Source organism: Euleptes europaea, chromosome 17, assembly GCF_029931775.1.
Source record: "Euleptes europaea isolate rEulEur1 chromosome 17, rEulEur1.hap1, whole genome shotgun sequence".
NCBI classification, from domain to species: domain Eukaryota; kingdom Metazoa; phylum Chordata; class Lepidosauria; order Squamata; family Sphaerodactylidae; genus Euleptes; species Euleptes europaea.
Genome location: NC_079328.1, coordinates 18391571 through 18535749, shown reverse-complemented (window position 1 = coordinate 18535749; position 144179 = coordinate 18391571). Strand labels below are relative to the sequence as shown.

Here is a 144179-nt window from a genome sequence, read left to right as displayed (position 1 = left end):
ACTTGTGGTCCCAATGCCAAGAACTACTGCGGGAAGGCTTGGATGCAGTGAAGAAGAAGGAGAAGAGTTACTTTTTATATGCCAACTTTCTCTACCACTTAAGGGAGACTCAAATCGGCTTACAATCACCTTCCCCACCTCACAACAGACGCCCTGTGAGGTAGGTGGGGCTGAGAGAGCTCTAAGAGAGCTGTAACTTGCCCAAGGTCACCCAGCTGGTTTCATGTGAAGGAGTGGGGAATCAAACCCGGTTCTCCAGATCAGAGCCCACCGCTCCAAACCACCGATCTTAACCACTACACCATGCTGGCTCAAGTATTAAGTATTTTGAAGATATAGCACACCTTCTTAAACCTCTGTTCTCCAGTGACAGACCTTTCAAAATTACCACTCACTCTAGTAGAGGGTGGTTTGATCAGGAATGTAGAACCGCCAGGAATGAGTGAATTTATTATACCCAACAGATCTGCCTTCATAAGAAAGGAAAATCTGTAAGCCATCTTGTCTCGCTAAGATCAGCATATAAGAAGCTCCTCAGATAGAAAAAGTCTGACCACACTAAATTACAGTGGCAGGAACTAGGATTGGCAGTACTACTAATATATTTATTTCTGTAGCACCTCAGCTGGTCAGCCAGACTGTCAGTTTTTCACACACCTTTTTGGAAAGGCTAGCAAGGATTCCAGTTGAGCTGTTGCAAAGTTTCCCCCCCAAGTTATAGTAAGATATAAAACGAATAAATAAATGAGTTGGAGCCTAGAGACGGGCTGTTAGGATTGTTTTTAACTTTTTCAATGTGATACTGCTCAAGGCCATTGGGTCGCAGGAGTAGTTAAGAACATAAGAAAGGCCCTGCTGGATCAGACCACGGCCCATCAAGTCCAGCAGTCTGCTCACACAGTGGCCAACCAGGTGCCTCCAAGAAGCTCACAAACAAGACGACTGCAGCAGCACCATCCTGCCCGTGTTCCACCGCACCCAAAATAATAGGCATGCTCCTCTGATACTAGAGAGAATAGGTATGCAGCATGACTAGTATCCATTTTAACTAATAGCCATGAATACCCCTTTCCTCCATGAAAATTTAATAGTTCAATTTAAGTTAATCTAAGATTCCCAGCTGGTCAGGAAAACAGCAGGTTCCTCCCCATAGTTGGGGGGGGGGGAAGCATTATGGCCTGCCAGCATTGTCAAAAGTTAAAGGTGCAGCAGCAACAACTGGTAAAAAGTTGGCAACCCAACCAAGGGTTGCTTCTTATTAAGTAATTTCTGAATTGGGTCTGTATTGGGTGTATTTGTAAATCAGGGAAAGCCTGCTTCTGTTAGAAGAAAATTTTAGAAAACATATGTGCTATTCTGCTAGCAAGGACATTTTTCACAGCTAATTAGGTGATAAATTTAAGATTTTTGTTTGTTTTTTTAAATCTGTTAAAGTAGACAGAAACCAGCCAGAAAGAGTGCAATGCTTTAAGTGAACACAAGAGAGCAGCAGAAGTCTGACTGACGACCACAGATGTTAACTGTTTTAACATGGCAATATTGTGTGGATTTTTTTTTTATCTGCCTTTTAGGGCCATGTCCAGAATTAGATGTATATCATACCCATTATCAAAACACTGTTAAAGAGAAAAAGAAGACGAGTTGGTTTTTATATGCCAACTTTCTCTGCCACTTAAGGGAGTCTCAAACCGGCTCACAATCATCTTCCTTTCCCCTCCCCTCAACAGACAACCTGTGAGGTAGGTGGGGCGGAGAGAGCTCTAACAGAGCTGTAACTTGCCCAAGGCCACCCAGCTGGCTTTGTGCGTCGGAGTGGGGAAACAAATCCGGTTCACCAGATTAGCCTCCGCTGCTCACGAGGAGGAGTGGGGAATCAAACCCAGTTCTCCAGATCAGACTCCACCGCTCCAAACCACCGCTCTTAACCACATCATTGTTTTCAGTTTTCATTTGCTTTCCAAATATGCTGCCGCTATTATACAGCTCCTCTTCAAATACTACTTTCTTTTGTTTACTACAACGTTTTTGTTTTCTGATTTCAACTTCCCCCCCCCCAAGGGGGCAAAAATTAAGATACATGTGCGAAGGTGACATATGGTAGAGCAATTTTCAGTTCATTCTCTCCCTCTCTCTTCTATGTATCAGGTATATTTTATAAATGTCCTCGCTTCCTTTTTGAGGGCTTCTGATTGCCCCAGCCCTAAACTGGGCTCGATACATGTCCCGCTACTCTTATACGCGGATGACACTGTGGTCCTTTCCCCTACGAGTGTGGGCCTGAGACAGTTACTAAGGGGGCAGAACCATGTTCCTCTCCATAGTTTCAACATTTCTGGAAATTATCCATCTCTACCCCTAACTTTTCCACCCTAATGGCGAACTCTAAGCTAACCTGGGACTTACAATGAAAGACTTCGGCCTCTAGCAGGAGCAGTTGCAGAGACAGAATGAAGTCACTTTGCAGATCCAGGAGAGGAAGTTATTGCTGAATAAGCCCTAGCCAAGCATTCCCCCTCCATCAGAGACCAGGAGGAAACTTCTAAGACGAACATAGTCTATACCAGGGCTTCTTAAACTTTTTCCACTCGCAACCCCTTTTTGCCCGAGAATTTTTTACATGAACCCAGGTGTATATAGGTATATCAAACATTTACTGATAATAAATCATAAAGAAATTTATTTTAAAACAATTTTTGGTATACATATAATTTTACCGTTTACGGTTGCCAAATTTTTCACGACCCCCCCATTCAGTTACGTGACCCCATATGGGGTCGTGACCCACAGTTTAAGAAGCTTTGGTCTAGAGGCCGCCACCACCCCCCTTTGTGGAAATGAATTCCATACATTAGTGTCTCTTCTGGTTTGGCCTCCTCTCTCTGACCTTCATGAACTCTAAACCAGATGGCCAGGCACCAGAAAAAATAGATCAGAAGGTTTTTCGATATTATTGACTGTTGCTAATTTTTCAAAATTAACTGATTTTTTTTTCAGTTCAAGCTTTAATTGTGTCAGTATCCAAATGTACGTCCCTATGAAGAGGCTAGCGAGCCAGCGTGGTGTGGTAGTTAAGAGCAGCAGACTCTAATCTAGAGAACTGGGTTCGATTCCCACTCTTCCACATGAAGCCTGCTTGGTGACCTTGGGCCAGTCACAGTTCTCTCAGCCCACACGGAGGCAGGCAATGGCAAACCACCTCTGAATGTCTCTTTCCTAGAAAACCCATAAGTGACTCGACGGCACTTTCTACCACACGAGGAGTCTAAGGATAGGATATAAGTGTTAAGAGAGTTGAAGATCACATTATTTTATCTATTTAGTGTCTTTTTAACCTGCATTTTGCATATGATGGAGACCCAAAGTGGCTTAAAGCACAGTATAACAACAAATGAAAAATGCACAGCGCACCCTGGGCCACCAGGTTAGTCTATTAAGGCTAACAGGCCCAGAGGCCTTGCATAAGGAATTGCTTCCCTTGGCCATGCCCAGCCTTTACATACCTTTATCTTGACTCTGGACTCAGTTCAAGAAATACAGGGTGGAGTAGTGGTTAGAGTGTTGGACTAGGATCTGGGAGACCCAGTTTTGAATCCCAGCTCTGCCATGAAAGCTTGCTGAGTTACCTTTCTCCAGTCGCACACACTCAACCAAACCTACCTGACAGGTTTATTGTAATGAGGATAAAACGGAGGAGGAGAGAATGATACTGTAAGCTCCCCGGGGAGAAAAGTGGGATATAAATATCTAAAATTTAGATGAACAAATAATGATGCGCTACTGTTGAGAGAGTCGAAAATTGGAGTCCACTGCATTCTGTTAGGATTCGCTGTGAAGGACTGGTCCCCTCGCGTAGGAGAGGACTTCACACAGCCAGAATTTCCCAGTGTTGCTCCTGCTCCATCCTAGGAGCATGCTTCTCCGTACGTAAGAAGTCCTGTTGGCTGCAGTGTCTACCCTCAGCCCACTATAATCTTTGGCAATGTTAGGGCAATGTTTCAAAAGCCTGCCGTACCTGTTTGACCACAAGTGACACAAGACAACTGGTATGCCTCTTATCATTCTACTTCATTGAACTATTTGTTATATTGTTAAACATTGTCTTCTGGAATGGTTTGCAGCAGCTGAGGTTTAATGCCCGGGGTTGTTTGCAGGCATTTTACATAGGGTGGCCAGATCCCTCTTTGCCATGGGTGGGAGCTTTTGGGGACGGACCCTGAGAGGGGCGGGGTTTGGGGAGTGGAGGGACTTCAATGCCTTAGAGTCCAATTGCCAAAGCGGCCGTTTTCTCTAGGGGAACTGATCTCTATCGGCTGGAGATCAGTTGTAATAGCAGGAGCTCTCCAGCTATTACCTGGAAGTTGGCAACCCTGATTTTACATAACTGAAAAGAAGCCATGGCCCTGTTCTGTGGCTTCAAACATAAAAGGCAAGGGAAACAGGAGGAGAGGAGGAAAGAGATGGAGCTGGGAGGTCAGTCTGACAATGTCAGGACTGAGGCAAGTTGAGAGGCAGTTATACAGAATTCAGGCTGGGCAGCTCTTCCCTTGCTGATGTTTGCTTATTTATTTATTAGGATTGTTTGACACCCATTCCCGACTTTTGGTCGATCTCAGAGTGGCTCTCATCATATTAAATGCAATTAAAATCCAACAATTTCAATTTAAAACCCTAGAAACGCTTGAAAATTCCCAAGGTGCCCTAATACCATGTCACAGAACCCTGGTGGGGATCTCCACAGAGGGAAGAAAGGAACAAGGAAACAAATACTCTCATTAGATGGGGTGGGCATTACAAAACGAGGATAGATAAGTAAAAAGGACTAGTAAAAAGGACTAGATAAGTAAAAAGAAGTAAAAAGGACTGGCTTCGTGCGTAGGAGCGGGGAAACAAATCCAGTTCACCAGATTAGCCTCCGCCGCTCATGTGGAGGAGTGGGGAATCAAACCCAGTTCTCCAGATCAGAGTCCACTGCTTCAAACCACTACACCACGCTGGCAGGGACAAAGGCAGGATATAACTGAATTAAATAAATGAATGTATTAACAGGGATGACTGTCCCCTGCCCAGCTTTAATTGAAGATTGTCTATCGGCGCAAACGAAGCTGGATTGAAGCGAGTCGGGGCGGATACGTCATTCCAGAACCCCCGGAAAGGAGTAAATTGGAGGAGGCCCTATATTTCACCAGTTCATCCCTAGCCAGTGAAGGTTTTTTAAGCAAAGGTCTCCACACTCTTAAGCCAAAGAGAAAATGCCTCCACTTTAACGCTAGGAAAAAATCCGAGCTCTTGGAAGCTCTCTTCATCTGCATGACTACATGGCCGTGGTGGTGTTTGGTGTTGCCGTGGCCGTGTAATGTTTTAAAGTCACCCAACGTGGTTTCAGTCATCGGGGCGTGCAGTTTTGCTTGATGTCAGTGGGAGGTCCATACACAAGCAATTTATTCCTCCCTTCTGTTCAGCCTGTGTGTTTTAGTACTTCATAGCGTTGGAAAACAATTGTCCAAGGGCGTCGTTCTTTGTACAGCTTCTCACCAGCCCAGAGGAGGCGTTTAAGGAGACTTGAAACTCTTTCAAGCGTTTCCGATTCTCCAGGGGGTCTAGAGGTTGTTTTCTCCCCAGTTGCCTTGGATCCACTCCACTGCAGAGTCAGACCCCGTTTGGCTCTCCCACTGCTGGTATCACCCAGAATGGATACCATCCATAGGCACCAAAAGGCTGTAGGCTGACCTGGAAACTACAGGGCACTTTGAAGGGCCTTGGGGCTAAAGTGGAAGAAGGAGGTGTCAGGAAGGGCCTGGTGGAGGTGAAGAGGGGTAAGAAGAGAGTGGATAGAGGCCTTTTAAGCATAGGTAGTTCGCGTCGCGATCACTGCCGGACTAGTTCGGGGCTTCATTGGAATTACGCATGATTTTTCGGATCTTCAGTAGTCACTTCGCTCTCCCCTCACATTTCCCCTGTGTTTTCAGGATGCAGTTTTGCCACAGATTGAAAATCTGTCTCCATCCCAAACCGAAAGCCAGTTCTGTGCTTAGTTTTGCTTCGGTTTTCTCTCCCCACACCCATTCTCTGATTTCCCGACCTCCCCTCATACGCTGCCTCTAATTAGTTTCACAGCAAGTGTTCTCAGACCTTTGAGATTGAACAGAGCCGGGCTGATTCCCCACCCTGACCCTGGTCCCCTTGATCTGTTTCACAGTGAGTATTCTCAGACCTTGGGGATCAAACAGAACCAGGTTGATTTCCACCCCCCATCTTCTTGGTCAGTTTTACAGCGAGTGTTCTGATTTTTAGGTAGGAAAAATCAAATGCATAAATTAAAGGATGGGGGAGACTTGTCTGAGCAGTAGTGTGTGCGAAAAGGATCTTGGGGTCTTAGTAGACCAAACACTGAACATGAGTCAGCAGTGTGATGCGGTAGCTAAAAAGGCAAATGCGGTCTTGGGCTGCATCAACAGAAGTATAGTGTCCAGCTCACGCAAAGTGATGGTATCGCTGTACTCTGCTCTGGTTAGACCTCACCTAGAATACTGTGTTCAGTTTTGGGCACCACAATTTAAGAAAGATGTAGACAATCTTTCTTCACACAACGCATAGTTAAATTGTGGAACTCTCTGCCCCAGGATGTGATGACGGCTGCCAACTTGGAAGGCTTTAAGAGGACATGTGCATGGAGGAGTGGGCTATTCATGGCTACCAGTAAAAATGGATACTAGTCATGATGCATACCTATTCTCTCCAGGATCAGAGGAGCATGCTTATTATATTAGGTGCTGTGGAACACAGGCAGGATGGTGCTGCTGTAGTCGTCTTGTTAGTGGCTTCCTAGAGGCACCTGGTTGGCCACTGTGTGAACAGATTGCTGGACTTGATGGACCTTGGTCTTATCCAGCAAGGCTTTTCTTATGTTCTTATGACATATAGGCCACGGCCTCTTAGCACTGATGTGGCCTCGTAGCACTGGGTTTCAGAGGTTTACTGCCTCTGAATATGGAAGTTCTCCTTACCAACCCTGGCACAAGTAGCCATTGACAGACCTTTTCTCCATGAATCCGTCTAACCCCCTTTTAAAGCCATCTGCACTCCTGCCCATCACTACCTCCGCTGGCAGTGAATCCCACAATTTAATTACTCATCGAGTAAAGGAGCGTTTCCTTTTGTCCATCCTGAATCTATCGCCCATCAACTTCATTGGCTGCCCCCCGCTCCAATTTCTAGCATTATGGGAGAGGGAAAGTTCAAACAAAATTTGCTGGCATCAAAATATGGGTTTGAAACAAGTGAAGATAGTTGGCGTGCCATGCAGGAGCAGATCCAGATTGTTACATTTATGTTATGTGCAAACCCCTGTGTGCTACTCCCAGTCAATAGAACAGATGTGAATGTAGCTTGTTGGCTGAAAGTAATGGTCAGGTCAAAACATGGATCGTGTTACTGAGAAATTACAGTCTTAGAGACTGGAATCTGTTCATATGTATTCTGCCAAGCAATGGAAGCTATTTTCCTCATGTATTGTCTGCAGGGCAGTTCAGACCGGCTTTATTTATCCACCCCCCATTCTTTGTTTTTTAGTCCAGCCTGTAAAATAGTGTTCTGTCAGGTGATCAATACCAGGGTATAATAGCTCATCAGTTCCAGGTTCTGCCAGATTTCACTCAGAATACACAAGATTTGGCCAGACTTGAGATCAGCTGGATCCTGCCTTATTTTCCTGAATCCGGGCTGATGTTTGAGATTCAGGATTGGCTCGGCCTTGCCCTGCTAGGCTCTGTTCTGGCTCCACCCTGACTTCTTGGGTTCTCTTCAGAATCCATCTGAACACAAGAACACATGAAACTGCCTTATACTGAATCAGACCTTTGGTCCATCAAAGTCAGCATTGTCTACTCAGACTGGCAGTGGCTTTCCAGGGTCTCAGGAAGAGGTCTTTCACATCACCTACTTGCCTAGTCCCTTTAACTGGAGATGCCGGGGATTGAATGTGGGACCTTCTGCATGTTGGGCAGATGCTCTACCACTGAGCCACGGCCCCTCCCTGATCTTACCCATGTTCACCGCCAAGCTGGGATTGTGCTATTTAAATCAATCATAGGCGACCTTAGTGTAAGCTTAGATAAGTGTCCCAGGGGAGGTCAGTAAATAATGTCTGGACACCCCTGAAAAAATACTATTCCTAGTAGATGCTAATCTTGCATCCACAAAGTTTGAGCAAAGGCTGTCAAATGTGAAAGCAGTGAGGGGTGTATGGCCAGAAAAGCATTGGAAATAGGAGTGACTGTCTGGGGTGTTAGATAACCATCTTCAAGTACTTGAAGGGCCGTCATATAGAGGGGGGTGCCGAGTTGTTTTCTGTTGCTCCAGAAGGTCGGACCAGAACCAACGAGCTGAAATGAAATCAAAAGAGTTTCCATCTAGACATTAGGAAGAGTTTTCTAACAGTCAGAGCGGTTCCTCAGTGGAACAGGCTTCCTCGGGAGGTGGTCAGCTCTCCTTCCCTGGAGGTTTTTAAGAAAAGGTTAGATAGTAATCTGTCAGCAATGCTGGTTCTGTGACCTTAAGCAGATGATGAGAGGGAGGGCATCTTCTGGGCATGGAGTAGGGGTCACTGGGGATGCAGGGGGAGGTAGTCGTTAATTTCCTGCATTGTGCAGGGGGGTGGTCTAGATGACCCTGGTGATCCCTTCCAACTCTATGATTCTATGAGTCTATAATTCTGTCTGCTAGTTCCTAATAAGAGATATATTATAGCATTGATACATGAACAGTCTTCAAGGGCAGCCCCACATATAGGAAATTGCAGTAGTCAGCCCAAGAAATCACCAAAGCATACATAGCAGGAGTCAGGTCCCTATTCTACAGGAACAGGCATGGAATGCCATTAATTGTTTGTGCTACAGGCTTTTGATTTCTCACCACAAGGTGTTACAAAGTGATGAGTTCATAATTGCTTACATTCTTGCAAGTGCGTGCAAATCTGTATAAATTTGTTTTGGGGCTTTAAATTGAGAAGGAAAAAATGTTTTGGGAAAAATAGAGTATAAGACATATTGTTCAATGGGAAAATCTGTTAATATGCTGAGATTAAGCAGGGATTTTATTCTACGTAAGCTCCTTTGAGATCATTCTAAAGCTATTAGATTTTTCACAACTATTGTAAAGAGGGGAAGAAAGGAACAAAAATTGTATCAACTCTGTGAAGCTAGGGAATGCTCTGGAAACTGTTTTGCAAGACAAGTCAACTCAGATCTTGTTACTCGCTATCTTGTGAATGGTAAGAAGTGCACAAGTCATAATTCTACACCATCACAGGTACCTTGGTTATGCGCTTTAAGGCCCTGCAATGTGTGGCTTCTATAAAAACTTTCAAAGTGTTTAGAGACCACCACAGGTCTGGGGCATGCTGTTTCGGCTGTTTTGTGGGGCTGCTTATACGGATCATATCATAATTATCCAGTTGCCTTCAGAATCCAGTTCAATGAACCTTTTTGCCTCTGAAGCCCTAGCAAGTTTAGTCTCTATCAAAAGGAACATCTCCTCCTCGTGTCCTCTACACACCTGAGAAGACTGTCCATTTCTGAAGGGTCGGTGCAGTGGGCCCAAGATAGAAGGCCTTCTTAGTGACAGCACCCACCCTAGAGAATGCCCTACTTGGGGAAACTCTTTTCCAGATTTCAGAAGGATGCTTCACATCTACTTATTTTTCTACTTCACTTAAAAAGGTAATCCCCTGTGCAAGCACCGGGTCACTACTGACCCATGGGGCGACGTCACATCCCGATGTTTACTAGGCAGACTGTGTGGTGGTTTGCCAGTGTCTTCCCCAGTTGTCTACATTTGACCCCCAGCAAGCTGGGTCCTCATTTTACCACCTCGGAAAGATGGAAGGTTAAGTCGACCTTGAGCCGGCTACCTGAAACCGACTTCCGTCGGGATCGAACTCAGGTCATGAGCAGAGCTTTTGACTGCAGTACTGCAGCCTTACCACTCTGCGCCACGGGGCTCACTTACTTCATTTAGACCCCTCATTTCTCCCCAATGGGGACCCAAAGCCGCTTATGTCGTTCTTCTCCCTTCCCTTTTTATCTTCACAACAACCCTGTGTGGTAGGTTAGGCTGAGAGTGCGTGACTGCCCCAAGGTCACCCAGCAAGCTTCCATGGCAGGGTGGGGATTTGAACCTGGGTCTCTCGGATCCTAGCCCGACACTCCAACCACTAAACCACGCTGTCTCTTCCTTTACAGAGGGCCGAGCAACATTATAGCCTCGATTGGATCTCCACACAAAGGCAAGAGCAATTGGGGGGGGGGTCAGTTTGATGAGTCAATGCTGGACCAACTGTGTTAAACCCTTCCCCCATCCCATGGGCTTTCCTAATCATCTCTGAAGTTGCTCTTTGGCCTGGTGGGGAGGACATGCCAACGCTAGGTGATGATTGATTTGAGCTTATCATCACCTTATCTATCTGGGCCAAAGGAGAGCATTTGATGGGCTGGGGGAAAGCTTTAGCGGCCTGCTATTTGAATGGGCGGCTCTGTTAGTCAAGCACTGCCAGCATTGTTGCTTCCATGGTTTGGGATCTACTTTATTTAATTGTATTGTGTTGGAATGGGTGTAAGCAGAATCCATTGTCATCAAATATGATAACGGGTTTCAAATGAGGTTGGGCAGATTCATCGCAGATAGGCCTATCAGGAGCCATGACAGCTAAATGTAACCTCCAAATTCAGAGACAGGGTACCTGTGGGGAGGGCAGTTAGCAGAGAAGAGTGACTGCCTGTAGGTTAGAGCAGTAATTCCCAACCTGGGGTATGTGTACCCCCAGGGGTACGAACCAGCACATTTCGGGGTACACACAAAAAAAGAAAGAATGGCGGAAAAATGAATTTGAAATAACAGCAACTGTATTAACTACAAACATTTTGGTAATATGAAGGGTACAATTTATAGAAATGAGCTGCCAAGGGGTAAAAAGGTAAAGGTCCTCTGTGCAAGCACCGGGTCACTCCTGACCCATGGGTGACATCCCATCCTGACGTTTACTAGGCAGACTTTGTTTACGGGGTGGTTTGCCAGTGCCTTCCCCAGTCATCTTCCTTTTACCCCCAGCAAACTGGGTACTCATTTTACTGACCTCGGAAGGATGGAAGGCTGAGTCAACCTTGAGCCGGCTACCTGAAACCAACTTCCGTTGGGATCGAACTCAGGTCGTGAGCAGAGCTTGGACTGCAGAACTGCAGCTTACCACTCTGCACCAAGGGGTACGCAAGTGAAAAAAAAGTTGGGAAGCACTGAGTTAGAGAGCCAGCATGCTGAAATGGGTAGAGTGTCACACTAGGATGTGAGAGGCACAGGTTCAAATCCCCACTCTGCCATGGAAGCTGGCTGGGTGAATTTGAGATAATCACTCTTTTTTTAGCCTAACCTACCTCACAGGGTGGGTGTTGTGAGGATAAAAGGTACAAGGAGAGGATAGTGTTGTAATCTGTTTTTGAGTCCCCAATGGGAGAGACAAGTGGGCTATTAATTTCTGAATAATTGATTTAAAAGACCTTGCTTGGGGCTTTCTAGGACCACCTGCTTGGCCACTGTTAGACACAGGATGGTGGGCCAGTTGTAGAAGCGTGGTGAGCCAGTGTGGCGTAGTGGTTAAGGGTGGTGGTTTGGAGTGGTGGACTCTGATCTGGAGAACTGGGTTCGATTCCCCACTCCTCCACATGAGCGTCAGAGGCTAATCTGGTGAACTGGGTTGGTTTCCCCACTCTAACACATGAAGCCAGCTGAGTGACCTTGGGCTAGTCACAGCTCTCTCAGCCCTACCTTCCTCACAGGGTGCCTGTTGTGAGGAGGGGAAGGGAAGGTGATTGTAAGTCGGTTTGATTCTTCCTTAAGTGGTAGAGAAAGTCGGCATAGAGAAAGTCGGCATATAAAAACCAACTCTTCTAGTTTATGATAGTTAAGATCAGACCAATTACGATGGGATGAATACTTTATTAAGAGGCGGACAGAGGTGATGGGGAAGTCATAAATTTTCCTTTAATAGTTTTTTTTGTTATGAATTTAAGAAACTATAACAACATTGAGTTAGAATTTTGAATTCCATATTACCTTTATTGTTGTTTATTATCATGGAAAATTTGTATTATAAAACCCAATAAAATTGTTATAAAAAAAATAAAAATAAAAACCAACTCTTCTTCTTCTAGAAGAAAAAGAGTTGGTTTTTATATGCCGACTTTCTCTACCTTTTAAGGAGAATCAAACCGGCTTACAATCTCCTTCCTCTCCCCACAACAGACACCTTGTGAGGTAGGTGGGACTGAGAGAGTTCTGAGAGAAATGTGACTAGCCCAAGGTCACCAGCAGGCTTCATGTGGAGGAGTGGGGAATCAAACCCGGTTAACCAGTGTAGAGTCCACTGCTCCTAAACACTACACCACGCTGGCTCTGTACTCTGGTTGATCTGATCCAACAGAGCTGTTCCGATGGAAGCTGGCTTTAAAATGTGGCAAACGACTGAAACCCCAAAAATATTAAAATCCCCGCAATCAAGTATGATTCACTGGGTGTATATGTACAGGGGCAATCCCATTCATGAGTGGGTGAATGGGAAGAGAATTGATGTCTTGTAATACTCTCCCCCCCCCACACACACACATATGTAAAACATAATTAATTCTATCCCTAAAGAAATTGTCCTTTAGAACAATTGGGTGGGTATAATTATTGCCTGTGTATGTGAGTTGCCTTTGTGTTGTGAACAGCTGTTCTTTTGCAGTCTTTCTACAAAAATTATGCATGGACACTGGAAGAGACGAGGAAATAACATGTGGGTTTTAACCCAGGAATTAGGACTTCACCCCACACACTGAAGTTGCATTGCAGGCAACACTGGGAAAAGCATTAGCCCTGCCCGTGCCCATGTAAGAGCATAAATCCATCCCTGGCGTAAACAGCTACGTTCAGTGGATGCTTATGCAAAAGATAGGGGAAGCTGGAGTTAGAGGTTATTGGCAGACACGGCCTTTCCTTCCGCACCAAAAAGCAGGCCCTCATCCACTCATCCTCCTCCTCTCCAGGGAAGGACGGGCCCTTTCACTTACTGGGAAGGCTCCAACTGGATGCCAGGCAGTCGGGACAAAGCCGAGCCCCTGTGAGACGGATCCACAGCTTTTATAGAATTTCATTTAACAGATGCACGGCTCAAGGAAATGGGGATACAATTAGTAATTCGTTTCCACTGGCCTGGCATCCTTTGCTGTTTGCTTTTATTTTGGTTTTAAAAATTGTTCTTTTCCTATTCTTTTTACATCAGAATTGAGATAGGCCTCTCAGTCTTCTGCTGGTTGACAGAATTTGCTCCAAGATAATATCTGTCAGTCACCGTAAGTTATTCCTTCTTCGTTTATTCCCGCACAAAGCATCCAGTTTGTAAGTGCTAAAAAGATTGTTTTTCTGTTCATTGCAGGAACCATTTAATTAAACAGATCTGTCAATTGCAGATACTGTTTCTATACATGGAAAGATATTTCCCTGCTAATTAAAATTTCCAAGCACCTTGATGGGCAACAACTGTTTTTTAGTTCAGTACCAAGGAAGTCAAGGATATAGGAGGATAAACAGTTTTGTATTAAACACAGTTTTTCAACATGAAGAGTATAAAGAAGTATTGTTTGAAAGATTACGCTATTTTATTTTTTTATTTACATTAAAAAGGTAACGGTAAAGGTCCCCTGTGCAAGCACTGGGTCATTCCTGACCCATTGGGTGACGTCACATTCCGACGTTTTCTAGGCAGACTTTGTTTGCTGGGTGGTTTGCCAGTGCCTTCCCCAGTTATCTTCCCTTTACCCCCAGCAAGCTGGGTACTCATTTGACCGACCTCAGAAGGATGGATGGCTGAGTCAACCTTGAGCTGGCTACCTGAAATCGACTTCCGTTGGGATCGAACTCAGGTCGTGAGCACAGCTTGGACTGCAGTACTGAAGCTTACCACTATGAGCCACGGGGCTCCTATTTATTTATTTATTTACATTACATTTACATTATTTGTAGTCTGCCTTTCTCACTTGGAGTCAAGGCAGATTACACAGAGGGACTCAATACAATTGATGGATGGGACATTCAGTAAACAATGCAATAGGGTTAGGGTTGAAGAACTAACCAGAAGTCTAAAAACAGAAAAGTGAAGCATATGCCTTAACACGACACATTAAATGATGCAAGATTCCATTGTAGGATCCTAGTTTCAGCAAGCTGTACACAGTAGTATAGACCAGTGGTTCAACTTCTCAACCTTTTTCTGACTGTGGCCCCCTTCTGACCTTGCTTTCTTCCTGTGCCCCCCTCCTTCCTGTAGAAAGGTAGCTATTTAAATGTTTTGTTTGTAAATAGCCAAGGAACACAAACAGCCACACAAAATACACACATGCAGTTCTTATTGGGAAACTGAAATTTACAACAACAACAAAAGCCCCACAAAAAGGGAATACAACACACTAATAAACAACAACATTCACATACAAGGAAGAACAAAGCCTCTACCAGTTGCACAAGATTACAGCGATACAAAAATCCACAGTTGCAAACGATGCACAGAAGTGCAATGAAGAAAGTCGTGTGTTAGGTTTTCAGTCCACACACTGACACTGCTGCAGCCACGCACCTTGCCCGTGACAAACGAGATGCGGACAGCTTGGTGCATGCCGCAGTGGAGTGCGGAAGTGGGAGGCAGAAAGAAGCGGAAGCGATGTCGCTGCAGAGTGCGCATGGCGATCTATCCACTGGGAAGCACGGTCACTTCTCTGTTCACTCTACTTCTCTGTTTTCTGTTTTCTTTACTTCTTTGTTTTCTGTTTTCTTTTCTTGGTCACTTCTCTGTTTTCCTCACTTCTGACTTCCCTCTGAGGCCCCCTAGTCTTGTGCCATGGCCCCCCATTTATGCAATTTTCACCTGTGGCCCCCTTGAAATATCCTGCCCCCCCCCGGGGGAGGCATATGGCCCCAGGTTGAGAACCACTGGTATAGACCACAGTCCCTAATAATTTTTCCAAATAACTTTGTGACTCATTTAGTTCAGTGCAACACTATTGCCTGCGTGGAGAAGCTCTGTAGAAAGTAAGGGGGTTTCCACATGGAGAGTTTGCTCGGGTTTGACACTGGGCGAAAACGCATGGTCGTTTTAGCCTCCTTTATTCCCTGTTTCAGCCAGGATTCAGCCAGGATCGAACGCATGCGTTTTAGCCGAACGTGCATTCGATTCTGGATGAATCCTGGCTGAAACAGGGAATAAAGGAGGCTAAAGCAACCATGCGTTTTCACCCATTCAAACCAGAGCAGGGGTCTTTGAAGCATCCAGAGTGCCATCCCTTAATTGTCCTCTTTCCATGTTTTCCCCTGCTTTGCTGTGATCTTTCCCAAACTTGGTTTGCAGTCAAAGCAGAGTTACCAGCCTCCAGGTAGGGCCTGGAGATCTCCTGGAATTACAGATCTCCAGATGATCTTTGATGAAGGTGGAGTGAAAATTGGAGGGAGGAACATTAACAATTTGAGATATGCCGATGATACTACATTACTGGCAGAAAACAGTGAAGACTTGAAACAACTACTGCTGAAAGTTAAAGGAGAAAGTGCCAAAGCAGGACTACAGCTGAACATAAAGAAGACAAAAGTAATGACTACAGGAGAATTACACAACTTTAAGGTTGACAATGAGGAAAATGAAATTGTTCAAGACTTTCTATTCCTTGGCTCCATCATCAACCAAAAGGGAGACTGCAGCCAAGAAATCAGGAGATTGAGACTGGGAAGGGCAGCCATGAAGGAGCTAGAAAAGATTCTGAAGTGTAAGGATGTGTCACTGGCCACCAAGATCAGGTTAATTCATGCCATCGTATTCCCTAGGCCTATGTATGGGTGTGAGAGCTGGACAATGAAGAAAGCCGATAGGAAGAAAGTAAATTCCTTTGAAATGTGGTGTTGGAGGAGAGTGTTACGGATACCGTGGACTGCCCAAAAAAAATAAAAAATCAGTGGGTTATAGATCAAGCCTGAACTGACCCTAGAAGTTAAAATGACTAAACTGAGGCTATAGTCTTTTGGTCACATCATGAGACAACAAGAGTCACTGGAAAAGACAATCATGCTAGGAAAAGTTGAGGGCAGCAGGAAAAGAGGAAGACCCAACAAAAGATGGATTGACTCAATAAAGGAAGCCACACCTCTCAATTTGCAAGATCTGAGCAAGGCTGTCAAAAATGGGACATTTTGGAGGACTTTCATTCATAGGGTCGCCATGAGTCGGAAGCGACTTGACGGCACTTAACACAGAGATGACAGACACCAGTTCCCCTGAAGAAAAAAAGTGGGATCTAAACAAAGAGTGGGATCTAAACAAAAGTATTTAACTAAACAGAAATATGTAAAATGGGGAAAATGCCTCCATAGAAAACTACGAGGCTGCACCACCAAAAAAAAGTTAGTGCAGCCACGCTGCAGCTCAAGGGACCATTCCCAGGGTGAAAGGGGTTTGGAAGCTGACTAATGTCAGCTCTGCCCCCAGGAATGCCACCCCCCCCTGCCAGCACGGGCTTCCACTTCCAGGAGCCCTGTGCAGTGGTGTGGCTTACCTGCGTTGGTGTGAATGCCCCCTGTGCCAGTGTAAGTGCCCCTTATCCTGGGATAAATGGGCACTTACATCGGCACTGGGGTCACGCCAGCTCCTAAACCGATTTGCCCCCCCCCCTTCAGGATTGCACTCAAAGACCTTTATAGTAAAGGTAAAGGTAGTCCCCTGTGCGAGCACTGGGTCATTACTGACCCATGGGGTGACATCACATCCCGACATTTACAAGGTAGACTATGTTTACGGGGTGGTTTGCCATTGCCTTCCCCAGTCGTCTACGCTTTTCCCCCAGCAAGCTGGGTACTCATTTTACCGATCTGGGCAGGATGGAAGGCTGAGTCGACCTTGAGCTGGCTACCTGAAATCAACTTCCGTGGGGATCAAACTCAGGTTGTGAGCAGAGCTTTTGACTGCAGTACTGCAGCTTACCACTCTGCGCCACGGAGCTGTTCTCATGGTAAAGACAGACCTAATATTCTCAACAGCAATCAGAGCAGGTTCTTCACTTTATAGTACAAATCTGCTTTTATAACTTGCCTTGTCTTCCAAGTGCTGAACCAGCTCTCTGCTTTGCCCTTCCATTCAGGATATGAACACATGAACACATGAAGCTGCCTTATACTGAATCAGACCCTTGGTCCATCAAAGTCAGTATTGTCTACTCAGACCAGCAGCGGTTCTCCAGGGTCTCAGGCAGAGGTCTTTCACAGCACCTACTTGCCTTGTCCTTTAACTGGGGGTTGGACCTGGGACCCTCCCCATGCCAAGCAGATGCTCTACCACTGCGCCACAGCCCCTCCCCCCTTCAGGCTCCTCTCCCAGGCCCTGGAGTTCCAACTGAGGGGAGAAGATAATTTGTCTTGGTGCTAGAGCAAGCGTCAGTGTTCATGCATGCATGCATGTGGGAGACCAACATGAGCTTAAGCAGATGATGAGAGGGATATGCCTTGTTTTGGTTTTTTAAAATTGGCACATATACTATTAATTTTTACATCCATAGTTTACCTTACATAAATATTTGTAAGCAACTTAAAAATGGTTGTAAAACCTGTTCAGGGGCCTGTGGGGGAGAGTATATGTTGATAACATGAAGGGGATTAGCCAACAAACAGTCAGCTTTTCCTCTAACATACTGGACATTTGCATAAATGGTATTTTTCAGAGCTTGCTCCAAGACAGAAATATGCAGGAATGATTTCAGGGCAGCAATGGTATGCTCAAACAACTTCCGCCACATATAAAATGTTGCGTGTCTTTACCCTACATGGGCCTTACTTTTGAATAAACGTGCTTAGAACTGCACTCCAAAAATGGGAGGAATAGATTTTCACCATAGTTTCTGAGCAATACTGGAAAGAAATTGCAGTCTACAACCTCAGATCCTTTCTAAGCAGTTCTTCGCTTTTTAAAAGGTACGATGCAAACCATAATCTGTCATCTTTGGAGATGTGCATAGCAAAATGTTGGAACTCCTTGAGAGAGTTCTGAGAAGATAGCTGTTTACAATCCCTGTTGCTCAAAGGAGGATTCGCATTGTGGTTAATGGAGTCCATGTGCTGAAAGTTCTTGAATGTTTTGTAAAGACAAACAAAACAATATTTTAGGGTTTGGCAGTTAAAATGGGATCTGCCAAATAAAAAATTATGTCCGTCAACCAAGCCTAAAGAACGTCCAATATGGGGGTGGGAGGGAAATAAGTTTATCCAGATGATGTTTTGATAATCTAACTGCTATTGGAAAGTAGTGCTGACCCTACACATAAATCAGCATACATTTCCAATCAGAATTTGTATCTCTCCAAAGTCTAACCTGCCTCTCCCCTTTAGCTAAGAGAGAGTGTGTGTCTGTGTGTGGGGGGAATATCCTTCCCAATCTTGATGGATACTGTGTCAGAGGGGAAACCAAAGGGGTTGAGCTAAATACTATCTAATGTAACAACAAATAAATACTATCTAATGTAACAACAAATAAAATATACTTTTATTGTATAGTGTGCACAATTATATTTAAAAACACAGGGCCTAAAATGCAGGATTCCTAAAAAGCACAAAAAATAAATGGTTACAAATATTACAAACACATACACAGTTGATGCTAATACATATAATGGCCAAAATCTGACTGGATGCGTTTTGGCCTTTTAGAGGCCTTCCTCAGTGGTCATACATACAGAATTTCACAATACACGTCCTAGCATACACACAAACATTGTTCAAGATAAGGAAAAATAAAAGCCCTTTATTCTGTGTGGCTTTGTGTAAAATAGAGTTAGTCCATGTGTCCTATAACATGGCTTTCAGCTCACACCTTGTATATAATGTCCAGAGTATCAGGATGTATATTACATCAACTAACATGAAGATAAGAATGATACTGTCTGAGTAATGCTGGCATGGAGAGACCAACATGGGCCTACCTTGCCAGGTTATTGTGAGGCATACTGAAATGGAATGTATGGAGCACTTTGAACACTTATGGTTAGATTTTCAAGATTTTTAGAGAGTAGATTTTCATGAAACTATTGAACATCAGGCATCTCATGGGAAAGAGTGTCCTAATGAATTTTTTTTTCTGGAGGGTTGGAAATATGTTCCAGGAAAACCCTGTGCCCAGCCTGTTTTCTATGACATGTCAGGAATTACGAAGAAATCTTCAGCACTGAATAACTGTTGGTAACTGGGGACTGCAACTGGGATAAGTCTGAACTTTATTGTGATGTTCATCTGTTGCTGTACAACAGCAGTAAAGCGACCGTGAAGTCCCTGGTTCAAACCTTACATCTGCCATGAGCTTGCAAGATAGTCCTCAGAAAGAACTGTTCCTCAACCCCCATCCACAATATGGGCATAACATTACTGTCCATACAAAACTGTTCCAAAGACTACTGGGATCATGGAAGTGAAATGCACAGAGTACCCTGAAGCACTATGTGCAGGCTATGTGTTATTACCTAGTTTTTACATGTGCACATATAAAAACATTTGCACATATATACACAAACATATAGGTTGAGCAGGTAGGGAACAACCAAGGCAGATCCCAAAGCTACATCAGATGTAAACAGCCACAACTGGACCTTAGAGGATTGCTTAGAAACCTGTAAAATGGTTTTCTTTGGAACTCGACACACCAAATAACATGGAGTGGAGTTGCTGGCGAAAAGCGCAAACCTGTGTTGAGTTCCCTGTTTGTGCTGCCACAGCTGGTAGTAATAAAAACACATGTCATACTGGGATATTGTGCATTTCCCCACCTTGCTCCATATCATTAGGTATGTCACACCATTATGTTCCAATGACTACATTACCCTGGGCTGTCTACATTACCCTAGGCCTTCTGCGTTCCTCCAAGTGCTTTGCCAATATCTTTTAATCACAGCTCTTTCTACTATGCCCCTATTTGCTTTCCAAGAGCCCCCCCCCCCAAACTGAGAGTGGCGTGACAGGCAATGTGGTCGTGGTAGAGATGTTATAGATGGGTCTCTTTAATTGCTGCATGCCAGAGAAGTTCACTACAGCTTCTGCTGGATTTCCCCCTCCGTGATCAGGTTAATGCAGGAGTCCTAAGCTTCCTCATGCCGAGAAGCTTGATGAAGATGTCAACCCAGTGTGTGGCTGCTGTGAAAAAGGCAAATTCCATGCTGTCCATAATTAGACGAGGAATAGACTGCAGGACTTGATGGGCCTTGGTCTGATCCTGCATGACTTTTCTTATGTTCTTATGTAAGTAAGGATAACAAAAAGCCACAGAGTTTGCAATTCATTTATTTCTATAGTTCTTTTCCACCTTATCCTCTTGGACTCAAGGTGGAATGCAACGTGGCAACCCAACTGCAAAGGCGTAAATCACTGGTTCCCATAGTGGGCAGTACCAACCCCTGGAGGGTGGTGGGATTATCTAGGGGGGCACTTAGAAGCAAGAGGGCAGCAGGGGGGCGCTAGAGGTGGGCCCCTTCAATTGTGTTATTCACTAATTTACAATAGATCAAGCTATGGCACCATGCTGGCAAATTTGGTGGAAACTATCAGAATTTTTTTCCAGACTTTGAAGTACTGGTACCACTGGATCAAGTCCATCAGTTTGGTTGAATAAATTTCAGCTAAAAAGTTTTTATTTGATTTTGAACAGATGTGCAATTAATTGTTACTGTTTTGAAATTTTATTGTTATTATCTTCTTCAGTGAGTCATGCAAACCCTATTTTGAATAATGCTTTTTATAGGGTGAGGGGCGCTGGGGTTGAGTTTGTGGAACCAGGAGGACGGTGGCCCGAAAAGTTTGGGAACCACTGGCGAAAATTAACAAAATTAAAACAAATTGTGGGAAGCACAATGGGCCCCCCCTGATGTGCCGGGCTCCTACACACGAAATGTCTTCATTCTTCTTTCCTGTGCCCTAACCAGTCCCTATCAGCTGCCAGGGTTTATTTGAGATAGGACTCAGTATGAACCTTTGGACAGAGTCCGGCCCTTTTGTCTCCTCTCATTAAACAACACCCCCACTTGTGTGATGTGATGCAGCTTTAAGCCCTAGTACTGCCTAGGTTGGGGCTGTCAAACATAACGCCCTAGGGCCACATCCAGCCCCTTGACAACTCTAATCCAGCCCGCGAGCCAGCCCACCTCCCACTTTTGATCCGGGCTGGTGAGCCATGGCCTGGCCAGACCAAGTGACATTTATCCAGCCCTCATAACAATTGAGTTCGACACCCCTGGCCTAGATATGAGGTGAACCTCCAAGGTGAAAAGGAAAGTACCAGACTGTATTCTTAAGCACACTTCCTTGCGAGTTGGTCCCACTGGATTCCATAACCAGCCAGTCAGACTACTTTGAAAGCTAGATGAGGCATTGAATCACCACCACTCATGGGGGAGTTTAACTATTTATTAGTATGCATTGATATAGTGCTGCTTGAGTGTCCAAAGAGTCATTATACAGGATCCAATTGTAATCCCTGCATCAGCGACCCTGCACTGTAGGCCCATATTGTGGATTGAGGGGGAGAGGCTGAAGGGACAGTGGCTCCTCTCAGATCACACGGCCAACTTGTGGCTGAGGCCAGACTTGAGACATCCCAACAAACCACTTCCCGGTCCTGGAGGGGGGGGCAAGCCCAACTTTGGTGCTGCGTAATTTGCAAATTACACCCAGGCTTGCCGCCTCTCACCCGGGGAGCCACGGCGGGTCTCCAACAGCGGTCAACAGTTCCAAGACATGAGTCAAACTCGCTAGCAGATGTGTGAACCGGCCCTCACGATCACCGGCCACGACCCTGCAGCGGGTAGGTACCAAGCCTGGGGAAGGAAGGCTGGGCTGTGGCTCAGTGGAAAAGCCTCTGCTTGGCATGCAGAAGGTCCCAGGTTCAATCCCCGGCATCTCCAGTTAAAGGGACTAGGCAAGTACATACATATACATATAACCTTTATCGGCATAAATAGTTATGGGACTAGGCTAGTAGGTGATATGAACGCCCCTGCCTGAGACCCTGGAGAGCCGCTGCCGATCTAAGTAGACAATACTGACTCTGATGGACCAAGGGTCTGAATCAGTAGAAGGCAGCTTCTTGTGTTCATTTTGGGGGAGGGGCTGCGGCTCAGTGGTAGAGCATCTATTTGATATGGAGATAGTCCCAGGTTCAATCCCTGGCATCTCCAGTTAAAAGAACTAGGCATATAGGCGAAGTGAAAGACCTCTGCCTGAAACCCTGGAGAGCCGCTGCCAGTCTGAGTAGACAATACTGACTGGGATGGACCAAGGTTTGATTCAGTATAAGGCAGCTTCATGTGTTCTCGAGCTCATTTTTGGGAAGGGGCTGTGGCTCAGTGGTAGAGCATCTGCTTGGCATGCAGTAGCAGAAAAGGGCAAGCGTCCAGTAGCACCTTAAAGACGAACAAAAATATTTTCTAGTAGGGTATGAGCTTTCGTGAGCCACAGCTCACTTCTTCAGTATCTGAAGAAGTGAGCTGTGGCTCACGAAAGCTCATCCCCGACCAGAAAATATTTTTGTTCGTCTTTTAAGGTGCTACTGGACGCTTGCCCTTTTCCACTACTGCAGACAGACTAACGCGGCGACCCGCTGCGAATTATGCTTGGCCTGCAGAAGGTCCCAAGTTCCATCCCCGGCATCTCCAGTCACAGGGCCCAGGCAAGTAGGTGATGTGAAAGACCTCTAGGGGAGACCCTGGAGAGCCGCTGCCTGTTTTGAGTAGACAATACCGACTTTGGTTCTTGTAGGTGATCCAGGCAGTGTGACCGCGGTCTTGGAATTTTCTTTCCTGACGTTTCGCCAGCAGCCGTGGCCGGCATCTTCAGAGGAGTCACGCTGAAGGACAGGGTCTCTCAGTGTCAAGGGTGTAGGAAGAGCAATATATAGTCAGAAAGGGGTTGGGTTTGAGCTGAGTCATTGTCCTGCGAAAGTCATGTGCTAATCATTGCCCTGTAAGTATCAAGATGATGTGCTAATACCGACTTTGATGGACCGACGGTGTGATTTCAGTGGAAGGCAGCTTCCTGCGTCCAGGGGCTTCTGCAGAGGGGCTGGTCCCCTGCGCTCCGGCCAGCTGGGCCGCCTCCTGCGGCGAAGAGCCCCCCCGCAGCCGCGGCGAAAGGCTCCCTCGGCGGTGGCTTCCCCCCTCCCCGCCCTCCCCCTGCCCGGATCCCAGGCCGCGCTCACCTGGAGGCCGCCGCCGCCTCCTTTGTGCGGCGCGCGTCCCCGAAAGTAGTTCCGACACTCCCAGGTCCGGCGCGCGCCGCAGCCGAGGACCTCACCGCTTTGCCCCCCCTCCCCAAAAAAAAGGGAGCGAGGCAAAGGAGTCCCTGTGGAATGCGGCCGGGTCGCCCCTTCCCCAGGGCGGAGGGGCGCGCGCGTCAAGGGCAGCCGCGCGCCGGCCCTTCCCGGAGGGGCCCCGGCGGGCTGGAAGCCCCGGCGTGGCCGGGCGGAGCCCTTCCCCTGGGCGGAGGGAGCCCCCGTGCAATCAGAGGCAGAGCCAGAGAGACTCCCCCCCTCCCCATCCTCCTCCTCCTCCTCCATCCTCCTCCCCATCCCCATCCCCGCCGCCCCTTGATTGCATTGGGGGATCCTGCCGGAGAGGCGAAGCAGCTGCGAAGGAGGGAGGCGATGCGCAGCGGCGGCTGCTGTTGCTGCGCCTCTGCTCTGGCTCAGCCGTCCAAAGCGGAGGAGGAGGAGGAGGAGGAGGAGGAAGGGCTTGGAGAGGAGGCTCGCCTCGCCTCGCCAGCGGCCGCCTTTTGCACTGAGGCGGCGGCCATGGAGCAGCGCGCTCGCCCGCCTCGCGCGCCCTGCCCGCGCCAGGAGCCGCCGGCCGCCCGGGCGCCCTGAAGGAGCCGAGGGGGGGGGCGCCCCCCTCTCGCCGCCGGGGGGCTTGTCGGGCTGCCCTCCCTCCCCCAGACCCCCCGAAAGGATGAGAGGGCGTCCCAGGCGCTGCCGCCCCTGCCCCGCGCGCCCCTGAGGCGAGCGCGCCGGGAGGGAAGATGGGCGCCGTCCTCAGGAGCCTCCTGGTCTGCGGGTTGTGCGCCCTGGCGAGAGGTGAGGCCCGGGGGGGGGGCGGAGGGGGCCGCGGCGAGGGGGCCGAGCCCCTGCCTGCCTGCCTGCTCGCCGGAAGAGCTGCCCACTCCCCGAGGTCGTCCGGCCGCCAGGGTTTTGGCACAGCCGGCCAGCCGGGGCCCGGCGCGGCTGGGGAGGGGGCTTTCCGGCGCCGCGGCTTGCAGCGGGGAAGGGGCCTGCGTGCATTGGGGGGGGGCGTTTTTTCTTGGGGAGGGGGGCTCGAACCCCGTTTGGGGGGATTTGGCCCCGGGGGGTGGACACGCCAGGAATGTTTCTCGGCGCTCGCCGGAGCGCAGCCCCTTTCCTCGGAGTGAGCCCGCTTGGGGTCGCCGGGACTGGCTTCCCCGGGAGCTCCCTTGGGATCCCGGCTGGAAACCCCCTCCCCGCGTTTCCTCGCGGTTCCGACCCCGTTGGAACCGGTGGGGGTTGCTTGAGTCAACGCGGTTGAGCGGAAAGGGCTCGGCTTGAGCTGGAGATCTGTGCGTGTTTGTGTGTGTGTGTGTGAAGGGCCGTCAAGTCGCAGCCGACTTATGGCGACCCCTTTTTGGGGTTTTCATGGCAAGAGACTAACAGAGGTGATTTGCCAGTGCCTTCCTCTGCACAGCAACCCTGCTCTTCCTTGGTGGTCTCCCATCCAAATACTAACCAGGGCTGACCCTGCTTAGCTTCTGAGATCGGACCAGATCAGGCTAGCCTGGGCCATCCAGGTCAGGACAGGCGTGTTTACTCGGGGGCAAGTCCCACTGAGCCCAGTTTAGTTTATTCCCTGGGAAGACCGGGGAGGGGGAGGGAAGGAATGTCACAGGCTGCATTCGCTTTAGAAATGGGGCCTAAACAAGGTGAGACTCCTGAGCCTTTTTACCTGCAAGTAAGTTTGATCGGGCCCTGACCTGGATGGCCCAGGCTAGCCGGATCTCGGCAGATCTCAGAAGCTAAGCAGGGTCGGCCCTGGTTAGTATTTGGATGGGAGGCCACCAAGGAACAGCAGGGTTGCTGTGCAGAGGAAGGCACTGGCAAACCACCTCTGTTAGTCTCTTGCCTTGAAAACCCGCAAAAAGGGGTCGCCATAAGTCGGCTGCCCTGACCTGGATGGCCCAGGCTAGCCTGATCTCGGCAGATCTCAAGCTAAGCAGGGTCAGCCCTAGTTAGTATTTGGATGGGACACCCCCAAGGAACACCAGGGTTGCTGTGCGGAGGAAGGCACTGGCAAACCACCTCTCTTAGTCTCTTGCCGTGAAAACCCCCCAAAGGGGTCGCCGTGTGCATCCTGATAGTAGCCAGAAGTAAATTCGCATTTTCTCTTCTTGGGTGGAAACGCATATTGCTGTGGGCTGAGCACAGCAGGCAGGCAATATTTTTTCTGTGCACTTGGGGAGAAAGGGGCGATATTGGACTTACTGTGTCCGCACGCGCGCAAGCCGAAGTCTGTACAGTTTATGAAATGTTAACGTCTTATGCACCGTGTGAGCTCAGTTTGGAGAAGAAAAGGCTGCAAGGGGATTCCAGGACCTCCAAGAAAAGTTTATGTTCAGTTCTAGAGTCCTGGTTGGCATAGGTGGTTATTTATTTGCACCGTGGGGGCGGGGAGAGCAGGAATATAATGGTCTGTTTATTCAAGGTTTGATTTCTTCCTTGTCCCTCCCCCTCCCTTCACTTCCTGTATCTGTGGTGAGCGGAGAGGGCTTGGCTTCAGATACTGGCTTTCTGTGGCTGTTCCAAATGCTGTTTGGGAGAAATCTTTGTTCGCATCAATCTCGCAGCTATCCTCTTTCACTGCCGAGGAAGGAGAAGAATGTTGCTTGTATTTGCGTGAGAAGGAATCCTGCCTAACTTTCCCCCCCTTCTTCTTCAGGTTTTTCTGCCAATATTAGCTTGTTTTGATGGAAGCTTAGGAAAATTGAACTGGTTGAGAGGAAACTTTGGAAAGGAAGTTTATCGGTCCTGTAGGGAGGGAAAAATTGTTCTCCCATCCCAAGTTTAGGCATCTGTTTGCCATATTGCATCATCTTGGAAATAGTATACATGTTTTAAATATGTGATGTAACTCTAAATGCTTCACTTGTGAAAGGAAGGCTGAATTAACTGGATCTCTGGCGTTCAATATGAAAAGTAATCCTTGGGGTAATTTTTTCCCCTTACATAAAATCTAACAGAGCTCTGTTGCATCGCCCATAACCAAAAAACCTGATTTAAGTCACAGGTCTAGCAAGAGTATAAAAATCAGTAGGCACAAATTCTCTTCTTCTTAATTTAAATTTCATGCTGCACTTCCATATTTCTGTGAATTTTCACTGAGCTTCTACCACCTTTGTAGGGAAAAAGTTTCTAAAGATGGTTGGATTATCAGTAGTCTTCAATTTTTATTTCTCCTTCCATCTTAGTGCCATTCTGCATAAAAAGAAAAACAGAAAAATTGGAAATAATCCACTGGGAAGTTTTACTGTGCAACTCTCGCTAGAATTAAGGGCAGCTGCTAGGGTTGCCAACCTCCATGTAGTGGCTGGAGATCTCTTGCTCTTGCAACTGATCTCCAGGCGACAGATCAGTTCCCCTGGAGAAAATGGCCGCTTTGGCAATTGGACTCTATGGCATTGAAGTCCCTCCCCTCCCCAAACCCCACCCTCCTCAGCCTCCAACCCCCCCCCCCATCTCCAGGTATTTCCCAACCCGGAGCTGGCAACCCTAGCAACTGCACCAGAAAACAACTGTTCTCTCTTGCTGGCCCTTTTGAAATGGGTGGAAATTATGTACAAGCCTGCAAGTTGTTGCCCTGCACATCCCATCGAAGTGAATGGGAACTGTGCAGGAAAACACTGTGCTCTTGTGTGCCACCCCTTGATTTCAGTGGAGCTAGCACAACAGAACTCATTGGAGACCCTCATCACCTCCGGGTTCGCTTTCTTTTCCCTGTTCGGCAATGCGCTTTCCAGAACTGTACACAATTTTCATTTCATCTCTGTGTGTGTTCAGGTAGGGATAAGAAATCGGAGCAGTTTAACTCTGAAACAAGCATGATAGTTCATTCTTTTGTAGTAAGCAGCACACATGTGCTTGGCATCTAAACAGCATATTACAGCGAGTCTGGCTTTGTAGTGAGGGCAAGAGAGCTCTACATCACTGTTAAAACCACTGGCAAAATGGTTGGGACTGGCGTGAATGTGGTCGCTGTGCTTCGGAGTGGTGTGGCGCAGTGCTGGGGTGGAATGGACTTCAGACTGCATGTGAGATTACATTTTTCAGAGTTCTGGGTTAGTCATTCTCTCACGCAAGCCTCACCTAGTCACCTAGTGTCTTCTACCTTACCAACCAACAGCCCAATCCTATGTGTGTTTACTTGGACACAAGCGCCACTACGTTTATCCTTGGGACCCCAGCCATTGTATAAGTTCCATGGGGAAAGTCACATTAGTTTATTTCAGCAAAAGGAAAGAAGAATTTTGTGACATTTAAAAGAGTTATTGTGGCATCATCCACGGTCAGCAGCCTGTTGGATGAAGTGAGTTGAAAGTTTGTGCCACACTCCGTCTCTTAGGGTGCTTTCACACATCCTGAATAATCCACTTTCAATGCACTTTAACGATCGTTTGTAAGTGGATCTTGCCATTTCACACAGTAAAATCCATCTGCAAAGTGCATTGAAAGTGGATTGAAAGTGCATTCTGCATGTGTGAAAGCACCCTTTAATGTCCAGGGTGCCACAAGATTCTTTGTCTTCCTTTGCACAGTTTCTTGGAAGCAAGTTCTATTAGGCAGCGAGGGAATAGCGTTCAGGTAAATGTACCTAGACACAAGATCAAGCTGTAAATCAGCTAGGTAGTTTGTAAACAGAAGAGGAAGTCCAAGGGTACAACGAGTCCATTGGCTGGCAGTTGGCAGAATTTACTGCACTTTCTTAAGAAGCAGTGGACTCAGGCTTGACTGAGACATGTTTCACATCGCCTAGAAACAAATCTGTGGTTGCCCTGAGAGCCATAGCCAATGCCAGTGCTCTGATGTGTGATAATACAACATGTTTTCCAATCCCTGCTTGCTGCATGCTTTATAATTCCAGGAGTACACTTAAGGCTTTGTGTGTAAAAAGATGTGCAGTTCAAAAAAAAATCTTAGCTGTCCTATCACAGTCTTAATAGAATGGGGCTAAAGAAAAGGGAATTCCATTATTCCCTTCTCCCTCACCCCCCGAAGCCCCACAGCAATTAATATAAGGCAATCCTTCTTCAACAACTTCTGCAATATCCTTTAGGGAGTTTCCTCATTATGAGGAGTTTCAATAGGCAAGGGTGGGGTGGAGGATGAAATTTGCCCAAACATTGTAATTTTCACAGCTGGAAATCATGACCAGACACTGGAGAGTTGGTAGTCTTCACCTTTTCTCCCCTTTAAATATGTTGCTCACGCAAAGCCGGCATCAAGGGACTATAAAATATTTATGGAACATCCCAGTGTGGCATTATTGCTATGAGCTGTGCAGCTGTGATTGCAGAGTCAGGTTGGGAAGAAACTGAAAATGCAGTCTGTATAAACGACTCTCAGATGTAAATACTTTATGGGGGGAGCATATAGCTGCGTTGAAAAATAATTAGGCAATAGTCCTAGGCCTAAAATGTCTTAAAAGCCAGCATGGTGTAGTGGTTTGGAATGGTTGACTCTAATCTGGAGAACCGAATTTGATTCCCCACTCCTCCACATGAATGGCAGACGCTAAACTGGTGAACTAGGTTGGTTTCCCCACTCCTACACATGAAGCCAGCTGAGTGACCTTGGGCTAGTCACAGCTCTCTTGGAGCTCTCTCAGTCTCACCTTCCTCACAAGGTGTCTGTTGTGGGGAAGGGAAGGTGATTGTAAGCCGCTTTGATTCTTCCTTAAGTGGGAGAGAAAGTTGGCATGTAAAAACCAACTCTTCTAAAAATAGTAGCCTACAATTTCTGTGTTTGAGCCCCTGTTGGATGACCAGTGGAAGAGGAAAAAGGCAGGAAGCAGGTATTAGCATAGTTTTTTATTTTGAACATAAGAAAGGCCCTTCTGGATCAGACCAAGGTCCATCAAGTCCAGCAGTCTGTTCACACAGTGGCCAACCAGGTGCCTCTAGGAAGCCCACAAACAAGACGACTACAGCAGCACCATCCTGCCTGTGTTCCACCGCACCCAAAATAATAGGCATGCTCCTCTGATACTAGAGAGAATAGGTATGCAGCATGACTAGTATCCATTCTAACTAACAGCCATGAATACCCCTCTCCTCCATGAATGTGTCCACTCCCCTCTTAAAGCCCTCCAAGCTGGCAGCCATCACCACATCCTGGGGCAGGGAGTTCCACAATTTAATTTTGCGTTGTGTGAAAAAATACTTCCTTGTATCTGTTTTGAATTTCTCACCCTCCGGCTTTAGCAGATGACCCCGTGTTCTAGTATTATGGGAGAGGGAGAAAAACATCTCCCTGTCCACTCTCTCCAAACCATGCATAATTTTATAGACCTCTATCATGTCTGCCCTAGCCGCCTTCTTTCCAAGCTAAACAGCCCTAAGCGTCTTAACCGCTCCCCGTAGGACAGTTGCACTAGTCCCCTAATCATTTTGGTCAAAACAAGACCAAGGAACCCTGAAGGCTATAGCAGCAAAATGGTTAAACATGAGTTATTATAATATGTTGAAACAAATATAATAATATATCAGATATCGCATTTTCAAATAGAGGAAACTGTTTCTATTTCTTCTGAAATTAACAGTGGTAGCCTGCTCAAGGTTGACTCGGCCTTCCATCCTTCCGAGGTCGGTAAAATGAGTACCCGGCTTGCTGGGGGTAAAGGGAAGATGACTAGGGAAGGCAATGGCAAACCACCCCGTAAACATAGTCTGCCTAGTAAACCTCAGGATGTGACTTCACCCCATCTGTCAGTAATGACCCGGTACTTGCACAGGGGACTACCTTTACCTTTTTAAAATGGGTTTTAGTGAAGAACTTAGAAAAAAGCTGTATTGCTTCACTTTAGGCCTCTACTGGTGTTGGCTGTCTTGTAAATGGAGCTTTACAGTGTCATCCAGAGCATAGTAACACCTTTCTAAGTATCAAAGTCAGTAGCCTGAGCAGGGTGTAACTCTGCTTCGAATGGCATTGTTTATCCTGGCAAGCCCTTGTAGACCTGTTGTCAAGATTTTAATTTTTTCATAATAGAGGCTTTGTGTATGGTTTTGGGTTCTGTTGATCAGAAATAAAGCTTAACATGACTTCTTGCTGATCATTTTGTGCTTTCAGGATCAGGGCTCTGGTTTCCGTCCTGAAATTCCTCATTCCCTGCTCTCTGCCCAACACAACACCTTCCTGCTATTCTTTGTGTTTGCCACCGAGAGCATAAATAAGTTTTCCCGCAAGATCAGCCATTTCCTTCTGTACACTTAGCACAACCGTATGAGCAGGTTTGCTCTAAAAAAAGCAAGCTACACCTTGAAAAGGGTTAGTGCTATGTGAGTGCACTTGATATGTGTGAATCCCTCTGCTTTACAGATCAGTTTTTTTAGCTTGGCATCAAAAGCTAGCAGGATACAGGGCCACATTTGAGAAAAGGACATTTATAGTTTTTTGGCTCATCTCCAGAGTTCTGCACTCGGCAAATCCTTGATTCAGTCCAAGTTTCCCAAACTTCTGATAGTTGATACACTTTTTTCTGAATTAAAATTAGAGGCGTATGTTTTGTATGCCAAATAGTTCTCTCTTTTTTCCTCATTAGCGCATTATGCATAAAAATTGCTGCTGTTTGAAAGGCCATCTCCTATTTTTTTGTGTTTCATTGTTTTTACACCACCTGAACATGTGAAGCTGCCTTATACTGAATCAGACCTTCGGTCCTTCAAAGCCAGTATTGTCTATTCAGACTGGCAGCGGCTCTCCAGGGTCTCAGGTAGAGGTCTTTTACATCACTTTCTTGCCTAGTCCCTTTAACTGGAGATGCCAGGAATTGAACCTGGGACCTTCTGCACCCCAAGCAGATGCTCTACCACTGAGCCATGGCCCCCCTGATTGAATTAAGTAAGCTCAGTGCGCAATTGGGCTTTGACCTCTGAAGCATTTCTGCTTTGGTAGTGATCGGTCTGAGGATACCCAGTGCAGGTAGATGGCAGAATTGTCTACCTCCAGTGGACTGGAAAGAAGAGCATCCAGAACAGTTGGTGGGTGCTTCTGTTGACTGGTGCTGGAGTTGTGGAAATGTTTGTGAGAACCTCAGTGGGAACAAAATATTATGGGATACAACCAAATTGGTATCTGTTTATGCCACGTTTCCCTTTCATTCTTCAGTTGTAACCTTTTTTTTTTTCATTTCAGATTTGGTGTGTACTCTTAATACCATAGTATTTATCCTGTTCTCCTTTCAGCATGTTGAACAATCAGTCTTTTGCTGAAACAATTTTAGTAAAGCCTTAAGAAAGGATTATAGCATTTGTGGCAGAGCTTAATGTGGCGGGGAGCTGATAAAGTGGCATTACTGCGAACTCAATTTAAAACTAAGTGGAATATGCTGCCATTTCTGTTTCGGCTAAAGTTGCAATTCAAAAGAAGTCGTGTTTGCCATTATTAGAAAAGAAACTTTCATTCAGAATTCCATGCTGCATAATCACAGCTGGTGGAACTGACCCTCTCCCTCGTGCTGCCAACTTGAAGCTGGAAATTTGCATTGTGTTGAAAAAATTTTCCCACCACTGTGTACAGTGAATCTTTCAGCATGCCCTCGAAATTTTTGCTGTTTGAAAGATGGCCAACTTAATCTGGTGCTGTTGACTGTTTTTGAATGAGGGGGACATGCCAGGCCAGAATACAGAAAGGGTTTCTGTGTTACAGTAAGGCTATTCTTAATCCAGGAGCCCCGTGGCGCAGAGTGGTAAGCTGCAGTACTGCAGTCCAAGCTCTACTCACTACCTGAGTTCGATCTCAACGGAAGTTGGTTTCAGGTAGCCGGTTCAAGGTTGACTCAGCCTTCCATCGTTCCGAGGTCAATGAAATGAATACCCAGCTTGCTGGGGGTAAAGGGAAGACGACTGGGGAAGGTACTGGCAAACCACCCCATAAACAAAAGTCTGCCTAGTAAATGTTGGGATGTGACGTCACCCCACGGGTCAGTAATGACCTGGTGCTTGCACAGGGGACCTTTACCTTTATTCTTAATCTGTTCATCCGTATGGCTTGCTGGTGAAAACTGTTTCAAGCTTGCTTAGTGGCTGTGTCTAGAATCTAGACTAGACTCTAGATCAGTTGTTCCCAAAGTGGGCAGTACCACCCCCTGGGGAGCGGCGGGATTACCTAGGGGGGCACTAAGAGGCAAGGGGGCAGCGGGGTGTGTGCTAGAGGTGGACCCCTACAATTGTGTTTTGGATAGGGTAGGGGGCGCTGGGGTTGAGTTTGTGGAACCAAGGGGGCGGTGGCCCGAAACGTTTGGGAACCACTGCTCTAGATCTTGACTCTGTATGCATCCCAGTACAGAGTCACTGGAAAAGACAGTCATGCTAGGAAAGGTTGAGGGCAGTAGGAAAAGAGGACGACCCAACAAGAGATGGATGGACTCAATAAAGGAAGTCACAGCCCTCAATTTGCAAGATCTGAGCAAGGCTGTCAAAGATAGGACATTTTGGAGGACTTTGATTCATAGGGTCGCCAATGAGTCGGAAGCGACTTGACGGCACTTAACACACACACACAGAGAGAGAGACCTTTAAAACTCTCAACGGCTGTAGAGCATCATATCTTTTTGCCCTTATTTCCCATTTTATCTTTGTCTGTGACCTTCGTTCCCTGAGTACTGGTTCTCCTAGCCATCCAAAAGATCCCTGTTTGGACTGACCCTTTGCTGGCCTTTTGGCTTGGAACTCTCTCCTGCTGTGCCTCTTTCTTCCTACCATTCCTCCCTTTGCCTTATGCCCTCAGGCGCCATTCCTAATCAAAACAAAGCCCAGGCAGGTATGAACTGCATTTCCTCACCTTTGTCCCTTAACTTTTTTTTCCTTCTGGCATTGTTGAAGACTTGAGCTTAAGCTCCTTGGGGCAAGGTGTTGCCTGGGTGAAACTCCATTACCAAGGATTGCAGTCTCGATATATATAATCACTTATGCAAAATCGAAATGCAATGTATTTCAGATAAAATAGCTGGGGATGTTGTTGTTGCTGTCGTCACAGCCAACTTAGGACGACCCTGTAGCGTTTTCAAGGCAAGAGATATTCAGGGGTTGTTTACCATCACCTGGTTCTGTGTAGCAACTCCAGTACTCCTTGGTGGTCCCCTATCCAAGCATTAACCAGGGCCGACCCAACTTAATTTCCGAGATTTGATGAGGGCTAGCCTGGGCTATCCAAGTCAGGTTGCTGGGGAAGTTATTTCCCTCTTATTATTTCAGTAATGTCTACTTTGGCACCTAGAAGCTTCGAGTGGCTGAACGATGAGGAATCATCCGAGTGGTTCTCCCCTCTCCCCATTTCTCTGTGCAGCTGAAGATCTCATGCCTAGGAGGAAATCCCCTTGAACGAATTGGTACTTGCTTCTGAGTAAACACACAAGCTCGAGTTTTGGTGCTGTTTTGCAGCTTGTTTGGTCTGCAGTGTAGAGTTGGGGAGCCAGCGTGGTGTGGTGGTTAAGAGCGGTGGTTTGGAGTGGTGGACTCTGATCTGGAGAAATGGGTTTGATTCCCCTCTCCTCCACATGAGTGGCGGACGCTAATCTGGTGAACTGGATTTTGTTTCCCCACTCCTACACATGAAGCCAGCTGGTTGACCATGGGCTAGTCACAGTTCTCTTAGAGATCTCTCAGCCCCACCTACCTCACAGGGTGTCGGTTGTGGGGAGGGGAAGGTGATTGTAAGCCGGTTTGATTTTTCCTTAAGTGGTAGAGAAAGTCGGCATGTAAAAACCAACTCTTCTTCTTGAAGGGCAGAGGTGAGTGGAAAGAGGAAATTTCCAATCCTACACTGTTGAGAACAATGGTCCTGTTTTGGGTTGTAGGCAGTGGTGGGTACTCTTTATCCCGGGTTCAAGATTTCCTTCTACTGCCCCTGAAATCAATGAAGCCATTAGTAGTCATGCCATCTGCCTGTCTGTCTGTCATCTTCCCCTTTCCCATATAAAAAGTCAGAGTAAAGAGCACTGAAAAATATTTCCCTACCTAGCTACGTTTCTCTCACCACAGAGCTATATACTCCCAGAGCTAGTATATAGAACATAGTACAAGCATACCCCGGAGATATTGCAGGTTCGGTTCCGGACCACCACAATAAAGCAAAGAAGCAAGTCACATGGATTTTTTGGTTTCCCGGTGCATAAAAAAGTTATGGTTACACTATCCTGTAGTCGATTAAATGTGCAATAGCATTGTGTCTAAAAAATATGCTGTAATAATAATGAAAAAGTTTGAAATATTGCAAGATTTACCGAAATGTGACACAGAGACACATGCCTGTTGGAAAAATTGCCCCATGGACTTGCTTGAAAACGCAATATCTGCAAAGCGCAATAAAGAGAAGCACAATAAAATGAGGTAGGCCTGTATATTGGCAACAACTGGCGAGAGCAGCAGGGGTTAGTACCATCCTGCTGTGGCTGCCCTTAGCCCATTGACTTTGGTCCGCTTAGAAGAGCATGGCTCTGCTTAGGACTCTGCTTAGTCTCATTTTGAGGCCCCACATAGGAGCCGTGACAACTAGTTGTGTGAATTGGTTCTCATAGGTTTCCAGTTGACAGTGGATCCAGCTCACAGTTTTGTTTGTACTTCCACTGTCCTGCCAGCATTTCATGGCAGTATATTGTAGCGTATGTGTGTAACATTTTTTTTAAAAAATTGAAGGATTTTTTCTAAAATGTTTTCTGGAGGTATGCAGAAACCTCTCCTTTGTGCCTGACTCAGTACAGGTACTTTCATTATCCTCATGGGCATTGGTGAGTGTACATGAGAGGAAGTTGGGGCAGGAGGAGCGAGTGTGTAGAAATCACATTTCCCTCATACAAAATCTCTCCCGTCTAAGGTTTCAGAAACTTGAGCCATCCAGTTTTCTCCCTTTCTCTCCCTTTTCCTTTCAGTTAGCATTGAGGTGCTCTCAACATTGTGCCTTCTAAAACATTCTGATCTCCAGCTCCCCCCTCTTGCTGTTCCTGGCAGTAATCTCCCAGGAATAGCATTTGGGGGGGGGGGGCATTTTGGGAGGCCTTGGGAGGGGAGAGATGAGAAGGTTGTGCTCTGCTGATGAAAATCCCTTTTGTCAGTAAAAACGTCTGGTGTATTCAAGCCCATATTGATGATTATGCAGTTATATACTGTATTTATGCAAAAGGAAGATGACTTTGAAGGTAAGATGACACCCCCAAAAAGGTTATACATAAAAGCAAATGACACTAAATTTCCAACTAGCCATCCTAAGAAAGATAGCAGTATATATGAACTTGTATATTGATTACTATTCAATTGACAATAAATAATATAGACTAAAGAAAATAATTACTTTCACTTTTTACACCTCTTGGCATTATATCTCTTCACATGTAGTACTGGATCACTGGTCATTTATGCATGGGTACTTTAACGCACGTTTACCCTCGGTCTGTCTCAGTTGTTCCTTGGAGTTATGCATGAGTTTTCCGTCCATTAGAGATGACCCAGTCCGCACAAATCCCAGGACTTCCCATTCCTCTGTTAACCCGATTCTTCCCTCTCCTCTTAGCTCAGCCTGGGTGAAATCCCCTTGTGTAAGGCAAAGCGTGGGACATGCAAGTTTGGTTTCTCTCACAGCCAATTACAAAGCAGCGTGTAAAGAGGCGGGGATTCAAATGCTTCCCGTTTCCTCAGAGCTCTTTTCTGAGCAGAAGAAAGGCTTTTTAAAACCAAGACTTGGACCCCCCCTTTCAGATTGCTCCGTTTTTTGTTTTGAAAATCCTTTTTTATGCAGCAATTGAGGGGGATATTTTTGGGGGTTCTGTCACAGTAAGCTTTACAAAGTAAGGCAATTACAAAGCAGCATTTAAAGGGGTGTGGACTTGGTTTGAGCTTGGAGACTGCTGGTGCATAGATTCCCACCAAGAAAGTGTGGGTCCAACGAGCAAAAAACCTCAGGAAAAACTCCCATGTATATACACCCACTGTTTCAAACTTTAAAAGGCAAGAGGCTGGCTTTTCACCCCCACCCCAAGCTAAACCACTAGGCAAAGTCTGAGATCACAACTGACCAGTTGGCAATGCAATACTGAACAGAATTACACGTGACTTGACAGAGGGGAAAAACGTCCTTTGAAATCAGTGGGCTTAGAAGGGTGTAACTCTCCTTGGCAGAGACACTGTTAAGCAGCCTTCCCACCCACCCCGGTTGCAGTGCATTCTGTATGATAGGAAGTCACACTTTTCCAAGAGACTGTGTAGTATCACCAATCCAGTATGTTTCCCAGTCTAAACTATCCACAAAATCTAAAATGCCCACTAACAGTTATGTGTGTGTTAAGTGCCGTCAAGTCGCTTCAAATGCATGACAACCTTATGAATCAATGTCCTCCAAAACGTCCTATCTTTAATAGCCTTGCTCAGGTCTTGCAAATTGAGGTCTTGCCATGGCTTCCTTTATAATGGGGGTTACCGCATTATATTTTCCCAACGATGTATTAAGAGTTTGAAAATGTTATAAAAAATACTGTTCGCACTTTCTATGTATTCCCACCGATGTTTTAAAAGTTTGAAACTGTTATAAAAAATACTGTTCGCACTTTGTTTGGCCCCTTTAGCTGTGAAGACGTCTTCCAACCATTTTTTAGCTGTGGCATCCAAAAACCCTTTTGAAGCGATGTTTTTTATATCATTTTCAAACTCTTAATGCATCGCTGGGAATACATAATGCGGTAACCCCCATAGAGTCAATCCATCTTATTGGGTCTTCCTCTTTTCCTGCCGCCTTCAACTTTTCCTAGCATAATTGTCTTTTCCAGTGACTCTTGTCTTCTCATAATGTGTCCAAAGTACGACAGCCTCAGTTTAGTCATTTTAGCTTCTAGGGTCAGTTCAGGCTTGATTTGATCTATAACCCACTGATTTGGTTTTTTGGCAGTCCATGGTGTCTGTAACACTTTCCTCCAACACCACATTTCAAAGGAGTCTACTTTCTTCCTGTCAGCTTTCTTCATTGTCCAGCTTTCACACCCATACATAGTAATAGGGAGTACGATGGCGTGAATTAACTTCATCTTGGTGGCCAGTGACACATCCTAATGTGATAAATTGCAATATGCAATATGGCTAATGTGATAAATTGCAAAAATACTTGCAGGCTTTGGAGTTTCTCTCTCCTGGGGAAAAAGAGCCCAACTACTAGACAACTCCTGCCTGAAGCACAAGAGAAGAAGTAAAAGCCTTTGTGGAGTAAAATTCAGAGCCAAAAACACGGGTCAGTATTAGTAGATGAGCAAATCCACCCCCTACTGTTCTTACTACTTTTTACCATTTGCTAGGCAGGGAACTGCAGTTTCCAGAGTCAGCAAGTCCGCCAGACTCCTCCTCTCTCCCCCGGAAACTCAAAGCAGCAACCTGAGACGTCAGGCCTCTTTCAGTGCCACTCATCTCTGCTAGTGAATGAGTTCCTACGCTTTCTCCATCCTTGTCCGTGTGCGCAGCAAATCACCTTTCGCATCAAACCCTCCCTCCCTCCTCCCCGCCTAGCACCAATCAGCAGACCTGTGTGCCCAAGTGGAAGACGACACCTCCCCTTTTAAAGAAAGCCAAAAAAGGCTTTAAAAAAATGTTGTCTTCCTTCTGAGTTAATACGGTATGTTGAGATTTAATCATGATATCATCGCCATAATAGAACATATTTCACGCGTCTTTAGAGCAGATTGTAAACAATGGGTGTGTGTAGCTTAAAAAAGGCTTGCAGGGTAGCCGCTGTTCTTTAATGACTGAGAATTGTCTCCCGGCAAGCAGTGCAGAGAAGATGTTGGAAGGAGGATGAGAATGGATTGTTTTTCTTTCAGGCAACTGCTGTGCCCCAGATGACTCATGTTAGTGTAAAATGACAGGTGAGCTAGTAACACCCATGGATTTATTTACAAGGCAAGCTTAAAGAAACCGTATATGAACAGTTTGTATGCTGAGAGGTCCAGAAATGTGTGCACCTCTTGGAGCTTGGCGATAGTTGTGGTTGCAGAGGAGCCTGGGCTTGGCTGCCGCAGCTGGGCACTACAAGGACCCACAGCAGAGCCAGGGAGCTTCTGGTGGGCCCCCCCCCCCATCGCTGTAAGATAAGCGTTGGTAAGAGAACAGGGCTGAGGGGGAGGATGCCTGGAGCTGTGCTGGGGGGGGGGGGAGATGAGACTCTCCCCCACAAGTGTTGTGGGCCCCCACTTGTTTCCTCTATTGTTTCCAGTACTCGCATTTTTATAAAAGCATCTGCCTTCACAATGCCCCTCATTGCTTTTTTTTAATAATACAAGAAGCATAGTTGGTTTTTATATGCCGACTTTCTCTACCACTTAAGGAAGACTCAAACCAGCTTACAATCGCCTTCCCTTCCCACGACAGACACCGTGTGATGTAGGTGGGGCTGAGAGAGTGTGACTAGCCCAAGGTCACCCAGCTGGCTTCGTGTGTAGGAGTGGGGAAACAAATCCAGTTCACTAGATAAGCATCTATGAGCCCTGTGGCGCAGAGTGATAAGCTGCAGTACTGCAGTCCAAGCTCTGCTCACCACCTGAGTTCGATCCCGACGGAAGTCGCTTTCAGGTAGCCAGCTCAAGGTTGACTCAGCCTTCCATCCTTCCGAGGTTGGTCAAATGAGTACCCAGCTTGCTGGGGGTAAAGGGAAGATGACTGAGGAAGGCACTGGCAAACCACCCCGTAAACAAAGTCTGCCTAGTAAACGTCGAGATGTGATGTCACCCCATGGGTCAGGAATGACCTGGTGTTTGCACAGGGGACCTTTACCTTTTACCTTAGATTTGCATCTGCCGCTCATGTGGAGGAGTGAAGAATCAAACCCGGTTCTCCAGATCAGAGTCTTTTAATTAATTATTATTATTTATTATTAATAATAATTGAGACAAAAGATACAAAAAAAGCACAAAAAGGCACAAAAAAGACATATACAAAAAGAATATAGAATACAAAAAAATCAGATAAAATAACTATCACTGAGATTACTATCCATAGAGTTGATCTCAAATGCTTAAACTAAGATATTTGACAATTACCATCTCTAGCATCATTAATCCATGCCCCTAATTTCTTGTCATTCCCCGCCTCCCCAGTTTGAATGTACAAGTAGTATTTCATTCCAGTTTATGATTACAGAAGACGCTGATTGCAGAAAGAGAGCTGCTTCCCATTGCAAATCATGAAGTGTCCATACCTGCTGCTATTGCTTGGGTTCAGCATTCAGCTTGCTCTAATTGGTTGTTGTGTAGTGTACTGTAAGCTGTGCTTTGCATCTATTTATTTGTTTAACTTATTTATAGCCCACCTTTTCTCCCTTTGTTTCCATCCCTGCAATAAGGCCCACAACCCAGAGAGGTTCACGGCTTACCTGCCTCTGGTAATGGCTGTTCTAAGATGGGAACCACTTGTTAACCACAAGCCCCACTGGGCAATGACTTTACTCCAGTGTGGAAGGGCACTGCACTGGAGAAGAGCCACAGGTGGCTCTTGAGCCACTGAGTATCACTGGTTTATGGATTCCTGTAAGCGGAGAGAGTCCTTAAGATATGGGGGGCTCAGGTCATGTAAGCAAACGACCAACATCTTATAAAGAGCATGGTGTAGTGATTTAAAGTGGTGCTTTGGAGCAGTGGGCTTTGATCTGGAGAACCTGGTTTGATTCCCCACTCTTCCACATGAGTGGCGGAGGCTAATCTGGTGAACTGGATTTCCTCCTCCACATGAAGCCTGCTGGGTGATCTTAGGCTAGTCACACTCTCTAAGCCCCACCTACCTCACAAGGTGTCTGTTGTGGGGAAAGGAAGGGAAGGTGATTGTCAGCCGGTTTGATTCTTAAGTGGTAGAGAAAGTCGGCATATAAAAACCAACTCTTCTACTGAGCCTGGATATAAGTGTGCAACCCTTTAAAGTTGTTTATTTGTTTATATCTGCCCACCACACTTAACAGATAGCCAAATTTTGCACTAACTGAAGTTTTCGATTGTCGTTTAAGGTCAGGCCCACATACGGCATGTAACCTCAGTGTTACAGCAGTATGGATCGGCGTGGGTTGATCAGCTCATTCCAGAAGGGAAGGCAATTGATAAGCAAGATGTACTTAATAGAAGGCATGTTTAGCATCGGCAACACTCTCTTCCTCAAATAATAAGGCTGGGCCCAAGAGTGGCTCCAAGCTCTTTATACAGAGTGCCAAAGACAGCCATACCTTGCTTAAATCAGACCGCCTGCTGCTCAGAAATCAGCTGCACCCCAACCAGCATCATCTCTGTCGTGTCTCTTACCTTGTTCTGTCATAGCTCACCTGACCATCCAGGTACCAGTTTGTGATGAACATCAAAAAACAAATATGACAGTCCGGTTTCCTCGGTATGTCCTTTACATGGTTTGTGAATTCAAGCTGTTTAGAGCCTAGCAGCCCAGTACCAAGTCTTTACCACAAAGAAAATAAAAGTGCCAGCTTAGTTGCAGTTAATCTGTGCATGGCTTCTGAATGGGATGTGTGTCTGGCAAGTTCCTTATCTGGAAGGAATTGCTCCTTGCCCTTTTCAGATGGCTAGAATAAAGTTAGGAGTGGTGGGAAGGGAGGAACGTTGTGGGATGCTGTACTGACAGTTTGGGAGTTCCTTTTGGCACTTCACCCGTGCTGCCTACATGTCTGGAGACAGGAGCACAGAAAAGCCAAGGTATTTGCTGGAGCTTGCTGAGGCTTCAGTTCTCTTCTTTAAAAAAAATGCTGCTAGTTTTGATTTAAAGAAAATAAGAGTAGAGACTTGTGTTTTGCTTCTTGTGTGATTGGCATGAGCCATTCATTTATAGCAGGGGTCCTCAACTTCTTTGAACCTGCGGGCGCCTTTGAAGTTCTGACATTACGTGACGGGCGCAGCCACGAAACGGCTGCTGCAAAATGGCGGAGGCGGCCATAAAACGGCTGCTGCAGCTTACCTTCAGTCACACAGCAAAGATACTTGTGCTGTGGTGGCAGCTGCTGCCAAAACAACATTTTAAATAGTCTGCACAGCGAATCAGTTCTCTAATGCTCACTCAGAAGCCTTGCTGGGCGGAAGCCCCACCTGGCTCCACCCACATCCAATCAAACCTTTATTGGCATAGATCTTTTAAATACTATATTCATTGATTAAAATACAATGTTTGAACATTAAGATATCAGTAACCTAGCGGAAACACTTGGGCACCAAGAAAGGCGTCGTTGTAGTGACAAGCTCAGTGCCCACAAGGCATCGTGTGGGAAGAACAATGTGAAAATCCTCTCCAACCTATCTCTTTCTCCAGGGTTCTGGGAGCTCTTCGGCAGGCTAATTCCCTCTTCAATTTTTTCCCTTTCAGCTGACACTCTACTGTTTACAACAGGCTGTTCCTCCTACAGGAGCATGCTCAGTCCTTAGCAGGTCATTTTGTTTCCTTTCGTTTCCTTAATTTACAAAATCTTTTCCCCCCCTAAATACTTGGAGAGTCTCCTGGGTACATCAAGAACCCTGGCTTGTCTGTAGAGAACTCTGTTTTGCTGCTTTGATTATCATAATCGATTAATTATCACACTTCTGTTTTTTTGTTTTCTGTTCCATCTCATCGATTCTTTGGTGGAGTCGTGACTCCCCCTGACTCACTGTGGCTCCAGTGTGCTACTAATGCGCGCCAACTGGTTTTAATGGCTCTTATTGGTTTTATTGTCAAAATGTATTGATTTTAACTGTATTGCATTGAATTTTACATTATGATGCTGGATGTTTTCCAATGACTCTTAGTCATCCTGAGCCCGGCCTTGGCCGGCAAAGAGAACAGGGTAAAAATCTAATAAAATAAATAAATATTGGGGGTGGGGCAGCCACTTTACTGTTACAAGGATGGAATGATGGTGATTATCTGACTTCAGATCCCCACCGATTTCTTCGGGAAGATGATGTCTGTAGGCACTCTTCGTTATCCACAGACTATTCACTTGTTGGTAACTTCATATAATTGACTGCATTGTGTGTGTTGAATCCTTAGCTGGTTCATAGCCTGACTTAATGCCTTCTTTTTTCAAAGCTTCTCCGCTGTTGCTGTATGCAAATCGGCGTGATCTGCGATTAGTGGATGCCACACAGGGGAATGAGAATGCCACAGTTGTGGTGGGTGGCTTGGAAGATGCAGCCGCCGTGGACTTCGTCTTCGCCCGTAGCTTGATATACTGGAGCGATGTAAGTGAAGAAGCCATTAAACGGACAGAATTCAACAAAACCGGGAGTGTGCAAAACGTGGTTGTTTCTGGGCTTTTGTCGCCTGATGGTCTGGCTTGTGATTGGCTGGGTGAGAAACTGTACTGGACCGATTCTGAAACAAACCGGATAGAAGTTTCCAATTTAGATGGATCTTTACGGAAAGTTTTGTTTTGGCAAGAGTTGGATCAGCCCAGAGCAATCGCCTTAGATCCTGTAAGAGGGTAAGTCTGTCTTCTCTTAAAACTATTATTATTATTATTATTATTATTATTATTATTATTATTATTATTATTATCTTTTGCCAGTTGCATAGATATTCCTAGGCAAAGAGTACAAATCCAAACTGATTTCAGTCTCTGTTTTACTGCAATCATGTTTACAAAGCCCGCTTCTGGTAACGTTTTCTGTGTTGCATTCTAGAAAGCCAATCGGTTTTGAGTGGGGCACATATTAAAAATGGTTCAAGACAAATATTAGCATTCTCAAAGATAATACTTTTATTGCAAGCATTCCCTATCCTGCCAACCCCATATAGTTAAATGAATCTGATGGAAAGTTGTTGTTGCTGTTGACATCATCAGTATACTTGTACTTTGTAAAATAAGCAAAACAGCGGCTCTCCCCCAAGGAGCTTATGCTCTGGATTTTAGTAGTAGTGGAGAACCAGGGATGAATGCAAGCATATCTGTTTACATGCTTGCACAAGTGCAAGCCCTGAATATCAGATTTTCTGAACTGGGACCCACTTCTAAACTTGCTGTAGTTTTTAGGACCACCATGCAGAGGAACTCCTTGCTACTTTCTCCCCTTCCCAAAATCAAACACAAGTATCTCATATCCATTAACACTTAACAAGTTTATATTTTATTTCTCCTGTTGAGTATTCATAAATATTCAATAGGAAAAATAAAATAGAAACTTGTTAAGTGTTAACAGATATGAAATACTTGCATATGATTTTGGGAGGGGGAGAAAGCATTCATAAATATATCCCTGACCTGGATGGCCTAGGTTAGCCTGATCTCATCAGATCTCAGAAACTAAGCAGGGTTGGACCTAGTTAGCATTTGGATGGGAGACCACCAAGGGTTGCTACACACAGGAAGGCAATGGCAAACCACCTCTGTTAGTCTCTTGCCTTGAAAGCCTTGAAAACGCCAGTGTCTCTGTCATTGTACACACACACATTCATAAATATATAGCACTGTTGAACAACAAGCTGTATTACATGGCCATTTAGCATATTATGCAGAGGCAAACCCAAATCTGCCATCGAGCTTCCCAGCACTTTCTCCTTCAGTCATCCTGTTCACCTTCTTCCCTTCTGGCCTTGCAAGCCACTTGTGTGTAATGTTGTCAACAAGCCTGGAGAAAAATTCGGTGACCTTTTCATAGAGGCTTAGGGCAATTCTATGGAGATAAGTAACATCACCTGTTGTGTGACATGAAAGTTTCACTTGCCCATTTACCCACATACAGCTTCTATTAAAGGGACAGGACACTTTTCTCCAAGCCTCTTACCAGACTCACTTTGGGGTCCTGATCCATAGTTTGAGCTCCAGTGCCCTAGAACCCTGGTTTTTCAAACTATGTTCCAAACAGCCATGAGGCTACTCAGAGGATATATAAGCTCTTGTCCCCAGATCCTCTGCAACGTTATCGTTTTTCTGTAGGTGGTTGAAAAGGTTCCCTTTAGGTAAAAAGTTGCACATTTCTACCCTCATTGGAAGTCAGTGTTTCTCTGTTTATGACACATGTTCATTTAAGAAACATCTTCCTTCTGGAAGAGAAAACTAATGTACCTTTCTGTTTCAGTGGTAGAAATGGTCATGTGACTATAGGACTTGCTGTTCTCCATGTGGTATTAATCTCATGTCCTAAAAAAGCTAGTGTGGGCTACATGATTTACTAGCTTCCTCGAAATTGTCATTTTAAGTGTTGCCAACAGCTCATTAGTACCATATCCTGGGCTTCCCACACTCACACAATTGTAGCTTCACCTTGTTGGGAGTTTGAGATTGAAGAGGTTTTGACTGCTAAAATACCAAACCAGTTAAATCCCCAAAAGAACTGTTGCTATTGGTAATTTTCTGGTTCAGATTTTCAGAAGGGGATAAATACCAGTATTTTGGGTTATTTGGGTCCCCCGATATGATTTTGCTATTTAGATTCAGGTGTTTTTAATACCAAAATTTTTCAGATCCATTATTCCCTGTGGTTAATATTTCCAGGGGGCTGGAGGAGTTGTTGTTGTTGTTTTCAAGCAACCAACACCTAAATTGCAGGCAACATTGTAGTACTTGTCCACCAAAGGAACCCCCCCCCCAATTCTATGGACCCCTGAACAAAGTGCTCCCAGCCATCCTACTTGTCTCCACTGTTTCCTGTGTGGGAAAAATGCTATATTTCCTCCAGGGTAAAGAAGCCTGTAGCCAAACACATAAGATAAATAACCGCTGGCCAAAAGTCTCCCGATACAAACAAAATCAACAAGCTCAACAGAACCCATGTCAAGCTAGAGAATCCAAGACTACACAGGAGGACACCAACTCAGACACACTGTAAAATTGAAGAAAAGCAATTCTGGGAGCCTTAAGATACTGGTCTTGAAAACTCCCACTGTTTTTCTGGACCCATTTACCAGCATCCCTCACACCCTCCAGACAACTGAATATACCAAAAGAAACAAATAAGGTTTTTTTCAGATGTACATCCAAACCAGAAATGTCTGACTTCACATCCCTATTCATGACTACATACCTTCAACAAAAGTGCCAACACCTTCATCCTTAACCTATTATTGAAGCTCTATTGAAGTTCACCATTAGAAATAATTAGTATTAGATACAGTAGGTAGGAAATTAGAATGCCATCTTTTAACATTGAGTCAGTGATAGTAGTTTTATTCTAAGTTTTAACTTACATTATATAATGTATTTCATATGTATATTTGTTGGAAGCCACCCTGCGCCCAACTTGGTTGGGAAAGGGTGGGGTATAAATGAAATAAATAAAAATATTTAGATTTGTGGGATTTGTTTCGAATTACAGGTAGAAAGGACTTAATGGCCTGTGTTGCCTTTTTGATTTTATCCATATTTATTGTGTATGTTGTGAAGCTATAGTAAGACTAAGTATTTGTTACTGAACTGTAGAGTTGCAGAAACAGAAATTGAATTGTAGAAATATAATCCCTACTTGAATGTATTAACGTTTGTATGTGGTGTTCTTAACTGGGGCTGAGAGAGCCAGTGTGGTGTAGTGTTTAAGAGCAGTGGTTTGGAGCGGTGGACTCTGATCTGGAGAACTGGGTTTGATTCCCCACTCCTCCACATGAGTGGCGGAGGCTAATCTGGTGAACTGGATTTGTTTCCCCACTCCTCCACATGAAGCCAGCTGGGTGACCTTGGGCTAGTCACAGCTCTTAGAGCTTTCTCAGCCCCACCTACCTCACAGGGTGCCTGTTGTGGGGAGGGGAAGGGAAGGTGTTTGTAAGCCGGTTTGATTCTTCCTTAAGTGGTAGAGAGAGTCAGCATATAAAAACCAACTCTTCTTCTTCTTTCACAAAAGGAGTGTCTACTGTTGATATGCAGACCCCTTCAGAGTGGTTCTGTTTCGTAGCTGTGGTTGGAGGGCTTTCTGCTCCTTCCATTGTTGAGTCAGGAAAGTGAAAGCTGCCTTTCTATCTGCCCATCCGGGTTTTTTAAATTTATTTATTTACATTTTTGTACTGTCAGAATGGATGCGTATGTGCTGTTTGACAGGGAGAATCCAAAAGGGTTTGTATGTGCTACAGATGGAAGAAATTCTGATTGCTGCTGCAGCACTCCTATGCCTGGCTTGGACCTTATTCCTTGCGTAAGACGGAGTCCGGCTTCCTCATTTGCTCTGTATCTAGCAGTATAAGATGCTGTGTGGTCCGTGGCTAAGTTGTACTCTGCCTGGATTTTGAATTCTCTGCCACAGATTCACTGATCGTCCCTGATCCAGAAAAATCTCAGCCTTATTGTTTGCTGTCTGTAAAATGGTTAAAGTTCAGAAGACAATGTTTTCTACACTGTAAACTCCTTAATAGGCTGTGCATTTATGATGTGACATATAGTTTGGAGTAAGGAAATAACAGCACCACGAGGCCACCAAGTATATAGAAGATCCTAAATAACAATTTTATAATGCAATCCCAAAAAATCAGAGCACAACTCTATATAAAAATTCTACTAAGGTTAACATTACAGATGCCATTCAAAACTCCATAAATCCTTCATGTATATAATCAGTCTAATTCAAGTCCCATGTGCATGAAAAGACACTGGTTGAAACGATCCTGATTGAAAATTGGAGATAGAATTGAAGATGAAAGTCACAAGCTGAAGATGACACCCCAGTATTCAATTTTTTCACATAGCTTCCTTGGCTCCAACTGTATTCACTAGAAAGGAGATGTATATGCATAAAACATCTTCCCTGGAATTCACTTCGTAAATTAACAGCTGTGAATTCCAGGGAATATGTTTTATGCAATTCAGAGGCCATGATTTAATATCTCTGATGTAACACAATGGCATGATCCACAGTATTGAAAGATGCCAACAAATGTGTGTTATATAATCATGTACCAACAATGTCTTCCTGCTCTCTTCATAGGATAACCAGGTCAGTTCTTGTCAGATTTGTGTTCATTTTAAACATGAAAAATAAAATAATTCAGAGACCAGTGGGAGAATACTTCAGCCTTCCAGGGTATTTATTGCAGATCTAAAAGTCACAATTCTCCCAACAAAAGTACCGTATTTTCCGGCGTACAAGACGACTGGGCGTATAAGACGACCCCCCATTTTTACAGTTAAAATATCAGCCCCGGCCAGCCGGCCAGCCAGCCGCCTGCCTGCCTTGCACTGCCACTGGAGCGCAGCCGAGCACTTCCCTCCGTGCACCCCGGCGCGCCTGGCTCCGACTCCGAGCCGGGCAGTGAGCGCCCTCGCCGGGCTCGCCTCCCCTCCCTCCTCCGGTGGACATGGACAGAGCGGAGGCGGCTCCCCAGGCAGATTCTCCAGTCTGGCTCAGAATTCAGCATCCGGCGTATAAGACGACACCTGGCGTATAAGACGACCCCCGACTTTTGAGAAGATTTTCCTGGGTTAAAAAGTAGTCTTATACGCCAGAAAATACAGTACTTTAGGAGAGACTCCAGTGTGAAACTGCTGAATTATAATTTATTACGAAGCTGAATACTAACTTCCTCCCAGGACTAAACAAAGGCTTGCTATTTCTGTCCTACTAAAATAGTTAAATATCTTGATTAAACCTGTGATTCCCCACCCTTTTACAGGTGTTAGATATTTTGGCTGAACCCATGTGCTCCGTATTTTCTTTTAGAGTTGAGTTCTACATAATATTTTTTTACTCTGCAGTTCTGTTGTGTAAATTTAAGTGTATCTTCTGCTTGACAAGTTCACTCTTACTCACTTGGAATTGATTTTTTATTGGTCCTTGTTTTATATATACCCCATGAAAGGCTGGGACATTGACCTCGTTCTTCATCCATTATATGTAACAATCACATTTTACAATAGGTCTGTTTCCCCTTGGCCTGCAAAATAATTATACACTCCATGCATCTACTGGTGTGGGGTCTGATTCACAAAGGCGTATACTGAAATAGCATTTATTTAGTCTTTAAGGTGCACGAGACACCTGTTTTAGCAATTGTAGATCACCCACTATTATAACTAGTATGCTTCATTTGTTGTTGGTATGCCGAACATTCGGACACAGGACTGCAATTCACATCAGCTTCCTTCTTAACAGTGATGGAGAAGAAGATTCAAGATGACTTTTATGAAACTGAACCCTGTTATGTAGAAGCCGCTGGTTTAGAATTGGTGGAAGGGTTTCATTTGTTTTTTATTTATTGCAGCTAAACTCTGTATATCCAGGCACATCTTTCTTTTTATAATTAATTCAATATTTTACTGTGGTCTGTCTAAACAGTTGCTGACTGACATATCATACCATGTCATGGAGGCAGGGAAGCTGCCTGTAATGTATCAGCTTTTAAAGAAAAAGGCTTTAATTTGCAGTGGTGGTGACTTAGGTATTTTGGATCTCAACTCATTCCTAAAGCCAAACCCTCAATTATATTTCTGCATCTTAGGTGCAGTGGTTACAGGGGTCAACAAACTTTGATTAGGTTCACTACTCAGACTGTTATTTGTGGTCACCCACAGCCCTTCTCCTTCCCTGGGTCACCCAACAGCACAAAGAGCCCCCTACCAGGATTTTTGGACTCCAAACCTTTCCTTAGATTGAGGATTCAAGCCCAGTTTCTTCACATATGAACCATTGGTCATCAAGGTCATCTACTCAGACTGGCAACGGCTGTCTGGGGTTTTAGGCAGAGGCCTTTCATATCACCTGCCACCTGGTCCTTTTAGTTGGAGATGCCGGGGATTGAGCCTTGGGACCTTCTGCACGCCAAGCTGATGCTCTAACACTGAGCCACAGCCCCACCCCTGATAATAGGTAATAGTCAGACATCTGCAAGGGAACCTTTTTTTTGGGCAAACTTTACAATAGACACATGAGCTGGTGCATGTGACACATGCATTATTTATTTGTTTGTTTATTTATTTGGATTTCTATCCCACCGCTGTCAGACCCTGGCCAAGGATGGGCTCAGGGCGGGTAACAACCATCAATTGTAATAATGCAATAAAACCAAAATCGTTAACCATTAAAACTCTTTAAACATACAATAAATTAACCATTAACTTATTTATTGATTAACCGTTTATTTTTAATGGATAAGTATTTCCACACTTGAAAAGCATTCAGTTTTTGAGCTCAGAAGAACTGTGGTCACTTATCACTAATGATTTCACTTATCACTAATGATTAAAATAATGTTCGTTGTGGAGCATCTGATAAATGATGTATAGAACACCAGAGTGGCTGTTTGAAGAGCTGAGAGGCGGGCTTTCCATTCTCCCTCTGAGGAAGGGAGCACATATTGACATGGGTGATTCCTGTCAGTCCATCAAGGAGGCAGGACTAACATTCTTCCAGAATTCCTGTCTCCTGAGTGGAGTTGCTCACTTTCCTCGCTTTGTTTCCTAAAACTTTTAAGGAGAGCAGGCTTTTGTGAGAGCTGCTCAGCAAGGCCCCTACAACTCAGCAGAAGGCAGATAATACTGCTATTTCCATGCCTATACTTCTCATTTCTTTATACCTCAATTCCTCCTTTTGGCCTACTCTTTGCCCCCCCCCTTTCTGAGGGTGGAGTGGCTGAGGCAACAGAGAACCCAGAGAACGTCAACAAAGCCTCGGATGGCTTCATTACCAAGGAGGATGAGGACCCCTTTGCCCTCCCAAAAACGGGAGGAAGGGACTACTTCCTAGTGCAGTCCAGCAAGCACAGACCTTCAGAAGAGCACAAACATCAGACAAACAGAGTCAGCAAGAGGAGCAAGCCGCGCAGTTCAACTGCAGCTTGGAGGACACCTCAATGGCAGTGGCTGATTATGGAGGGGAAATCCTCCATGCCGATAAAAATGGCAGTCGCTCGGTGGTCATGGCTGCAGTGGAGCAGTTAGGGAGATAGAGCACCACTGTAGAGCTGCATCCCCTCCACCCACTGTCCATTTTCCAGATGACCCCCTCCATAAATGCACACACACAGATAGCGAGGTGACGTCGTGCAATATTGGAAGAAGTCCATTCCCTGCAAGAGCAGGCCGCGCCTTCCCCATGAGGAAGCCAGAAAAAACTATTGCTCAAAGTCCTCCTCCAGATCACATTCCTCTCCCCTTCCAGTGGATTGTTTAGACAGGGAAGCGGAGAGGATTCCTCAGGTAGGGGGCAGGTTGCAGAGCAACAGCCCTGCTGGATTAAGGTAGCAAAAACAAAAATGGCATTTCACAGACCTCACCCTTGTCATAGAAACCCAGCCTCCTCCTATGGGGACTCAAGAGGAGTCCAGCAGTTCTTCTGATAAGAAATAAGGGGAAATGTCTGAAGAACAGATAATAGTCCCAGAGCAGCCAAAACATCTCTTTAACCAAGAGGACTATTGGGGACTACTAGCCAAGACTGTGTATACTAGATCTCTCAGAGCCTCCCAGAAACTGGGGAAGAAGACACACTAATTTATCATGGAAGCACATCGCCCACAAGATTTCATGGCTTCCACAGACCACCGAGGCATACCTCCACATTCCCATTTTTCCAGCTCACTGCAGGTTCCTGAGAATTGCCTACAACAAGGTACACTGCCAGTTCAAAACCCTACCTTTAGGGCTAGCTACAGCCCCTTATGTGTTCTCCAAAGTGATGATGACCTTGATAGCACTTCTCTGTTATTAGGGAAGCCATGTTTATCCATACCTGGATGGCCTGCTAATCAGATCTTCAAGCCTAATACAACTGCATGTGGACATTCTTTCCACTACTCAGTGCCTAGCCCACTATGGGTTCCTTATCAATTCAGCCAAGAGCAATATAAATATAACCTGGTTGGCCACTGTGTGAGCAGACTGCTGGACTTGATGGGCCTTGGTCTGATCCAGCAGGGCTTTTCTTATGTTCTTAATTCCACCACAGCAGATAGAACACCTGGGGATCACAATAGGAAGATCCCTGTAAACAGGCTGTACCTGCCAGAGAAGATCTCTCAGGCATGGCGAGACAACTGATAAATTCCAGGTCATCACCACTAATTACTCTGGCAGGACTGCAAGGCCTAATGTTCGCTTGCCTGAACTTGGTTCTTTGGACTGGCCTCACTCCCGTCCTCTCTGGTGGTTCCTCAGACCTTCATCGAAGGCATATGCCAGGTGGTACAACTGGAAACACCTAGACCCATTCACCTCTATGTTTCGCTAAATCCAGGAGTTCTTGCAAAATGGTGTCTACCCTGGCTGCAGTGGTCCTGGGGGTTGATGGACGCTCGCTATCCAGACATCATGGTTTCTCAAAGGAGTAACTCATGCCAACCCTCCAGTTGTCCATAGGTTTCCTTCTTGGCGACTATATGTAGTCCTGTCAGCACTGTAAGGCACCATGTGGTAATCTCTATTGACCTTACTTAGACGCTACAAAATTAATATCCTTGCCTCAGCTGACGCAGCTTTCAGAAGGAGGGTTTTACAACAAGTGGTGAGGCTGGACTGATTTTCCCACCCCACGTGGGATACTGCTGCTCATGGATGTCCCAGGTCAAGATACCTTCTCCCTCAAAGCGAGAAGAGAACATGAGGGTTCCTTTTGCTCTGATGAGCGGAGGGCATCTTGTCCCGCTCTGATTTAAAGAAGGGGGATAACAAGCCGTTTTTCTCCACGTTGACGCCTTCTCATTTCCGATACTAACATGTTTCCTGTTTCCTAAAAAATTGAATGGTTTATTTAGTATTTTGGTATAGATACTGCTTCAGGAGTTGCCCAAGTGAGGAAAGTGGTTGACCGGACCGGAGAGGGAAGTTTGGAAGAATTTTAGTCTTGCCTCCTTGATGGGCAGATGGGAATCACCCATGTCAAGATGCCCTCCCTTCCTCAGAGCAGAAGGAACCCTCGTGATAAGTGCCAGTTTCCCTTTTTATGTGGGACCGGAGGTAAGCATACAGTTTTTGTTCACTCAAAAGTGAACATCTGTGCTGGGAATTGATAGAGCTGTATGCAGCCCCTGTGTCTAAAAGAAGACATTGAGAGGGCTTGGTAAAGTTCTAAGAAGGACTTGTTTCTTTCCTCAATAAAATGAATTTAAAATCTTTTTTGTTTGTTTGTTACTGTGCTAATTCTCCTATTCTGTTACTATAATGATTCTGCTGTTGTCTTTAATGGAAATGGTACTTGGGGTGTTACTGACCTTGAAAGCAGGGTGGGAAGCTGGAGTTGGGAAATCTGGTTCTGATTTGAACAAATTGTCTTGCTCGTGACGTTCCTTTTTGAAGTTGAAACAGAATGAAGTTCTTAGTTGGAGACTCTTACAGGATTGGCTGCTGAGTGTGTGTCTCATAAGACTATGTGTATGTGCTGGGGGAGGCTGCTATCCTTATTTGTGTGTATTTGGTTCCCTTTCCTTTTTATTTTTGTCTCCAGATGTCTTATAAAATCTCCCAGGATCCTTCACCCAGCCCTCTTCGTGTGATTCAGAACCACGTGTTACGTTAAGAAACTTTACACTGTTGGTGAGCGTACATATGGCTGTGGTATACACACACATTGTTGCTTTTAAGATTCAAGCCTGAGAGTTTTTGATGGTTTCCACTGTTTTGTTCTCTGTGCGTGTTTGCTTGGTATCCTTGCAGTCAGTCCAACCTAGCCCTGTGCCAAACGGAGTAGACCCTCCAAAAGTGGGGTAACTAATTGACTCGGGTATGTGTTCTCATCACTCACATGTTAGTCAAGTTGGCAAACGTATTTTGCAATGAAGGGTTTCTCATTTTGGTTGGTGTTTAGAAGAAGCTGTGTGTGGTCCTGCCTTCTTTGAATACCTGTTTAAGTTGTGAATCTTTTAGCTCAGTCAGCTTCTATTGGCAAGAATGTCCATGACATTTGAAGTGATTCACAAGTCTGAAGTAAGATAGTTAAAGCTAAGTACTAAATTGATTTTAAAAACAGTAACTGGCAAATGTTATGACTTCAAACTATTTGTGTGTGTGTTGATTTTAAAAACAGTAACTGGCAAATGTTATGACTTCAAACTATTTGTGTGTGTGTGTGTGGGGGGGGGGGAGGGGGAAGCATTTGTTGGTTGCTCTTAAATATATTGCCTGTCTTGGAGGGTGGGGAAGAGTTAGTTTGGACCACAGAGCTATAAGATTTATTTTATAACAATCCTAGTTCTTTCAACATTTGATTCTAATACCCATTGAGAAGATATTGTGTAGTTAACATAATTAACAATGTGAGTGTTTTATGATTCAATCTCCACCTAGACATTTGGAATCTGTGTTGGGTAACACTCTGTTTATATTCTCTACGTTGCAACATCTATTTCTGCAACAGAAACTGTTGGCAACGAGAATGACCAGGCCTGATTATGTCAGCATACAAAAGAGGTGTTTGTTTTTTTGAGAAGCACTCTGATCTTTCTGAAGTATTGCATAGCAAGAAGCACTTCTCACATTTTATTTCAGAAAGCATATTAACCAAGTTAATTTTTTGCATATCAAAATGGGGGTTTCAGAAAGGAGAATTGTGACACAGGGCTGAAATCTTGTTTTCTTCCCATGTTAATTTTTCTATCCTCAGTAGTGGCACTTTGTACATTTTTTTTGCAAGGATTTGGGTGGGGAGAGACCTTGTCCTTTCCTAGTGACTGGGATTGCATCCTTTCTGACAGTAGGAGAACTAGCAAGTATTCTTTGATGAACACTGAATGTACCTTAGGTTACTGTATAGGTGTGTCTTCATTTTCCAATGAGAGTGGTTCTATTGCCAGATCTCTGTTAGACTTGAAAGTCACTGTTCAACAACAACAACAAAAACTTCAATGGGAATATACACAGTGAAAGTATTAAATTAGAACCCATCAGAAATTAAATGTTACATGTCCTCCTGGCTTAAACAGAGACTTGGATATCCTACCATCTCCAGTACCTCCACCGGACAGATTTTTTAGAGGTTTTAATTGGTTTTGCTTGCAGTGTTTTATCATACTATATTTTAAAACAAATATCAGTTAATTTTCACTTAAACGATTTCCTTGTGTCTTCGAACCTCTGACATCTCATCACCCAGTATGTAGAACTGCTAATTGTGCCGATTTATGGCGGGACTCACACTTAGTCTTTCTACGTCAGCTCCTCCTTTTCCCCCTTACATTGAGATTTACACTTGAAATACTCACAGTGTAATTCGCACCAAGACTTGGCTCCTCCACACACTAACTTTCCCCAAAAGATTTCCTAGTGTGATTTCCCCCTCACACATCTGTCTGACAAAGTGGGCTGTGTCTCCCAAAATCTCATATTGAAATAAATGTTGGTCTTTAGTGTACCATGGGACTTCTGTTTCATTCTGTTTCATCCCTCAGGGTTGCCAGTTCCGAGTTGGGAAATACCTGGAGATTTTGGGAGTGGAGCCTGAGGAGGGTGGTGTTTGAAAAGGAGGAGGGGCTTCAGTGGTGTATGCCATAGAGTCCACCTTCCAAAGTGGCCATTTGCCCCAGGTGAACTGATCTCTGTCGCCTGAAGATCAGATGTAACAGCAGGAGATCTCCAGCCGCAACCTGGAGGTTGGCAACCCTACTATCCCTTTGCAATGAACCGAGGTGTTCCCCCAGTAGTGCTTAGAGTGTCGTTGAGGGGCAATGAGCCCTGAATTCCTGGCAAATGCTAGAGGAAACTCTAGTCTGCTAAAGCACGCTGCAATGATCCATAGTATTTTATTCAGGTTTATATCCCATTTTTTGACTGGAGCATACTTATAGTGTGCACTTTTATAAACTCAGCAAAAATGTTAATACCCTAAATGAACCAACATTCCTGTTGAACGCTAAAAACAATGAAAGATTTAAAATGCTAGGAAAACAAAGAGAGAGTTTGTCTCTGGTAGGGAGGCCGATTTTGGTGACATGTTCCAAACGACAATTTAACATTTGAATTTTTTTAAGCACCCGTGGGAGTATCCTGACCCCGTGATGGGTTAGGTTTTAATGTGTCAGTTAGCCCCAGAACTTCATCCCTGCACCTTTATTTGACTGTTCTCTAGATCCTTCCTGGCAATAGTAGCTCCACCAGCTATAGAACTGCCCCCCGGCTTCAACAGTGAAGAGAGATTTCCCAGTATTCCTCCAGTAATCTTTTCTCTCCTTTATCATGTAACTAGCTAGTTTCGTCCTTCAGATGTATCTAAAGAGTTCTGTATTGTTTTTTGGCTATATGCTCCTCAGATTGTCATTTTGGGTGTCTTGCCATGAACTTAAACTTGTGTTGCCAAAACCCATGCTGCTTCTTATTTTCCTCATTTGGTTAAGACTTCTCTTTTTGAAAGGAAACCACCTTCCCTTTGTGGCTGCCTTGACTTTGCTTGTTAACCATGCTGATGTCACCTTAGCTGTAATGCTACCTTTCCAAATCTGTGATTGACGTTCTATCTCAGCTTCGTTCATATAGCTTCCAAGCATTCAGGTTTCACCCTCTTTACTCTTTCAAAGTCCTAACTTCCTTGTACTTCTTCTGGTTCAAGGATGAGGATTGCAAATCTGAGTAAACTGTTATGTTCTTCCTAGGATGGCCTCAGATGTTCTTCCTAGGAAAGAATGGCCTCTTGCCATAAGGGTTTTTACCAGGAGCTTTGGAATTCTGGAGTTTTGCAAAGATGTTCCTAAAAGTCCAAAGCATGTAGGTCTGATTGGCCTTCCTTATTTAATAAGGCTTTTTTATTTTTTTATAGATAAAAACAAAACAGTGAAGAAAAGGGAAGTTACAAGCCTTATCATGATCATAGTTACAATTAAATCAATTACACCAAGCGAAAAAGACAATGAAAAAATATTCCAACAATAATATAATAAACAATATGTAATAAAAGGCAATAGCAGTTATGAGCATAATATAATATAATATAATATAATATAATATAATATAATATAATATAATATAATATAATATAAACCATTAGGTAATAATAATCCCAATATTTTTAGCATAAATCATAAAATATTTTGTTTGGTACTTGATAAGCATTATGTTAATATTAAACAATATTTTAAAATGAAAATATAAAGTAAGGTAGATAAGATACCTAAAAATACCTACAGTGTTAATTATTGTTTTTATATTTCTAAAATTACTTCCCAAACATTGAGAATTAAGTTATTTCCCCCCCCCCCATTTTTGGCACACTTGGTCTAATTGGCCTTCCTGTGGAGGAAATTCTGCCCAGAAGATTCCATTGCACTTTTCCGTTTGTGCCGAGATAGATTCCACTGACTTTGTGTACTTACTTCATTTATAATCCACTTTTATCCCCAGTGGAGACCCAAAGTGACTCACAAGATTCTCTGCTTCTCAAGCCCTGTGAGGTAGGATAGGATCAGAGGGTCCAACAAGCTTCCATGGCAGATTGGGGATTGGAACCTGTGTCTCCCAGATGCTAGTCTAACACTGCTGTACCACACTGTTACTTGTGGGGGCTTAACTGGCCGCGTTCAAATTACAATTACTTTGCCAGATGGGGGTGATAACTCTATAAACCCTTGTGCTACTGACATCGTTACCTATATTTTTGGCATTGATGCAGCAGTTTTTGTACGGGTCATAACCCTACATTTTCTGCATTAGAAACCAATGCTAAAAATCCATGCAGATACCACACTGGCCCTCTATTACACTGATGGGTAATAGGAGGGTCTGTTTCACCTCTCAAGTTGGGGGAACTGCCCAAACAATGTTCCTTGAGGGCAACACCTTTATCAGTAGCAAAGCATCACAATTTTGTGGGAAGAGGAAGGCTTCTCTCTCGCCAATGGTGCTGGAGATGTAAGCAGGTCTTGTCTCAGATCCCCAATAACCAGAGAGGAATTACAGCTGCCAGAGACATCAAACACGACCTATGCTGACAGTAGTAATAATAATGCTTAGCATTTAAATGGCATTTCTGAGTGTTAACAGCACCTCCTGTTATCTCAGTATCACATTGATTAATTGGAAATGTTTATGTTCAGAAAATTCTTCCAAGAAAATACATCCTCGCTCTCTCACCGTCTAAAAAGCATGATCAAAAATCCAGGCCTTGTAGCAGCCCTATAGTTTGTCAGCTCGTGTTATCTCCACATCACAAGAGGAGGGGGAGATGTTGGGGGGAGTTGATTAAATCTTATTTAGCAGGTTTATGGCTGAAAGGAAATGGGAATGAGGATGGTTTCTTGTTTTGCAGCTCAGTTGGTTGTAACAGTTAAGGCAATGTATCAGAAGTAATTTGCACGTGCTAAAACAGTATGTAGAAAGCCAGTGTGGGGTAATGGATATTGGACGAGGATCTGGGAAACCCAGGTTTGAATCCCCACTCTGCCATGGAAACTTGCTTGGTAGGCTTACCAGGTCCCTCCTCGGCTCTAGCGGGAGGTTTTTCGAGTGGTGAATGAGATCGCATGCGCCAACATGATCGCAGCATTTCCGATTTACACCCGGAAGTGCCGCATTGCAATGGTAAACGGCTGTTGCGATGCGGCTCTTCCAGGTGTTAAACACATTACAACGGGCCCTTTACCACTCAAACTCCCAGTTTGAGTGGTAAACGGCCCCTTGCCATGTGGCGCTTCCGGTTTACAACTGGAAGTGTCATGGTGCCTCAGATAGGCGCATGTGCACGCATTGCCCACCGACCCTCAGTTGGTCGGCGGGCAGCCAGGTGGATTGGTGGGGGTTTACCCGCCACCACCTGGCACTTGGCAACCCTATTGCTGGGTGACCTTGGGCCAGTCACACACTCTCAGCCTCGACCCTGGCAAGTACTTGGATGGGAGAATACCAGGGGTGTGGTGCAGAGGATCTCCTTGTAAGTCTTATTATGGGCTTTTCAGTGTGAACTTCAGTAATGGGCAGACTTTCAAGAAAAGAGCATCTGTTGCTGATAATACCTTTCCAGTAGGCAAAGATTGTTAAATTATCCTTTCATTTCAAGTTGGGTAGTAGAGAAGTTTAGCAGGCCATGCCAGAGCACCACTAAGCATGCACCCAAGGTAATGCCCCACAATCCTCCACAACCTGCTATTTTCCAAAGGAGATGAGTAAATTTGGATAGGAAATTCCTGCATATGGTAAATTCAGTGGTTGGACTACTGTAATGTTCTCTACATCGGGCTGCCCTTGAAGACAACTCAGAAACTGCAGCTGATTCCAGATGTGGCAGCCCAGTTATTGTCAGGGGCCAGCTGATGGGATCATACCTTGCCTATCTTAAAACAGCTATACTGGCTGCCAATTATTTTCCAGGTCCAATTCAAGGTGCTGGTTATGACCTTTATGATCCTTCATAGCTTGGTGGAACTTGCATATCTATGTAGGGTTTGAACCCCAAACCCCTGGACCCCTGGCAAGCTGGCAGACCACCGCCAGAAGCACAAGGCCTTGCCCTGGCGAGCTGGCAAACCACCGCCATAGTGCAAGGCCTTGGGGGGACGGTCCAGTGGCAGTAGGGGTTTAAACCCTAGACTAGGTTCCTATAGGGTATAGGTTTTTGGCCTACCGATGGTTGCTGGCACACCACCCATCAGTGATGTTGGCAAACCAACGTCACCAGGCCTTGGGGGGGGGGTGGGCAGGCTAGCAGATCATGCCATCTAACAAGCTGCCTTTGTTCTTAGGTTAGCAACTGCTCCTTGCAGAAACCTATATTGCAACAATATACCTTAGCAATGTACAAGCTGTTCTAGTCACTGAATCTAGCTGCTTTCTGCCTTGCTCAGCTTGGCTGCTGATTACAATTGCTATAAAATAAACTCAGCTCTCTGCAAGAGAGTGCTGTTTTACACTGACACTGAAGCCTCGCCTCAATCCTTCCCAATTCCCACATATCTAAAGGACCATCTCCTCACATATGTTCCCATATGCTAACTGTGGTCTTCAGGGTCCACCTAATGACTCCTTCCCTGGCATCAACCAGAGCCTGTGCTTTTTCCATTGTAGCTCCTACTGTGAGGAACAGGATCCCTGAGGAAATAAGGGGAGGGCACTGTCTTTAGAAATTTTTTGGAGCTACTGTAAGGCCATTTTACTTGCCAGGACTTTTAATGAGGTATGAGCTGCAAATATCTTTTAGGGGAGAGGGAAATTATTTGGGAAGTTATTTTGTTGTTTTTAAATTGGGAAGTTATTTTGTTGTTTTTAAATTGTAATGTTTTAATTAGGGGTTGTAAGCTGCCTGGAGCCACGAGGAAAGGCAGGATGTAAGTATTTTAAATAGTTAATTAAGTGGGAAGCAGGGCGAAAGTTACCTTGCATACTTGTGGGGGCTTAACTGGCCATGTTCAAATTACAATTACTTTGCCAGATGGGGGTGATAACTCTATAAACCCTTGTGCTACTGACATCGTTACCTATATTTTTGGCATTGATGCAGCAGTTTTGGTACGGGTCATGACCCTACATTTTCTGCATTAGAAACCAATTCTAAAAATCCATGCAGATAAATTAAATGCATTCTTTGTGTGAAAGTTTTCATTACAGAATATATGGGGCAGTTACCCACACAGGAAGGCTGTCTGAAGAACTGAGTTGATTGGATGTGATCCAGTTCAAGGGATAATGTATCCAGTCACCAGGTCTGGATGGCACATACCCAAAAGTTCTTAATTCAAAAATATGCAACGTTACTAAAACTGGCCTCCCTACTCAAGGTCTGGAAAGTAGCAGGTATAATAAATAAGGTTCCAGAAAAGAACGTGGAAGTTACAGGCCTCTTGGCCCAATGTCCATCCCAAGTAAATTGGTGGAAACTGCTAGTAAAGCGAATCATGAAGCACACAGAAGAACAGGCATTTCTGATGGAAATCCTACCTCACCAACCTTTAGGAGTTCTTCGAGAGGGCTAATGAGTATGTGAATAGAAGTCACCCAGTAGGCTATTATGCAGTTGGAGTTACGAAACCTTTTGACAGAGTCCTTCACCATAGGTTCCTGAGTAAACTTGGTCATCTGTTAAGAAGGTGGGACCTCTTGTGAGTTAGAAACCAATTGTAGACAGGACCAGTGGAACCAAATTGCAACCTCAGGCGCCCATTACCCCATTAAATGGTAGCTTTTGGCCAGTCTTCACTGTAGGCAGCTAGAGCATAGCTTTCCCCTCCTCATCACTGCATTCTCTTAGCTTTCCCATTGCTTTTAGTGCATCTTGAAGTTGGCTGGAGAAGTGGAATGGGGTATAGGGGTGACCAACTTGAGAGAAAGTGGGGCAGGGCAAAGGGTCAACAAGGAAGTGCCAGGATGCAGCAGATGTATTATCACTCATAGACACCACACTGGCAACCAGCGAGACCCAAAAGCCTGTATTAAATCTGCAGGTATTGGGGTTTTATTTACAACATTTGGAGCTTGTGTACCTGAAGATTAACTTAGATCAAATAATTACACCGTTGCCTAATTTATCAGTCTGATTTTGGTTGCTATGAATTGCGTTGTGTTGCCTCATGGGGAGTCTGACTTGGTATTGAAATTGCCTGTTGCATATTAAGATGTTTTGTTATTAGGCCTGGTAATTATTCTGTAACCTATTATGTCTTTGCAAGCTGTTAAATCATATTTTAAAGGATTGAAAGCAAAATTAGTATTCCAGGAATAATTGGAAGTGGTTATTTCTTTAGCTGTCAGCTCAGAATAATCAACAAGCTTCAGTGCTACCTGATATTAGCTCTTACCTGTGTTCAATAAAGGTAGGAGGAAGACACTCTGTATCTCTTAACTAGCAGAGATCCAGTGTTGTCTTCTCTTATCCACCTGAAATGCCAGTATCTATTTCTAAATGTTACCAGGAAACGAGGGAGGGTTGCAAGCTTTATAGAGGCCTCTATTGAAAACAGAATGCCAGACTCAGTGGTACTTTGGTCTGATCTGGCAAGGTATACATAATCTGTAATAGCCAGCTCTGAATTAATAATCTTTTGCACAGTTGGAAATCTTGCTATTAACAAGCTGTCCAGACTTTGAGGCAGGTGTGTGGTGATTCACATACCCACATAATCTTGAAATGGAAAGAGACACAAACCAGAACATGGCTTTTTGGGTATAAGATATCCGTTATTGAAACCTGATACCCTCCTCAGGAAAAGGGGGATTTGAATTCTAGTCGTTTTAACTATAGCGCTACACAGAAAAGGACACTAGGATTCTCTTTAAATATTCTTTGCAAATGTGGAACTCACACTAATTCTTCAACGGCACAGGGGATTTATCCAGGGCATAAATAGAGCTGGTCTGATAGAAGACGAAGAAGAGTTGGCTTTTATATGCCGACTTTCTCTACCATTTAAGGAAGAATCAAACCAGCTTACAATCACCTTCCCTTCCCCTCCCCACAACAGACACCCTGTGTTGTAGGTGGGGCTGAGAGAGCTGTGACTAGCCCAAGGTCACCCAGCTGGCTTCATGAGTAGGAGTGGGGAAACACATCCAGTTCACCAGATTAGTGTCTGCCACTCATGTGGAGGAGTGGGGGATCAAACCCAGTTCTCCAGATCAGAGTCCACCTCTTAACCACTATACCACGCTGGCTCTCAGGGAGCAGCAACTGGCAAGCATGAATGCCTCCTCCCTTAAAGAAGCGAAGATGAGTGAAAAAATCGCAGTATGAAGCATTTTAAAAACAAAAAAATTACTGATTAATTGAAATTTCTTTTTAAAAAATGAGCATGGCGGCATGTCTCAAAGACAAAGGTAACATTTCAGAAACATCTTATTAGACTGTAATAATTAGAGCAACACAACTCCTAGATAAAATCAGCCACAGTAGGTCCAAAAAGGAATTATGTGTGAAAGGCAGGATGTAGAATGAAAATGGAACAAGCTTGTTGTGTTAACTTGTAAACCTAGTGATGGGCTAGGTATAAAGATTAAAGCTGAAGTTTGCATGAGTCGATTAGCTTGCATGAGTCGAAGCTGAAAAAGCAAGCTTGTTAGTTTTTAAGGTGCTGAACTTCAGTTTTATTTTGCTACACCAGACTAATTAGGCTTCTCCTCTGGAATTATCATGCTAGGAATAAACAGCATGCAAAATATTATTTGAGAACTGGGTAATCAGAAGATCATCTACTACTACAAGTGTAAATGATTTGGATGGTAGAGAATAGCATGGCTTGCATATGTCCTTCAAGGGAGTTTGGGGCGTAGATGGTATTTAAGCACCATCCTAGTTTCTAGCTTGTACTAGCTAACTCTGACACAGTCTAGTACAGGGGTGTCGAACTCGATTGTTACGAGGGACGGATATGACATAAATGTCACTTGGTTGGGCCGGGCCATGCCTTGCCAGCCCAGATCAAGCGTGGGGGGATGGCTGCTTTGGCTGGCTCACGGGCCAGATAAGAGCTCTCAAGGGGCTGGATCTGGCCTGTGGGCCTTAGGTTTGACACCCCTGGTCTAGTAGTTGAATGGACACCCAAGGGGAAACTCCACCATATCCAGGGTGAATCTAGGATTTATAAGCTTCTGACCTTTTCTTTGAGTTGGAGGGAAGTAGTTGTTGGGTCTACTGGCATGGGAAATTGATAACAAGAACCAGTCCTTGGGTGACCTGAAAGCCAAGTCTCCATTCTGTGTCTCCCCCCTCCCTTGTGTTCCCGGAGAAAGAGGCAGACCTTGCAGGGAATCAGCTAGGATGCACAATTACGGGGATCCAAGTAATCACAGGGCAAGTCCTGGCCCACCAAGGCAACTTGCATGGCCATATTTCTACCACCAGCAGTGTGTCATCCACTGCTATGAACAGAGTGGGAGAAGGGGATTAAGTTATTGAGTTGGAAAGCTCAAATGTTCTCTCAGCTCAAGATGAGGAGGAAATCTCAGATGAGGCTTTGCTCCAACAGAGCCAGAAGAATGGATGTCTTTTTCTCACCAAAAAAGAGCTCCCTCCCTTTACGTATTAGAGCTTAAGAGAGGTTTACTGCTTTCCGTCCGGAAGGAGGAAACTTCCAAAGAATCCTGAAAGAGCACTGGAGGTTTTCTACAGTTTTAAAGGCCTGTGTTCCATGTTTACCTTCCAGTATTTACTTGAGGAAGCAATTAAAAAGGAATGGACACCTCGGATGTCTCAATAGAAGCCACTCTGGCCATATAAGGACATTGCAGTCTTTTCCTAATAAAGCCAGTATTGTAACCCTAGTATCCAATGAATTAATTCAAATGTCTTGTGGTTGATGTTCCTGTAGTGGGATGGGCTAGCTTCTGGCGCATCCCAGGCTCTTTAAAATATGCTGCAGACAGGAAGAGCAAACTAGTTCTGCACATATCCCATGAGGCCACAACCATTGCTGTTAGACCCTCAGCAGCAATTTCGCATGGCCACATGTTCTTAAGGTTGAAGCTCGGATGGAACAGGAACAGTGCACATAGAGAACAAACCATGTATGGCCGTGAAAGAGTTCACAGGTGGATCTGTCATGTGTACCCAGTAAACTCTGTCTCATAGGTTTCAGCCTTAAGAGCCCATCTTCACTTTTCCAGCTGAGATGATGGGAAAGGGAATACCTATATATCAGAATATCCTACTTACCTAGATACGTAAAGGCCCGGGAGAGGGGAGGGAAATTTGGAATGAAGAGTATTTCCTAAAAAACCTTTTCAGGTTTTCAAATGGAAATTTGAGGGAATTCTAAAAAGCCAGTGGAAATTTGAGAGTGACAGCAAGCTAGAGCAGAGAACAGTATCGAGAATAAGTAACTCGTATGAAATATTTTCGCTTGGCATGAGTGAAAAAGCTTTTTAAGGCGAGGTTATATTAACTTGAAATGTGTAGCATGAAGATATCATCAAGGATGTGTCTGCTGTTTTAATGTAAATAATTTTGGCAACAATTAACATGCTAAAATGTGCTTGATAATATATTCAAGAGTTCAGTGTTTTCAGTGTTACAGAGTTTGACTTGGTATCCACAATATGCTGGTAGTCCTATTGTGACTATTTCTGTCCAAATAATAGTCACTTTTGTTTACTGTAATATTAGTCTTCTAATACCAACTTTTTTCTTAGCTCTCAGGCAGCAAAAATTAAAACACATGAGCCAAGGCAGCACAGGGTACACCAGTGTGTAGCTCTCTCTCAAGTGTTGGGAATATTTGCAATTTTGCTTGTAGAATACTGTTAAATCGCATTAATTTGCCAGTAGCAGAGTTGTATATGCTAAGTTTTGCATGATGCATTTTATGTTAAAGCAGTAAAAAAGTTTAATATTTATAGGAAATTAAGTATTACAGCTTTTTCAATTCCATCTCCCCCCCCCTTTTTTTTAGAGTTTTGGAAATTGTATCTCTCTGTGTGCGCCCTCAAGTTGAAGGAACCTTCTCAGTATGTCCAGTTTGCTTCCTTGAGCATGTGCTAAGCACGGTTAGTGCTGATGAATGCGACCAATTGCATAGACACCAAGGCAGCACATACGGTGATTTAAAAAAGGGGGAAAAGGTTTTAAATGAATTGTGAGCTACTTTGTGGGGTAAGCAATTGTGAGCATACAGATGTTTGGCCCGCCACCGTACTGAATTTATTTATTTAAACCATGGCTATGCTGCCTTTTCATAAAATAGGGCCCCCAAGGCAGTGAACATTGAAGCATTAAACATGAAATGTGTTGGTCAGGCACACTGGTGCGCCAAGCGCTGCTCATTTTTGATTCTGCAGCACTCGTCAGGGTAATCCTACAAGGTACTCAACTTGGCAGCAAGCAGGCATTGAGAATGGGATGTGTTTGCCAAACAACTGTTACGTGACTGACAAATCATCCCCGTCTATCAAGATATTGGCTGCCTCTTCCACATTGTCATCAGAGACTACTCCCTTCCCTCCCCCAATAATGTATTTCTGGAGTCTAGACATGAGCTAATGATGGGATAGAGCCGCATGTTCTGCATTGAATAGAGAAGTGCTTGGTCTCCTCAACAGGTGGATTGGGAGTTGTGCAACATTACAATTGCATGATAAATGTACTTCGTAACATGAAAAAATGTAGTCTATGAATAGGGACCAAACCATTTTAAGGGTGAAGACAGCGCCAGCTGCCACATTAGCAGCACAGATTCCAGAAGAGGTGGCTATGTTAATGTGCTACAGCCAAAGTTCTCAGGTAGATATATTTATTTTGAAATATGTTTATATATTGCCTTCACAACTATATTTGTTGTGGCTTACAATAAAAATAACAATATAATAAAGCCAATAACATCAGATGTAAAGCACCGCTAGATAAAGCAGCAGCAATAAAACATCTCAGATTAAAGCTGGGTACGATCATAAATGTCCTAAAACCTTCATTGAATTGAGCCCCTAAAAACACACCATATAACTGTTGTTAACAGGGTGAACCTAAAAGACTCGGGAGAATAAAGATGTCTTCGGCACAAAACTTTGCACCAGGCAAGTCTCTGTCTGGAGGAATCCAAAGGAAAGGGGACATCACTGAGAAGTCCCTGTGTCCAGCTCTTGTCCACCGAGTTCCAGAGCGTATAGGCATACAGAACAGGGCTTTTGATGAAGAATTTGGCTGGCAGGCAGGTGCACGTGGAAGAATGCGCTCTTTTTGGTCCCAGGGCCAAAACCAGCACTTCATATTGTGCCTAGAACCAAAGTAACTTTAAAACTGGCAAGTTGTGGTTCCTGTAAGCTGCACCTGCTGCATTTTGAACCAGTTGAAGCTTCATAGGCACACAAAAGTACATTGTAGTCTGACCTGCATGTGATCCAGACTGAGCTTCAGTACCTGAAGCTACAAGGTATAGAAGGGTGGAGGAAGTTATTACAAGGGGAGCCCAGAATGCCTGGTTTCCAAGGATATGAGTGAGTTAAATAACAGGTAAGATTATAACACAATGATAGCGCAGATACAAATGAGATCTAGTCAAAAGAGTAAATGTGCCAACCCGAGTGGGTGTGACTTCCAATTGTTGATGGATTAGTTAATAGATGGGTTCAGTATGCCAACATGTGAAAGAAAAACTCATTGCGTTTTCTAGTGAGCTTAACCCCCAAGTTCCTGATGAGAGTAATTAAGATAGTACCAAATCAGTATATGAATTCAGCCCCTTCTTGTTGAGATCTCCCTTTCAAACCCTTCTGCTTAAACCTCTGTGGTCTTTCATTACTATTGAATGTCCAGGGAATTTGACGTGTTTCCATTTATTTTCTTGTGTAGAGTTTTCAGTTTGGCCAAAGTAAATGGGCACGGCAGATGCCTGATAGCATTATTGCATTAGAGGATACACAGAAGAATAAGCTTTTGGTAGAATGGGGCAGTGGCTGCTTTTGGTGGGGTATTAGTGGGAAGAGGCCGTGGCAGGAGTTGTAGAAGATGCTTGCTACCCAAGAGCTCTGCAGAGATAATACTGCAGATTTGAAGTTAAACCTGGCTCTTCTTCCCTCCAGCTACAGCTACTTTCTACTATTAGAATTTGCCCCCTTTCCTTTGTGTACTGTTCCCTGGTCTGGGGGTGGGGGGGAGGGCTTCCCTCTGCTTCCAGCATGAGCACTCTGCAGATTAGGGTTGCCAACCTCTAGGAGTTCAACATCGCGTCCCTTTAAGATTTGGTTTACAGCGCTCACCGATCTTGCTTATTTGTAGTATTATGTACTTGCACACTGTTTGCTTCTTAATTGCAATTGTTTGGGCTAAGTTTTGATAAATTGAGCAATTATATACATATAATCTGTGGTTGCGTGTATATTTCATGTGGTTGAATAAGAGTGGTTAGTTATAGTGGTGTCCGTTGCTGTTTCCTTTTGCTCGGTTCCGTTCAGCACGGTATTGTTATTACTTTTGCTAAACCTCTAGGTCAGTGATGGCGAACCTTTTAGAGACCGAGTGCCCAAACTGCAACCCAAAGCCCACTTATTTATCGCAAAGTGCCAACACGGCAATTTAACCTGAATACTGAGGTTTTAGTTTAGAAAAAACAACACATACATTATTAACATCTTTTGCCTTAAAAGAAAAACACAATAACAGAGCTTTCAATGATACAAACAACTTTTTATTGAAAGGTAAAAGTTTGCATTTGGCATGCTTTTGAACAATTAATGTTTGTTCAAAGTCCCTAAGCTGGGCGGTGGGGAGTCCAGGGAAGGCAGACGCGACGGCTGCTCAACTTACCCGCGCGTGCCCACAAAGAGGGCTCGGCCTGCCAAGTCCGGCACCCATGCCATAGGTTCACCAACACGGCTCTAGGTGGTGGCTGGAGATCTCCTGCTATTGCCACTGATAGAGATCAGCTCACCTGGAGAAAATGGCCGCTTTAGCGATTAGACTCTATGGCATTGAAACCCCTCCCCTCTCCAAACCCCACCCTCTTCAGGCTCCACCCCCATGATATCCAGGTATTTCTCAACCCCGGAGCTGGCAACCCTACTGCAGATGCGCTAACACTAGTATTGCTCTTTCCTAGCAACACCTTTTCAGGGCTCCCATTCCACTTTACCTTCAGGACCGTAAAAATTTACAAGTAGATAGCACAAAAATTCAGGGATATGTGCACTTCACACATTATTGTACCTTCAGGTGGCGGTAATAAATACTGATTTTAGTATCCCGGCTAGAAAAAGAAGTGTGACTTCCAACTCGCTGTTTCTATGCAAGAAGCTCTGCCAACTTTTTCTGCAAATTCCAGGCCTCTGCCATAACTTTGTGGAAAATGAAACTGGATCCAACTCCTGCAGACCTCTGACATTTGCGGCAGAGGAGGGTGTGCGTGCGTGCTAACAGTGTGACCACAAATAATGACTGGTTAGCAAGCCAAAGTACAGTTTTGTGGAGGCTGCGTGGCAACAATAGTACCTCTTCCCTTCAGGGGGGGTTCCTGTCTGTGGGACGGGCCGGCTTCATTCTTTCTCCCCTCATAAGAACACACGAATACAAGAAAAGCCCTGCTGGATCAGACCAAGGTCCATCAAGTCCAGCAGACTGTTCACACAGTGGCCAACCAGGTGCCTCCAAGAAGCCCACAAACAAGACAACTGCAGCAGCATTGCCCTGCCTGTATTCCACAGCACCTATGATAACAGGCATGCTCCTCTGATCCTGGAGATAACTGGCATGCATCATGACTAGTATCCCTTTTAACTAGTAGCCATGAATACCCCCTATCTCCATGAACATGTCCACTCCCCTCTTAAAGCCTTCCAAGTTGGCAGCCATCACCACATTTTGGGGCAGGGAGTTCCACCATTTAACTATGCGTTGTGTGAAAAAATACTTCCTTTTATCAGTTTTGAATCTCTCACCCTCCAGCTTCAGCAGATGACCCCGCGTCCTAGTATTATGGGAGAGGGAGCTTTCTTTCAAAGCTCCCAGGTGATTTGGCTTTTCCCTTCCCAGTTTGTGCGTGTTCCTGGTATTATATCTAAATATATTTAAATTGTAGATTTCAAAGGGTGCGTGTTTGTTGCACGGAAAGGCCAAGTTTGCTATTTAATTGATTCAGTATAACTAAATTTGCTTGTCTGCAAATCTTTACTACCTTTTCGAGGTAATGAAGAGTTAACGACAAAAGTTAACGTTGGAAGGAGACACCATCTTCAGTGTTTACCTTCATTGGTTATTACAGTAACGTATAATCAGAAGTGCAACCCCCCCCCCACAAACACACACACAAAATGTACCTTTAACTGGCAACCCCCACCCATTACAGTGCAGTCCTTAACAGAGTTATGCCCATCTACGTCTATTTAAGTCAACGGGGTTAGAAGGGCATAAATCTGTTTAGGACCGTCAGTAGAAGAAGGGTTGTTTTTAATATCCCACTTTTCTCTACTGAAAGGAGTCTCAAAGCGGCTTACAATCACCTTCGCTTCTTCTCCCCGCAGCAAAAACCTTGCGAGGTAGGTGGGGCTTAGAGAGTTCGGAGAGAACTGTGACTGGCCCAAGGTCACCCAGCAGTCTTCATGTAGAGGAGTGGGGAATCAAACCTGGTTCTCCAGATTAGAGTCCACCACTCGTGGAGGAGTGGGAAATAAACTAAAGCTGGTGGCACTAGAAATGAACGACAATAAGAATTCAGTGTACAGATTGTTCTCTTAGTGGTGAATTAGCTCAGTGGGCACTTCTTAGTTGTGTTATAAGTAGCTCTTCAGTATAAACTGCCTTCTAGAATGGGCTGTAGGGCCTCGCCTGTACTCGGCACCGTGATTTCCTTGTGTCCTTTGTGAATCCAGTTGTAACCGAAGGGCAGGGGTTTGAGGGTGGGAGATTCACCACTGGGTAGCGTCTTGCTTTGCAGACCTTGGGCTCAGGACTGCAGATGTTGCAGAGACAGAGGTGCCGCTGTGGCCTCAGCACATGTTTTTTCACCAGTCCTAATGAGCTCCTCTGAGATTGTTTAATTTATATACCATTGCTGTGTGTTTTTTTTCCCCAGCTACAGATTCCTCTGTGGTGCAGCTCCTGTTCCAAGCACTCTGCTTGTGAGATCGGCCAGCTCTCCCTCATTTGTTTCTTTGTGTGATTCACCAGACCACCTCCCTTGAAAAGGGTTTAGTTTTTTAGATTTTAATGGCTTCCGGGTAGCAAAATTGGATAACGAAGAGCTGATGATTCAAAACAAATACTTGTCTGGTTCTGGGGTTTTCTCTTATGGAAGGGATGCAGGCAGGGAGTTAAAGAGAAGTTCTGTATCACAAGCTGTTTCCCCCTCCCCCTTTTGCCTAAATAGGTTTTCCACATGCACATACCTTCTCTTTTTTACTACGTCTGTTGCCCTATTTAGAGATATAAAAGTTCCCAAAATTTGGAGCGTAGCAGAAAAAAACCTCTTTTTTAAGGACGGGGGAGCCAGAAATGTTTACTGCTTTTTAAAAAATTTAAAGTGTCATTTCTCGTTCTGTATTTTTTGAAGTTTAAATGTTTCAGTTTTCTATGCTATGAATATGCCCAATCTTGAGAAAGAGAGCTGCAAACTGATGTACTTTATAGCAAATTTATATTTTTTTTTGCCATCTGAGAGGCAAAAAAATCTAAATGTATTTAGCTCTTCCTAAAGACCTTGCTTTTCTGTAGTGAGAGATGTTGTGACCTAAGACTTCCAGGTATTGCACCCCTTCAACCCTTTGACCTTTCTCTGGAGAAGAATTTAACTTTCTGTTGTGAAAGATTCTGGAGGGATTTTAAACCTACCTGAGCATTGTGCCTCTTCAGTCCTAATTCCAAATATGGGGGGCAGGGGGGGAGGACAGAAGTTATTCATTTATGAGTAAAATGCATCCTGCACATGCTCAGAAACATGCATTCCTTTATACAGGCAAGTTACAGCAAGATGGATTGCAGTTAATTATTAAAACCAGGTACCAGACTAAAGATTGAGCCCCCCGTGGCACAGAGTGGTAAGCTGCAGTACTTCGGTGAAAAGCTCTGCTCACAACCTGAGTTCGAACCCGATAGAAGTTGGTTTCAGGTAGCCGGCTCAAGGTTGACTCAGCCTTCCATCCTTCCGAGGTCGGTAAAAGAGTACCCAGCTTGCTGGGGGTAAAGTGTAGACGACTGAGGAAGGCAATGGCAAACCACCCCATAAACATGGTGTGCCTAGTAAACGTCGGGATGTGACATCACCCCATGGGTCAATAATGACCCGGTGCTTGCACAGGGGACTGCCTTTACCTACCAGACTAAATGAAAATGGGTGTTCATGTTCTGCTCCTGCTTCATGGCCCATCCTGTTCCTGAAACAAATTCCCTACTGAAAATAGAGAAAGTAATAGAGAAAGTTCCCACTAGAATTTCCAGTTTTCTCTCCTGCGTTCTTACTTGTCTTGGTAGACATTAATAGAGGACAGTTTTGGTTTTGATGCTGCACTATACTTCTTCCAATTTAAAGGTTCATTTTTAACAGCACTGGGAAATTCAGAGCAGACACCTTGACTGGGGGCGTAAAACAATTAAGACTTTCCTGGTTCCCAGAATTGTCCTGGCCTGGATTTGAACAGGCTGTGCAGATGACAAAAGAAAATGCTTCCCATTCTTCCACAAGGCCTGCTTACACCAAGGCCTTCTAAGTTAGCCTGATAAAGACAGCAGAAAAAAAGGAAGAGTAAAAAAGGCAGAGTAGAGGAAAATGAATTTGGCAAGGAAGGGGTTAACTGGTTCTGCTTCAGTGTCTTGAAGCTTCCCCATCCCCATGTTTTTCAGGCAGTCCCCACCTTGGAAACATTTCCCCTTATATCTCTGCAATGGGAAGGACTAAAGACTTAGTTGTTAAATGAAATTTGGGAATTCAGAGATGGGGCAGGATGCATTTTGGGGGCAGGGGAAGGGTTTGCCTCCATATGCCTCCATAGCTATGGGACTGTTTGGAATGGACTTTATACCTCCAGCATTGTAGAGTAGGTTTTTCTTTATTGAAGGTTCACCTGTTAGCTATTTTTGTTTTTCATGTTGACATACAAGCTCTCCTGTTTTTGCGCAATTTGGTGTAATTGTTCTTAAAGATCTTGAACTGTTATGGGGGTATGTGTTTGTGTGTATATGTGTATATATAAATGTGTGAGCTTTTTCTTGCTCAAAATTGCTTTTCTGATTGTTCATCTGCAAGAAGAGCGTGCCCACCATTAAAAAAATTCCAATAAAAGACAGTAGCTAACCTTAGTTTTCTGCCTACAGTGGCTTGTGCCATATTTTTTGACCAGGGTCATGATGACATTTTAACCTATCACCTTCCCACTTCTGCAGGATGGAGGCCAGAAAGCGCTTTACACTTCAGATGTTAAATGAGCCCTCTTATATTACATCTGTTGCACCAAAGGCTTTAAGGACCATGATCTATTCTCGTACTTTGGCAGCTCATGATGCAAAACCTCTGCTCAATGGTTGTCCAAGTGGGTAATCTCATCCTGCGATGAAGCAACCTTTGCCTCAGACTCCATGAGTAGGGTTGCAAGCCTCCAGGAACTAGCTGGAGATCTGCTATTACAACTGATCTCCAGCCGACAGAGATCAGTTCAGCTGGAGAAAATTGCCACTTCGGCAATTGGACTCTATGACATTGAAGTCCCTCCCCTCCCCAAACCCCGCCCTCCTCAGGCTCTGCCTAAAAAAACTCCCACCAGTGGCGAAGAGGGACCTGGCAACCTTATCCACGAGCATGCTCATCAAGATTGATTTCTGCATTTCCTTGCTTTCCTAAAAGGTGTTTTACTGAGAGGGAGAGAAAGAGAGAGCGCAATGGTGTTGTGAATGCCTCAACTTTCACCATTCATTATGCCTTCGATGTTTGGAATAGAAGAGGATGTGGCAGTCGGCCCAGCTGTATTTCATTGCATTTTCTCCTGAGGAGATGCCAGCCACCAGCATGTGAACTTATTAACCGCCCATATGTGGGATTGCACAGAGGCTGGAGAAGAAAAACAGGCTCTTTCGGTGCTGCTGGTGTCGTTTTTGTTTTGTTTGTGTTTTTATTTTGAAACGCAGGAAGTTAGCATAGAAGGGCTGTCCCCTGTTGCGTGTCAACATAAGGATCATTTGTTCTTTTGTGCAAGGCAGAGGGCATCCCAGGCGTGCAAGGGCTAGTCTTTTCACAGTTGATGTTCCTGCATTTTTAAAGATACTCTGCTGATCCCCTACAAGTAGGGTTGTACGCATTGACATTTATTTTTCCTGACATGTCATTCAGACCTTTAAAACAGCCTTACAACAAAAAGGCCACAAAAATCAAGGCCGCAAAAAATGTTTAGCAGCCTCTTTGCCTACTTTTGTTAGTTTGAACATTGATGATGTCAAAGATACAAATCGCTACCAAATCTTCGAAAGCTCTCATGTTTGTTAATTGCTTGACACATTCTGATACCCCCTTTCCACCTGATCGGGTCCCCCAAGGGAGCAAACACCAAAGAATAAAACACTTGAACAATTAAAGAAAACACATAAAATTATAAAATGATTCAATATAAACACATTTTTAAAAAAACATCAGAACCAGGAATGAATGAATGAAAATTTTATGGTATATAGCCATTTAAAAAAAGGTAAGGTAAAGGTCCCCTGTGCAAGCACCAGGTCATTCCTGACCCATGGGGTGACGTCACATCCCGACGTTTACTAGGCAGACTTTGTTTTTACGGGGTGGTTTGCCAGCGCCGCCTTCCCCAGTCGTCTTCCCTTTACCCCCAGCAAGCTAGGTACTCATTTCACCGACCTCGGAAGGATGGAAGGCTGAGTCAACCTTGAGCCGGCTAACTGAAACCAACCAACTGGGATCGAATTCAGGTTGTGAGCAGAGCTTGAGCTGCAGTACTGCAGCTTACCACTCTGCGCCATGGGGCCATTGGCCATCACAATTTGCTAAAAATCAGAACCAGGAAGGCTGGCTAGTAACTGTTACTGGGGATATGCCTAACAAACCCAAGAAAGCCTTCACCCACTGGCAGAAGACACTGGTAGAGGGAGACAGACAAATATTTCTTCGGAGGCGGTTCCAAAGCTTTGGTGCCATGACCAAGAAAGCACTTTCTCAGTTGCCACTCGTCTAGCCTCAGATGAATAGAAATTGATTTGCACAGTATAAATTATTTGGCCAACTACTTGCATGTACACGTGAAACTGTGTTCTTTGCATGTGAAAGTCTGGACTACAGCCAGAATGAAAGTGTCCTCTCTCTCTCTCTTGTTCTCTCTCCTCCCCCCTTCCCATTTTGAACCATTGCACTTGGATGCTTGAAATGGTGCAATAATTTAACTGCGTGTTGTCTGTATTTTGTATGCATGATTAGACAGTGGCCCATCTTGCTGAGAAAATAAATAGGTCAGTGACCTGTAGGGGAAGTCTGGGCTGCAAGTGATAATGGCTTGCCTTTAGATACGCTTTTAGTGGGATGCCAGGTGCATGCCAACACCAGTTGTTGATGGCTGTCAGTGAAATACACAAATACTCTTTGTTTGTTTACTTCACAGCCAGGCCTTTTATTCCATAACTGCTGTTTTCCCTTCCGAGAGTTTCTAAAGCAAAATCTGTGCCATACCTTTTATTAGGACCAACCAAAAATAACATGGAACAGTATGATTCTCCAGAACACTTCATAAAGCATGTTTAAGAACCAAGGGAAAGGAGGATGGGACTGCGGAGAGAGAGAAAAGGACATTGCAGGGCCCAGTTCCTAAAGACTCTTCTCTGTATCTTGTACAGAATGCTAGGAAGATTTGAATAAAGTGGGGAATAAAGGGGTCAGGAGGTAGGCGAAAGACCAGGAGAGGAGTGAGCAAAAGAAAGTGTATGTACACATCCATGTGAATGGGAGGAGGAGTGTGTGAATATTCATGGCAGAATAAATTGGATGGAAATGTTTCAGAAGAGGCAAACCTGTGCATGTAACAATAAGTACCTTCAGCAGGGAGCTACTGACAAGCTACTGACAAGCGTATCAGATGTATGTTTGCATACACGAATTCATTGCATATTCACAATAACATGTATCCTTTAAAAAATCTGTGGTGTATATGAAGAAACGTTGAAGGACCTGGGTATGTTTAGCCTGAAGAGGAGAAGGCTGAGATGATAACCATCTTCAATTACTTAAAGGGCTGTCATATAGAGGATGATGCCGAGTTTTCTGTTTCTCCAGAAGGTCGGACCAGAACCAATGGGTTGAAATTAAATCAAAAGAGTTTCTGTCTAGACATTAGGAAGAATTTTCTAACAGTTAAAGCGGTCCCTCAGTGAAACAGGCTTCCTCGGGAGGTGGTAAGCTCTCCTTCCCTGGAGGTTTTTAAGCAGAGGCTAGATGGCCATCTGTCAGCAATGCTGATTCTATGTCCTTAGGCAGGTCATGAGAGGGAGGGCAACTTGGCCATCTTCTGGGCATGGAGTAGGGGTCAGTGTGTGTGTGGGGGAAGTAGTTGTGAATTTCCTGCATTGTGCAGGGGGTTGGACTAGATGACCCTGATGGTCCCTTCCATGAGTCTATGATTCAAAGTGTTTTTAGAAAGTGGGTGGGGCATGGTTGGTCACTTGCCCAGCAGGGTTTCTGATTGGCCACTGGACATTGGATTGGCTGGGATGATTAAAATAACATTTCATTGGCAGCTGCTACCACAGTGTTGAGTTTACTCTTTCTTACTCCTCTTTCCCTGTGTATTTTTTAAATTACCCCCCTTTCCCCCTGTCCTTGGGCTTCCTCTGTATGTGGCTGTACCTCCAGCAGCCACTTTATGATTGCGCCCACCACCCTGTGTCAGAAGTCCAGAGGTGCCCACGGGCTCAAAAAGGTTGGGGACTCCTGGTGAATAGCTTGCTGTAAGCAGGATCCTACCATGTAATCTTTGCATTGTTTAATGTGTCATGTTAATATTTATGTCTTGCTTCAGTTCTGTTTTTTTTTTTTTTTTTTAGATTTCTGGTTGGTTCCAGATTTCTACAATCCTAATCCTACTGCATTGCTCATTGAATGTCCCATCCTGTTGATTGTATTGACTCGCTCTGTGTAATCCGCCTTGAGTCCTAGTGAGAAAGGTGGAACATAAATAGTGTAAATAAATAGTATCAGTGTGTTGTTGCTGATGGGAGTAAAGGGAGATGATCTTGGCTCCTAGGAAAGGAGAAAGGGAGGAAAGTTAGAAATGAAATAAAAGGATTCAGAATAATGCTAGAGGGGAAGGATAGGGTGGAGAGTGACAGCAAGGTCTCAAAGAAGCTAGCCCATGAAACTTTTAGAGTACAAACTTCGCAGTACAAACTGCTTCCTGAACCAAATGCTCCGGATTTAGGGATGAATCAGTGACATCAAGGGGTAGATTTGGCTTTTTGTAAATTAACCCTTGGGGTGTCAAGCTACTCATACGGTCTGTGCACAGCAATGGGCTTTGCCCATGCTGTAAGCAAAAGCCCCAGGACAAAGTATCTCCCACAAACTCAGGTTATGCTTTGAAGATCAGTGTGCTCCCTTATCCCTGTGCTGAGTGAACTCAACATCCACTGTGGCTAGGCTGCTCCCTATAAGCTTTGTACAAAAGGTTGGAAGGAGCATCCTACAGAGAAATATGGGTTCTTCCAGGACATATGGCAGCATTTGGGGTGCTCTTCCATCTCCATTCAAACCTTTAATTAGCAAGTTTATCCCTAGGCTAGAAGAAAGCCCGATATGTGTGTGCTCCCCCCATCCTGGTTGCCTGGAAGCAAGTTCACTTCCCCACAGGAGACCAAGTAAACGGAAAATTGCAGTCTTTCTGAGTTGCCAGTTAAAATATTCTGAATTCTCTGTTATCAGCAGTTTTTTATGTTGCTCTTTTGGGCGTATTGCGTCTTGTTCAGTTTTTGCTATATATGGCAACAGTGACCTGGTTCGTGCACACATGTGCATAACTTGACCTCTTACTACTTGAATACCATTTTTCCCTGCAGTGCTCAGCCACAAGTATAGGTTCTAGGCTGTCAGCGGGGTTAGAGTAAGGCCTGACCTCATGTGAACAGTGAGCAGAATGCCCAAGAATCCTCTGAAACATGCAGTGTTTCCATGGAGCAGACACAGTAGGCAAGAGTTCCCCTAATGGTAGAAAGTTTGAAAGCAACTGAACTGTGAGATTGTTGCTTGGTAGGGATAAAAGCTTCCCAGCAGTGCTAGTAGTGTTCTAGGAGCCTTCTGTTTAGCTAGACTGAATGCTAACCCCTCTATGGTTATGAAGGGCAGAATTTTGAACATACCATACCCAGACAGGACCTGCCCTTGTTCTTCTGGCTCTATTGATTCATTAGCTCATGCCCTCTTGGAATGCCGCTTTTATGAGGAACTTCGATCACGTTATATCTCTCCCCTTTTAACATATAAATCTAACGCCTCCGTGTCTGACATAATGCCTTTTTTATTAAGTGACAGGGATCCCAAGGCTACATTGTCAGTGGCAAGATTTATTTCAGTCCTTATATCCCTCAAACATTAGATTTACACTGCTCAAGATCAATGGATCAAGGAGCTTCTAAGGGATAAAGGAAAGTAGTGTTCTAGAACTTAGACTACAATGAGATCAAACAAGCCCATCCCTTTAATGGTTTCAGGCAGTTTTCTACTATGTTTTTCTATGAAGTATTATTGAATTTAGTACGTTACCATTATTTCAGCATATTTGATTTTATAAATGGAAGAAATGTCTTGCTTTAAAGTTACGCTGGTTTTTAGAATGGTGTTGTGGCCAGCTCCTTTGTATGCGGGCAAAGGCAACTTAACTGCCTTCGCTTCATTTCTAATATTGTGCAAGACCAGATTGGTGAGGAATAAAACTGCGCTCTTATCTGGTTTTCCTGGAGGAGGAGAAGGTTGATCTGGTTTGCATGCTAGATTGATCTGGTTGCATGCTGGAGACACCCAGATTGATTGCTCCAGCTGATTCATGCCAGTGGCGCCTTGTCTGAGCCGGCTCAGGATTTCATAAATCCATTGTCCACTGTGGGGGTCTCTCAGGTTCAGTCAGGCCCTATGCATAACAAAGGACATGTCTTAGATGTGAATTTTGCACAGAATCTTTGGGGGTCTGGTTTGAGGGCTTGGCGGTTGAGCCTGTTCTGTGGACTGACAACTACCTCAAGACATGGGCACCAAGAGGTGGGCTGGGTCTACCAAATCTTAAATTATATCATCAAGCAGCCTCTCTAGTATGGATTATTCAACCCGAAGATAGAAAGACTCGTTTAGAAAAAGCTAATGGATCCAACTGGTTTTCCAAATGCCCTGGGTGATTTTAAGTTCCCGGCTTCCAGCTGTGTTGAGGCTGCAGTGGGATCTCAGAATGAGCAGCTCAGGGCAGAATCAAGCACCTTGGCTTACTATGGGGCTGGGTGACTTGAAGAGGGACAGGAGGTATCTAGAATGGCGTTGGCGGAAAATTCAAACTGAGTCTGACAAAGTGTGCTGTTGAGCTCATTGGAAGACCTATGAGGTGGCGGTAGCAGCAGCCAAGAAATCCTACTTCCCTAGTTTGCACCGACTTCTGTTATTTAAAGTATTTCAGCACTTCTTGAGTACAAAATCTGAGCCTTTAGATTCCCAGGAAGTGATGTTTAGTTGTGACTTTTTCATAAAGCTTTTTGCTGAGAAACTCTCAAATGCATTCTGGGTTGGATGTTGACTACTAATATAGTGGAGACACTAGAAATGTCCAGTATAACGTCTGGTCTGTTTGTGGATCATTTTAAAACAGTTACCATGGTGTGAAGGCTGACAGGATCCTGGGATCTGTGAAGGCTACCACTCTGGATCCTTGTCCGTCCTGGTTACTGAAATCCTGTAAAGATCACATTAATGAGTCCCTGATGCCCATAAATCAATCACTGACTCAGGGCAAATGGTCACTAAAACAGGCAGTCATCTGAACCCTACTTAAGAAAACACTGCTAGAGAAGAATAACGTGGCCAGTTATTGCCCAGTCTCTAATTTGTCCTTTCTGGGCTAGATGATAAAGACATCACTGACAGAACAACTCCAGGCCTTCATTTCCTCTAAACCCCTTTCAGGCCGGGCTATGGGACAAAAATGGTGTTGGTACGAAAGAGAATTCATTTCAGTTACTTCAGAGTTAATATTTTAAGTATTGCGATGGATTGGAAGATGTTCCTAATGGTGTGCGTGTATAACCCTACATGATCTGCTGTCTATCCCCCCCCCCCCAATTTCTCTCTTCTAAATCATAGGTTCATGTATTGGACAGACTGGGGAGAAGTGCCAAAGATAGAACGTGCTGGAATGGATGGTTCGACCCGCTCAGTTATAATCAACACAGACATTTATTGGCCAAATGGACTGACCTTAGATTATGAAGAACGGAAACTCTACTGGGCAGATGCTAAACTGAACTTCATTCACAGGTCAAACTTGGATGGAACTCATCGGTAAGTATTGCAATTGGCATTCCAAAAAGGCCCTTTGTGTTGTTTTCTAAATACAGTGTTGAACTAATGCCGGATAAGTGTGAATTAATTTTGAGCCCTTAACTGTTTATATTTGATTACACTTCAGATCAATTTGGAAAGAAAAAAATGTGTGTTTTTTTTTCCTGAAGAGAGAGATCAAATAACTATTTACTGAGGGTCCCAAAAGGAAACGTCTTAATTTGTCTGATTTCAGAATAAAGCCACTTTAACCTACATAAAATACAGTTCTTCGTAGCCTCCCCTACAACCTGAGAACTGACTGCAATGCAATAGTAATAATCTTGCATTCATAGAAAGGAAGAGTTTATGAATCCTCTACCTTGCTTTGAAAAGTCCACCCAGGAAGAAAGCAAAGAAACTGGCCAAATGCTCAAAAAGGGGGTATGCCTACTGTAATGCCATTGCTTTCATGTGCTCAGATTTGGCAACGCCACAGCTCTCGCAGAATGCTCAAACATGAACACTTGAAGCAGCCTCATACTGAATCAGATCCTTGGTCCATCAAAGTCAGTATTGTCTACTCAGACCGGCTCTCCAGGGTCTCAGGCGAAGGTCTTTCACATCACCTACTTGCCTAGTCCCTTTAACTGGAGATGCCGGGGATTGAACCTGGGACCTTCTGCATGCCAAGCTGAGGCTCTACCACTGAGTCACAGCCCCTCTCCTTTCAAGCAGATTTATCCTGCTTGAAAGGCCTGTTTCCCTCAAGTCAGTCCCATGTCAGTCTCAAATTGCTGACATTTTCCACAATTTAAAACAAGATGCGTTTGGCATTTGTGTAATGCTTTTGCATCTGTACTGTCAGTGGCATCAATCACCATGCTAAGCAGCTGGCTAATGCCTGCTGTTGGCACAGGTAGAGGACTTACTAGATTGCCAGCAAAGTTATGTATGCCCCAAGTTCAGGGGCAGGGCATACACCATTTAAGTATTCTGAAAATATGCTTTTGGAACATCCATGATAAATACTAGCAAGCAGCCAGCCACCAAACAAGGCAAGAAATGTGCCATGTGCCAAATGGTTACTGAGGCAAGGCAGTGCCCACTGTACAAATCAGAGTTCCTAAGAGGCCGTGTGACCTGGGAACTCTTTATAGCTCTCTATTTGTAACTCTCTTTAAAAAGCAAGCATTTCCCCAAGTGCTGTTTGCAAGGAAGCTGTTTGCAATTTGCAATCATATTATGATTTTGAGGTGAGGACAGTTTGCCCGTCAGTACCCTGGATCCAAAGAGTTGACTCAGGTGGATTTAATCATACTGTGTGAAATTTTTGTCCATTTTCCTTTGAATTGAAGACTCCCATATCGTATAACAAATAGCTTTTGTTATACAAATAGCTTTTGTTATTCTCCCAGTTTGAGAAGTGGACTGCCATGTAGTCACTGGAATGGGACTGCTTTTCAGAAAACACAAATTTTATCCATCTTAGCTAATTGTTATAGCCAGTAAATTTTTGCTCGTTACCAATCCATCTTGGGTAGGGGGTTGTTGCTATTCCTCACATTGGGCTGGGCTTTGGGAGCAAATGGGAAAGCAGATTTTTTCTGACTGCCTGTGAAGCCCAGTTGGATAAAAGACTAGCTCCCCCCCTTTCTCTCAATAGGTATGTCCTTACCTTCTGTGAGTAATCATGGTTGTGGACTCTTGTCTTAAAACACTCTGGGGTACTCAGATCTACTTGAACAGCTTAGTTTTGTTTCACTGACTTTAATGTTCTGTATTTTACCAAGTGTGTCAACTAGAATGAGCGGTTGGGGGACAAACAATAGTAATGACTAATCAGGTACAGGGCGATTATAGCAGCACTTGGAAAGGACTGACTTTTTCAGCTTAATTTTAGCATTTGTATTCTATATTTTTTTAAGTGGAAAATGATTGCCACTTAAAAAGCACTGTTACATTCCACATCGTTCAGGTTTTTGACAGAATTGATTAATGGGAGATGGAAAAAAGAACTTTCCCCCCAGCGAACTCTGGCATGAATTTAGAATCATAAAGTTTAAGCCCTTCTTCTGGTGAGGGCAAAGCTCTGAAATCCGCTTAAGTGATGGGTACTCTTCAAAGCCTCATTTAAACCAAAACTGACCACACACAGGACCCAAAATGATAGCCTGTTATGTTACAATTTGCTAAAGGCTAAAAGATGGTTTTCCTTGCAGTCATGAAATAACCAAGGTTTGCATAACTGTGGTTTGGTACAGTTTGTTTTTGACAGCTGATTCCCCCCCCCCCCCAAATGGCTCTATATTTTTGAGCCCTTCAACTTTATCATGAATTGTTGGATTATCTACCGTAGTACAGAAATTAGCTCAAAGATGACAGGTTTTATGGATGTATGGGGCAGTCAATTATACAAAGTCTGGCCAACTTTCATATTCTCTGTGGCTACTCTCCTCTTCAGACAATGGCCAAAAGGCTCGGAAGATGTTTCGCTAGACAAGCAGACCCCTTTACCGGTGATGATAATTTACAGTGCAGCAGGAGGCTTCTAGCTGTAAAAGCTAGGGTTTTACAATGAAGCTTGCACCTGTGGTCAAGCCTTGAGTATTACATAAAATATGTGCTACATCCCTCAAGTTTGCTGTATTTCCATTTTTCAGTTGTTAAAACAAATCAGTTGGCAATTTTTAAAATTTGTTCTTCAACTTACCCTGTGGAAGAGACTTGGCTCATTGGGTCGCAAGTGCCAGTCTTTGACATAACACATTTGGAAACCAGTTCCCACATAAATTAATGAGGACTTTTTGGACTTGCTTACCCCAGTGTGGTGTAGTGGTTAGGAGCGGTGGACTCTAATCTGGAGAACCAAGTTTGATTCCCCACTCCTACACGTGAGCGGCAGACTCTAATCTGGTGAACCGGGTTGGTTTCCCCACTCCTACACATGAAGCCTGCAGGGTGGCCTTGGGCTAGTCACAGTTCTCTCCAAACACTCAGCCCTACCTACCTCACAAGTTGTCTTTTGTGGGGAGAAGAAGGGAAGGCGAGTGTAAGCCGGTTTGAGACTCCTTAGAGGCAGAGATAATTGGGGTATAAAAACCAACTCTTCCTCCTCTTCCTCTTGCACATACCGGTAGTTTAAATGGGAAAAAAGACATAACTGAAAAATAAACTGTTTTAAGTTGAAAATTCTGACTGCGGTGTTTTGATCTGAGATGGATCATTCACATACAGGTCTGGTTCTCTGATCAAGCCACCCAAGCGCCAGCTAACCTATGGTGAATACGTTAATGCCATTTGTGGAGGTTGGCAAGTAGCTGGCGGGTGGTTCCTAGTGTCTCCAGTTTTGAAGTCTCCTCTGCTATGCTTGTGTTATGGCCTTTGCAAAGAAGCCATATGCATAAGCATTACAGTTTCTTGCCTCTACATGTACCTTGCTTGGGGGTGATAGAATACCTTAAATCAGCCATATCCACACATGTATAAATCATGCCTTGATGTTGCAGTCATCAACAGATAAGCGTATATGAGTGAACCAGCTTTGTGGGTTTAGGACTGAAGTTCTCAGAGTGCTAGTGGCGGTATTTTCTTGGTCAAGCATCTAGTGCTCAAATACTACACCAAGTGCTCTACTTCCAAATCTTATCTATAGTCTTCAGTCCTCTTTACTTCACAACTGCTTCACTATTTCCTGTGCCCCTCTATGCATTTTTGAATACTGAGTTGCTCTGGGCTTCTCTTGAATTCCTCTCTTCTTGCAAGACTTTTTAGCAACCACATTAACCATGCTCAATACCTGTGAGAATACCCCATTAACTGCCTCAGGCTAACCTCACAGTTAACTATACTGGCACTAGGCAAAATTAGTCAATGTTTCTTTTTCTTTTAACAAGGGAAAAGCAAACAAAAAAGAATTGGGGTGAGGGGAAGACGGTCTTGTAATCATTCAATAACTGTGCCCAAGTCACTTCGTTGCATGCTTAATTAAAACATAGTTAAATGAAATGTACAGTGTGGCGGAGAACTCTGTTTAGTTCAGTTTCTTTTTCATTTCAAACAAGAACAAGGAAAAAAAATTCTCTCTGGATGTAACTAAAGTGCTTCTGTATTATGTTTTACATCAGTTAGTGAATTGGATTTGAAGTGCGAGTGTATAATTTTGGCTAAGACAGGAGTTCCCAGTGGGATATGCTAACAGAATTCTGGCCTCCTTCAAGACCCACTTACTAATCTCATATCTAATTAAGAAACTGAGCTATTTTAATTCTATCTGCCACGTTGACTGGCAGTTCAGACCTCCCTGTTTGTGAATATTTGGACTAGGGTGTCTCAGAGGGAATAATGCAAAAATCTAAATGGAAAAGATATTCATAATCTATCAGTAGATCATAGTATGGAGCTCTTATGTGGCTAAGAAGACTCGAGTGGGAGCCAGTGTAAAAACACAGAACAAAGAATAGGAAGGATACTACACACCTGGTATTCAGGTATTATTCAGAAATTGGTGCTCATGAAAAGATTATCAAAGCAGCTGCTCTTCTAAAAATTCTATTTTATTTAGAAAATGTATATGCCACCTCTCCAGAGACTTGCTCAAGGAAAAACCCATACAATAAAAAAAACCCATACAAAGCAAAAACCCATACAATAATATTATTTAAACAACAGCCATTACAATTATTAAAGGTAAAAAGGTGTTAACAAAAAAAAGTGTTCACAAAAAAAAGGTAAAGGTAGTCCCCTGTGCAAGCACCTGGTCATTACTGACCACCCATGAGGTGACGTCACATCCCGACACTTACTAGGCAGATTATGTTTATGGGGTGGTTTGCTATTGGCTTCCCCGGTCATCTACACTTTACCCCCAGCAAGCTGGGTGCTCATTTTATCGACCTCGGAAGGATGGGTTGAGACAATCTTGAGCCGGCTACCTGCAGTACTGCAGCTTACCACTCTGCGCCATGGGGCTCATTATTATTGTTATTATTGTGGTGGTGGTGGTGGTGATGGTTATTATTAGTTGTTAAAACCAGCCCATAAAACCACAAGCCACAAAACAACCCTCAGCAGACCATACAAACTGCTTAAAAAGGTGGCGCATATTTCAATGAAAAGCCTCTCTAATGAAAAATGTTTTGGTCTGGTGCCCTAAAGGTCACTAAAGTAGGTGCCAGACAAGCCTTAAGGGGGAAATAGCCCGATATGCATTCATTTCCCAGTGAATGAGAAAACCAAACAAAAAGACCCATTTGGCTGGGGGGCCGGGGTAGAAATGTAAACAAATAAACAAATAAATAATTCATTTGTTGGGGAAGATGAAAGGGGAAACCTATGAATGCTTGTCCGTTCGTTTTCTCCCTTTCCCCTCCTCATTCTTCTGCCTCTTTGCCCTCCTCTCCCTCCCTGTGTCACTTTCCCGTTCTGTGGGCTGGGGTGGTAATTCTTGATGCTTGCAGGCTGATGGGCTGGCGTGGAAGAGAATATCTATCCCGCCTGCCTCTCCTGGCAACTCTCATACTGCTTCGAAGGCACAGCAGCAAGACGTACCATGGGGAATGTAGTTCCCATCGAGGTGCACCTGGTGGGAGGGAAGACACTTGCTTTCCGCACCCGTCCTTGGCAAAAGATATGTGCAGGAATGGTAGGGAGGGGCAGAGAGAGAAAGAGCAGAAGTGGGGAGGGTAATTATTTGTTTGGGCAACAAAAGTGAATGAGAATAACGACACATATAATGAAAACAAGCAAAGCTTAAGGAAGTGAAATGGGTGGGGGGGGATGCACGTCCCTGTTCTCCCATCTGTCTGAGAACCACACAACACACTGCTGGAATAAAATACATTTATAAACAAAGCTGAACAATGAATTTTAAGTAACCGCTTCTTGCGTAATAATGCTGTATTTTCCGGTGACTGACATGTAAGCAGTGACAATCTGAAATGAATCTATTATTATCTTCTAAATTGGTGGGGGGAAGGAATATTGATTGGGAATGCAGCGTTTCTCCAGCAAATCATAGGGAGAAAAATATCCCAAGTATTGAGAGGGTCTGCTTCCTCTTTGTTTTAAGTTTTTGCTTTCTTATCAGAGCGAACAGTCGCATCTTGTGAGAATAATTCAATGAGACTGGCTTCTAGCGTGCTCTCCTGTGACTGAAATGCAGAGCTGCATTGCCAGCGAAGGAAGGATCTTGAATTAATTTTCTTCTGATTTTACCCTGCAGCAACACTCCTAATTAATAAGTTAACACGTTACTGGCTGAAGGGAAACGCACTCTGCACAGTCCCCCAGGAAGCGTTTTTGCTAATGAGATGGGTTTTTAGAGGCCGGTGTTGTAACATGAGCGGGGAAAAAATGTTACTTCAGCAACTGAGGTGCTGTGCGCTTCCCCGGTTGCTATATTTGCCCTGAAATAATTATGAACGGTGTTCAGGCATAAAAGTGTGCTTGTAACATGCTTTTCTGTGACTTTGAAAAGTTTTTAAAGACTTCTCCTCCTAAAGATGCGGAGAGGATGAGGCCGATGTGGCTGGGAGTTGGTCCTGGAGAGATCAGGGATTCACAGGACAGCAAGGAAGTTCTATCCAGTGATGAGAGCTTCAACTACATCCAGTTGCATATACATCCATGGTTTAATAAAGCAAGCTTAACCTCGAAATGTTTCCTCAAATGCCTAACGAGAGCCAGCGTGGTGTAGTGGTTAAGAGCGGTGGTTTGGAGTGGTGGAGTCTGATCTGGAGAACTGGGTTTGATTCCCCACTCCTCCACATGAGCAGCGGAGGCTAATCTGGTGAACTGGGTTGGTTTCTTCACTCCTACACATGAAGCCAGCTGGGTGACCTTGGGCAAGTCCCAGTTCTGTTAAGAGCTCTCTCAGCCCCACCTACCTCACAGGGTGTCTGTTGTGGGGAGGGGAAAGGAAGGAAATTGTAAGCCAGTTTGATTCTTCCTTAAGTGGTAGAGAAAGTTGGCATATAAAAACAACTCTTCTTCTTCTTCTAAATTGTGTTCCAGAGATACAAATCGTCAAATGCTAAAATCCTAGACGGAATTTATTAACCTTTAAAAGAACCTGTCCAGGACCTCTGCTCTGACTGAAGAGAAAATATTCCTTCCATTTTTTAAATTGGCTCTGAATCGACATTAGCAGTTTAGCCCTGAGGGAGAAGATGGTCAGCCAGCATCTAATAAGAATATCTTCCTTTAGAAGATACTCTTCTTCTAAAGCACTGGTTCCCAACCGGGGGTTCGCAAGAACTAAATTAAGGTCCGCGAAACAAAGTTATAAACTCATAATAAATTAATATTTTCAATTAAAAGTTCTCTATTATAAAATATATATTCAAATATTATTCTAAGTTTAATGTTTAACTAATAGTTATGATTAAAGTTTATTTTCAAATTCTCAGAATTTTTATTTTGAACCTTGGGGTCCCTGCACCGAACAAAAAAGTCCTAGTGGTCCCTGGTCAAAAAAAGGTTGGGAATCTAAAGAGTATATGGATACCACTCACGCTATTCGCCCGTGTTCCCTTTTCAGGCAAGCTGTTGTTAAAGGAACCCTTCCACATCCTTTCGCTCTGACTTTATTCGGGAGCACACTGTACTGGACTGATTGGACCACTCGCTCTATCTTGGCCTGCAACAAATATACTGGGGAGAACTTGCGTGAAATACATTCCAACATATTTTCTCCTATGGATATCCACGTGTTCAGCCAACAGAGGCAACCAAATGGTGAGTCCTTTGCCTTTCTCTTTGCTTACTACAAATTGGAATGGATTTTTTTGTAGAAGTCTTCGTTTCCCTTATGAAAAGGAAGATAGCATTTTTGCAAGCTTTCCGTTAATTATCAAAATATTCCAGAAATGTAGACCTGTATCCAACAATTCCAGGGGTACAAAAGGAAAACGGGGAAAGGAGAAAATATGAACGTCAAACGTATGGTGACAAGAAAACCTAAAAATAAAAATTCTAACGCAGAACAGGCAAAAAACGTTGCCACTTGGGCTAATTATATAAATGACATATAGAAAAAGTAATCACTATCTATGTCTGGTTGATATGTTAACAAACCTAGTGATTGTCTATAAATGAAATTAAAGTTACATTGTAATGTGTCCAACTAAAGGTGGATCCTCAGGCTCCCCTATTCCTTCCCTCATACCAGTCAGACAGCTTAAAAACTACTACTTTTGAACTGTGGTTTTCCACTTTTCCTTGCAATAGGATTCCAGATCATGGTTTAATCCTGGTTTGTAGGAAAAGTGTAACCAGAGGTTACAGTTTTGCTCTAATTGCAAATCGTGATGTCCCATAGAAGTGGTGGCCATTTTAGATCACTATACATGAAGTGAGCGGAGGAAGGCAGGCATAAGCGCAAAGATCCCCCAAGATTGTTCACATTGTGGCAAACTGTGGTTTGCTGTTATGTCTGAAATATGCCTGAGATTGGCAAAATGGATTCAAAAGTTATGGCTTAGAGGGGGGTTGTGAGCCATGGCTTTTGCTGCTTGAAAAGTGGCAGCTGTGCTACTAGGTTTTAGCAAAATAAAATGTAAGCCCAGTGGCACCTCAAAGACTAATAGAACATCCACTTCAATGTGAGCTGTCACGAGTCACAGCTCACTTCAGATATCTGCCTTGTGCAAGAAGTGAAAGCTCATAGTGAAATAAGTATAGCTAATCTTTAAGGTGCTGCTGAATTTAAGGATTTAGCTAAATATGATCTGGATTGGCGCTGTGTCTGGATTTCTAAAGCAAAGTTTGGGCTGCTGCTTTGCCACCAGAGGTTCTTGGTGAGATAGGAATACAGAATGAGCAGAACCAAAAGCAGAGTTCTAAACCGTGGTTGGCCTACTTTGGGGAAACTCCACACATGGTTTGATTTCTAAACCATTATTTTTATTTTGCATTTACTTATTTAAAATGCATATCCTTCTGTGTCCAGAGAGGCTCACAGTGGTTGGTGCATGAACTTTACCATGAAGTCTGAATTGATCCACTGTTTGGTTTTCCAGCGTGGTGTAGTGGTTAAGAGTGGTGGTTTGGAGAACCAGGTTTGATTCCCCACTCCTCCACATGAGTGGCGGATGCTAATCTGGTGAACTGGGTTGGTTTCTCCACTCCTACACATGAAGCCAGCTGGGTGACCTTGGGCTAGTCACACCTCTCAGAGAGCTCTCTCAGCCCCACCTACCTCCCAAGGTGTCTGTTGTGGGGAAGGGAAGGTGATTGTAAGCTGGTTTGATTCTTCCTTAAGTGGTGGAGAAAATCGGCATATATAAACCAACTCTTCTTTTTCTTTTTCCTTCTCTTTTTTTCTTTTTTCCTTTTCCTATTACTTTTTCTTTTCTTTAGAAAACTTGCCATTTCTCCTCTGACTATATCAACACAGTATACATTTTGTGATTATCTTTCATAAAAGGCCAGTGTGCCAACATCTCTCACAATAAGCAGTTTGGTTTTTTTGCTAGCTAATGTTTATGCTGGCCCTGACCTGGATGGCTCAGGCTAGCCTGATCTCATCAGATCTCAGAAGCTAAGCAGGGTCAACCCTGGCTAGTATTTGGATGGGAGAACACCATGGAATACCAGGGTCGCTATGCAGAGGAAGGCAATGGCAAACCATTGCTGAATATCTGCTGGGTTGCCATAGGTCAGCTGCGACTTGACGGCACTTCACACACATATTATGCTAATGCATGCAAAAGAAAGCTACTGTTACGTTGTTTGACTTACATGGTGCTTCACAGTTCAGCTGTTTAGAACTGATCACCAGATTAAGTCATCCTGTTAGTCTTCCTTACCCTCCATATGTGCTTAGCTGTTTTTTTGTTTGTGGAAAGCACTGCGTGAAAAAGGTTAAGGCAGCTATTTTTTTATTTTGTTTTGCAAAACCACATCATAAGTAAAAGTCACTTTCATAACTGAGATTATGGAGTCTTGCGGTGTGGGATTTGTATGCAACACTTTCTTTGCTTCCATTCCACCTTCTCTCTCCTAAAATGCCCTTCCCACAAATCATGGCTGTACGTTTGTATACAGATTATAACCACTCTCACACGAACAATTGATTCTGATAAAGGTGTCAGTGCCTTCTTATCAACCCAACATAATTCCTCTCCCTAGGTGACATCTGTTTAAAAAAAAAATCTGAACATTGGAAGGTTTGTAGTCCAAACGGCTGAGCTAATCACTAGGGAGTGCTAGCTCTGGGAACCGGTAATGTCATCCAAATTTTACAGCCTGTGTTTACCTCAGATTTATTCTTTTGACACACTGATCTGAGGCATGAATTGGCAAAAACATCGTTTTGTGCAAATCTGTACATTTTGTGATTTAGTCAGATATTTCTGGAGAGCCAGCGTGGTGTAGTGGTTAAGGACGGTTTGGAGCGGTGGAGTCTGACCTGGAGAACCGGGTTTGATTCCCCACTCCTCCACATGAGTGGCGGAGACTAATCTGGTGAACTGGATTTGTTTCCCCACTCCTCCACGTAAAGCCAGTTGGGTGACCTTAGGCAAGTCCCATTCTTTCAGCCCCACCTGCCTCACAGGGTGTCTGTTGTGGGGAGGGAAAGGTGATTGTAAGCCGGTTTGAGTCTCCCTTAAGTGGTAGAGAAAGTCGGCATATAAAAACCAGCTCTTCTTATTTTTCCGTGACCCTCAAACATTAATCAAAGCTGGCGTTGAGTTTGAAAATGGATATAGGGAAGCAATACGTGACTTCCTCTCCTCTTCATAAATTCTGTTCCATCGTCTAAATTCTCTAGCCACCTAGCGTATAAATTCCCTAGTTAAACGCACTCACCTTTTTACTTTTTGTGACTGCTTCAGCTGTCCATATCGCTTCAACTTGTGATATTTAGCCTCTTAATTTGTAAGGTAATACCACTCGGTGCTATCAGGAGAGTTGACCTGTGTGGTATTTGTGTTTGACAGCTGCAAACCCGTGTGGGGCCAATAATGGGGGCTGCTCCCACTTGTGCCTGATGTCTCCCCTCAAGCCGTCTTACCAGTGTGCGTGTCCCACAGGGGTGAAGCTCCTCGAGAATGAAAAGACCTGCAAAAATGGTAGGCTTTGGCTTTCAAACTATATTGCGGAGTAAACTTAACCCTGACGAAGGAAGTGAACTGTTCTCACAACTGAACAATATCCCTTTTTTGGCAAGTATGCCGCAAGCTCAGACAAATATGTGAAAAGTTCCACTCGTCCATAGTATGGCAGGAACTCTTGAACTATGGGGAAGGGTGCAGGATGCCGGGAGGGGCTGCACGTGCAAAATTGCAGGGAGGGAAAGAATTGTTCGGCAAGCTGTGCCAAGAACTGCATAGTACTGCAGCGTCAAAGCTCATATGTACATGAACTTGAGTTTGAGGGTTTTGTTTGCTCCACTAGCAAAGAGATAACTGCCAGTGGGGTAGGAGGGGACATCACAGTTGTATAAGTTTAGAAAGGGGGGCACTGTATCAAAAAGTTCGAGAGGCACTGCACTTGTAGTGCATACACATCTTCTTCCCTGCCAAGCTTGGATGTGGCTTTGCCTTAACTATTTCCTGAAAGTCCACTAAAAACTTTAAACACCAATCTAAAACTGAAGAGAAGTTTCTGATCAGGTCTGTAGCCACACAACAGCTAGATTGCCATGAAGGGGCAGCGACAGGCAAGAAAGAAGGAGAGGCAGAGCACAAAACCTTTATGCTGAGAGAGCCCAAGCAAACAGGACAGACTTTGCCTAGGCGGGGAAGCATTATTTATTAATTTACATCCTTTATAGTCCGCCTTTTCCACTTGGACTCAGGGCGGATTGCACATAGTGAATCAATACAATCGACAGGATGGGACATTCAATAAACAACACAACACAATAGGATTAGGGTTGTAGAACCAATCTGAAATCTAAAAAACAGCTTTCCTTCCGGGGAGGAGGAGGCTACCAGTAGCAGTTTTGCATGGTTTGTGGAAAGCCAGGAGAATGGGAGCCTTCCTCACCTCCTCAGGAAGGCCATGCCATAAGGTGGGGGCCACAACAGAGAAGGCACCTTTATGGTAGTTGTTGATTTTGCCCATTTGCAGGTTGGCACCTGCAGAAGACCTTGCTTAGATGAGCGAAGCTGTCATTGCGGGTATAAGGCAGTCTTGCAAATATGAGGATCCAAGGACATTAAGGGCTTTGTATGTGATAGTCAGAACCTTAAATTGAGCCAGGTCACTGATGTACAGTGATCGAAGAATGGAGTGATTGTAGAATGAAAATTGTATGCGTACGATCAAGCATATGCAAACAGTTTGATCACAATCAAACAGTTTATTGAACAGTTCACTGTGCTGGTCACAATTTTTGGACAGGTCACAAACCCATGGGTCATCTGAGTATCACTGATGCAGGGTATAGTCATGGCCACTATTTCAGGTGGTTTTAACAATCAATTACACACATTCATGAAGTACAGGTCCATCAGTGGCTATTAGCCACAACAACTAAACCAAACCTCCTTGTTCGGTGGGAGTAACTTTCAAAATACCAGTTGCCCTTCCGGGGGTGGGGGGGACTGGTTAGACACTGTATGGAACAAGAAGTTGGGCTAAAAGGACCATTGGTCTGATCCAGCTGTTTGGTTGTTGTTAGTCACTGGAAAAGACAGTCATGCTAGGAAAAGTTGAGGGCAGCAGGAAAAGAGGAAGACCCAACAAGAGATGGATTGACTCAATAAAGGAAGCCACAGCCTTCAATTTGCAGGATCTGAGCAAGGCTGTCAAAGATAGGACATTTTGGAAGACTTTCATTCATAGGGTCGCCATGCGTCGGAAGCGACTTGACAGCACTTAACACACACACAGCCACACAGTTGTTAGGCTAAGTGTAAATGCCAGAAAAAATACTTTTAAAATTTATGTCAGTATTTTATTTTGGGACACATAGAGTTTTTAATGTCCTTTGCAACATTTTCTAGGATGCATCAACTACTTCTCAATATTAATTTCACTTCCCACCCCCATTTTAGTTTTCCCCTCATTGTTTTAACTTGGTTATATGGAACAATGGGAAGCTTTCTTAAAATATTTGTTGCCTTGTGTCATCCAAGGGCTGTAGACTGAGCTTGCAAAATTTGGCGCAGTCAGTTACCACCCCTTGCACAAAAACACATTTTCCCATCTCCAGTTGCGGTGATGCATAAGCTAATGATGTTTACATTGTCTGTCTAAATTATTATTCTAGGCAAGAAGATGGATTTTGAAAAGCTTATTTCAACTGTTAAAGAAAACACAAAAACCCTCCCTCTGAAAGCGATTTGAAATAACATCTAATACAGATATCAGACAGTTAGATTTGTTAGGTTTCTTTTGCATGTTCCAGATTGTCACCATGAGCAGCTAATAAAGCCATGACTGCGAAAAACATTAAAACATTAAAATTAATATCTGTTCAGAGAACAAAGGGGGGAAAATACAGTTCTTTCAGTGAATATATCTGCTGAGAACCATGTCACAGGGCAATTGTAATGATAAAGCAGGGAGAATGTCTGTATGATACCCATGTGGGGGGAAGGTGGCATTAAAATAAACAATAAAATAAATGTTGGCATATCTGTTAATATACAGGAAGTATTCAAGGAGTTTGAAATATGTTGTTGTTAGGAAATGTACAGTGAATAATTGCGCCACTGCAAAATGGAAAAGAAAAAATTCAACCAGTCAAGTGGATATTGTCGAAGGCTTTCACGGTCAGAGTTCATTGGTTCTTGTAGGTTATCCGGGCTGTGTGACTGTGGTCTTGGTATTTTCTTTCCTGACGTTTCGCCAGCAGCTGTGGCAGGCATCTTCAGAGGAGTAACACTGAAGGACAGTGTCTCTCAGTGTCAAGTGTGTAGGAAGAGTAATATATAGGGTGAAAACGCATGGTCACTTTATCCTCCTTTAATCCCTGTTTCAGCCAGGATTCAACGCATGCGTTTCGCCTAATGTGTGTTCGATCCTGGCTAAAACGGGGATTAAAGGAGGATAAAGCGATCGTGCGTTTTCGCCCATAGTCAGATACCCAACCCCTTTCTGACTATATATTACTCTTCCTATACACTTGACACTGAGAGACACTGTCCTTCAGTGTTACTCCTGTGAAGATGCCTGCCACAGCTGCTGGCAAAACGTCAGGAAAGAAAATACCAAGACCACAGTCACACAGCCCGGATAACCTACAAGAACCAAGTGGATATTTGCTGCACACCCCAAAAATAGAATTGTGTGGACATTTCCCTTGAGAAGATAAGATTTATTTTGCTGTGTCAGTCAGGAAACTTTCTAGTCCAGCATTCTGTCTCCAGTAGAGATAAGCCAGGTACTTCTGGCTAGCTGGTAAAGCAAGATGGTCTTCCCCTGTTGTTTACTCCTCCTAGCATCTGTTAGAGAGAGTGTGCCCCATTTATCTGTCCGGTGGCCATTTACAGACCCAGTCTCCATTTTTTTTCTAATATTTTTGAACCCACTTAAGCTAGCAGTCATCAACTACACCCTGTGGTGAAGAATTCCCTTCATCTGTATTTTAAACAATACAATGGAGTCCTTGTAGCTGTTTAGTCTTGATATTCAAAAACGATAAAGCCAATAGTTTGTCGAGGCTCTCTGAGCTTTCTCACTGTGGCCTGTGGTAATCTTACCAGAGTGTATTTAACTTCATGTTGTTTTTAACCTGGAGCAGAGGACATTGTAAATAAATGATAGGTGGCTGTAGCACACATCATGGTAGGTCTCCAGAAAGAAGAATGGCCATAATCATTTGGCATTTTATTCCTTTATGTGGCCTTAATTGGCAGAATTTTTCATAATAAATATTTGGTAGGGTTTTTTTGGGGGGGTGTTACACAAAGAGGGTTGGGTTATCTTGTGGGGTTGCCCTTTGGGATAAATTCTTTGTGGCATCTGGCCTTTTCTAACAATTCTAGCAAGTTTTAGTCAGAAGTCTTCTGGATAGTTCACAGTTAAGAAGCATTCCTGAGGATTTACATAAGTACTGTCTCTCTGGATCCGAACTAACATTCTGCCCGTGTCTTCCGCCAATGGCCAACTTTTCTAAAGGTCACAAGCAAGACAGTGAAGACCTTCCACTCTAGTTTGTTACGAGCACTTGATATCCACCAGTATACTTCTGGACGAAGAGATTCCCTTTGGCTATTTTCTAACTATCCATTTATTCTTATTTTTCATGAGCTAATCTCATAGAAAATTTAGAGCTGGCCCCTCCATCCTCTCTGCACTAGCAGTTATGCTAGAACTCTGTGTTTTGTTCAGTAGTGGGGCTTGGGTTGACCCAGGAAAAAGGGTAGGGGGCTAGATTCAGGACAGACAAAAGAAAATGGCTCATCCGTACAGTGTACAAATTAACGAAATCTAGTGTTGGCTGGTGACTGCGATGACTTTAAAACGACTTCTACAAATCCATGGAGCTCAAGACTGTGGTAGGCATCCATGACAGTTAAACAGAACAGAGTACTTCTGAAGGCCATTTGCTAGGTGGGGGGGGGGGGGCAGCAAACAGCACAGCTGGTCTCTCGCTTTCATTGGGGGCTTCTCAGAAGCATCACTGGCAGTTTTCAAGCAGCGGCTGGACAAACACTTGACAGGGATGCTTTAGGCTGATCCTGACTGAGCAGGGGGGTTGGACTAGATCACTGGTTCCCAACCGGGGGTCCGTGGACCCCCAGGGGTCCGCGAGAACTAAATTAAGGTCCACGAAACAAAATTATAAACCCATAATAAATTAATATTTTCAATTAAAAGTTCTCTATTATAAAAATATATATTCAAATATTATTCTAAGTTTAATGTTTAACTAACAGTTATGATTAAAGTTTATTTTCAAATTCTCTGAATTTTTATTTTGAACCTTGGGGTCCCTGCACCGAACAAAAAAGTCCTAGTGGTCCCTGGTCAAAAAAAGGTTGGGAACCACTGGACTAGATGAAGAAGAAGGGTTGGTTTTTATATGCCGACTTTCTCTACCACTTAAGGGAGAACCAAACCAACTTATAATCGCCTTCCCCTCCGCACAACAGACACCCTGTGAGGTAGGTGGGGTTGAGAGAGCTCCAACAGAGCTGTAACTTGCCCAAGGTCACCCAGCTGGCTTTTGTGTGTAGGAGCGGGGAAACAAATCCAGTTCACCAGATTAGCCTCCGCCGCTCATGTGGAAGAGCGGGGAATTGAACCCAGTCTCCAGATCAGACTCCACTGCTCTAAACCACCGCTCTTAACCACTACACCCCACTGGCCTGTATGGCCCCTTCCAATTCTATTATTCTAAATAGGAAGCTGGACTAAATGGCCCTTCTGTTCTTGAACCACCGTGTCAGCTTTTTATATTCTTATGCCAGGAGGATTGGTGTAGTTACTTCGAGTCTCAGCTCCCATTCAGTTTTGAGGAATGAGACTGTTTTGCTTTCTGTGTAGGTTTCCTCCCTTACACTGCATAACATCTTCAGGGTTATTATTTTTTTTTTTTTTAGCAGTTTTCTTGTTTAAAACAACCACACACAAAAAACCCAAAGGGGAAAAAAAAAACCGGCTTGGAAAGATTTGCCACTAAAGCCTGACTTGGAAGAGAGCCATCGTGTATGTTATACATGACAGCAACACAGAGTTTTTCATTACCTTTTAAAAAAAACAAAACAAAAGTTGCATATATAACCAGACTTCCTATATTATTCTACCCAAAGTATTTCGTAAAAAATGAGCTGAAATGAAGAGAAGGAGCATCGCAGTGGTGTATAATGTTAGATTCATTAGTAGATTTTGCCAGGAGTGTGGCAATTAATGAATTTCAATTAATTCAAAGAATCGTTATTTATCTAACAGGCATCTTGCATTCATTCCTCGGTGTGTCAGGCTGGAGCATTTGGAGGGAAGCAAGGGAATTCTGTGTGGATTTCTAGTGTTTATACTGTCTTGGCATTGACAGATGATCCGTGCAGCCACAGGCGAGCCCAACTGACCCCAGCAGAGCAGTTTCCATGACAACTAACTTTTTTTGTCATCTGGGTTTTTAGCGATCTTCTAGTGTGTGTGTATGCTTTTATTTTTTAACTGCAGTTTGGAGAAGGCAGTCATTTGTCTTACAGCTGTTGTGCACAGTGGCCTCCAATTCTATTTCGAAATTTCCAGAAGAAATATTAATTAAGGGTCTGAAGTAGAAAACAGAATAGATTTTCTTGAATCCTGTGCTAATTACCTCTATGCAAATTACTAAGCTCATCGCTGAATGTCTGTTTCCACATTTGTTCCAAAATAAGAAGTAGCAATGAATACAAGTGCAAATCTCTTTTCCAGGGGTAGGCAGTTGAAGCGTCTGGCATGGCTGGTCCCACACTAATATCAGAGTACAGACCTGATGTGGTAGCTTGGGAGAATTTAAGTTGTTGTGACTTGCGGATGTGGACAAATTGCCTGGAGAAGTGTGGCGTAACATTTGTGTGTGAGATGCTTCCTTTGCCCTTCAGGATTTATAGTTTCTAGTTGGGTTCTGGGCATGGTTAATCATAGAACCATAGAATCATAGAGTTGGAAGGGACCACCAGGGTCATCTAGTCCAACCCCCTGCACAATGCAGGAAATTAACAACTAACTCCCCCCACATCCCCAGTGACCCCAACCCTCCCCCCACCATGTAGGATCCCACAATCAAAGCACTCCCGACATGGCCATCTAGCCTCTGCTTAAAGACCTCCAATGCTTCTCAGAGGAGGGATGGCTTTGGCTGCCTTTGAAGGATGCAGCCATGAGAATCCTCCTTGGAAGCGTCCGCTGGACCCTCAAGGGTTGAACCATTATCATCTGGTTCAAAATAAACCCCTTTTCAGCAGATGACTTGACCAAGTGGTAGCAGTACAACTCCTGTCTTTTTTTGGACAAAACTGATTATCTGAAGCACTTTCAATTTGGCTTCAGACACAGTTTGGGGGTTGAGAGTCAGCGTGGTATAGCGGTTAAGAGCGGTGGACTCTAATCTGGAGAACCGGGTTTGATTCCCCAGCCCTCCCACATGAGCGACTGACTTTAATCTGGTGAACTGGATTGGTTTCCCCATGCTTACATATGAAGCCAGCTGGGTGACTTTGGGCTAGTCACAGTTCTCTCAGAACTCTCTCAGCCCCACCTATCTCACAAAGTGTCCGTTGTGGGGAGAGGAATGGAAGGAAGCCGGTTTGATTCTCCTTGAATCCTGTGCTAATTACTTCTATGCAAATTACTAAGCTCGTCGCTAAATGTCTGTTTCCACATTTGTTCCAAAATAAGAAGTAGCAATGAATACAAGTGCAAATCTCTTTTCCAGGGGTAGGCAGTTGAGGCTGAGAAAGTCAGCATATAAAAACCAACTCTTCTCCTCTTCCTTCACCTCCACCATTGCCCTGACCGCCTACACTAAGAGTGAAGTGGGTAGAGAAACCTCATTGATGCTTGTGGTCCTTTCAGCAGCTTTTGATGCCATGGCCGCGTAATATCCTTCTGTTGATGGCTGTCAGGGCCACTGTGCTCCACTGGTTCAGTCCTAACTGGCCAATTCCAGAAGATAGCACTTGGTGATAGTGGGAGAACCCCTGACATGTGTGGGGTTGCCCAGCCCTCAGCCCCCTCCTTCTGCTGTGACCGCCTTCCAACCAGAAGGCCCATGAGTCCTCAAACCAGAGAGGAGTGGATTGCTCCACCTGATTCCTCCTCCTCTCTGTAACGTCCGCTGTTTCCTCATCCAGAGCAGGTTTACTGAGCTCCTACTCAGCCTGTATGTGGGCCTCCTCTAAATACACCTCCGTGAGTCCCCACCCCCACTCCCAGTTAGACCTGAAGTCTTGGGGAGCCTCCCAGTGGCAGCACCAGCCCAGCTGGGTGTGGCCATGCCCCCTTTCCTGCTCCCACCCTGCTGGCTAACCCAGCTGCCGTGGTGCAGCCCCACACTCCTCGGGCCCACTCTGGCTTTGTTGCTGCCATAAGAACATAAGAAGAGCCATGCTGGATCAGACCAAGGCCCATCAGGTCCAGCAGTCTGTTCACACAGCGGCCAGCCAGGTGCCTCCAGGAAGCCCACAAACAAGACGACTGTAGCAGCATTGCCCTGCCTGTGTTCCATAGCACCTAATGTAATAGGCATGCTCCTCTGATCCTGTCATAGAGTCCACCTTCCAAAGCAGCCATTTTCATCAGGATGAACTGGTATTGGTTGCCTGGAGATCTGCAGCCACCACCTGAAGGTTGGCAACTGTACCCCAGCCTGTAATAAAACCAAGCCAACACAATAAATCACTTTAAAGTGCAGACATCAGCCCTCCCCGAAACAGACGCTCAAAGCATTGGAAACCAGCTGACCCTGCCCATTAAACTCTCTGAAATAAAATTATTTTTAAAATCTTCCTGAAAACAGCCAGAGAGGGACTGCGCTGCGTATCTTTAGTGGCAACTCATTCCATAAGAACACTGGTTCCCAACCAGGGGTCCATGGACCCCCAGGGGTCCGCGAGAACTAAATTAAGGTCCGCGAAACACAGTTATAAACCCATAATAAATATTTTCAATTAAAAGTTCTCTATTATAAAATATATATATTCAAATATAATTCTAAGTTTAATGTTTAACTAACAGTTATGATTAAAGTTTATTTTCAAATTCCAGGAATTTTTATTTTGAACCTTGGGGTCCCTGCACCGAACAAAAAAGTCCTAGTGGTCCCTGGTCAAAAAAAGGTTGGGAACCACTGCATAAGAATGTAGAAAAGCTCTAGAACAGGCCACTACTGGTCTCCTGTCCCAATCTACAGTGACAGCCCGGAGAAGCTGTTGTGAAAAATGAAGCTGGTGAACATAAGAACATACGAAAGGCCATACTGGATCAGACCAAGGCCCATCATGTTCAGCAGTCTGTTCACACAGTGGCCAACCAGGTGCCTCTAGGAAGCCCCCAAACAAGAAGACTGCAGCAGCACCATCCTGCCTGTGTTCCACAGCGTCTAATATAACAGGCGTGCTCCTCTGATCCTGGAGATAATTGGCATGCATCATGACTAGTATCCATTTAGACTAGTAGCCATGAATACCCCTCTCCTCCATGAACATGTCCACTCCCCTCTTAAAGCCTTCCAGGTTGGCAGCCATCATCACATCCTGGGGCGGCAGGGAGTTCCACAATTTAACTATGCGTTGTGTGAAGAAAGACTTCCTTTTATCAGTTTTGAATCTCTCACCCTCCAGCTTCAGCAGATGACCCCACGTTCTAGTATTATGGGAGAGGGAGAAAAGCTTCTCCCTGTCCACTCTCTCCATACCATGCATAATTTTATAGACCTCTATCATGATCCTATCACGTCTGCCAGTAGCAGCAGTGACCAGGTGGCCTCAGTTGAGGCAAACAGCGGACTGCTTTGCTGGGGAGGCAGCGACGATGTCTTGAGGGCTCAACACAGCCCAGGTGAGGTCTGGTCGCTGGACATAATGTGAAATTCTGAGCCTTTCGTATCTCCTGCTGTGTAAACATTTACACTAAACTGTTGGAGAGAGGTGGTCTGGAGATGTGGGGGTGCTGTCGATGCATGGGTGATGCAAACTCTGCTTCTCATCATAAACGGAAGCTGGTGAGTGTCTTGAATTGTTGGCTGGAAATGGGAGTAGTCTGGATGAAATGGAAGCTCAGTCCAGATAAGACAGTGGTGTTGCAGTTTTATGGAAGAAAAAAGGGGGAATGAAACCCAACCTAAAAACAAAAGCTGGGTACCCGAGGTTGGGTGAGAGGAAGATTTATATAAGTCTATGTTGAAATATTATAAATATAATTTATTAGAAGCGCTATGCAAAATTTAAAATTCTTTAAAAACATTAAAATAGCACAATGGCAAAACTTAGGTTGATATCTATAACCACAAACCCAAACGCGTTTCAGCCTCTAGGGCCTTCATCAGTGGTTAGTTAAAACCTTTTCTTAAGTCTGCACACATATATAGAAATAAAATGATGTAAACAAATGCAAATACAAACAGTTTAAAACCCAACCAGGTAAGTGAATATGTTGTAAAGTTTATTCTCAATTGGTTCTTGTAGGTTATCCGGGCTGTGTAACCGTGGTCTTGGTATTTTCTTTCCTGACGTTTCGCCAGCAGCTGTGGCAGGCATCTGTGGCAGAGGAGTAACACTGGAGAGACACTGTCCTTCAGTGTTACTCCTCTGAAGATGCCTGCCACAGCTGCTGGCGAAACGTCAGGAAAGAAAATACCAAGACCACAGTTACACAGCGCAGATAACCTACAAGAACCAATGAACTCTGACCGTGAAAGCCTTCGACATTTTTATTCTCAATTATTCAAACAACTGATATATTGGGTTGTTGTTGTAGTACTGGTTAGTATAAGTCTCTCATATATTTTGTGTGCAGATATCAACCTGGCGAAGCAGTATATAACTGGTGATCCTATTCTCCACTAAATAATGTTTGCAGTTTTATTGCCAAGCTGGCTGCAGTTGTGGAGTCACTGTGTTGTGGAGGGAGCCATACTTCCCTTGAGGGAGCAAATTTGCAGGTTTGGGGGCTGCTAGATCCCAGTGCCCAGATGGAGGCATAGATTTCCTTTTTGACACATAGCCCCTTCAACAAACTTTGGTTAGTATGGCAGATTTGGCCCTTCCTGGAAGAGGCATTATGACGTCCAGCTTGGACTGCTGCAGGCCAACCATGTCTTTGACAGGTAGCATCACCTGTGTTGCCCTGAACATCTTAGACAAAGAGCAGGACATAGATTTAGCTAACAGTCATCAAGCATCTGATGCTCAGTTCAAATCATTTTATTTATTTATCCAGGAGCCACAGAGTTGCTGCTATTAGCCAGAAGGACTGACTTGAGGCGGATTTCTTTGGACACTCCGGATTTTACTGATATTGTTTTGCAACTGGAAGACATTCGACATGCCATCGCCATTGACTACGATCCTGTAGAAGGGTACATCTACTGGACAGATGATGAGGTGAGGGCCATCCGGCGCTCTTTCATTGATGGGTCAGCTAGCCAGTTTGTTGTCCAGGCGCAAATTGCACATCCCGATGGCATTGCTGTGGATTGGATTGCCCGTAACCTTTACTGGACTGATACTGGTACAGATCGTATTGAGGTGACGAGGCTTAATGGGACCATGAGGAAGATTTTGATCTCAGAAGACTTGGAAGAACCTAGAGCTATAGCTCTGGATCCCATGATTGGGTAAGATGCTTATTTTATTGGTGAAGCTCCTAAAAAATAATTTCTAATATCGTATCCATTTAACAGGCTTCTGGTTTGTCCTCATTTAGAAACGTCCACTCCAGTTCTAGAGCAATTAGCTTAGGGGTTGGCAGCTAAGGACCAAAACTGAGGACCAAAACTGTCCCCAAAGGGTTTCTACCAGCCCCAACCAAGTCCCTGGTTTCACATAGCTCTCCTTTAAATTGTTAAGCACCAAGATGCCATAATTTATCTCTGTATATTGTATGCGTTGCATTGTAAATATTCAAAGCCCCTTACTTGTGTTTTCTCAATAATCTGCAGAACAATAGTTAATATTGTTATCTCTGGATTGTAGACATGGGGAGAGGCTGTGAGAATAGCTTGCAGGCTCTTACTGGGATTTGTGATGGCTGCTGAATTGGGGACTTCATGGCTCATTTCCCTATCCAGTATCTCACACTATCACATTTAACCCCAGACACCCACCCCCAGGTACAGTTCTGCTAAGTGCCTGGGCACTAGGAGAAATGAAACAAGAGATGAGATTGCAGAGATTTCTACTGCCGAAGCTCTGCTACTGTCATGCAAACCCTACTTTTGGAGAATTCAAACCCATTCCCAATGAGACGTCTGTTGCAATGCAGTGTCGAAGATAGACTGAATAAACCTCTGGTGCAAATTCTTGCTCAGCCATTAAACTAATTTAGTGACCTTGTAGTGGTCAAATGGCTCTTTTCAGACATAATGGAAAACTGTGATTTGCTGCTGCTTAAATGAAGCAGGGGACCCTTGGGTTTCTGCTTTCTTTCCTCCTTTCATTTAGGATAAGCTAATGAATTATTTCCACCTTTGCAGTAAACCACAGGTGTCATTATGTTAAACTTAGAAAACTGTGGTTTATGCTTTCTCTGTAAATTAGGATTCCAAACTGTGGTTTCTTCCCCGTTTGGAATGCTAATTTGCTTGGAATGTGCAAGCCGTATTTTGCCAGTCCAAAAGCAAACTGGAAATTATTCATTGATTTATGGGGGGGTGGGGGTGGAGGGAGCACAAGGAACCCATGTTGTTAGACAGCACTATGCAATTAACCCCATAAGTGCTTGCCTAATTTCTTTGAATATTTACTAACTTGCTCTCCCATACACCAGAAAGGAAATTTCCCTTCTTTCAATATGCGCAGAACAAAATATTTATATCCTAACTAGCAAGCCACTGCATATTGGTCCATTTAAATGAATAATTTTTCATGTTAGAGATTTTTTTTCCCCTGAGCAAAATGTGCTTTCCTATATATGTGTGTATGTGCGCGCGCGCATATGTAAAGCACTCTGGAATTTCTTCCAGCATATTTCTAGCAATGACATAATAGTATCCACTGTCACTGCTTGTGTAATTCCATAGCAAATATATGAGAATTGATCAGCAAATTGCCATGGGTTTCAATTGAACAACACTGTATATATATTTCACTGCAAGAAGTCACTTTCATTAACGAAAACAGAGACTGCAACACAAATGTATAACCATTCAGACTTCATCAGAAGCAACCCCCCCCCCAAAAAAAAACCTACCAGTGATTCACTGGTTGTGATGATTGCACTTTATTGCAACAATTCCATTTTGGGAGGAAGAGAGGTATTATCATGACTGTTGAAATCGTAGATGTTCAGATTCTGCCTAACTCTTGTTTCCCATGCAGCTACATGTACTGGACTGACTGGGGAGAGATCCCAAAGATTGAGAGAGCCGCTCTGGATGGATCAGACAGGGTTGTGCTGGTGAATACTTCCCTTGGTTGGCCCAACGGATTGGCGCTGGATTATGAGGAAAACAAAATATACTGGGGAGACGCTAAAACAGACAAAATTGAGGTCTGTAATCAGCTGCATTTTCTTTTATTCAAAAATACAGGTTTTGCAGTTATTTTCCAGGGATGGCAGAAACTGAATTTGTGGCCATGATTGTGTTGGTAACTCTAAAAAGCAGCAACTAGAAATAGCGTGTAGGATTAGGTTGTGCAACTGGAATTCTAATTCCAGGATTCTCTGACTTTCTCTTTGGACAGTTATCTGAAACAGTCCTTAATTGCTGATCTAAGAAAGGGTCAAACTTGTTCTGGAAGAGTTGGGGTGATTTCTTAAAGGCACAGTGTGTTGAGAAGGAAATTGCTATGCGTTACCATCCATTATGAAAATGCTTAGTTTCTGCTCATTGCAGTTCTGCCTTTTGTTTGAGTTTGTGAGCTTGGATTTCTGGTTCTGAACTTCATGCTTCATATATTTAACTATTCCCACAGATTTTAAGGCTAGATACTGAAATGACTATAAACTCCACATCATCATTATATCTGATTCCAAAACTGCAATGAAGGATATAGTTAATAGATTCACAACATGGAGTTAGCGGGGGAGGGGGGAGGGATTTCTCTACGAACCTGACGGTTAAAATCCCCCAAAATAATAGAAACAATGCTTGTAGCTTTAAGAAAAGAACGCCCACTAAGCTGTCAGCGGCCATTTTGGAGGTTGGTAGGTAATCACAACAATATTGCTGAGCCTTTCTGTAAAGCAAAACCAGGGTGGGATCGGGGGGTGGGGTGTTCCTCCTCCTCAGGTTGCCAGGTCCCCCCTGGCCACCGATGATGGGTAGGGTTGCCAGAACCAGGTTGGGAAATTCCTGGACAGCAGTGACAGAGGCACAGGGGAAAGACAGGTGGCAGGAGCAGTAGTAATAGGTGGCAGAAGAGAAAGAAAGGCAGGAGGTTGGAAAGAAGCTGGAGGAGGAAACGGGACCAGCAGGGGGTGAGATTCCCCCCTCCCTATGAGTTCCTTGTAAATGTACAGGGCTGGAGCCAAATAGATTTTTTGCTGGCAAAAAAGGTATGAAGAGTTCCCTTTAACCCCCAAAAGAGGCTATGCTGGGGTCATGAGACCTGCATGGATGAAAGCTATGTGGGTTGGGGACCACTATAAGGAGGGTAATTGGATAAGATTGAATGAAAAAGCTGATTGGACCCAACCAATTGTACTTTTCCAGTTTTATGAGGTCTTCTTGCTAAGCAACTCCACATTACTTTCTTCCTCCTCAGCATAAAATGCAGGAATCTTACATCAGTAGCTCGTTTACCCTTTACATTCTACTTCCTATGTTTAGTACTTATGAAATATGTCATCACTAGGCAACAGGCTGCATTTCATGGTCATTTTGAACACTATGCAGAGGCGGCCCCAAATTCACTATCCAGCCTCCTAGCTCATCCTCCTTCTCCATCCTGGCCTGAAGACTCACCTGTGAGAGAATCGCATCCCTAGTTTGGTCCTGATCCACAATTTGAAAGCCACAGCTTTTAAAGGAAAAATTTAATTGGAGTTTGATTCACAAGTTCTCTGGGCTAGTGGACATGGCCAGTGTTGGTATACTTTTTCTCCCCTCATAAAATTTCTTTGGTCAGTGTTTTGCCCCTTCCTTCCAGAGCCAGCGTGGTGTAGTGGTTAAGAGCGGTGGACTCTAATCTGGAAAACCGGGTTGGTTTCCCCACTCCTGCACATGAACCCTGCTGGGTGACCTTGGGCTAGTCACAGTTCTCTCCGGACTCTCAGTCCCACCTACCTCACAAAGTGTCTGTTGTGGGGAGAGGAAGGGAAGGTGATTGTAAGCCGGTTTGATACTCCTTAAAGGTAAAGAAAGTCCGGTATAAAAACCTCCTTCTTCTTCCTGGGGATAATTGGCATCTAGGGATGAATTCCCACTCCCTGTTTTAAGCTGTGGCTTTTGACTGTGTAACAAAAACTTGGTGCTGTAGAATGTAACTGGGGAACCATCGCCTTGCCAAAGGAATATTCCCAAAAGCCACGCTTTTACCTACTATAGCCTTGGCTGATGCTTCTGCTTATGGTTCAGCGACTTCAAAGAGCCTGACATCACAAATATATTTAAAGGAATAGCAGCCCCTCTTGTCTTGTGGGTTTCTTTTGAGTGTACGAAACTCTTCTAGGATTAGCAGAGAATGCAAATGGCTCATTTAAAAAAAAATGATTCTAGTGGCAGTACTACACTGGGAAAAGTTTCTCCTTGGATGAGATGGACACCATAATGGTGCCATATGAGGAATCTCTGCAGATACTAGCAGAAGTCAAGTACTTATGAAATCTTGAAGACGTTTCTAAATTACTGTGTCCCCCTAGAAAAGATGTTACAAAAATTAGCAAGTAATAATTATTTTGTATACATATTTACAGGAGTGCCTGGTAATGGTCTCGTATTTTATATGATGGTGCATATAGTATATACAATAAATTTTAGAGTGTTTTAGACTATTTAGGATGATATGGCTGCAATCCTACTTTCCTAAGAGTAAGCCCCAGTGAATAGACTTCAGAAGGATTCTGAGTAGACCTACTTAGAATATGAGTCTATGAATCCTTAAGGCTTCCAAAGCTACATTATAAACAATGGCAATCTTTTCCTTTCCAGCATGGCATGTGATATTATTCAGATATTAAGCTTGCTGCATCACCAGAAGAAGGCTGTGGCAGAGCTAGATTTTGTGTCTTAATGGGGGCTTTTTTTTGCACTGTACATGTGCTTTTAATTTTTATTTTATTTTACTTTAAGCTTACTGATTCATGCTGTACAGTCCAGTAGCCCCCAGATAATAAAGCGACAGCGGGGGCTAATGGAGGCTGGTGGGGGGTTCAGCGGGGAGCTTTTGTTCCCATTTTATCTGGCAGCCTGCAGCAGGCAGAGGCAGGCTGTGGCTCAACAGCTTCCTCATTTATCTCGATCAGGTTTCACTGCTGATAAACGTCTATTGAATTGGATGGCTGCTATTGTGCTTGCCAGTGGGGAAGATTTCTCATTGACTTGCTACAGGTTTGAAGCAGGTTTTTTTTTCTCCCTGCCGTGCCACGAGGTTAAAAATGTATGATCTGCTTTGTGTTGAATTGGCGTTATATATTTATTTATTCTCAGTTCTAAATTGAATATGGGATAGGTTCCTCTCTCTCTCTCTCTCTCTCTCTCTCTCTCTCTCTCTCTCTCTCTCTCTCTCTCTCTCTCTCTCTCTCTCTCTCTCTCTCTCTCTCTCTTTTGAGTGCTGGTCACGTACGCGGCCGTCTTAAGACCCAGACTGGGTCCAAAATTATCCTTCGCTGATGTAGCAATTACAAGTATACAATTACATCCTTGCATATTAAGAGGAAGCCATTTCCTTTCCAACTGGCTTCCCAGTTTTAAGCACTCGCTTTTGCTTTCTAATTTTGGCTTTCACCCATCAGTTTTCCTTTCTCTCTCCTTTCCTTGTCCAACGAAGACAGCAATTTCGCGTGAACCCCTGATAGTGGTAATCCTTAACATCCATTGGTACAGGCTTCCAGCATGCTCTTTGTTAGTGCAGTGTTAATATATTTGAAAGTCATTTTCCATGCTCCTGATGGTTCAATACCATAGGTCTCTACATTTATTCCACCGCAATCCTACTTCACAAATTATTTGTAAACCTTCTAAAAGAGAGCCATTTCACATGTACACCAGTACACAGAGGCAAATCTGGATTTACGTGAGTGGTAAACTCAACAAGGAGTTTCCTATTCTGGTTCAATGACAAGTGTCCCTTTATGATGCCGGTATTTTTCAAACAGGCTTTTCATAGAATCATAGAGTTGGAAGGGACCACCAGGTCATCTAGTCCAACCTATGCTGGCCAATGGCTGTAAATAAAAGTATCTATCATCTAGTCCAACCCCCTGCACAATCCAGGAAATTCACAACTACCTCCCCCACACACCCCCAGTGACCCCCTACTCCATGCCCAGAAGATGGCCAAGGTGCCCTCCCTCTCATGATCTGCCTAAGGTAATAGAATCAGCATCGCTGACAGATGGCCATCTAGCCTCTAATGAATTTTCCTGCATTCATTCTTTCCATTTTAGGTAATTCTTTAAAATATCTTCAGCCCTGTGCAGACATTTACTTCAGCGTACAAATGAATGTGTGGAGGAGGTTTTGGGGGGGGGGTCTGTAGCTGAGTTCATTTCATTCAGGGTTGCATTTGCATGCGCTCTTAGTGCTGCAGGACAGGAGCGGGCGCGATTCCGGTCCTGGCCTCTGTGCATAGATTTGTACCATGCTAGTATGAGTGTCTGCAGAGGGATTACGGTACACACTTTCAAAAGCTCAACGTATAAAGAGGCCAAGAACGTGCCCAGCTGTGTACAGTGATCAAAATATCAAACTCGAGGGCAAGATCGGTATCCTGAGAGTTCTCCGTTTGGTACCTCCATGCTGAAACGCAAGCCTGCGATTTTGTTTAATTAAAAAACATTCTACCCCACCCTTTGCTAATTCCAGGGCAAGATCATCTACTTTCCCAGTCAGCATCACTTCCATCTTCAGTTTCAGTTGGCTCTCCTTCATCCTCACAGGTTTCCTCCGGAGCAGCCTCTCAGAAGAGGTCAGGGGGTGCTTGAGTTCCTGGCCTTGTGGCAAGGCTGCAAAACAGTTATTCTGGAGAGCCTTTGGGGGCAGCCTGAGCCAGGGCAAAGGGGGAATACCCTGCCGGTTGTGGTATAAGGTAGTCCCCTGTGCAAGCACCAGGTCATTCCTGACCCATGGGGTGACGTTACATCCTGACGTTTACTAGGCAGACTTTGTTTACAGGGTGGTTCGCCAGTGCCTTCCCCATCATCTTCCCTTTACCCCCAGCAAGCTGGGTCCTCATTTGACGGACCTCGGAAGGATGGAAGGCTGAGTCAACCTTGAACCGGCCACCTGAAACCAACTTCCGTTGGGATCGAACTCAAGTCGTGAGCAGAGCTGGGACTGCAGTACTGCAGCTTAACACTCTGTACCACGGGGCTCTTTCTCTTGATTTAGTGTTTATCAAATTGTTTTTATATTGTTGTTGCTCATTTTGGATCCTGAGTAGGGTTGCCAAGTTCTCCCTAGGCACCAGCAGGGGAGGGGATAGGGTTGCCAGATCCAGGATGGGAAACACCTGGAGATTTGGGGATGGAGCCTGGGGAGGGCAGGAACCTCAGTGAGGTGCAGTGCCATAGAATTCATCCAGACGGTTCCCAACCTTTTTTTGACCAGGGACCACTAGGACATTTTTGTTCGGTGCAGGGACCCCAAGGTTCAAAATAAAAATTCTGAGAATTTGAAAATAAACTTTAATCATAACTGTTAGTTAAACATTAAACTTAGAATAATATTTGAACATATATTTTTATAATAGAGAACTTTTAATTGAAAATATTAATTTAATATGGGTTTATAACTTTGTTTCGCGGACCTTAATTTAGCTCTCGCGGACCCCTGGGGGTCCACGGACCCCCGGTTGGGAACCAGTGATCCAGAGCATCCATTTTCTCCAGGGGAACTGATTTCTGTAGTCTGGAGATGAGCTGTAATTCCAGGGGCTCTCCAGGTCCCACCTGGAGGTTAGTATACCTAATCCTGAGGTGCTCAGGAGAAAGGTCAGCATATAAAAGATGCCTATTTTGTTGTTGCCGAAGCTGGCTGAGAATATCTGTATGCACATGAAGAAATGGGCTGCAATAAGTTTGTTCATCTTTTAAAGAGACACAACACGAAAATTTTATATATATTTGACTGTAAGCGTGAGACTTCTCCCCAGTTATATCATACAGAGAAACAGTTGTTCCCATGTACCGAAAGTTTGGAAAGCACTGTGCTGCCCCTGCCCTTTAGATTTTTAAAAATCGAATAGACATATGTTGTGAATTGTGAAATACTGAGTTATACGCAGAGCTTAATCATACTGTGTGCCTACTGTTCCCATTTCTCCGTCTCTCCCTCCAGCCCTTTCCAAAAGAGAGATGTAAGTCGATAGGCCAGAACAGTTGATTCCCTGCCAGACTGAGAACAGACTGTTGTGTAGTTCGGTTTAGAAAGGGGCCAGGGCTTGTGCAAGTATTAAGAGAAAAATGCAGACGAAACAGATACTCCAAACCTGCTGAGTATTGTAATTCTAGAGCTGGTCGGGCTATATTGAAATTTGCAAATGAGTGCGGATACAGTGGGTGCTCTTGGCGTCCTGATATAGAGGCTTGTTCTCCAATGTTTAAAAGGTTTTTCCCCCAGCAAAAGCTATAGTCCTGTGGCTGCAATCCAAAGAATATTATCTTGGGAGTAGGCCCAGTGAATAAAATAGGACTTATTTCAGAGTAGACTTGCTGAGGATTGCTCCCTAAAGCTGTTTGTTCTACATTAGTGGGATCCAGCGAAACCAGTAGTACACAAAGCACCACTGGCCCAATGAATTTTGAAGTTTTGTTGGGCATCCAAAAATTATTATATGGACTTCAGCATGTTTGTGGGGAGGGGAGAAAATAATTCAGTAATATTTTTATAATTTTATACAAGCAAATAATTTGTTTATGTGTGTGTGTGCTTTTAACCCATTTTTCTTTGCTGAGTGCAATCTTAAAGTGGCTTGCAAAGTCCAATACAGACATAAAACCACCAGTTCCACAAAAAATTTAAACACAAGTTAGCAAATAAGAAATGTGCCTTCCATCAAAAGGCTAACACACAGGACGGTGGGGGGACAGAACAGGCAGCAAACAGTTCAGCGCTTGATAGAAACAGTCTCTCCCCAGACAGGCAGGCAGGCACTCAATGCAAGCATTAAAATCCCAGACACCTAGACACTCTTCCAGTCCGAAGTTCAGAGGTTTGTGAACAAATCCTATAGTTGTCTGCTTCCTATGTTTGCCAGCCTCCAGGTGCGGGCTGGAGAGCTTCCAGAATTACAACTGATCTCCATTCTACAGAGAGCAATCCCATTGGAGAACGTGGCTTCTTTGGAGGGTGAACTCTCTGGCATCATACCCCACTGAGGTTCCTTCCCAACCCCTGCCCTCCCCAGGCTCAACCCCCTGATATCCAGAAATTTCCAAACCTGGAGTCAGCAACCCTAGTGCTGCCTCCTTTCCTTTCCCATGGGTCTTCCCGTTCCATTTCCTGTTTAGCTCTGACAAATGCATAGTTTGCTGTGATCTCTGGAATATTTTGAAATAGGGCTCTTGTTTGGAGTGCAAAGGTTCCTAATAGTGTGCCAATTCAAATGTCACAGCAAACGTGGGTTAGCACTAAAGTGGAGCTGAAAGGGAAGCCATGCAAAATGTGTGGAGGGCATGTGAGCCTAATGGGTGGAGGGCCATGTGAGCCCACATTCATGATCCTCCAAACAATGGTCTGAATTAAGCCATTACATAAGACTATCATTTGCATATTTATGCAGAAACGTTAGTGATGACTTCTATTTTTTGTGGATATTTATTTACTTGAAGTTGTTTTTATGGCTACTGATAGCTATAATGCTCTCAAGGTGAAGAACAAAAGCCTCATAAACACTGGCAAATGAAGTTGCGTTGGTAAGTATAAGGTGATGCACACTGGAACAAAAAATCCCAACTTCAAGAATAGGCTAATGGGGTCTGAACTTGCTGAGGCTGAGAGGGAGAAAGATCTTAGGGCTGTAGTAGATAGCGGAATGAAAGTGTGCTGCAGCCATGAAAAAGGCAAAGTTGGTGTTGGGGGATTATTAGGAAAGGGATTGAAAATAAAACAGCCAATATTATAACACCCTTGTATCATATATAGTGCAGCCTCGTTTGGAATACTGTGTGCAGTTCTTTACATAGCAAGGGAATAAAATGTGGAATTTGCTGTCAGAATGATGGCTATGGGGTAGACAGCTTTTAAAGGCGATTAGACAGATTCGTGGAGGAGAGGTCTATCAGAGGCTACTAGTCATCATGCCTAAAGGGAACCTCCATATTCAGAGACAGTAAACCTTTGAATTCCAGTGCCAGGAGGCAACATCAGAGAAAGGCCTCAGTCTCTGTTGTTGGACCTCCAAAGGAACTGGTTGGCCACTGTGTGAGACAGGATGCTGGACTAGATGGGCCACTGGTCTGATCCAGCAGGGCTTTTCTTATGCGCTTAAGGGGGGAAAATGGCACTCCTTAGCTGCCAGCATCTGGCCTATTCTAATGGCTGAAGTAACATTTTTGTGTACAAAAGTCACCCTAGCAAGAAAGATTCAGCATGTAGTGTGGTGAAGCCACATCTGTTTTCTGTTGTACTCTGTATTCTTGCTGTGGTTTTGGTGGGATTAGGAGTAGCCTCAGGATGTGAAACCTGACCACACTGTGGTTAAAATCAGCAGAAACCATTGGAGGTGCTGGCTTTAGGATTTAAGTTGAGCATTTCTAATGCACTGGAATTTAGGCTGCAGTCCTTATACACTCTTAACTGGGAGTAAACCCCTCTGGATATAGTGGGCTTACTCCTGAGCAGACACACATAGGATAGCACTTTTAGGCAGTGACGTAGAGATGAAATTTTTCAGGACTTTTGTGCCGCAAATCAATCAAGTTGGATGGGCTAAATGAGCGGTGTGAAGCATGGACAAATCCTGGAACTTGTTCATGGTCCAGGCTAATACATTTATTTACCTTCTTTTGCTAACACTGTTTAAATATTTAAATTATTTATTTAACGTTGCATGGAAAACTTCCTGGAAAACTCGCATCACTGCTTTTAGCCATTTTTGTCAAAGTAGTAGCTCACTTTGTAGTGTTGTGGGCAATAAGTAATTAAAGTGGTGCAGAATGGTAAGCTGCGGTACTGCAGTCCAAGCTCTGCTCACGACCTGAGTTCAATCCCAACGGAAGTTGGTTTCAGGTAGCTGGCTCAAGGTTGACTCAGCCTTCCATCCTTCCGAGGTTGGTGAAATTAGTACCCAGCTTGCTGGGGGTAAAGGGAAGATGACTGGGGAAGGCACTGGCAAACCACCCCGCAAACAAAGTCTGCCTAGTAAATGTCGGGATGTGACATCACCCCATGGGTCAGGAATGACCCGGTGCTTGCACAGGGGACCTTTACCTTTTACATCTGTTGTTGAGTTTGCACTATGGATCTATTTCATTGCATTGAAGTGAATTTGCTCTAGACATTTTCTTTTCTTCCAAAATATTTTGCGAGTGGCCAGACATTGTGCCATCCAGTGATCTTCCTGTTGAAGCATATTAAAGGGTATCTTCTAGGTCAGGCAAGAATCAGGTATTTAGTGTGGTGTAGAGGGTAGACTGTTAGACTAGGATCTGGGAGAACCAGGTTCAAATCCCCACTCTGCCACAAAAACTTGCTGGGTGACCTAGGGCCAGTCATATTGCCTCAGCCCGACCTACTTCACAGGATTGTTCTGAGGATAAAACTGATAACATCGTAAGCCATTTTGAGTCCCCTTTGGGAAGAAATGAGGGGTATAAATCAACAGCCATTGCTTATAGCCCATTGATTTAGCTAAAAGATTCCCATTGGCCTCTGCTTCCCTACTTTAGATTCCCTACTTGATTCCCTACTTTAGAATTATCACTTGGCAGGTGCTTCTCATCCTCTTGCTGGAACAGGTGCTTGACAGGTAGAGGCAGCCCTTGGTGTGGTACAAGTGAAGGTGATGGAGGAGGGTGAATGACTGAAAAATACTTTCTACCCCCATCTCATGGGGAGCAAGATTGGACTTCTGTGCCTTACCCACCCCTGCTGGATAGTCTGTACCCATCAAGGTTCTGGAAGAGTGTTTGCAGAAACAAAGTTATAAAACCTCACTAAGGCATTGCTGAGTGTAAACCACACTGTGTGTTGTACCGATGCATGAGAGATGGTTGGCTGTAAGGATTTTTGAAACAAATTGTGCAGTAGCAAACGGTACCTGAAGTTGTGTTTTCATTAGGTCATATAGATCCGATAGTTGCTACCTTGTTCAGACTGGTGATAAACCTGTGTTTGGGCTGTACTGCGCCAGACTGAAGGTGGGAGCTTATATTATGGAATGGTCCTCCATACAAAACCGTCCGTCTGCTTGGGAAACTATCAGGGAGAACGTTTTTATACACAGAGAAGTTTTGCATCATGGGAGCCTCGTGTGAAGTCTGAAGTGGTACATTCCAGGTTGTTGTTGTTGTTGTTGTTTTAATAACCGCAAGGAGGACTCAAAAACTGCTGTGAGCAGCTAAAGCAAAAATAGTAAAAGTTTGTAAATTGAATTGTGTACATATTGGAATGAAATGTGATCTAATGAGAATTTATGTTTTGTTGCTATTTGAATTTGTTTTGGTCTTTGGCTAGTAGAGTAACATTTAATTCAACTGACTAGATCAGCGTGTCCCCGACTTCATAGCTGAGGCATAAATCTCCACCCATGCCAAATTAAAATTGAAAACTTTCTTACGCCTAAAAAGCTTTAGTTTTAGGCTGCTGAACTGCCATTGGTGGTTTCAGAGGGTAGCTTTGTTGGTCTGCAGTGGAAGAACTAGAGTCCAGTAGCACCTTAGAGACCAGCAAGGATAAGCTTTCGAGAATCAAATTTCCCTTCATTAGATGCCATAAGTAGGCATCACTTAGTGAATGAGCCTCCTAACTGGATGAAGCTCAGTGTAGTGAGTAGGACTGCCAACAACTTGGAGGGGAAAAAATGTCCTGTTCCTTTAATAGAGGCTTAGTGTGTGAAAATGGGCAGGTGAAGCTTTTTACGGTATGGAGTTAAGTAACATCACCTGATAAATAATCATCTGTTAAAGGGACAGGGCAGTTTTTCTCCAGGCTTTTGCCAGCCCTAGTAGTGAGTCAGTCATGCAGAGAAGCAACACGCGTCCTCCTTTTAGGGTAGCTGGTTCTGCTGCCTCTGTCTGCATCAGAAGGGGTTTCTGAATGTAGTCCCACTTACTGCAGAGTCATGAAAAAATGATTTGCCCCCCAATAAAGGCTATCTTGAAGGAAGCAAAGCCAGATCTTCATGCAGAGATGTGATGGATAGCCTTTTATTGGGACTCACAGGAACTGTTTGTTTGTTTATTGTGGCACACAGTTTGATTATTATTGCAGGGCTTCTTAAACATTTCGCCCAAGAAATTTTTACGCGATCCCGGGTATATAGGTATATAAAATAGGTATACAAATCAAATATTTGCTGATAATAAATCATAAAGAAATTTATTTTTAAACAATTCTTTGGTATACATATAATTTATTAAAGATGAAAACAAATTTGCATGCTAATTTGCATACTGTTGCCAAATTTTTCGCGACTCCCGCATTCAGTTTTGCGACCCCATATGAGGTCGCGACCCACAGTTTCAGAAGCTTTGTATTATTGGACAGTTGCCTGATAGCATAAGAACATAAAAACATAAGAAAAGCCATGCTTGATCAGACCAAGGTCCATCAAGTCCAGCAGTCTGTTCACACACTGGCCAACCAGATGCCTCTAGGAAGCCCACAAACAAGACTACTGACTGCAGCGGCATCCTGCCTGTGCTCCACAGCAACTAATATATTCAGCACCTAATATATTCAGTTGTGAAGGATTGAGAAATAGCTTTCTGTCCCTCAAAGCCATCTCTTTTGTGTGCATGAAGGTCATGAACACAGATGGTACCAACAGGAGAGTCCTTGTGGAGGACAAGTTGCCTCATATCTTTGGTTTCACGCTGTTGGGGGACTACATTTATTGGACAGACTGGCAAAGGCGAAGCATCGAGCGAGTTCACAAGCGGACGGCTGAAAGGGAGATCATCATAGACCAGCTGCCCGACCTCATGGGGCTGAAGGCTACAAACGTCCACCAGATCACTGGTGAGTACCTTAAAAATCTGAGCTCTGCCTTAGAAGACTTAGAGGCTTTCTAGGGGCTGTGTGTCAAATTCACCTTTCATCATACAACCACAGTCCATTTAAGCCTGAATTTGCTGGAATTAGTCTGACTGTTTCATTTAATTTAATATTTTGCCTTTTGGCCCGTCAGAGCCAATTATGCATGTTTGGTTTAAAGATAACCATATTGTCTTATTATTTATGGTTTACTCAACAATACCACTGTACATGGCTCTTCACAATGTTTTGTTAGCCAACAAAAAGGTTAGCCCTTGTTTTCATTAGTTTTTTAACTGTCAGTTTTGCTTGAAATCCAGAATTGTGTGTGCTTTCTCTTATGGCAATAGCTGTTATTAGAATTTGGATCCATAACAACCAAGGAAATAGAAGATATTTAAAATATTTCTTTTTTAAAATAGCAGTTCAGCCTTATTTTTTCTGTACTGATAAACAAACGGCGCGCTGACCTGGATAGCCAGGCTAGCCTGATCTTGTCAGATCTTTAAATCTAAGTAGGGTTGGTCAGGGTTAGTACTTGGATTGGAAACCACCAAGAAATTCCAGGGTTGTGAGGCAGAGGCAGGCAAACCACTTGTGAACATCCAGCGTGGTGTAGTTGTTAAGAGTGGTGTACTCTAATCTGGAGGACTGGGTTTTATTCCTCGTTCCTCCACAAGAGCAGCAGACTCTAATCTGGTGAACCAGGTTGGTTTCTCCACTCCTACACATGAAGCCAGCTGGGTGACCTTGGGCTAGTCACAGTTCTCTCCGAACTCTCTCAGCCTCATCTACCTCACAAGGTGTCAGTTGTAGGGAGAGGAAGGGGATTGTAAGCCGGTTTGATTCTCCTTAAAAGGCAGACAAAATCAGCATATAAAAACCAACTCTTCTTCTCTTGCCTTGAAAACTCCACAGGGTTGTCATAAGTCAGCTGTGACTTGATGGGAACACTTGCCCCCTCCCAATATTATTCTTCTAAGGTGCCACATACGTGATAGTTGGTTCACATTCATTTTAACTTAATTTTTGTTTAGAAAAGAGGGAGCAGCTTGGTAGCCATACAAAAGTCATGTTGTTGTACTGAGTGCAACCACAACATTGTCCTGGGATGATAATCTGTACATTGAATGGTCTTGTGCTAAACAACGACAACAAAGGACACTATGAGATGAACAAAGTCCTATAGCATAACCGTTGCTGGATAGCATTGCTTCAGATTGTGCGTGGTACAGGACTGAATGTCTGGATGCGTTCTCACATTAAACAACCAACTCCTTAAATTAGCATAGCGTAGCACTGAAACCAGCATATCAACAATGTGGCTAAACTAGGTATACTTTTTCTTGACTTACTAGCTTTGTATGTGCTGTTTTTTTGTTTTTACTACAAACAGAGCATTCAAGCAATCCCCCGCCTGCTGTCTGAAGCAATACAGTCTAGGAACAGATGCTTCAAGTCCTTGCTGGTTATGTCTTTAAATTTAGTAATTTCTTTCTGAGGAATAGAGGGAAGGAGTTGCCGTAACTGCTAATAACCCTTGTAGTTATGATTGCTGATGTGTTAGTGTAATTTGCATCAGCAAACAATACTAAACGGTTTCGTTTCTGTGTCTTTAGGTACAAATCCTTGTGCAGAATCTAATGGGGGGTGCAGCCACCTGTGCCTGTATAGGCCTCAGGGTTTGCGCTGTGCCTGCCCCATTGGACTGGAGCTTATCAGCGACATGAAGACCTGCATAGTCCCAGAAGCTTTCTTACTGTTTTCCCGTAGAGCAGATATCAGGCGGATCTCTCTGGAGACCAACAACAACAACGTTGCTATCCCTCTCACAGGAGTTAAGGAAGCTTCTGCTCTAGATTTTGACGTTACAGACAATCGCATATATTGGACAGACATCTCATTAAAGGTATAGGAAGCAGTTGATACTCACTGGATTTTGGCTTAAGGAGGAAAGTTGGCCAAAGCACAAACACTTGATTGATTGGAGGGAGATATATCGAGATAACATCAAATAATTAAGAAAAGAGCAAAGGTTTTAATCATTTTAGAATCAGAAGTTATTATTTTAGTCTATTTTAAACATCTGTTTTCTAAATAAGAAACTGAGCTGGTATTCAGTTTAGCAATGGCAGTAAGGATACTGATAGCAAACTGTTGGGGAAAAACAGAAAATGCCTATTGTAGAAGAGGGGGAAATTAAATGTTGGAATATGTTAACCCAATTAAATTTAACCAACTATAAGATTCAGTGGAGGTCAGACCATGCATAAGTAAGAGTCGAGATTAGGAAAATAAAATCAAGTAGTACAATTTGATTGTGTATCGATTATATGTAATTATTTTTGTATATGTATTGTTTTCGAGAGCCAGTGAGGTGTGGTTCAGAGCGGTGGACACTAATCTGGAGAACCAGGTTCGATTCCCCACTCCTCCACATGAAGCCTGCAGGGTGACTTTGAGCCAGTCACTGTTCTCTCAGACTTCTCTCAGCCCATGCGGAGGCAGGCAATGGCCAACCACCTCTGAATGTCTCTTGCCTTGAAAACCCTACAGGGTCACCATATGTCAGCTGTGACTTGATGGCACACGCACACACATGTTTGTATATTTATCAAATAATAATAATAAATGTAAAAGAAAATAAAGATAAGGTCGGTACAGGTGAAAGGCTGCCTTCACTGAAAGGCTGGCCCTGTGAGTCCCTAGTTTGGTGCCAGGGATGTTGGATGCATCCAGAATTATGTTCCAGTGGCAGCAGGGACATCTTGTGCAGCCCTGATTTGCCTTCTGTGCCAATGCACATCCTTCACAACATCCCACAAGGGCAAACTGCATTGGATAGGCTAAAGAGAGCAAACTGGTTTCAGGTTTTAATTTTTGCTGTTTCTCTCCAACATTACCTCACAGACCATCAGCAGAGCATTCATGAATGGTAGTGCCCTGGAACACGTAGTTGAATTTGGCTTGGATTACCCAGAAGGCATGGCTGTGGATTGGCTAGGGAAGAACCTATATTGGGCCGATACAGGCACAAATCGTATTGAAGTGTCCAAGCTAGATGGACAGCATCGCCAGGTTCTGGTGTGGAAGGATCTGGACAGTCCTCGAGCTCTGGCATTGGATCCTGCCGAAGGGTAAGCTGTTTGTTTAATTTTTGGGGCGTTAACCACTGAATCGAGTCACTAGTGGCATCTGAGGAACACCTGTGGACTCTCTGTTCTGTGAGCTTCTTGGGTACAGTCAGTGGTTTGCAACTTTACTACCTGCAGCGAGCCCATTTCATAATGACTTGCTTGCAGAAGATTCCCTGCACATCCGTTCAGTGAATTTATTTACAGTCATGTGACCAGCAACTTTAAAAGATTTTAAAAACTTTAAAAACATCAATACAGAACCAAGATTACAGTTTTGTTACACTAACCAGAGATCTCCGCACGCTACTGGGTATATAACAAAACTTTGCCACTGTGTAAGAAATAGAAACATCTTTGTCCTCTAGTAAAAAATTAACAATAAATTTATCCGAGTATCTAAAAACTCTAGCCAACAAAGGTAAAATCCGCCTATTCCTGACATCTCATTCATATTCAAGAAGTACTCCGTCTCTCCTTTTGAAGAGCAGCTACCTCCTAAGCAATGAGGGCTAGGCCTTTTGCCCAGCAGATGTGCAGGGCAGCCGGTTGATTCTCATCCCACACCTTCACAAAATACCACAACGCTTTGTTTTTGCTCGAGTCCCTTGTGGCCAAGGAGGATTCCAGCACTTTATTCAGCCTCAAGATTACTTTCTATCATTGGGCTTGCAGAAGGGGTGGCCCACTGTTCTGTGAGATTGCACTGTCTGAACTACTCAATGGTGGCAAGGAGGGAAAACAGAGAATTTGCTTATCTGTGAATTCTCCTTCTATTTGCTTGCTCAGCAATGGCCAAGGACCCTGATGGGTGTGCTAGGTTTATGTCTTCTGCTGGGCTCATTCATCTCAGGATTCTGTCCCTTCTATGCTGAAATAAAGTTTATGCTTACAGTTGAGATCTGTTTGTCTACCTTCTTCATTCTGCATGTCTATTAATATTATGTTTTTTAATCTTATACCTTCAGGTTTATGTATTGGACAGAATGGGGTGGAAAGCCCAAAATTGACCGAGCGGCCATGGATGGTAGTAAACGTACTACGTTGGTTCCAAATGTGGGGCGGGCAAATGGGTTGACAATCGATTATGCTAAAAGGAGATTGTACTGGACTGATCTGGATACCAACCTGATAGAATCTTCAAATATGTTGGGTAAGTTTTAGTTTATGGGTGCAGATTAAGATCCTCCTTCTCATCTGAAGTCTAGAGGCAGGATATTTGCCATAGCCGCAAAAGGCCAAAACGTGCAGCCTCCAGACACTGATCCAGATACTGTGAGGTTACCAGCTGCACCGGTAATAATTATCAGGTAGTAATAACTATAATTTCTCAACTGTTAAAGACCATGGAACTCACAGGGTTAGATCCTGTATATCTGTTCTGCAAGATCCAACCCATAGTTGAGCCATCACGAAGCTCACAGGGTTAGATCCCGTATATCTGTTCTGCAAGATCCAACCCATAGTTTATGGCTAAATTTCAAAGGAACTATGACAGTGCTTGTAGTTAGATGGCCTAGCTGCTCTTGTCTCGTAAAGATGTGCAGTCTTACCTACCTCACTTCAGATGGAAGTGAGGCCTAGCCAGCACTGAAAGTAAATTCAAACTAACTTCATTTAGCTAAAGGAAAGCTAGTTTAAAATCAGGCAAGAGGAATAAAAATCACAAACTACTTGGTCTTCTTTGTTTTAGAAGACTTGTGTATCAGTCTTTACTAGTAAGCTAGAGAGGGTGTATGGAGGCTGGTGAATCTTTGTACAATTATTATGCTTATTATGCAAATTTCTTCCCCACCCTGGTTCTTTGGCCAAAATCCCCTGAATTCTGAAAGGAATTCTCATGGACTGTCTGGAGAAGCCCGGCCTACAAGAACAGTGTGCTCATAGCAAGAGCCAAAAGCAAACCCCCAGAAGACTCAAAACAAGGCAGACTACCACATAGCTCCACAACCAAGTAGCCCATCAGAAAGACTCACACTTACCCCTCTCTTTGTCTGTTAAACCAGTTATGCATTGAACTCCCCTGTTAGTGTAACCCTGAGTCCACTGGGGGAGGGGGCTGAAGAGTTGGGGTAGTAAAATATCCTCATCCTCAGGAGAGAACCCTTCTCCCCACCTTGTCCAACCAGGTCTTTCTGATGTGAGTCACGTCAGCTCCCTGATTGGTAACTTCCCATCTACTAACCTGCTATCCAGCAGCACCTCCAGGCCCAGTAGCTGGTTGGCATGGCAACTCAAGTCCCATTTGTCAGTGGACCAGTAGGAAGCACAGGCCTGCCTTGTCTAACCTTGACTTTCCCCTTGCCTGGCTCATCCCCCTCTCAACAGCGTATCTCCCCCTAATTTGACCATCAGTATTGCCTCCCTCCCTTGCCATACTTCTAATTTTCAAGCACATAATAGTCAGCTCTCAGCTGACTACATTTCACCTTCCTCCAATCCAACAACTTACCAGCCCCATCATCAGAACGCCTTGCCTCCTGACTCCCTGGAAGAGCAATCCAAAGAGCTGGGCCCCTTTGTTTTTGGAATCACACCTCTGGGGATGACCTGGCAGTGGCAGGGTCCAAATATGAAGGTATCCCAGCCCAAAAGTGACCACAGTAGAGGGCCTGATGCTGTCTCTGAGGTCCAGGCACAACCATATTGCTCCACTTCTCCCCAGGCAGCTCTGGAGGATCCCTGAGTCTCCAGCAGTGTAATGCGTAGGAACCGGACAAAAGAATCTGGAGAGCCACTGTCAGCCTGAGTAGATAATACTGCCCTTGATGGACCAGTGGTCTGGTTCAGTATAAGGTAGCTCCATGTGTCCCATCCAAAGCAGAATTATATCCTTCTAGGTCCACTGAAGGCAGTGAGCTGAGAAGAGTGTAACTATGCATGGGATTGCACTGCAGGGTGGGATTCCTTCCTTCTTTCCTCCCTACCTCCCTCCCTCCTTCCTTCCTTCCCTCCTTGTGTTTGTGATTGGTGATGAGTTGCAGAGAGAAAGGGGTCTGAAAATGCCCTAATGAACAAATGGAATATCATGCACAGCCTTTGTTCTTGGCTCATATGAGCCTTTAAAATATTGGAGTGAAGACACAACAAGATCAGTCTTTCCTGTTGTAACAAGTATCCACACAGAAATACAGACTATACTATAATGTTTAAAAAACGCATATTTCCCATATGAAATAGAGTTGTTCCATTTTGGAGCAACTTGGGGTCTTCCTTCAATAAGAAATGGCCAGCATGCAGCATCTTACTTCACTTGCAGAGTTCAACATGAAATGAACATGTCCTTCGCAGACATTGAGCGCTTCATTTAATGGTTTGGGTGCATTGGGGGGGGGGGAGAAATGAGAAGAATCCCCAAATTACAGATGTTTTGTATTAAGACTGTCCTCCTTAATGAGTCTTGATTTGTGTTGGGGCGGTAGATTTGGGAAATGTCTCAGGCATCCTGTTTCATACTCCCCATTCCTTTTCGTTTTCAAAACAGGACTCAACCGTGATGTTATTGCAGATGATTTGCCTCATCCGTTTGGCCTGACTCAGTACCAGGATTACATCTATTGGACAGATTGGAGCCGGCGTAGCATCGAACGTGCCAACAAGACCAGTGGCCAGAACAGAACAGTCATCCAAAACCACTTGGATTACGTGATGGACATCTTGGTCTTCCACTCATCCCGGCAAGCGGGCTGGAATGAGTGTGCTTCCAGTAATGGACACTGCTCCCACCTCTGTTTGGCAGTACCGGTCGGTGGTTTTGTCTGCGGATGTCCAGCTCATTATTCCTTGAACTCTGACAATAGAACATGTAGTGGTAAGCCATTAGTATGTATATACAAGTCATCTTTATAGTAAGGTTATGTATGTTAAGTGCCATCAAGTCACTTCCGACTCATGGCAACCCCAGGAATCAATGTCCTCCAAAACATCCTATCCTTAACAGCCTTACTCAGATCTTGCAAATTGAGGGCCGTGGCTTCCTTTATAGCAGGGGTGGGGAACCTTTTTTCCGCCAAGGGCCATTTGGATATTTATAACATGATTTGCGGGCCATACAAAATTATCAACTGTCTGTAGGAGGGGGGGGGGCAGATCACCAGTCTTAGATCCTTCTGAGCTAGAGATCTGCCAGGACCCACTAAGGGCCAGACCAAATGATTTTGCGGGCCATAAAAGGCCCCCGGGCCTGACGTTCCCCACTCCTGCTTTATAGAGCCAATCCATCTTGTTGGGTCTTCCTCTTTTCCTGCTGCCCTTAACTTTTCCTTGCATGATTGTCTTTTCCAGTGACTCTTGTCTTCTCATAATGTGACCAAAGTACGACAGCCTCAGTTTACTCATTTTAGCTTCTAGGGTCAGTTCAGGCTTGATTTGATCTATAACCTACTGATTTGTTTTTTTGGTGGTCCAGGGTATCCGTAACACTCTCCTCCAACACCACATTTCAAAGGAATCTGCTTTCTTCCTATCAGCTTTCTTCATTGTCCAGCTTTCACACCCATACATAGTAATAGGGAATATGATGTCATGAATTAACTTGATCTTGGTTGCCAGTGACACATCCTTAGTAAGTAAGGTTAGACAAGTATTATGTAACTTCCTGTTGTGTTTGGGGGGGTGCTAACCAAATCTGAAATGACTAAACTGAGCCTATCATATTTTGGTCACATCATGAGAAGACAAGACTCACTGGAAAAGACAATAATTGTAGGAAAAGTTGAAGGCAGCAGGAAAAGAGGAAGATCTAACATGAGATGGATTGAGTCAATAAAGGGAGCCGCAGTCTTTGTTTTGCAGCACCTGAGCAAGCCTTCTTACTTACAGATATTTTGGAGGTCATCAATTCATAGGGTTGCCAAAGTCAGAAGAGACTTGATGGCACATAACACAGACAACCAAGTCTGAGACTTCTTGAAGGTTGTCTTGTGAGTTTTGGGCTCCAGCAAGATATGAATTGAGGATTTGAACTGATAGGCTTAACTGCTATGCTGCAGTAGTCCTTAATGGGAAAACTAGTAAAGGAGAATATATTGAAACTTTAAGCTCAACTTAGATGATGTGGAACAAAAACAGTCTCTTTTGTTTTCAAATTATGCATTAGGTAGAATTTCTAGATATTTTCTCTCTGTGTAGTGGCCCCCTAGTACAGTGGTCGGCAAAGCGCGGCTCCCGAGCCGCATGCGGCTCTTTGGCCCCTTGAATGCGGCTCTCCCCAGGGCCTGGGCGGCTGCGGTTCCTGGCCCAGCCCAACCACCGCGGGATCCCGCCAGCCGGCCAGGAAGCCGACTCCCTGCCTCCCCACCCCCCCGTCCGTCGGTTCAGCAGCTCCTCCACATCCCCGGGCCCAGCCAGGCAGAGGTGCCGCGCTCCCGCCGGGCTCCAGCGCGCCCCAGGCGGGAGGAGCCAGCAGGTGAGGGGGAGGTGGCGCCCCCCTCCCCCGGCCTCCACTCCTCTCTCTCTCTCTCTCTCCGGCGGGGAGGGATCAAAGACGGCGGCCGGCTGCCCAGGCTGCTGCTGCAAGGGGGGGAGAGACAGGGCCGGAGCGGGCTGCGCGCCCTGGGCGCTCCCGCCTCCTCGCCCAGCCAGCCCAGGAAGGAGGGGAGGGCGGCGGCAGTGGGGCGCGGGGGAATCCCTCCCGGAGGCTGACTCCGTCGACTGGGGTTGGGGGTCAGGCACGCTGGACTTTGATGGACCAAGGGTCTGATTCAGTATAAGGCAGCTTCATGTGACTGCAATTGGGGGCGGGGGTCCCCGAATCTCTCCTCTCATTGGACCTTTCAAGCCGACCGCCTGCCAGTGCACAGCGCCGAGAGGGCGGGGGCGGGGCGGAGAGGAGCCCCCTTTCTGGGGGGGCGGCGGCGGCGGGGGGGCCTCCGAGGGTTGGGCAGCCAGCCTCGGTTGCCGTTTTATTTGGGGGGGGCTTGGGAACCGGGAGGGGGGGAAGTCTGCACTTGCACCGTTTGGGAGGGGCTGTGGGTCAGTGGTGGAGCATCCTCTTGGCGTGCAGAAGGTCCCAGGTTCAATCCCCGGCACCTCCAGTTAAAGGGTCAAGCAAGTAGGACGGTGGCTCTCAAAAGAAATCTCAATCATTGTAGTGTTGATATTTGGCTCTGTTAACTAATGAGTTTGCCGACCAGTGCCCTAGTATTATAACCAGTAATCCTTTGCACAGTGTCATGCATGGGAAGCCCATTCCTGAAGGGGGGGCAGTTAGGAAGCGGCCAAGAGTGGCACAGCTGCGCCGCCTCCACAGAGGCTTCCTGGTCAGAAAAAAGAAAAATAAACACACTTAAAATGTAAAAGGCAAAAAAATGCCCCATACACATTTTTGCTGGCATAGCCCCACTGCAGCATGGAGGGGTGTTCCTGGGGCCAAAGGGATTAGGCAGCTGCCTAAAGGCTGCTCCACCCCCAAGAACGCTGCGGGAATGCCTCCTAGGACACTGGTGTGGAGAGATACACTGGTGAAAGCTGGTGGGAGGCTATGCTGGCATCTGTGAGCCACGCTGCCGCCATGGTCAAGGGGGGCTGTGTAAGTTGCTCCATGCCAGTTTGCACGGCACAAGTGGCACAGATACTGGTACAGGGGTCACACCGGCTCCTGTGGGCATTCCCCCCCTTCAAGATTGCACGGTCAATGTTAAGATTGGAGTAATTTTTTAGTTATCTACCTGTCCCTCCTCCAAGGATTTCAGGGCAGTGTACGTTGAACTCCCTTCCCCATTTTATTCTCCCAACAACCCTGTGTAGTAGGCAATGCTGAGAGTGGCCTGAGATTTCCCACAGCAGAAGCCAAAAAGTCTAACCACACTGTGTGTCTGTGTAGGGCCCATTTGAATCAAATACTATTGATCCTGTGGGGGTTTTAAAACCTAAACTATAGGCCTCTTTAAAAATGGTCATGATGTATCTTTTGTATAAGAGCGAAAATTCTTGGGAAGGTGAATTCTGCATTTTTTACCTTGTTCTGTGATGCTTCTGCATTTTCATTGACCCACAGCATATGCATTTCTTTGTATAATAATATATATATAATACGAGATATATACTTTTTTTAGTGTACTTCTTATTTGGGTTGGCCAAACTGCATAAGCTTGTATATCACATGTAGAACAATAGGGTTACAACAGCATAACAAAAAGCAAGGAAGAGCATTTCTGATAATTATCTATACATAAACAGAATTTCTACTGAATGATAGATGCAGTAGTACAATGACGTCAAAATATCCTTTCATCTCTTTTATGTTTTGCTTTGATCTTTCCAAACCTTACCTAAGAGTCACAAGTCTTCATCTCTTCGTATGTATCACTCATCTTTGTACGTTTATTCAAATGAGTTAATAAACTCATAATTAGCTGTTCCACCTTACATTCAGACAGCTATAATCTAATGCCAGAAATCCAATAACGTAAACCAATGGTTTAGTAGTACCATGGAATGGACCTGTCTAGATAACTAGACATCTAGTTTATTAACTTTCATAATAACGTTATTGTGTTTTCTAATTACTTTAATCCATTGCTTTCATATGATCTTAGAAATGGGATTTTTTTAAGTTGTAAGCTTCACTTGATACCATTTGGATATATTATATCTGGATGCATTTTCTTTAAATCAAGGCAGTGGTCTTGTAAAACATTTATTCTGTGTGGGACATAGCTTTTTGTTCAAAAGCTCCTGAACCTTCACCATAAAGATAACTGCTCTCTCCATTTCCTTCTCTCTCTCTACTTATATTAAAGCCCCTACAAGTTTCCTGCTTTTCAGTCAGAAAAATGCCATCAATCGCATGGTGATAGATGAGCAGCAGAGTCCAGATATCATCCTTCCGATCCATAGTCTCAGGAATGTCCGGGCCATTGACTACGACCCCGTGGATAAGCAGCTGTACTGGATTGACTCTCGGCAAAACATTATCCGGAAGTCACAGGAGGATGGTGAACAGGTACCTCAGCACAGGTTGCTTTGTTTTACAGAAAAACTGCGGAGGAGGAGGAGGAGGAGGAGGAAACTTCTGTGAATCACAACTCATGGTTTAAATGTTTTGTGGAAGATAAGTAACAGGGACTGCCTCAGTTTTGTGGAGAAGGTTTGACTAGATTTTGAGTCTGTCTTTCCTCTTGGTTTAGAAGTATCTCTACGCTCACCCCCACCCTAGTATGGTTCATTGGATATTCACTCAAGATGCATGAATGTTACTGCATTGTGTCATGATAAGTAGTTAAACACTATATTAAATGAGCCTTGCTTTAGATGTGGCCTAACTGACTCTTTCCAAACCTTAAAATGGGCACGGAGGTCAAGCTGTTTGAGTTTTGAAACTTAAAACAATTTCCTGAATATGTATATTGAATTTCGTTCCAATACATCAGTGTCCAAGGAAGATACTGTGTTTTGAACTGAAAATCCCAAGTAGTTGAGCTTAAATCAAAGGATTTCTCTTTTTGCTGAGATGAGTGTTTAGCTGTGTTGGTTCACTTTGAGGGCTTCTTCTTCTTTCTTTTTTTTAAAAGCAGAGTTGCTTACAACTGGCACTGAAATGGGAAGTGTGAGTGACTAGCACCTCTTGCATGCCCTGAAGTGAAGCGCAGTGGAGCGAAGTGGAGCAGAGCAATAGATGAATGGGCACCCGATATTGAATTAGCACACAGGCTCTTGCTTCAGTGGAGCTACGCAAGCTCCCTTTTTGGAAATTATGATAGGAGCTTGACAATGAAAGAAGGCATCGCTTGCTCATTTCACCTGTTTCAGGATTGTTTATTGGTCGTGCATGAGCTCTGCATTTCCTAATTATTTTGAAGACATAATTGAAGTTTCACGTAACTGTGTTGTGCAGTCACCTGTCAATTGATCGTTTTCTTTTGTTGTTTCCCTGTCTCATCTGTAGGGCTTTACAGTGGTGGCGAGTCCAGTTCCAAACCAGAACCTGGACATCCAGCCTTACGACTTGAGCATCGACATTTATAGTCGCTATGTTTATTGGACTTGTGAAGCCACCAATGTGATCAGCGTGACTCGCCTGGATGGGAGGCCTATGGGAGTGGTGCTGAGAGGCGATCAGGATAGGCCCAGGGCTATTGTTGTGAACCCGGAGAAAGGGTAGGCGGAATGCTACATGAAAAGTGCCTCTTCCTCGAATATTCTTAAATGTTCCGCCATTCAGATATTTGGCGCAAAGAGTCCCGATGGAGAATCTGTCAAGTGTATTCCTCCTACAACATGGTGGCAGTCCAATGTGGCTCTTGTTACTCATGTGCCTCAGATTCCTGCATCTTCTCTACCATGTGAAAGAAATTAAGGACTATTAGAAAATTCACTTCTCTCGCAGTACAATCCTAGCCAGAGTTGCTCCGTTAAAATCAATGGGCTTGAACTGGAGTAACTGGACAGAATGACAGTCATGAGGAACAAATTTATTTCATTGTTCAGTTTTAGAATAGTGAGATAAATGACACCAAACTGGAATCATTCTGAGCTGTTATCGAAAATCACAGAGATGCGGGAATCCTTCGGCTCAACGTAGAAGGGGAAAGGGGAAGAAGGTTTAGAACATGTAATAAACTCACTCTCTTCACTTTTTCTTTAATAGGTACATGTATTTCACCAACCTCCAGGAGAGGTCTCCTAAAATAGAAAGGGCAGCATTAGATGGGACAGAACGCGAAGTCCTATTCTCCAGTGGGCTGAGCAAGCCCGTGGCCCTGGAGATTGACGGCCAGTTAGGGAAACTCTTCTGGGCAGATTCTGACCTCCGAAGAATTGAAAGCAGTGACCTCTCAGGTGGCGTAAAGCTTCTTTTTCCTTTCACCCCCCTTTTCAAAAACAAATATTCCATAATTTACTAGGAAGGAATATGTATTCTTTATTCTGCTCCAGTCTGTTTATGTTCTTTTATTCTTTATGTTGATTTTTTTTATTGAGTGTGCCAAATATTTAATGTTCTTAATGGCTGTTTGTGGGGAATATTTGCAAGTCCAGTTTCTTTCCTTATTTTGGGGGTTGTTTCTTCCTTCTCATTCCCTTCCCTAATGTTTAGGTGCCAGTAGGAAGAAGATAATTTCCAAGGGTGACACTCAATGGTATATAGGATCCATTTCCTAACTGACAGTTTTAATAGTTTCTGGTTATTTCTCTCACTGGATTCTATTGTTTTGAGATCTTAGAAAACAAACCCTTGTCTAATCTAATGCACCTATCGATACTGAATCCAGCATTAAAACAGCACAAAATCTTTTAACATAAACACTGGTGCTATGTAGAGGACTTTCATTCATAGGGTCGCCATGAGTCAGAAGCGACTTGACAGCACTTAACACGCACACACATGTAGAGGAGGGGCCAAGGCTTTGCTTGGCATGGAGAAGGTCCCAGAGTCAATTAATAGAATCATACAATTGGAAGGGGCCACACAAGCCATCTAGTCCAACCCGCTGCTTAATGCAGGATCGTGACCCCTTTTCGCCCAAGAAACTTTTACACTACCCTGGGTATACATGTCTATAAAATAGGTATACAAATCAAACATTTACTGATAATAAATAATAAAGAAACCTTTTACTTTTGTCAAATTTTTCACAACCCCCATATTCAGTTATGCGACCCCATCTGGGGTCGTGACCCACAGTTAAAGAAGCTTCGGCCTAGAGCATCGCTGACAAGTCCAGCCTCTGCTTAAAGACTGCTAGTGAGAAGGAGCTTACCACCTCCCTAGGTAGCCGATTCCACTGTCGAACAACTGTTATTGTAAAAAAAAATTCCCCTAATTTCCAGCTGGTACCTTTCTGCTCGCAATTTAAACCCATTATTGTGAGTCCTATCCTCTGCTGCCAACAGAAACAGCTCCCTGCCCTCCTACTCAAATACTTAAAGAGAGCAATCATGTCCCTCCTCAACCTCCTCTTCTGCAGACTAAACATTCCCAACTCCCTCAGCCTTTCCTCATAGGGATTGGTCTCCTGGCATCTCCCATTAAAAGGTCAGGTCATAGGTGATGTGAAAACCTGGAGAGCCCCAGCCAGTTAGGGCAGACAGTACTTTCCCAAATAGACCAGTAGTGGGTGAATGGTTCTGAAACAGCATGTGGAAGTTTAATATTAACATGAGTTCTGGATGTGTAACTTGGGAGCAGCTTTCAGCTAAATATCCAAGTATAAAAAAATGAACATGATATAAGTTCTTGGAAAATACCTTGGCAATGTTTTTCCTCCCCTTTAAAGGTGCTAATCGGATAGTTCTAGAAGATTCCAACATCTTGCAACCTGTAGGACTGACGGTGTTTGAAAACTGGCTGTACTGGATTGATAGGCATCAACAGATGATTGAGAAAATCGACATGACCGGCCGAGAAGGACGTACAAAAGTTCAGGCTCGTATTGCTCAGCTCAGCGACATTCATGCCGTTAAAGAACTCAACATGCAGGAGTACAGTAAGTGCCACGAAGCCAGCTGGAGAAGGGAAACTGAATAGCTCACGGCAAGGGATGCCCACCTCCAGGTGGGACCTAGGGGTCCCCGGAATAACAGCTCATCTCCAGACTTCAGAGATCATTTCCCCTGGAAAAAATGGATGCTTTGGAGGGTGGACTCTATGGCATTATATCCCACTGAGGTCCCTATCTCCGCCATGCTCCATCCCCAAATCTCCAAGAGTTTCCCACCCTGGAGCTGGCAACGCTATCCCCCCCACCCCCTGCCAGTGCCCAGGGGGGATCTGATAACCATACTCAATGGCATTTGCACTGAAGGACTTTCAAACCCTTGTCTGCGAACCGCGGATCAAGAGAGAGTTGTCTGTCACGCCTCTTCAGTTCCCCAGGCCCGGCCCATGACGTAGCATCCTGGATGAAGCTACACAGGCTTGGATATAGTCATGGCTGGAGAGGAGTCCACAGGGCTTGCTGGCTTGGGCTCATGAAGGAAAGGCAGAGTGTGCATGCAGTAAATAAAACTACAATCTGGAGAACGCAGCACACATTGTCTGACTATCTTAAAAGTTCCTATTTTCAAACGAGTGAGAGCAACATTTATTTTGTACTTGGGCCCTGGTCCTGAATGCTGTTTTTTGTATGTTTTACTGCCTTGCTGGGGCACTTCTGTGGAAAGGCGACCATACATACATTTCTTTTCAGGGAAGCGGATGTTTTCTTTTTTATATAATTTGTGTGTAATTTGATATAATTTTGGAACTTTGATAACTGATGTTATACAAAGAACAAAAGAAAAGAGGGCCACACCAAACCAAAACAAAACAAAAAGCAGCAACTGGTGCAAGGGGAAAGCATTTAATGATTAAATTGCCCCTATGCTTTTCGCATACGCTTCCTCAGGGGGGATCTTTCTTAACTCAAACGCCCCAAGCAAGCAATGAAACAATCATGAAAGAAAGGAGAATTTTGGACCATTGATAACTGATGTTATGCAAGGAAAAAATATTTATTATTTTGGGGCTTATAAATTTATTCATTAATTAACTTATTTACTTACTTGCTTACTTATTAGCCCCAAAAGTAAATATTTTTTCCTTGCATAACATCAGTTATCAATGGTCCAAAATTCTCCTTTTTTGCCAGGAGGCAATCAGAGGAGAGCCTAAGGCATAACCAGTCTGCAGAATAATAATGGAGCAGGCCCCAGGGAATCTGCTCATCAGTTCTTCGGCAGAGGCCCAGCGTTTCCCAGAGCGTAGTTTGAGAAGCACCGATGGCCGGCGGTCTCTGGTTTTTCATGGTTTCACCACATCCTTTCCTCCCTCTTGTCTTGCTTTGCAGGGCAGCACCCGTGCTCCCAAGATAATGGCGGGTGTTCACACATCTGTATTGTGAAAGGCGACGGAACCACACGATGCTCCTGCCCGGTCCACTTAGTCCTGCTTCAGGATGAGCTTTCCTGCGGAGGTGAGGCACTGCAGTGTAATGGTTGCAGCGTCAAGCTAGGAGACCCGACTCCAAATCTCAGCTCTGCCAGGGAGCTTGTCGGGTGACACGGATCGGTCACTAACTCTCAGCCCTGCCTACTTCGCAGAGTTGTTGGGAGGAAAATGGGGGTGAGGGAATGCTATATGTTGCACTGAGCTCCTTAATGGAAGGGTGAGATAAAAATGTATTAGAGAGATAGAGCGTTAAGTCATCATTTCAGAGGGTCACCGTGTTGGTCTGCAGTAGATGAGCTAGATTCGAGCCCAGTAGCCCCTTAGAGAAGAGGAAGAAGAGTTGTTTTTTTATTTGCTGACTTTCTCTACCACTTGAGGGAGACACAAAACCGTCTTACAATCACCTTCCCTTCCCCTCCCCATAACAGACACCCTGTGAGGTAGGTGGGGCTGAGAGAGCTCTATCAGAGCTGTAACTTGCCCAAGGTCACATGTAGGAGTGGGGAAATGAATCCAGTTCACCAGATGAGCCTCTGCCACCAATGTGGAGGAGTTGGGGAATCAAACCCGGTTCTCCAGATCAGACTCCACCGCTCTAAACCACCGCTCTTAACCACTACATCATGCTGGTTCAACAAGATTTGCAGGGTATAAGCTTTTGAGAGTCAAAAAAGGGAGCTTTGACTCTTGAAAGCTTATACCCTGCAAATCTTGTTGTCTCTGAGGTGCTACTGGTCTCGAATACAGTTGCACTGAGTCATGGTTAAGGCTCAGTAGGGTGGGCATAGACTTCCAGACAGAACGGAAAAGGAAGGAGATGGCACATCTGACTGACAGCTCCTAATCTCTCCTCTTGCTCACTGTAAAGAGACGAGAGCCAAAGTCCAGGAGTTAAAGGGTATGGTCTGCGGCTAGAATGTGTTGCTAGAGCACTTCCGTGTTTCCTTTGTGTCTCTGAGTGTGGAGCTTCTCAGTTCGAGTGAGGAACTGGGCAGGTTTGGTTGTGCGAACTGTGTGAATTCCGCAGAGCCTGCAAGACTGAGATATTCTGCCAGGCCTATGGTTGAGGACTGCATTGGTATCCATCATAGCTGGCCTCCATTCCCCCTCCCCCATAAATTTCCATCTTACAGTGGTATACTCGGGCATCCTGATTGCCCTTCCCCGAGCGCGCCATGGACCACCGATGGTTTTAGCACCGACTAGTTTTTATTAATAATCATTTATTGTGTGTTCTAGTTTTAATCTATAAGAGCCAGCGTGGTGTAGTGGTTAAGAGCAGTGGTTTGGAGCGGTGGACTCTGATCTGGAGAACCAGGTTGGATTTCCCAATCCTCCACATGAGTTGTGGACGCTAATCTGGTGAACCAGGTTGGTTTCCCTACCCCTACACATGAAGCCAACTGGGTGGCCTTGGGCTAGTCACAGCTCTCTTAGAGCTCTCTTAGCCCAACTTACCTCACAAGGTGTCTGTTGTGGGGAGGGGAAGAGAAGAAGATTGCGAGCTCGTTTGATGCTTCCTTAAGTGGTAGAGAAAGTCAGCATATAAAAACCAACTCTTCTATATGTATGTATTATGTTTTGTGATTGTTAGCCGCTCTGAGCCCCGCTTCGGCCCGGATATACAGCGGGATACAAGACTTTATAAATTTATTTATTATAAATAAATAAATAACATGTGGGCTTTTATTTATTAGCTTGACCAGTTTTCACAGGGGTCCAAGGTTCTGTAGGAGCCTCAGGGCGCAGAGTGGTAAGCTGTAGTACTGCAGTCCAAGCTCTGCTCACTATCTGAGTTCAATCCCGACAAAAGTTGGTTTCAGGTAGCCGGCTCAAGGTTGACTCAGCCTTCCGTCCTTCCGAGGTCGGTAAAATGAGTGTCCAGCTTGCTGGGGGTAAAGGCACTGGCAAACCACCCCATAAACAAAGTCTGCCTAGTAAACATCGGGATGTGACATCACCCCATGGGTCAGGAATGATCTGGTGCTTGCACAGGGGATCTTTACCTTACCAAAGCGCTGTACCGGATAATTAAACGACAGGAATAAGTAGTAGCGTAGTCCGGCTGTGTTTTTCCTAGATAGGGTACTGTCCCGAGAAAGGATGGGGAGAGGAAAACCTCATCTCCTACGCAAGACCCATGGTAACAGTCGTCCCTGTTGAGGAAGTGCAAACAGCTGCACTGAGAGAGCCGTCATTGACTTGGAGGAGCGAACTGAATTCTTCCTGAGCGAACGCAATGGTGGAATGAGCATAACCAGACATTGAGTCATGGCGGATCCATTTGCTGTGCATTATATCCCTTTTAAGCATTTTCGTATAGAATTATAAGAGAACATTGGAATGTATCGTGTGTTAATACGACCAGATTGCGCTGAAGGCAGTAGCTGTGGAAACTGAAGACTCGAGAAGGCACTCACGAATGAGTCTGCAGAACCGGGAAAGAAAGGAGGCGGGAAACTTATTCTCTCCGAGACATGCGAAAATTTCCCCACCATGATGCTGATGCTGAGTGACTTGGGTCCTTGCAGATCTGAGATAATAAACCCGCCACAGTGTCAGTTCTAATTTGTCCGGGCTTCAGCATATGAAGAGCAGTCACCAAAGTCAGATCAGTTTGACACAGATTGATGATGAATATGTTTGGGGGGGGGGGATGCCACCCAAAAATGACCTTGAAGGTAATTTCGAAGTTTGCAGATCACTGTGTGGATTGGATTGGCCCACTTCTGGAAAAGTGGTCACCGCTCTAAGAATAAGGAGCAGCTTTGGGCATAGCAAACTACAAACTAGGGTATCGAGTGGCAGTAGCCTATTACAAACTTGGCAGCCAGCTCATTTCCAGACATTTGACACAGCCATACTCCTTAAAGCAGGAACGTGATGAAAAGCAGGCAGTATCCATTGCATGTAGATGCGAAAGGGCAAACGGGCGTAAACAACATATGTTTGTTGGTTCTGTTGCCCTGTTGGGAGAGGAGAGAGTTCAGCAATGGCCTGAGGCTTTGGACAGTTCAGCCCAGTTCTGATGCTGAAATGCGCACTTTAGGGATTGGGTCGTCCTTTCAGGTAAACTATGATACCTGGGTATCAGCGATCTAGTCCATAGCTCCAGTAGGCGAACATCTTGAGTCCGTTGGTGCACCGCCACAGTCAAAAGTACTTGCAGTTTTGCTTCGTTTATTTATTTATTTATCCGACTTGTAGCCCGCCCTTCCCGGCTGAAGCCAGGCTCAGAACGGGTAACATCATTTAAAATATATCACGAATAATCAATAGTAAAATTAAACATACATTCTAAATTTAAAACAAATTGCGATTAATACCTCACACTCCAAATGGCGCCTAAATGGACTCATGTTGCCCAAGATAAGGGGCAGGTTGCCCCCTTGATTAGCATAAAGTAAAATAGAAAGGAGGGGGGTAGGGAGGCCAGCAAAGGTCTGGCGGAATAGCTCTGTCTTGCAGGCCCTGAGGAACTATTTAAGGTCCCGCAGGGCCCTGATGTCACTAAACAGAGCATTCCACCAAGCCAATGCCAGGGCCAAGAAGGCCCTGGCTCTCATCGAGGACAGCCACGCACTCTTAGGGCCAGGGATCACCAGTCGATTATTATCAGATGATCATAAGGATCTTCGGGAGATACACCAGCAGAGGTGGTCCCAAAGATATGAAGGTCCCAGGCCATGTAAGGCTATAAAGAAGAAGAGTTGGTTTTTATATGCCGACTTTCCGTACCACTTAAGGGAAAGTCAAACCAGCTTACAATCACCTTCCCCTCCGCACAACAGACACCCTGTGAGGTAGGTGGTGCTGTGAGAGCTCTTCAGAGAACTGTGATTATCCCAAGGTCACCCAGCTGGCTTCATGTGTGGGAGTGGGGAAACAAATCCAGTTCACCAGATTAGCGTCTGCTGCTCATGTGGAGGAGTGGGGGAATCGAACCCGGTTCTCCAGATCAGAGTCCACCGCTCCAAACCACCACTCTTAACCACTGCACCACACACCTTGAGCCTGATCCGATACTCCAGCTGGAGCCAGTGCAGTTGGCAAAGCACTGGGCTGTGTATGCTCTCGGGGCAAGACCCCTGTAACAAACAAGACCTGTTCCAAAAATATGAGTTCTCCCCCCTTCCCGGAGAGATGTGCCGCTCGTTACGACGGTCACTCAGTCCTCGGCTCTTTGTGCTTGCAGAACCGCCGACGTGTTCCCCGCAACAGTTCACGTGTTTCACGGGGGAGATCGACTGCATCCCGGTCGTTTGGCGCTGCGATGGGTACACGGAGTGTGAGGACGACAGTGATGAGAAGAACTGCCCGGTGTGCTCGGAGGCCCAGTTCCAGTGTGAGAGCGGGCAGTGCGTGGACATCGGCCTGCTGTGCAACGGGGAAGCCAATTGCCAGGACAGTTCCGATGAGAAGAACTGCGACGGTATGGTAGCATTTGAACGCATGGCTTTGGGGAGGGGGAAAGAGTGCAGAGCTTTATCTCACACTAGGCATGTTTTCTTTTCACCTGTTTTCTAAAGTGCCACTGCTTCACGCGCTCTGCACCCAGGCAATGCAGTTTCTGTGCTGAGAGGGAGATTAAATTCTACAGCCAGTATAAATTATGGACATTGAGTCAATTTGACAAAATCCTCACCATCCTGCAGTTTTTCATAATTATTGTCCATAATTCCATAAAATAGGCATATGGTGTAGTAATAGAATCATGGAGTTGGAAGGGACCACCAGGGTCATCCAGTCCAACCCCCTGCACAATGCAGGAAATTCACAATTACCTCCCCCACAAACCCCCAGTGACCCCTACTCCATGCCCAGAAGATGGCCAAGGTGCCTTCCCTCTCATGAACTGCCTAAGGTCATAGAATCAGCATGGCTGACAGATGACCATCTAGCCTCTTCTTAAAAACCTCCAGGGAAGGGGAGCTTACCACCTCCCAAGGAAGCCTGTTCCACTGAGGAACCGCTCTAACTGTTAGAAAATTCTTCCTAACGTCTAGACGGAAACTCTTTTGATTTAATTTCAACCCATTGGTTCTGGTCTGACCTTCTGGGGCAACAGAAAACAACTTGGCACCCTCCTCTATATGACAGCCCTTCAAGTACTTGAAGATGGTTATCATATCCCCTCTCAGTCTTCTCCTCTTCAGGCTAAACATACCCAGCTCCTTCAACCTTTCCTCATAGGACTTGGTCTCCAGACCCCTCACCATCTTTGTTGCCCTCCTCTGGACAGATGGTGTGAGGTGTGCTCTTTGGTCATTCTCAGTTGCCACTCATCTCTCCCTTCTTCCCCTATGGTTTTCCTGAACAATTGGGAGAGAAGGAAACCCAAGAGCACAGGGGAGAGGACAGAGTTTGCTCTTCCTAGCTTGCAGCGGTCAGCTCATCCCTCATCTGCCTTCAAAAACCCCCTTGCTGGTGTACTCTGAGCTGTTTCCCCCATGCACTCTTGTTTTAAGAGCATGAAAAGAGACTGCGGGGGGAAGCTTCTGGCAAGACTCTTGATTCGCCATCTCCTTTCCTGTGTGTTCAGAATGGCCCACTGCTAAAATCATTGGCCCACCAGGGCCCTAAGCGCTTTAGGTTTCCACACTGTTCGGGTGAAATGTCCTTGAGTTTCTTCCTGCTATAGAATACTTACACTGTCGTCTTAAGCACAGTTACACTGTTTTAAGCCCATTGATTTCATTGGATAAAGAAGTTTTTTATACCCCGCTTTTTTCTACCTTTTAAGGAGTCTCAAACTGGCTTACAATTGCCTTCCTTCCCCCCCACCCCCCCACAGCAGACACATTGTGAGGTAAGTGGGGCTGAGAGAGTTCATAGAGAACTGTGTCTGGCCCAAGGTCACCGAGCTGGCTTCATGTGTAAGAGTGGGGAAACTAATCCGGTTCACCAGATTAGAGTCCCCTGCTCATGTGGAGGAGTGGGGAATCGAACCCGGCTCTCCAGATTAGAGTCCACCGCTCCAAACCACTACACCACACTGGGCGCAAGTCTGCTTAGGATGGTACTGTGGTTCTTCAGTGCTAGTGTCTCTCGTCGTGTTGCATATTTGACTTCTTATCATTCCTGACATCGGACGATTGCTGATCCGCTTTTCCTCTCCTCCAGTGCTTTGTCTGTCTGATCAGTTCCGGTGTGCCAGTGGGCAGTGCATTGGGAAAAACAAGAAATGCGACCACAACTTGGACTGCAGTGACAACTCCGATGAACAGGGATGCTGTAAGTATGCAAACGTGTGCTGCAACCACTATTTCAGCCCAGCTCAGATTCTCTTGCTTGTGGATCGGAGGGGGTCAAATGGAGTTTGATGTTGGTTGGCATCAGCTAACTCGCAGCCATGGCTCATGATTTCCAAAGAATGCCCTTTCCTACCCCTGTCCTCCAAGAACAGAACAGACAACCTCAGCCTGAAGGTTGTGGTTATTTTTCTGGTTTGGTGTTGACGTCCCTTCACACCGGTGATATACAGACTTCAATAAAAAGTCCGATGTGCTATTGGCTGTGGGGATGTCGTTGTGGCAGGTCTTCTGCCCCCTAGCTTGAAGGTCCTACCTTCCATGTGCGTGGAAAGATTGTGTTTTTGTACTCAGCCTTCATGGCAGGCAAGGACAACGGAGACTTTCCATCTGATGCAGGCTGTCCACGCTGTGGAAAGTCTTGCATGGTAAAAGTGGGGGATGCCATTTTGATAGCCTTCCCATAGCCAAAATATAACACCTATGAGAGCTTTTGTCTTCCTCATCTAGATCATCATATTTCTCCCACTCTCTACCTGTTCTCAAATGCCACGAAACTGTTTCCTCTCAAGTATCACTACAGTTGTGTTACTCTTATCTCCCCTTCTCACCAAGGCTGAGAGCAGAGATTTCCTTAGAATCATTGAATCATAGAGTTGGAAGGGACCACCTGAGTCATCTAGTCCAACCCCCTGCACAATGCAGGAAATTCACAATTACCTCCCCCACAAACCCCCAGTGACCCCTACTCCATGCCCAGAAGATGGCCAAGGTGCCTTCCCTCTCATGAACTGCCTAAGGTCATAGAATCAGCATGGCTGACAGATGACCATCTAGCCTCTTCTTAAAAACCTCCAGGGAAGGGGAGCTTACCACCTCCCAAGGAAGCCTGTTCCACTGAGGAACCGCTCTAACTGTTAGAAAATTCTTCCTAACGTCTAGACGGAAACTCTTTTGATTTAATTTCAACCCATTGGTTCTGGTCTGACCTTCTGGGGCAACAGAAAACAACTTGGCACCCTCCTCTATATGACAGCCCTTCAAGTACTTGATGATGGTTATCATATCCCCTCTCAGTCTTCTCCTCTTCAGGCTAAACATACCCAGCTCCTTCAATCTTTCCTCATAGGACTTGGTCTCCAGACCCCTCACCATCTTTGTTGCCCTCCTCTGGACATGTTCCAGCTTGCCTACATCTTTCTTGTCTCACATCTCCCACCTTCTGTTAGTTTAGTGTGGAGGTGTAATCTCCTGGAGGCAGTGGCTGGAAAGTGCTCTAGGACTGAATCTGTGAAAGGTGCACATTTGATGTCTCTTGGTTTTTCTCCTTGGTCTCAGACACAACAGAGGAACCTGCCCCTCAAGCCAGCAATACGATCGGCTCCATCATTGGCGTGATCCTGACCGTTTTTGTGGTTGGCGCTATGTACTTTGTGTGCCAGAGGGTGTTGTGCCCCCGCATGAAAGGGGACGGTGAAACCATGACCAACGACTACGTGGTGCACGGACCAGCTTCTGTACCTCTGGGCTACGTGCCTCATCCGAGCTCGCTCTCCGGATCTCTCCCCGGTTAGTTTCTAGAGCTTGGTTGCATATTGTGTTGTTTCATAGTTACCCCTGATTGGTGCCTGCACAGTTTATGCTACCTTTGTGGTTTTAGTGGCCAAGCCTCATAGAAGTTAAAACTAGGAACTTGGAACAGGGTGAGGGTAGGATCCGCATTTCCAGCATGGAATTATCCACAAACCAACAGACGTACTCAAAAACCTGCACCTGTTTCATCTGCTGCTGTAAGTCAGCAATTCCTCAATTTCCCCTGACCTGTCCTCACTGCATCGCTTCATTAGAATGTGCATTCAGGTATGTTGTCCCTTTGCATGTCCCACTGAAAGCTCCATGGTGTTAACAGGCATCATTTTCAGATGCCTGTCCCCGCAAATTTAGGAAAGGAGCAGCACCATCACTATTCGCAAAAAGATTGGTGACCTGCGAAAAACATCCGTGAGCATTTTTCGTAGGTCTCCACTGATCTTTTCTCCATTGTTTTGCTCCTTCTTTCCTCACTTTGTTTTCGCTGAGCGCTGCTTTACAAAGTTTGTAGTCTGAGCTGGCCCTCAGTGGGGATTTTATCACCTGTGAAGTGTCTCTAAGACTGAGAGTGGTTATTCCGGAGAATCTGAGAGCCAGCGTGGTGTGGTGGTTAAGAGCGGTGGACTCTAATCTGGAGAACCAGGTTTGATTCCCCACTCCTCTACATGAGTGGCGGAGGCTAATCTGGGGAACTAGATTTGTTTCCCCACTTCTCCACATGAAGCCAGCTGGGTGACCTTGGCCTAGTCCCATTCTCTCAGCTCCACCTAGCTCACAGGGTGTCTGTTATGGGGAGGGGAAGGGAAGGTGATTGTAAGCTGGTTTGATTCTTCCTTAAGTGGTAGAGAAAGTCAGCATGTAAAAACCATCTCTTCTTCTTTTTTCTCTTTTTCTTCTTCCTTTTCTTCTTCCTATTCTTTTTCCTCTTCTTCCTCCTCCTCTTCTTTTTGTTCTTGTTATTCTACTTCTTCTTCGTGCCAGGCCTAGAAAAAAGATGGCCACTAATAAATAAAAAGTTTATTTGCATATGTTTCCATTCTCTTACCCCTCATGCCCTTCTTTAGCAATTACTGTTTTATAGATTGGAGTGTTGTTGAAGCTGAATCTTCTTTCCTTAGGAATGTCCCGGGGTAAATCTGTGATCAGCTCTCTCAGCATCATGGGTGGAAGCAGCGGGCCTCCATACGACAGGGCCCATGTTACTGGGGCGTCCTCCAGTAGTTCTTCAAGCACCAAGGGCACCTACTTCCCACCAGTAAGTAATTTCCTAGCAACTTCTCTTTCAATGTCAGTGCAAACACTGCATCATGTTTAGCGGCTAAGTGCTTCTGCACATGCTCATGCACAATAAGGCATGCTTTGTAGTAGCAACTGATGGTATCAGCATTAGCCACCCTATAGAAAATGTGGTCTAAAGTAGGAGAAAGTGGCTGAGAGAAGGTGCAATATCCTACTTTATACCCTTCTTTAAATAATTTTTTTATTTTTGAAAAACAATTTGAAAAGAAAAGGAGAAGGGGAGGTGAAAATTAGGAAAAGATAAAAAGAATTATATACAACACATTCAAAATTTCTTCTTTTGTTTTGTTTTTTTCTTCCTTGGCATTCAGAATATATAGTAATAAACTCACTAATACATTAAAAACTGCCTGTTAAAAATAGTATCGGATGTTTTCAACATTTCTTGTCCTGTCTTCATTTCTTCTCTTCTTATTACACAAACTCAAATTAGACCCAATTTAGATTGTGATAAACATAATAACACAGTGAGACATATCTGTATATGTTAAGTTGCAAGTGGATATTTACAATATGATTTAAGATATGACTTACTATATATATTACTGTATATTTCTATAAGCTCTAATATCATTTTAAGATAAACATAATTTTATTTTTTACCCTAACAAGGCCAAAACTTGTAGATGGGAAAAGTACAAATGCTGTTTATTATTAATTTTAAAAATTAATACAGAATAGCTCCAGTTTTGTTTTATTGTTTTAGTTGTAAGATGCCTTCAACAGGTGACTGGAGAGGTGGCATAGAATTTGTTTTTAACAGAGTTAACAGTATCCAACTCTGTAGACCTGAATAGAGTGCATTCACTGTATTTGCACTTCAGCTCTCTGCTTGACATGATATGAGCAGCTAGCTGAATCGCCAGCAAGGTATTCCTCCTGGAAGGCATGTAATGGACAAACTCTTCCCGGCAGAAAGTGCTATGGAAACTCTGTTCATTTCATGCCACATTTTGTGTCGTTGATTATAAAGGAAGCCGCGGCCCTCAGTTTGCAAGACCTGAGCAAAGTGGTTAATGATAGGACGTTTTGGAGGTCATTAATTCACAGGGTTTCCATATGTCAGAAGCTACTCTTAACACACGTGCGTAGTATGCCTTTCTCCCTGGAGTTGCTTGCATCCTTCTCCTCTTCTTCATTTTATCTTCACAATAACAGCCCTGTGGGGTAGCATAGGCTGAGCATGTCTGACTGGCCTCTGGTCGCCCAGCGAGTTGACGTAGCAGAATGGGGATTCAAACCTGAGTCTCCGGGATCCTAGCCTGACTGACCATTGTACTATACTGTTGTCACAAAACCCAAGGCAGCAATGCCTCTGAGCAGATACAGATTGTCTTCTGGCTGTGACAGCAATCACTTCATCTGGCTGGATAGTCAAAAAGGAAGAGAGAAGGGAAAGTTAAAGGAAGGTTTCAGGGCAAGGTAGGCTGCAGACTCTTAACAATTACAATATTTTTTTAAAAAACCCAGTGCTTTCATCTTCATTTTTGAACCAAAGACAGCAATGCTTTTGAGCATGTGCAGAGCGCTTTGTGGCTGGGATAGCATTCACCTAAGCAAAAGGGTTTCAGTTGGCCTGGCCATCTGCAAGAAGAATTACAGGCATTTTGTAACCAGTGACTTTTAGATCTTGGTCATCTATTTCTTCTTTTGTTAAACGTATTGGTTAATGCCTTGTGTTGAGGCTTTCCCAGTTGCCCAGAAAGGGCTGCCAAGTATGCTCTATTGTCATTGACAGTCGTCTGCTAGGAGAGAAAGGATATCTTAAATCATCTGCCTGGTAGACTGTCAGTGAAAACAGGACATACTTGGCAGTCATGTCTGGGTCATCGGGCAAACGGCCACACAAGGCATGGACCAGTATGAACCAACACAAGAGCATTAGTGTGATTTTTTTTTAAATGATGCCCTGTTCAGCGAGGAGCTCCTTGGTGCTATGAACACATCAGTCCATCAAGGTCTGTATAGTGTACTCAGACTGGCAGCAGCTCTCCAGGGACTCAGGCAGAGGTCTTTCATATGACCTACTGCCTGATCCCTTTTTTAACTGTGTAATCCAGGGATTGGACCTGGGACCTTCTGCATGCTAAGCAGAAGCTCTTCCAGTGAGCCCCTGTGTTTAAAAACCATTTCTTTGCCTTGATTTTGTTAACCTCGGGACCCCTTTTGCTTTTGCTTTTTCTAAAAGATTTTGAACCCGCCTCCATCACCAGCTACTGAACGTTCACATTACACTATGGAATTCGGCTATTCCTCAAACAGCCCTTCTACTCATCGATCGTACAGGTAAGAGATGATACGACCGGCATCTTTTATAGCTCTTGAGCAGCCAGGGGTGGACTGGCCATTTGACTTACAGGAAACAATCCAGGTGGCGTGCCGTCTTGGAGAGCCACTGGCAGCTATGAACAAGCAGAACCAAAACAGAGACCTCTTGGCTTCGACCATTCAGTGGCAGCGACTATTGGTCAGGTCTAAGATGAATGAGCACGTGTGAACTCACAAAACTGCCTTCTGCTAAGTCAGACTGTAGGCCTCTCATGGTCAGTCCTGAGTACTCAGACTGGCAACGGCTCTCCAGGGCCTCAGGGGGAAGTCTTTCACATCACCTACGCTGATCCTGTTAACTGGAGTTAGAGGGGCTTGAACCTAGGACCCTTCTGCATGCAAAGCTGGTGCTGGAGCACTGAGCCGTGGCCCACGCAGGGCTGGCTAAGCAAGCAGCTTGGCTTGTTCCAGGGTCATGTTGACTTCCCCATCTGTCCCTGTGAGCACGCTTTCAGATTATTTGTCTCTCTAACCTGGCAAGGGTCCCCTCAGACAAGCCCGTTTCAGCATTTTTTCAGGCAAGCCTGCCTACACATGAGAACCACGTTGGCCTGTGACTTGTATTTCCTTTCTGGTTTTAGGCCGTTAAGTTCCAAGTTATACACAAGAAACTGGGGGACCTTGTTTGGGTGGGAAGGCGACATAAATGTGTTTTTAATTAAATAAATAAGTCCCAAACGCCTTTGATTTTGCACGATCCCAGAAGCACGAGCTCCTGAGGAACTCCTTTTAAGGTACTGACGCTTCTTAACGTCCATTGCCTCAGTTACAGGCCGTACAGCTACCGGCATTTTGCCCCTCCCACGACGCCGTGCAGCACGGACGTTTGCGACAGCGATTACGCGCCCAGCCGTCAGGTGGTGACCGCAGTGGGCAAGGGCTACACCAGCGACTTGAACTACGATTCGGAGCCCGTGCCCCCGCCGCCGACTCCACGCAGCCAGTACTTGTCTGCAGAGGAGAACTACGAGAGTTGCCCGCCGTCTCCGTACACAGAGCGGAGCTATTCGCATCACTTGTATCCGCCGCCCCCCTCGCCCTGCACAGACTCCTCGTGAGAAACTCCCTCCCTCCTTTGACTGCCTCTGACCCCAACTGTGTAAATACGGAGAGCTCCTATCAAGAGGGGGGAGGGCCTGAGTGAGGCAGGGGGTATACGACTAAAATTATTAAATTGGGGCGGGGAGGATGCTGGAGAACTTGTATAGAAAGGGGGGGCAGAAGGTTTATTTATATATTTTCTTAAAACAGTCTGCTGCTTTGTGCCATAAGAAAATTTTTTAAATTTGTACACAGAAGTGTGCTTTTTTTATTATTTTTCCAAATGGAACACAAGAAGATGCCTTAAAATCAGTGAAGTGACTGAGCACAGGGGAAATGGAAGGAGCGGAGCGCTTCGCTATTCAATGAGCCAAATACCAAAAGAAGAAGAAGAGTTTTTCAGAGCAAGGCAAAGAATGAAAAAATGTCTGTCATGGAGCAGCATCTGGAGCCAAATCACCTCTTGCGTTTTCACTTTGACGGGCCAGCAGTTTAAATTAAACTTGAAGAAAACTTGTTCTAACAAACAAATAACGGTACACAAAGGGCTTTGTTTTCTACAAGAATACAGCAGTCACGGCAGTGAGGACACTGTAAGATTAATTCAGATCATCAGAAGTGGTGGAACGGCTTTTTTTGTTTCTTCCTGGGAGTTCCGTCATCTTGTTGAGCAAGTCTTGCTGAAGGCTGTGTGTTTTAATTTTGTGTCATTTTAATTGTTTTTTTTCCCGTTCTTCTGG

The 144179-nt window shown here is 44.5% G+C and overlaps 1 protein-coding gene and 1 non-coding gene across 2 annotated transcripts; one reads left to right on the top strand and one right to left on the bottom strand.

Moving 5' to 3' along the window:
• The first annotated feature begins 24094 nt into the window (after positions 1-24094).
• Positions 24095-143538, top strand: LRP6 (LDL receptor related protein 6). Its single transcript, XM_056862965.1, has 23 exons — positions 24095-24160; positions 42382-42775; positions 78844-79041; positions 86561-86757; positions 89964-90095; positions 100849-101245; positions 102948-103119; positions 114697-114913; positions 116548-116837; positions 117839-118065; positions 119031-119215; positions 121547-121873; positions 125805-126007; positions 126950-127161; positions 127652-127842; positions 129279-129488; positions 130830-130955; positions 135126-135362; positions 137054-137164; positions 138520-138750; positions 139890-140026; positions 142259-142356; positions 143165-143538. The coding sequence occupies exons 1-23, from the start codon at positions 24106-24108 to the stop codon at positions 143454-143456; spliced, it is 4839 nt and encodes a 1612-aa protein (XP_056718943.1). The 5' UTR covers positions 24095-24105; the 3' UTR covers positions 143457-143538.
• On the bottom strand, positions 31119-31190 carry TRNAP-GGG (transfer RNA proline (anticodon GGG)). Its single transcript has one exon. It is a non-coding gene; the product is annotated as a tRNA-Pro (tRNA).
• Positions 143539-144179: the final 641 nt, after the last annotated feature.

What these genes read in the sequence shown, in the direction of transcription:
- LRP6 (XM_056862965.1), top strand. Translation starts at nt 24,106, where the DNA reads ATGGGCGCCGTCCTCAGGAGCCTCCTGGTCTGCGGGTTGTGCGCCCTG. An exon ending in CGATGAGAAGAACTGCGACG is followed by an intron (nt 135,363 to 137,053) that starts GTATGGTAGCAT and finishes CCTCTCCTCCAG; the next exon opens with TGCTTTGTCTGTCTGATCAG. An exon ending in AGGGCACCTACTTCCCACCA is followed by an intron (nt 140,027 to 142,258) that starts GTAAGTAATTTC and finishes TTTTTCTAAAAG; the next exon opens with ATTTTGAACCCGCCTCCATC.